At 39.1% G+C, this 144,179-nt stretch overlaps 8 protein-coding genes across 12 annotated transcripts in view; 7 read left to right on the top strand and 1 right to left on the bottom strand.

The window, feature by feature from the left end:
* The window catches only part of LOC311073391 (uncharacterized protein), an 11,220-nt gene extending 8,062 nt beyond the window's left edge, over positions 1-3,158 (top strand). For both annotated transcript variants that reach the window (XM_084099120.1, XM_084099121.1), the window contains one exon: positions 729-3,158. In XM_084099120.1, the coding sequence (XP_083955246.1) occupies positions 729-1,540 (812 nt within the window). In that variant the 3' untranslated portion in view covers positions 1,541-3,158. The remainder of the gene's footprint in view (positions 1-728) is intronic.
* Positions 3,159-5,370: 2,212 nt separating this feature from the next.
* Positions 5,371-45,989, top strand: l3mbtl1 (L3MBTL histone methyl-lysine binding protein 1). 2 transcript variants are annotated; one of them, XM_084099115.1, is made up of 23 exons: positions 5,371-5,413; positions 6,766-6,926; positions 7,235-7,401; positions 11,189-11,315; positions 17,022-17,178; positions 18,921-19,044; positions 19,155-19,203; positions 19,715-19,797; positions 20,033-20,137; positions 20,231-20,366; positions 22,038-22,129; positions 22,222-22,373; positions 23,145-23,221; positions 23,615-23,700; positions 24,995-25,105; positions 28,788-28,926; positions 29,026-29,125; positions 30,160-30,354; positions 31,997-32,046; positions 38,681-38,838; positions 39,403-39,465; positions 44,288-44,359; positions 45,160-45,434. In XM_084099115.1, exons 2-23 carry the CDS (start codon positions 6,788-6,790, stop codon positions 45,292-45,294), a joined length of 2,517 nt encoding a protein of 838 aa, XP_083955241.1. In that variant the 5' UTR covers positions 5,371-5,413; positions 6,766-6,787; the 3' UTR covers positions 45,295-45,434. The 2 variants fall into 2 exon arrangements, with proteins under 2 accessions (XP_083955241.1, XP_083955242.1); XM_084099116.1 differs by lacking the exon at positions 44,288-44,359 and having other exon boundaries at positions 45,160-45,989.
* A 5,427-nt stretch (positions 45,990-51,416) lies between these two features.
* On the top strand, positions 51,417-58,765 carry sgk2a (serum/glucocorticoid regulated kinase 2a). Of its 2 annotated transcripts, none has more exons than XM_084099122.1 (13): positions 51,417-51,547; positions 52,264-52,398; positions 52,483-52,538; positions 52,698-52,755; positions 52,961-53,044; positions 53,450-53,581; positions 54,078-54,190; positions 54,273-54,309; positions 54,402-54,488; positions 56,351-56,446; positions 56,542-56,697; positions 56,785-56,874; positions 57,952-58,765. In XM_084099122.1, exons 2-13 carry the CDS (start codon positions 52,381-52,383, stop codon positions 58,111-58,113), a joined length of 1,089 nt encoding a protein of 362 aa, XP_083955248.1. In that variant the 5' UTR covers positions 51,417-51,547; positions 52,264-52,380; the 3' UTR covers positions 58,114-58,765. The 2 variants fall into 2 exon arrangements, with proteins under 2 accessions (XP_083955248.1, XP_083955249.1); XM_084099123.1 differs by having other exon boundaries at positions 51,428-51,547; positions 52,274-52,398.
* Positions 58,766-64,598: 5,833 nt separating this feature from the next.
* mybl2a (v-myb avian myeloblastosis viral oncogene homolog-like 2a) lies at positions 64,599-76,211 on the top strand. 2 transcript variants are annotated; one of them, XM_084099206.1, is made up of 8 exons: positions 64,599-64,831; positions 66,119-66,190; positions 68,046-68,148; positions 68,812-68,883; positions 68,993-69,085; positions 69,272-69,492; positions 70,989-71,136; positions 73,313-76,211. In XM_084099206.1, the coding sequence occupies exons 3-8, from the start codon at positions 68,050-68,052 to the stop codon at positions 75,074-75,076; spliced, it is 2,397 nt and encodes a 798-aa protein (XP_083955332.1). In that variant the 5' UTR covers positions 64,599-64,831; positions 66,119-66,190; positions 68,046-68,049; the 3' UTR covers positions 75,077-76,211. The 2 variants fall into 2 exon arrangements, with proteins under 2 accessions (XP_083955332.1, XP_083955333.1); XM_084099207.1 differs by having other exon boundaries at positions 64,611-64,831; positions 67,980-68,148.
* Positions 76,212-81,894: 5,683 nt separating this feature from the next.
* adtrp1 (androgen dependent TFPI regulating protein 1) lies at positions 81,895-92,333 on the top strand. The gene is made up of 6 exons (XM_084099114.1): positions 81,895-82,091; positions 82,818-82,952; positions 85,345-85,446; positions 86,514-86,629; positions 86,714-86,874; positions 91,208-92,333. The coding sequence occupies exons 1-6, from the start codon at positions 81,930-81,932 to the stop codon at positions 91,231-91,233; spliced, it is 702 nt and encodes a 233-aa protein (XP_083955240.1). The 5' UTR covers positions 81,895-81,929; the 3' UTR covers positions 91,234-92,333.
* Positions 92,334-92,904: 571 nt separating this feature from the next.
* On the top strand, positions 92,905-108,272 carry ptpdc1b (protein tyrosine phosphatase domain containing 1b). Its single transcript, XM_084098784.1, has 10 exons — positions 92,905-93,137; positions 94,595-94,629; positions 94,960-95,134; positions 100,448-100,528; positions 100,611-100,729; positions 102,117-102,254; positions 103,395-104,437; positions 106,888-107,070; positions 107,160-107,270; positions 107,344-108,272. The coding sequence occupies exons 2-10, from the start codon at positions 94,620-94,622 to the stop codon at positions 107,428-107,430; spliced, it is 1,947 nt and encodes a 648-aa protein (XP_083954910.1). The 5' UTR covers positions 92,905-93,137; positions 94,595-94,619; the 3' UTR covers positions 107,431-108,272.
* On the bottom strand, positions 108,259-119,393 carry fbxw12 (F-box and WD repeat domain containing 12). The gene is made up of 10 exons (XM_084098785.1): positions 119,255-119,393; positions 118,160-118,197; positions 116,955-117,128; positions 116,381-116,498; positions 114,317-114,523; positions 112,893-113,057; positions 109,859-110,069; positions 108,773-108,951; positions 108,561-108,691; positions 108,259-108,476 (listed from the first exon to the last, which is right to left on the bottom strand). Exons 1-10 carry the CDS (start codon positions 119,348-119,350, stop codon positions 108,377-108,379), a joined length of 1,419 nt encoding a protein of 472 aa, XP_083954911.1. The 5' UTR covers positions 119,351-119,393; the 3' UTR covers positions 108,259-108,376.
* Positions 119,394-124,496: 5,103 nt separating this feature from the next.
* wnt7ab (wingless-type MMTV integration site family, member 7Ab) lies at positions 124,497-137,610 on the top strand. The gene is made up of 4 exons (XM_084099091.1): positions 124,497-124,797; positions 125,238-125,464; positions 127,647-127,918; positions 135,628-137,610. Exons 1-4 carry the CDS (start codon positions 124,727-124,729, stop codon positions 136,108-136,110), a joined length of 1,053 nt encoding a protein of 350 aa, XP_083955217.1. The 5' UTR covers positions 124,497-124,726; the 3' UTR covers positions 136,111-137,610.
* Positions 137,611-144,179: the final 6,569 nt, after the last annotated feature.

Here is a 144,179-nt window from a genome sequence, read left to right as displayed (position 1 = left end):
AATGAAAAATATTATGTATTGAAGGGTTAAAATTTAAGAATATGTTTTTAGATCTGCTGATCCTATTTCCCTACATAACATCACATAAAAAAACTAAGGTGAACTATACTGTATTGGGCATTCAAGGTGAACATGAGGGCATCCATTTACTGATTAGATTTAACAGTTTCCTTTGAAGGGGGTTTGTTAGTCTTTGATCTTTCTACTAAGAGTTGAACTATGTGTGAATGTTTACCTAGTCTTGGTTCTCGTGACCATGTGTTGTTTATACAATTTGGGGGTACCATTATCTCAGTTGGGGGTAGTTGCCTCTATTGTCTTTAGATGATTAGATTCAGCAGTCATCTCTAAGGCTGTGTGTAAGTTCAGCACCTTTAAGGACAGCCCACTGAATGGCCTATAAGATACCATGTAAAGTTCCCCCAGTCAGATCATGTTGGACGTTTCTACAGCCGCGTACGGCGGAGTTCTCAATAAAGAATGACTTCTGTTGAACGCGATCCCAACTGTCTCACTGGTCTCTGCTTCGATGAAAGAAAACTTTACAACAGTATACAGCAATCAGCGGATGGCGGGCGGGTGCGGTTTTGAAAATTGGTCAAAAACGTTGGTGCGGATGGATGGCGGACGGATGATGAGTTTTGTGATGCGGTTGCGGATGAAATAATAGCCCATCCGCGCATCTCTATTGGACAAACACTGGTCTAACCCATTTTCCCCTTTTCCAGTTGAGCTACAACCCACAACAGTTCTGCTGGAGACCCTGCAAACAGACCCTGACGACGGGACAGCAGGGAACAAGTCATCGTGCCAGAAGTGTGGAGTCCACTTCACCACCACATCGAACCTGAGGCGGCACGAGAGGCTCCAGCACTGCCAGGACCAGCAGCCCATGCTATGCGTAGATGCCAAAAACGCCATCTATGTCACACCCAAGGACCCGCACGGACCACGAGTGCCCGTTCACGTCCGAAAGTCCTTCTCCTTACAGATTCTGCTCTGTGAGCTGGAGGAATGCTGGGATTTCATGAAAGCGCAGGCGCAGAGAGGAAACCCAGGGCGAGAGTGCCGTCACCTGATGAGAACGAGCCACGCTCGACCCTACACCCCCCCTCCTCCGCTGTGTGTGCGCTCTCTGGAGGACATGACCCGCAGACGCCTGCTGTCCAGCCCACACACACAGCAGTGCCAGGAGATACACACCAGGGCGGATTTGGACGGGGTCGATTGTGTGTACCCTGTTTTTTGGGGGGAGCACGAGCTCTCCGAGAGATGCGTGTACTTCTCCGTGTACACCGGCTTTAAGGACAAATGGTGTCAGTTTGGGAGGACACGCGTCTCGTTCGACACCAGGTCCGGCAGCTGGAAGTGTCTGTGTGAATTCAGGAGAAGCCGCTGCGTACACAAGTGTTTGTCCATGTGGTGGCTGTTCCAGGAGCGTCCCGAGCTGTTGGGAAATGCCCTGGATATGAGCGCTGATGGTGTGGAGGAGGAGGACGGGGTTAAACTGTGTCCAGAGGAGGGCGAGGACATCTGCTAGTGTCACGACAGTCTCTGTGTCTTCAGCCAATAAAAGCACTGGCCATACCCTCGTATTTTGTTACGGTTGGTTCGTAAAAACTCTTGTACTGTGCTATGTTTATGATGTTGCTACACTCATTTTCTTAAAGGGATAGTTCACCCAAAAATGAAAATTAGCCCATGATTTACTCACCCTGAAGCCATGCTAGGTGTATATGACTATATGATGGCTTGTATTTTCCAAGCTTTATAATGGGAGTGAATGGGTTTTTGTTTTTGGAAGTCCATCAAAGTGCGTCTATCCATCATAAATGTGCATCTATCCATCATAGAAGTAATCCATACAACTCCTGGGGGTTAATAAAGGCCTTCTGACGCAAAGTGATGAGTTGGTGTAAGAAAAATATCCATATTTAAAACTTTATCGACTAAAATAACTATCTTCCGGCACACGGCCGTACACAAGTCGACTCACGCCACACGAGTAAAGGTCCTTGCACACTGAGTCCGACGTTTTCGCATGCGTTTTTTCGTATTCGTGATTCGATGGCTCTGAATTGTGAGAACATCATTCAAAATGCTTGCTACGGATGCGAAAACGCAGAAATAGAGACGGTGTGTAAGCATGATTGACATAACGTGAGGTCTTTTTAACGTGCGAAAATTTCGGATGCGAATTTTGGCCTCAGTGTGCAAGGACCTTAACACTTGAACTTGACGCACAGCGTAATGGTTGCCCAGCTCTGTGTGTTTGAACCGCGAGAGGCGTCAAAGCTTACGCTACTCCTACATCTACGTCATACATCGTCATCAAGTGTTACTCTTGTGGCGGGAGTCGACTTGCGTACGGCCGTCTACCGGAAGCTGGTTATTTTAGTCGATAAAGTTTTAAATATGGATATTTTTCTTACACAAACGCATCACTTCACTTCAGAAGGCCTTTATTAACCCCCGCAGAGCTGTTTCAAGCACTTTTATCATGGATAGATGTGCTCTGATGGACTTCCAAAAAAATATACCCATTCACTGTAAAACCCAATGGTGACCATTAAAAAATGATTTATGCCACAATGCATGCTGGGAGCCATGGATAAGTTTTGTATTATGCTAGTACCCAGCATGCATTGCAGCATGAATCATTTTTTTAATGGTCACCATTGTTGAGATTCATATGCTGATTCTTGATGTCTGTGTGAGTCTTAGTAATGCAATACCTTTTCGTGCACAACTATTTGTAAAATCCTTCATTTTATCTGATGTCTCAACATGGCTAGCTCTTATGCTGTAGAATCACAGTTTTGAGTGAAACTAATATGTTGCCCTTTTAATCAGAGATCAGACTCTGAATGAAATCAGTGAATCAAGTCACTAAATGATGATTGTCATCATCAGTTCTTTACCATCAACACCCGATCAGACTTTTCCTTGGCTTTTGTGCCATAACAAATATGTTTTATAAACACTCAATTACAGCAGCCAAAGAAAATCTTAAGTGCAAAAGTCAAGGGCCAAGAGCTCAACTAAAGCAAACGCTGATCTCCATCATGGTGACCTTAAATTAAACAAATAATCAACTTCTAAACCTTTGTTAATTCTAATAAGAACTTCTGTAGACGAATGGCAGTAATAAAGTCAAAGTGGTTAATAAGTGAAGCTTGTAATGTTGTTCGTGGAGTTGTTTAATCCTCCTCTGCTGAGATCTTGAGATATTTAATGTCTTCTTTTATCTCCAGTTGATTTTGCTGTGGCTGAAGTCAGTTGTAGTTCTTGTGTTTCTCTTTCCTTCAGTGATTCTGCTTATTAACAGCAGGTGCTCATCACTAATGCTCAATCATCACTTAATTAATCACTTAATTATACAACTTTCATTCTGGGATCTAGAAATGTTCTATAACTCATTCAGTTTGAGTTCTGTTTCAGTCATTCAAGTTTCGGTAATATTTGAGTGCTGTGAACTCAATTGTATTTAGTTAATATTACTGTTAGGTTTTACATTCACTGCCATTATAAAGCTTGGAAGAGCCAGGACATTTTTTAATATAACTGATTGTGTTCGTCTGAAAGAAGAAAGTCATTTACACCGAGGATGGCTTCAGGGTGAGTAAATCATGGGCTAGTTTTCATTTTTTGGTGAACTAACCCTTTAATATATGTTATATTTGTGGTTAAAAAGGTTTTTATGAGATTTAAAACCCTAATGACATTTAAATCTGATTACGCACAATTTGTGTGAGCGAAATGTGTGGTCATACTTTCAAGGCCAAGTCCAATAACAATATCAGTGAACTTAAAATCAAAAGCACTGGCCATATCCCCTTTATATTGGCTCATGTCCTGTGCTGTGTTTCCTTACACTACCAGTCAAACGTTTTGGATCAGTAAGATGTTTAATGTTTTAAAAGAAGTCTCTTCTGCTCACCAAGGCTGCATTTATTTGATTAAACATACAAAAACAAAAAAACAACTGTTCTATTTTAACATATTTTAAACTGTAATTTTATTCCTGTGATCAAAGCTGAATTTTCAGCATCATTACTCCAGTCTTCAGTGTCACATGATCCTTCAGAAATCATTGATTTGATGCTCAAAAAACATTTATTATTATTATCAATATTGAAAATCGTTGTGCAATTTTAAAAACATTAAAAAATCTTGCCGATCCCAAACATTTGACTGATAGTGTATATTTGTGGTGAAAAAGGTTTTTATGAGATTTACTCAGATCAAACCCTAATGACATTTAAATCTGATTACGCACAATTTGTGTGAGCGAAAAGGCCAAGTCCAATAACAATATCAGTAAACTTCAAATCTAGGCCTTGTAAATCCTGAGCATTATGGGACATAATCTCATGCGACAGATCTAACGAGCGATTTATACAAAGCAAAGATGCACTGAACTTTGGTGAGTTTATAAATGCCCTGGTTATGTTTGGTCAGGTTTTACACTACTATATGTAAATGATGTTCAGTATTAAGATTTTACTTTGCATGTTTATCTATATTTGGACAGCGTCTATAATAAAGACATTGAAGGAGTACAGGCTCAGGGGATGCTCAAGTTTATGCAGTATATTCTTCTGGTTCAAGGTAAGTCATAAAGCAGGATCAGGATGGAGAACGGATCACGAATTAACTTCCACTTAGAGAACATTTAAGTTGTGTCGATTTAACTTTGTTTCTCATTCACGTGATGTCTGAAGATATTTGACTTTTCCACTTCTAGGTAACAATCACTTAATTAAAACAAGAAATCATGACTGTTATATAGTAATTCAGTGACAGTGAAGGTTATTTATTTACTTTTATGTATATTTGAATATATATATTTTAATATATTTCAGGAATTTACTCAATTGGTGCAAAGTCTGTCTTTTGTAATGTTATTAATTACATACAGTCAAACCAAAAATTCGTCACCAGATCCAGATATTATTTTTTTACTAGTGGGTGCAGGACACTATAGTTCATTTATGTAAGTGAGGAGAGCAAAATAAAGTAAACTGTGACATATTATACCCAAAAATTCTTCATACAGTGACTACCAGTAACATTTATAAAAATTTAGGACCAAAAATTCTTCAAACTTTGACTTGACCATGTTTTGCTGAAGTGTTTTTTCTTTAATTTCTTTAATTGCTAATGCTCTTTTTACACCAGAGACTGAACAAAATTAAGAATTAGTTTTTAATCCTTTACAAAAAGATAAAATGTTTTAAAGATGTTTTTAGATTAGTGTTGAGTAGAATCAGCACTAGAGATGTGTCACACACACACACACACTATCGCGTGTGAAATGGTGTAGAATGCAACACTTTCAAACATCAGAGGATTGTGCGCTTATGATGCGCGCATGCGCAGATCATATTCCTCCCGAGCAAGACCAGCACTGGTGAGAATAAATTCATTATCTTATCGCCTTCACATTACGCACAATTCATGTCATGCTATTAAGACACTATCGAAATATAAAAATGTTGCTTGGCATACATATATGGGCACTTATAATGACGCGCGTTTTATCGCATTTTCCTTAATAAAATGATTAAATAACCCCTTATAATTAGCAATTAAGCTGAGGTTGCCATGAAATTAAAACACTATTTCAACAGTGCGCATCTGTCTTTTCCTCCTAAACGCTCGGGGATCGGATGCTCCTCATAAAGCAGTGTTTCAGTCGAGATCGGGATGGAGTAATGAATGGTTCAGTGGTTCTCCTACTTTAGTTCACTGACCACAGCGCCATTTTACACTGCTGGAGTCAAGACTATTTTGGGAGCTGAGAGGATGCGCTGGAAATTATGCTTTTTGAATGGGAATTGATTATTCCATCACATCCCTACCACTATCTCTTTATGGTTTGAGCATCATCACCACCAGTTTATGCATTATGCCTAATCATCACCATCATCATCATCACCATCGGTTTATTTGTTGAGCATTAACACCATCACTTATGCTTCATCATCATCATCACCACCATTATGAATTATGCATGATCAACACTGTCAGATTATGGATTATGCATCTCTATCATAATAACCATCAGTTAATTGTCTTGTGCATCAATTTGGCTGAGCATCATCATCATTTGTGCTTCATCTTTGTTATCATGTTTCACTTTTGTGAAGAAATTACAGAAATATCCTTTTAAATGACTCATCGTATTCCTATTAAAACTTCTGATAAAACAGCAGCATTTTAACTATGTACTGTCATAACTATTAATATCATTTGTAATTATTTTTTAAAGACTAAGTAATTAATAACAGTAATTTAAATATGTTTCCCTTGGAAAAAGGAAAGTAATGGATTACTCTTATTTTTTCTGTAATTTAATGAGTTACTTCTGATGCAATTGCATTAAATACTGTAAAGACATGTAATAATTCTATATAAAACAATAGTGGATTTAACATCAAAATGTAACATCTAATGTTAAAATGTATGTTTTTAATCTAACCTTCTCCCTTTAAATACTTTGGTCAGTTCAAGAATAATTTATGCAATTTTATATTATTTATTTGAAAGAATTAAAAGAGCCGTTTCATATACTTCAGATGAATATGGGATTTAGCATGTAATTAGTGAGTAATGCAATTTTAGAGAGAGCAATTAGTACAGTAATCTAATTACAGTTAATTAAGATAATTGATTGTTTGTTTTTTTTAGAGTAACTTACCGAACACTGCATACATACCGTTGCTAAATAACTAAATGATGTCCTTATTTCTCTCTGGTTAGTGGTACTGAGGAGAGTCTTGCTATGAGTGCCAAAGCAGAGCTGGACGTCCCGCCACACGACGCAGACGCTCCTCCTCCTGAAAGCAGCGTCCCTCACGCTCACACTGACAGTTCCTCGCATCGCCTCAAACCCCACGATACTACCGCTATCATTTTTCCAGGTACTTAACGTAATTGATTAATGACATTAATGCTATCTAAAACTTTTAAAAAATATTGTTTTGAATATGTTTTCTCTTTTAAAACATGACTAAAAAAGTAAACAAATTTGTCTGTCCAGAGTAGAGGGTTTGAGCTTGAGAATTGATCCGCTGTTTATATTTTCTTGCAGTTTGATTGACAGAATTAAATCTTACTAAACTATTGTTTAGAACTCCAAATAAAAGAGTTAAACATTGTAGATGAAACTGGCATGAACATAAAATCTATTTCCAGGCCTACTTTTAGAGCAGTTTTCTTTTCCCCATAGCTTCTGCTCATTCGTTGCCAAAAGTGGAGCTGCCTCAAAATGCAATCAGGGCGATTAAAGGCAGTGAACTGGAGGCCGCATCACTTCCTGCTCAGGTTGGAGGGACTATTGTCCATGTTCTGGGCTGGAAGGAGGGAGTCGCGATCCTCCCTGGGAGCAATCTGAAGGTGAGCAGAACATTGTTTACTACTACTATTTCTTTAACTAATTATATTTGAATGTCCAATCTGGAAAGAGTGTTTTAAGACTCCGGAAAGCTGTCTTCAGTCGGTTTGAGGGTCATGTGCTCAAGGGTTTGAAGTGACGTGCTGATCAGCATCTTGGAGGATCTTCTGGTTTACCACAGTGTGTGAAGGCGTCTCATAACTGGTCTTGCAGGGCCTTTCTAGTAGCCTTTGTGTAATGCCAGTACACAAAATGTCATTAAGCTTGGAGAGAAATCCATCCATGTTGATCTTGACGGCAACAAGCTTTTGAGTTGTTCATGTTCAAAAACCAGCCCTGAAGTGCAAAGCAGCCACATCTGAGCTTAATGGTAGAGGCGATGTTACAGTACCTGGGTGCTGGTCTGTATGTTTCTTGTGCTGAACACAACCCTTTGTTGTCAGAACGAAGAGCTAGTCGGATCAGATTACAACATTTTCTCCACATGTGACAAAATCAGTGATATTTATCTGAAATGAAGATTTAACCATGTTAACAGGATTGCTGAAGATAATTGTGAAACAGCATCAAACTCAGAGTGAACACTTGCAGAGTACAGAGCTCTTTAATTTCTAATCAAATTTAATAGATGTCTAAATACATGAATTAATTTAGCAGATGATTTTATGCAAAGCAACTTACAAAAGAGGACTGCTGCAACGTAAGCATTTCAGACTAAGAATGCATTAAAATGGAAGGTTTTTTCTAACAGATTTCAAATGATAAGTCAAATTCCCCGGTACTGCACATGAAATTACCTCCTAAATGATGAAAATCTGATACTAAGACAATAAATCAAATGTGCAAAATTATAGCTAATTATAGATTTCATTTACACACGTTTTAGGTGTTGACAACTAGAAGATAGTACTAGTTACATCCATGGCATTCCCATTGTTGTTGTTTTTAAGCAACTTGAATTCTTGTTAGCAGGTCCTCAACCCAAACACACACTCGACACTTCACCACAATGGACACCCAAAAAAAACCTATTGACATAACAGAAACTCTTTTAAATACCACAATAATAGTACGTCTCCCTGTTTGCTCATCTTGCTAAACATGCAGAAAATAACACTTTATTTCAACATTTACTCTCCCTCTCCAGCCCTGTACAAAGCATGATGGGAAGTGGAAATCCGGTTTCCATATATTTGATCGAGTTACTTAATTGGAACATGTTCCTTTCAACACGAAAACATCAAGTTAAGCCAAAGAGTAACCGTTTTAAGTCAGTTTAACATAAAGCAATCATGTTTGAACAAGAAACCTGATACAATGGTGTTAAATCAAAAGGAATTATTTAAATAAAGTGAAAAGCACCAATATTTGTTTATGATTACAAGGCACATGAATTTTAGAAAGTCCTTGACTGAGAAAAAGTTGACTTGACTGAAATGGATGGCATTATAAAAAGAGTGAGCTGAAGATGATGTTCTTCCTACCAGGCATGCAGAGGTGTGTTGTTACCATAACAGTGGTAGGAAATCCACACTGTAAAACCCAACAAGTTAAGCTAACTCATTTCATTTGAGGAAACCGATTGCCTTAATTCAATTAAGTTTATAAAAAACAATAGTTATGAGTACTCTGAACTTATTTTAATCGAGACCACTAAAACAATAATACAAAGTCAAATTCAACAAGTTAAGCTAACTCATTTCATTTGAGGAAACCGATTGCCTCAATTCAATTAAGTTTATAAAAACAATAGTTATGAGTACTCTGAACTTATTTCAGTTGAGTTTACTAAAAGTAGATATACATTGCAGTCAATAAATTAAGTGATTAATTAAGTGATTATTGAGCATTAGTGATTAACACCTGCTGTTAACGAGCAGAATCAATGAAGGAAAGAGAAACACAAGAACTACAACTGACTTCCAACCACATCCTTAGATGAAATCAACTCAAGATAAAAGACGTTTAAATCTCTAAAGATCTCAGCAGAGGAGGATTAAACCACTACACAAACAGCATTACCAGCTTCACTTATTGCTAAACAGTTTGACTTTTGTCATGCGTCTACAGAAGTTGTTGAGAATGAACAGAGGGTTAGATGACAATGATTTATTGAGTTTCATTTAAAGACACCATGATAGTGATCCGTGTTTGCTTTAGTTGGGCTCTTGACCCTTGACTTTATAACACCAGTATTTCCTCTGGCTGCTGTAACTGAGTGTTTATAAAACACATTTGTTATGGCACATACGCCAAAAGAAAATATGAGCATGTGGTTGTGTTAAGATAATAAAAACCATAATTTAGTGACTTGATTCTCTGATCTTTTCCAGAGCCTAATCTCTGATTAGACAGGTGATGTATTACTTGTATTATTCATTATAATAGAACTGATTCTGCTGTAAGGCCCATTGTTGTGATAATCAGATTTTAAAAACCTCTATGGTATCATGCTGACTACACTATTACACAGTAATCAAGAATCAGCATATGAATCTCAACAATGGTGACCATTAAAAAATGATTTATGCCACAATGCATGCTGGGAGCCATGAATAAGTTTTGTATTATGCTAGTACCCAGCATGCATCATTTTTTAATGGTCACCATTGTTGAGATTCATATGCTGATTCTTGATGTCTGTGTGAGTCTTAGTAATGCAATACCTTTTCTGTGAACCTTTTTGTGCACAACTATTTGTAAAATCCTTCATATTATCTGATGGTCACAACATGGCTAGCTCTTATGCTGTAGAATCACAGTTTTGAGTGAAACTAATATGTTGCCCTTTTAATCAGAGATCAGACTCTGAATGAAATCAGTGAATCAAGTCACTAAATGATGATTGTCATCATCAGTCCGTCACCATCAACACTCGATCAGACTTTTCCTTGCCTTTTGTGCCATAACAAATATGTTTTATAAACACTCAATTACAGCAGCCAAAGAAAATCTTAAGTGCAAAAGTCAAGGGTCAAGAGCTCAACTAAAGTAAACGCTGATCTCCATCATGGTGACCTTAAATGAAACTCAAATCATCAACTTCTAAACCTTTGTTAATTCTAATAAGAACTTCTGTAGACGAATGGCAATAATAAAGTCAAACTGGTTAGTAATAAGTGAAGCTTGTAATGCTGTTCGTGGAGTTGTTTAATCCTCCTCTGCTGAGATCTTGAGATATTTAATGTCTTCTTTTATCTCCAGTTGATTTTGCTGTGGCTGAAGTCAGTTGTAGTTCTTGTGTTTCTCTTTCCTTCAGTGATTCTGCTTGTTAACAGCAGGTGCTCATCACTAATGCTCAATCATCACTTAATTAATCACTTAATTATACAGTTATCATTCTGGGATCTAGAAATGTTCTATAACTCATTCAGTTTGAGTTCTGTTTCAGTCATTCAAGTTTCGGTAATATTTGAGTGCTGTGAACTCAATTGTATTTAGTTAATATTACTGTTAGGTTTTACAGTGCATGTGCTTGGATAATAGGGCCCTGTGATTTTGAGTATATTGAGAAATGGGAGGGGGCCAAACACCGAACCCTGAGGCACCCCATATTTAAATTGTCAAAAGCTGCAGACAGATCCAGAAGAATGATAAAGAATAATCTGGAGTTCTCTCTCTCACCAGTTGAATTTCAGTGATGGCTAGTCTTTTGTTTTTATCACTAGAGTGGAAAAAATATTATTTTTACTTTATATACACATAATCATTTAGTGTGTTGAATGCTTCCTGAAGGCACTGTATATTACTTTTTATTACTGAACAGTAACACTATTCTACTTTTTGCAGCTATGTGTTAGTGATACTGGTTCGCTGGAAGTGATCAGTGAAGGGAAAATAGGCTCTGCTAACCTGACCACCGGAGGAGTTCAGACAAAATCAGCTGATATGGAGCTCAAACAGGGTGAAAAATCAGGTAATTATTCATTAGATGCCTCTGGATTATTACATCTTTAGCTCATGGCTTTATGATGTTTTGAAGTATGGCTGTCAATTGTAGATTTTTATAAATGGAAGTATAGTCAGTCAGGCCCCATGACTAACACTATCAAGGAGGCAAAAATGAATACAGATTGGGTTTGATAAATATATAAAATTTAGCTACTTAACAGTTGGCTAGTCTCTTTATTAGGACCCACAACCAAACACACAAGTTTCCATCCAAGGATTTTTTTGTGTTTTTTTCAGCACATTAAAATGGTCCTGTGTACACTTTGTTTAGTTTGTTTTTCAATTTGACATGAAATAAGCGGAAACTATAAAACTGCACCTTTATTTGTTTTTTCACAAGAACTTGGATTGATTTTATTTTTTATCGTTTTTAGGTTCAGGGGTAGTAAATGGAAAAACAGTTTGATTATTCGTTTTCACATGTGGGCTGGAACAAAATGTCCATTTCCACTGATTGGTCAACCAGATATCAACCCGTGCCGTCATCGTGCAACAGAATAAAATATCCTAGATCATCCTCTGCAATATTTGTTCATATTCTTAAAGCGTTAATTGCAACTACAGTACTGTGCAAAAGTCTTAGGCATGTTAAGACACATGTAGTGTGTCAGTAGGAAATATCAGTTTACATTTCCAAACATTCTTTTTGCCATTAATTGTAATAATCCAGTGAGATTTGTGTATGCACAAGGAGTCTGACAACAGCCGGTCTGATCTGATCTCACCATCATCGAGTCCGTCTGTGATTACATGAAGAAACAGAAGAAACTGAGACAGACTAAATCCAGAAGAACTGCGGGAACGTCTCCGAGACGCTTGAAGAAACCTTCCTGCAAAGCTACAGTACTGTGAAAAGTACTGGCACTTGTGTTAAAATGCTGTAAAGTGAGAATGCTTTCAAAAATAAAATCACAAATTGAATTTATTTATGATTTAACTTCTATTAACTAATTCAAATCAATATATGGTGTAACGACCCTTTGCGTTTAAAACGGCTTTTGTCCAGGTACACTTGCGCATAGTTTTACAGGGAGCTTTGCAGGAAGGTTTCTTCAAGCATCTCGGAGACGTTCCCGCAGTTCTTCTGGATTTAGTCTGTCTCAGTTTCTTCTGTTTCTTCATGTAATCACAGACGGCCTCGATGATGGTGAGATCAGATCATACCGGCTGTTGTCAGACTCCTTGTGCATACACAAATCTCACTGGATTATTACAATTAATGGCAAAAAGAATGTTTGGAAATGTAAACTGATATTTCCTACTGACACACTACAGCAAAAAAGATATAGGTAACTGACTAAAAAAATGTACATGCCTAAGACTTTTGCACAGTACTGTACATACAGTATAATCTCTCACTTATCAAACAACTGGACCAAGGAATGCCTTGACACAAACATACGTGGCAGCGCCTAGACAGGGCTTTCTTCTTGAAACGGTTGAAACGGTTAAACCGCGTGCACATCCAGCACTCAGGCACAGCACTGACGAACTCGCTTGGCACTTTCACCACTCTATTGAAGCGATAAACAACACAAGTCGCTTGACTCGTTTGAATTCGATGCAAGTGCAACATGAGGTAAACTGTACACAAATAGTGTTTCAGTACACACAGCACCACCACTATAAAAATTACCATGCAGTTACTAAAGCTGTAGAAAATTACATTGTGGTATTTATTGTTAATGTTACTATTATTAGCCTTACATTAAATATTGAGTAACATAAGGGCAAACAAGTTTCTTTTATAAAGGTTGTTTTATAGTGTATAAGATGTTTTTCATTACACTGTAAAACCCAACAAGTTAAGCTAACTCATTTCATTTGAGGAAACCGATTGCCTTAATTCAATTAAGTTTATAAAAAACAATAGTTATGAGTACTCTGAACTTATTTTAATCGAGTCCACTAAAACAGTAATACAAAGTCAAATTCAATAAGTTAAGCTAACTTATTACATTTGAGCACACCGATTGCCTTAATTCATTGTAAAACCCAACAAGTTAAGCTAACTCATTTCATTTGAGGAAACCGATTGCCTCAATTCAATTAAGTTTATAAAAACAATAGTTATGAGTACTCTGAACTTATTTCAGTTGAGTTTACTAAAAGTAGATATACATTGCAGTCAATAAATCAAGTGATTAATTAAGTGATTATTGAGCATTAGTGATTAACACCTGCTGTTAACGAGCAGAATCAATGAAGGAAAGAGAAACACAAGAACTACAACTGACTTCCAACCACAGCCTTAGATGAAATCAACTCAAAATAAAAGACCTTTAAATCTCTAAAGATCTCAGCAGAGGAGGATTAAACCACTACACAAACAGCATTACCAGCTTCACTTATTGCTAAACAGTTTGACTTTTGTCATGCGTCTACAGAAGTTGTTATTGAGAATGAACAGAGTGTTAGATGATAATGATTTATTGAGTTTCATTTAAAGACACCATGATAGTGATCCGTGTTTGCTTTAGTTGGGCCCTAGTTTGCTTTAGTTGGGACCCTTGACTTTATAACACCAGTTTTTCCTCTGGCTGCTGTAACTGAGTGTTTATAAAACACATTTGTTAGGGCACATATGCCAAAAGAAAATATGAGCATGTGGTTGTGTTTAGATGATAAAAATCATCATTTAGTGACTTGATTCTCTGATGTTTTCCAGAGCCTAATCTCTGATTAGACAGGTGATGTATTACTTGTATTATTCATTATAATAGAACTGATTCTGCTGTAAGGCCCATTGTTGTGACAATCAGATTTTAAAAACCTCTATGGTATCATGCTGACTTACACAGTAATCAAGAATCAGCATATGAATCTCAACAATGGTGACCATTAAAAAATGATTTATGCCGCAATGCATGCTGGGAGCCATGGATAAGTTTTGTATTATGCTAGTACCCAGCATGCATCATTTTTTAATGGTCACCATTGTTGAGATTCATATGCTGATTCTTGATGTCTGTGTGAGTCTTAATAATGCAATACCTTTTCTGTGAAACTTTTTGTGCACAACTATTTGTAAAATCCTTCATTTTATCTGATGTCTCAACATGGCTAGCTCTTATGCTGTAGAATCACAGTTTTGAGTGAAACTAATATGTTGCCCTTTTAATCAGAGATCAGACTCTGAATGAAATCAGTGAATCAAGTCACTAATTGATGATTGTCATCATCAGTCCTTCACCATCAACACCCGATCAGACTTTTCCTTGTCTTTTGTGCCATAACAAATATGCTTTATAAACACTCAATTACAGCAGCCAAAGAAAATCTTAAGTGCAAAAGTCAAGGGCCAAGAGCTCAACTAAAGCAAACGCTGATCTCCATCATGGTGACCTTAAATGAAACTCAAATCATCAACTTCTAAACCTTTGTTAATTCTAATAAGAACTTCTGTAGACGAATGGCAGTAATAAAGTCAAAGTGGTTAATAAGTGAAGCTTGTAATGTTGTTCGTGGAGTTGTTTAATCCTCCTCTGCTGAGATCTTGAGATATTTAATGTCTTCTTTTATCTCCAGTTGATTTTGCTGTGGCTGAAGTCAGTTGTAGTTCTTGTGTTTCTCTTTCTTCAGTGATTCTGCTTGTTAACAGCAGGTGCTCATCACTAATGCTCAATCATCACTTTATTATTCACTTAATTATACAATTATCATTCTGGGATCTAGAAATGTTCTATAACTCATTCAGTTTGAGTTCTGTTTCAGTCATTCAAGTTTCGGTAATATTTGAGTGCTGTGAACTCAATTGTATTTAGTTAATATTACTGTTAGGTTTTACAGTGTACTAATATCATAGTTTGTTATTCGTAATATAGAAATCATAAAACCATGGTAATGAGGAGCTTGGTTTGCTCTGTGTCATGATCTTACAGTTAAACTCTAAGCAAGTTCTTGATCCTATGCAAAAACTGTGGAAACTATGGTAACTTTTCAGGATGAAGCTTTATTTTCTTCTCTGCATATGTTCCGTTCTAATAAACTTTAACTGCAAAAAAAATCAATACAATAATTGTGGGCCTTGCAATATTATTAATCAACAATTAATATTGTTAAAACACATTTGTAGTATATTAAAAAATAGCTATTTTTTTCTGTCCTTTATTTATTCATTAATTTGTTTATTTGTTTATATATTCATTCCAATTTAAAGGGCTTACCCCAGAAAAACATAAATGGGAAAATGTGTGGCGGGCTGAAGTTTAGCCTCAGTCCAGCCCTGATGATTCTCCTCTTCTAGAGCCAGAAAGAAGACCCTCTAATGATAAAACTGTTTAAAGTAAACTCCTTAAGGCAGTTGTATGCCTGGGAACCTGTTTGCTTTGACTTTCATATCTGGTGTAAATGCATTTATGCTTTTAATGTGTTGTAGCCTGGAATTTTTTCATATTTGATATAGAGATCCAATACATTGTATCTCTGTGTGTTATATGTATATGTAGATGTAGATGTATTTGTAGATGTATACTGTATGTAGATGTAGATATAACTGTTGTAGAAAACACTGTGACACCAAGATAAGCTACTAAAAAAGGGTCCCTTAGGTTTGCTACAATGTAGTTGTGTAGCTCCGATAGGAAGGGCCCAATCTTCCTAATGTTATAGGCAAATCTGCAGGATCGGGCAGTTCTAGCAATGTGGTTTGTGAAGTTTAGTTGATCATCAATCACAGCTCCAAGGTTCCTGGCTGTCCTGGAAGGAGTTATGGTTGATGAACCCAACTGAATGGAGAAGTTGTGGTGTAGTGTTGGGTTGGTCGAAACTACAAGCAGCTCTGTCTTGGCACGGTTGAGTTGAGTTGAAGGTGATGGTCCTTCATCCAGCAAAAAATGTCTGTCAGTCAGGCAGGCTGAGATGTGAGCAGGGATCAGCATCATCTGGATGGAATGAGAGGTAGAGTTGTGTGTCGTCAGCATAGCAGTAAAAGGTTAATCCATGTTTCTGAATGACAGAGCCTAGTGATGACATATAGATAGAGAAGAGAAGTGGGCCCAGCACTGAGCCCTGATGCACCCCAGTAGCTAGATGTTGCGACTTATGCCCTTCGTCTTGAGGATTGACAGGAGGATCTGGTGGTTAACTCTAAAAAGCAGTAGACAGATCCAGCAAGATGAGAACTGAGGATTTAGAAGCTGCTCTTGCCAGTCTCAGAGCTTCAGTGGCCAAGAGCAGGGCAGTCTCAGTTGAGTGACCGTGTTTGAAGCCAGTCTGGTTGTTGTCCAGGAGGTTGTTCTGTGTGAGAAAGGCAGAGACTTGGTTGAACAGGACTTGCTCAAGTGCTTTTGCATTGAATGGAAAAAGAGATACCAGTCTGTAGTTTCCTAAAAGTGCTGGGTCTAGAGTATATACACAAAATTACACTTCGCACACATTTTTATCGGTAAAAGGCCAATTGAATGGAAACAGGCTGGAGTCAGCAAATTTCGCAAACTTTTTTAAAACTTTGTTGATAACACAAAAAGTGGATGTAAGCTTGATTACAGTTAAACTCGAGCTGGAAGAACAGCAGTTCAATGACAAGTTCAGAATCATTTTGTGACCAGTGACATTTTTTAATTGGCAGGTGTGAAAAAGATAATTCAGGAGCCTGTAATCAGTATAAATCTAATGTGTCAAATCTTGTCTTTCCAATGGCACCATCTCAAACAGGAATGTTTTATTTCAGGCGTCTCAGCAGGTGGGAATAGCAGGCCATCTGTCTTTGTGGAGGCCGACAGACTTCAGAGAGGACATATGGAAGTTCAAGACAATCCAGTTCATAGCAAGTGCAGTGAGATATCGGCCAAACAGACTTACCTACATGGAGAACCAATCTCTAAAAAGTAAATCAACTTCTAGACTTACACATCTATTCTACTCATGCAATATACAAATACAGTGTGTGTTATTTGTACTTGTATTTCTTGTACAGTGCGTGCAGAATTATTAGGCACGTTGATTTTCTGATCATTTTTTTTTTCAGGCACATTTTACCAATTCCAAACCACATTAATCGTAATAACTACTATTAATTTTGTATTTAATCGTTTATAAGTGATAAGGCTGGAAATGAAAAACGCCTTATATTCAGGTGTGCATAATTATTAGGCATGTTTTCTTTTACAGATTAAATAAGCCAAAAAAGAGATTTAACTCAGACTGAAAAGTCAGAAATGATTAAATCCCCATGAGAAGGATGCAATACTAATGCAAAACAGTTAAGGCATGACCATTGGACAGTGAAATGCTCATTGGGTCAGCAGGGTCAGACAAAAACAGGTGGAGAAGAAAAGACACATGTTAACTGCAAAATAATTAAGAATTAACGTGAAGAATTAAGTGAATTTGGGAGTTTATTTTTAGTCCATCTCTGCAAAACAGACTTCAGGGTAGGAGATAGACTAAAAATAAACTCCCAAAACTTATTATAACGTATTCTGGAAGATGAATTCTTCAAATAGTGGTAGAAGAGGATGTGGTGCTGGTCCTTCAAGAGTCACTCTCAATCTGTCTGTCTATAAAGCCTATAAAAAAACAGTCTTCATGTATTTTACTACACTTCAGCTTGTGATTCTTATTAAGTGGGGGTTCATTTTAGGATTCTTTACCTAACCCAAGTCTCTGAGATCCTGACACTTGCTCTTCTGGAGACTCCAGGTAGGTTGCAGTTCTGGAAAATGGTGGCGCTGGAGACTTAAAGGTAGGGTATGGGATTTGCAAAACGGCCGGCAGATTTTGAAAATACACAACTCAAATGGTCCTACCTTCTTTCCTCCAACGCTGGCCCTGACTACACCCATTACTCTCTCTCTGTCTCTCGCGGTCACGCACGCGAGGGGGATGGGGGGAGGGGGGTATGGTACGACCGTTTGATTGACGAACTTACTGTCCAATGATTCTAGGTGGTCTTGGAAATGATTGGCTGGAGTTTTTCGAGTCCTGCCCGTTCCACAGATGATTAAATTGCTTAATTTTCATTTCAGTGCTTCTAACTCAGTGGCTGTAAGTGGGTTAGGAATAGGATTTCAAGTGATTTTGAAAAAATGGACAAAAAAGAGAATCACATACCCCACCTTTAAGAGTTCCTGATGGTTTCTCACTTAATTCTTCACCTTAATTCTTAATTCTTTTGCAGTTAACAAGTGTCTTTTCTTCTCCACCTGTTTTTGTCTGACCCTGCTGACCCAATGAGTATTTCACTTTCCAATGGTCATGCCTTAACTGCAATTTCTAGTATTGCATTAGTATTGCATCCTTCTCATGGGCATTTAATAATTTTTGACTTTTCAGTCTGAGTTAAATCTCTTTTTTGGCTTATTTTATCTGTAAAAGAAAACGTGCCTAATAATTCTGCACACCTGAATTAAAGGCGTTTTTCATTTCCAGCCTTCATGAACAATTATATATCACTTATAAATGATTAAATACAAAATTAATAGTAGTTATTAAGATTAATATGGTTTGGAATTGGCAAAATGTGCCTGGGAATAAAATATGATCAGAAAATCAACGTGCCTAATAATTCTGCACGCACTGTATTCTGAAAAGTCTTGTACTTGTTGCAAATTCTGTATGGATGCTTTAGTCTTGCAGGAATTGAAGAAGCACAGGTGGCCTATCATGAGCATGAAATGTTGAAGCCTATGAAGAAGAGAAAGAGGAGAGAATACAACAGCCCATCAGAGGAGGAGTCTGATGCTGAACCAATGGTGCAGTTCTTTCAATTAATTTAATTGATGTGTTTGATGTGTATTTTTACATTATCTTGTATTTCATATGGAGTTTTCTAATGCAAGGAAATGCATTTTTGTCATTAAAGGAGGAAAAAATTGAGGCTTTAAAAATTGATGGCAGACACAACAAAGCAGGTACTTAATCACACTCCTAGAAAACACAGTATTACTTCATGAAATCATCACATATTAAATCAAAAGTTAGATTTCACACACTTGCACTGTGCATCCACACAAATGTCAATCACTGCTTCAATGATGTTGCCCAAACTGCAGAAATGCAGGTTTTGTGTTCCTAACCAATGCAATCTCATTAGTATTTGCAGGTATTCGATTGTAAAGTGATAGACGCTGATATGAACGATACCAATGCATGGACAGCTTCCAAAATGTAAGCTTGCCTTTACATATGCTTACAACATTAGAGATGTACAAATGTTTAAAATGTGGTGTAATTATTATGCTTGTGAAATGTTTGTATAAACCAGGGATTTGCATGCATATTGATATTGTTTGTATCAGTGTCTATCCCAAAAGAAAAACTTTAAAAATACTTTACATACACATAAGAACATATAATGAGATGACATCAGAACAGTGTGCTTTGCATATGTGAACGTGTAACACCTGTCTGTGGGTACGACAGAGGCTAAACTGGAGTTGTGGTCCTGGCCGCAGTACCTAGAGCAACAGAAAGCTGTGGCTGCTCCAGCCAGACTCTTCCAGGAGGTTTGACTTCTTTATTTCACCTCAGGAAGGGAAGAATGCCTCTTTGCTAGTGATTTTAATCTAAAACTCCTTCCTTCAATGACATTTTTATGATGCAGCTGTGATGTGTTATCATAGCACAGAATATTCATTTGATTTATTTCAATACAGAGTAGAGATTACAAACAGTTCATAGTTCAATTATGGATTTTTCTTCTTTTTTCAATATTAATATTTATCCATGTAACTGCTCTAGACCCAAAGGGTTCCCATGATTAAGAACAACTTTCGACAGGGTATGAAGTTAGAAGGCATTGACCCCCAGCATCCCTCTATGTATTTCGTCCTGACGGTGGCTGAGGTACATCGTGACGGCTCTTCACATTCGACTTTCTGACTGTTATGACTATAATCAATGTGGAGAAAGTCACTCTCTTGAAATGCTTGTCTCTAGGTGTGTGGCTTCAGATTACGCCTTCATTTTGATGGCTATTCCGACTGCCATGACTTCTGGGTCAACGCCAACTGCCCTGATATTCACCCAGCTGGATGGTGTGAGAGCACAGGACACAAGTTATACACACCAAAAGGTGAATTATAAATTTTAAATCTGTTCCGGTGAGAAAAATAGGTCAAATAGGTGATACACACACACAAGTGACCAAATTCTGTATTTAATTGTATTAAAGGGATAGTTCACCCAAAAATGAAAATTACCCCATGGTTTACTCACCTTCAAGCCATCCTAGGTGTATCCTAGACTTTCTTCTTTCAGAAGTTTTATTAAATAATATCCTGGATTTTCCAAGCTTTATAATGGCAGTGAATGGAGGATGAGATTTTGAAGCTCTGCGGGGGTTAATAAAGGCCTTCTGAAGCGAAACCATGCGTTTGTGTAAGAAAAATATCCATATTTAAAACTTTGAAAACTAAAATAACTAGCTTCTGGCAGACGGCCTACACAAGTCGACTTACGCCCCAAGAGTAACCCCTGAGGGTGCAGGAGTAGCGTGAGCTTAAACACCTCTCGCGGTTCTAACAAACAGGACTGGGCAACAAACTAGGTAACTAGGCTCTCCCCTGTGAAGGCCTCCCTCCCCTCCCTTTACAGATAAAGCGTTGTCGGGATAATTCCGGTTCGCGTCACTACGTGGAAGCGATAAAAATTCTGTATTATAAATTTTAAGGCCAGACAAGTAGTATGTTGAGGGTTGATTTGTAGGGAAGGACTACACACCTGCGCACATATATATTCAAACACACATACCTATAGACTGAACTCGTAATACGCATGTGCACGCCATCAGCGTTCTCAGGGGTTCGCGTTTTTGAAGTTTGTGCAGAAAGAACTTAAGAGTTTTCTGTTAAAACAGTGTCGTGTTAGCGGCCCCTAAGTTAATAACTAATGATCGTTGCGACAGAAGTGAATCAATCAAACTAACTTTAGCTGGACAATAACTTTATTCTAGAGCTGCTATAAAGCCAAAATAATCTCTGTTACTTTAATTTCCTATTATCAATGTAAATCCGCTTTGGAACAATCTATATTGTTAAAAGCGTTATATAAATGAAGATGACTTGACTTGACTTCACTTGACAAACTAGCTCCTCTTCTCTTGTATTGAAATCATTCGACATTTCTCTTTAAAACATTCTTGTTTTAGACTTCTAATTCGTGACCAGTGTTTTGTTTCCGCGTTTGTCAATGCGTCATGCGTTGGGTCAAGTGTTACTCTTTCACCCTAAACCAATGCGTAGGCCGTCTGTTGGAAGCTAGATATTTTAGTTGATAAAGTTATAAATATGGATATTTTTCTTACACAAATGCATGGCTTCACTTCAGAAGGCCTTTATTAACCATTCTGTGGAGGGTTAATAGCCTTTTGGAGCACTTTTATCATGGATAGATGCGCTTTTTTGGGCTTCAAAATCTCATCCTCCATTCACTGCCATTATAAAGCTTGGAAGAGCCAGGATATTTTTTAATATATCTCCGATTGTGTTCATCCGAAATATGAAAGTCATATACACCTAGGAAGGCTTGAGGGAGAGTAAAGCATAGGGTAATTTTCATTTTTGGGTGAACTAACCCTTTAATATCACAAGTAACTTTTCTACAGTATCACCTACAGTTGGCTAATAAACTATATTATTTGCCTTAAAAGGTTTCTGTGTATTAATAATGATTGTAAATTCTCATATGTTATAGTTTGTGTAAAGGTTCTTTAACTTTACTACCATTCAACACTCTTCCCTTTCAGGATGTAAAGAAGAAGAGTTTTCTTGGTCCAACTACCTAAAAATCACCAGATCACAAGCCGCACCGAAAGAGTTGTTTTCTAGCTCAATCAAAGTAAGTCATAAAACCGTTGATTGAATCTGTATTGCAATTCCCTACAAAACAAACAATGGTCTGAACAGAGGCCTTGTTTTCTCATTGTGCAGTCTGAGACAGACTGTGGGTTTGAGGTGGGGATGAAGTTGGAGGCTGTCGACCGCATGAATCCCTCTCTCATCTGTGTTGCAACAGTAACAGACAAAGTGGGCAACCGTTTTCTGGTTCATTTTGATAACTGGGATGACACGTATGACTACTGGTGAGTTACAACGGCTCCTCAAGTCTTTGGGCCCTATTTTACCAATCTAAGCTCATGGTCTAAAGCGCACGGCACAAGTGCATTTATGGCGTGTCCGAATCCACTTTTGATAGTTTAACGACGGGGAAAATGGTTGGCGCACCCGGCGCATGGTCTAAAAGGATTGTCTCTATTCTCTCAATTAGTAATGGGTGTGTTTTGGGCGTAACATGCAATAAACCAATCAGAGTCTCGTCTCCCATTCCCTTTAAAAACCAGTTGTGCTCAAGCCATGGCGGATTCGCTATTTACATGGAGGAATTTGCAAGCGGAAAGACTGAACGCTTCTCTAGCGAGGAAACGGATCTGCTCGTGCGCGAGGTTAAAGCAAGCAGACCATCTACGGGACAAAGTGTGTTGTGGACCCGCCTATAGGCGCACATTACTAACACATTCTTTAAATAACAAAAATAATAATACTGCGCTATTGACTTTAGACCAGGTTTTTGTTGGTCAATGGTTCAGTCTATTTCAGTTTCCTTAAAATAGCAACGCATCAACAATGGGCCCGAACACACTTCGTTTTCAGACCAGCAGCCGATGGGTGAACAGATGGGCACAAATGTATTTGCTATTTAAACAACGTGGTGCAGGACGTGAAAATGATAACTGCGTCAGGCTGAAACTAGAAAAAGTGTATGATAGGATCCAAGATATAATAGTCCTGTGTGAAATGAATAGGTTTGTTATTCAAAATTAAGTTGTAATATTTTGAGTTTCCTCATGTCGTAGGTGTGATGCCCGCAGCCCGTACATTCATCCCACTGGCTGGTGTCACGAGAGAAGCCTTCCCCTGACGCCCCCGCAGGGTAACTCACAGAGACATCACACCCATCACACCCATCATACCCATCACACCCATCATACCCATCATATCCATCATATCCATCATACCCATCATATCCATCATATCCATCATACCCATCATACCCATCATACCCATCATATCCATCATACCCATCATATCCATCATACCCATCATACCCATCATATCCATCATATCCATCATACCCATCATACCCATCATACCCATCACACCCATCATACCCATCAGTAGTAATGTTTTTACTGTTTATTTGATCAAATAAATGCAGACTTGATAAGCATAAAAGACTAACAAATCTTACCGACCCCAATCTTTCAACCTGTAATACTCAAGTCTTTTTATATAACACTGGCTCAATGTGTTCTTCTCCCGGCAGATTATCCTGACCCTGACAGGTTCTCGTGGGAGAGATATTTGGAGGAGACAGGCTCAACAGCGGTCGCTGCTGAAGCATTCAGAGTGGTGTGTTAAATCTCTCAGTCCTTTAAAAGAGTATCAAATGATCTTTGGTTTTCATCTATGTCAGTCAATAAATGAAAGGGGTTATGACATGAGAAATCAGGTTTGCCTTGCACTTTTGACATGTAAGAGGTCTTTAAAACATAGTTTAAAACGTCTTCCTCATTATAAATAAAGGATTTATTTAGTCAAGCTCCATAAACAGCTCGTTTTGACATTGCTTGATCTGTGACGTCATATGGGCAAATGCATTTGCATATGACTGCCTCCAGAGCAAGACATCGACATCATCGCACCATAAGCCCCGCCCGCTGCCATTCAGTCACTTACAGGTGCAGTGAGCGATTTCTGAGAAATGCTGTTGATAGTTGATAGAATCGAGCCAAACACACACACCCCTCCCTGTCATTGCTCCGCCCCCAAAAAAACACGAACACGCAATGCACGAGTGGATGTCTTTTTATCATAGCTGAAGCGAAGCTAAATAATGCTTCAATGACACTCAAAACTGTCCTGTTACAATAGCTAACATAACAATAACAGCTTATCTTGTTTCTGTGAAACAAAGCAAAACCAATGTTTCTCACGTATGGAGCAGAAACAACTAGGGTTCCCAGCTTCAGTGTGGCACTCAAGATCCCAAGGCCAAGGTCAGGATTTCCATTAAATAATACATTACATTTCTGGTTTGTTTTATCTTGTACCTCCAGAACTTGTGGAATATACGACATGTGTTGCTTCAGATCATTCTGTGATACTCTTTTGAAAGCTTGATGCTGGTCACTATCCACTGCCAATACAGTATATGGACAAGCGCAAGTGGGACATTTTTTTTTTAATTCTCCTTTTGTGAATGTGATGATTCACATGTGAGGAAGAAAGAAGACGGGGTCAGCTGACTGAAACTTGTGCGTTTTATTAAAGTAATTCAAAGAAACCACAAACAACAGGTTGCGCTCTCGCAAATAAAAATAAATAAACTCTTTCACTGAAGCACTTGGGTTTCCAGTCACACAAATTTGATTTTGATTTTCAGAATTTGTTTCACTCACTCTCTCTCTCCTCGCTGAATCACGCCCCCCTCGCCACAGTGAACCTCGAGGAGAAACTCTATGTCATGACCCCTTTAATTGTTAGGTTAGTCAGACTTGATGAAATCTAAAAATGTGTCTGATTGAAACTATCGTATTCTGTTACAAAGTACACTGATAACTGTATTTAAACCATTTCCTTCAGCAAAATAAAGCCAGGCTTAGGATTGCATTGGAAAGATGACTCCTCTTGTATGTTTGCGTAGCGTCCTTCCCACAGCTTCCAGTTGCAGATGAAGCTGGAGGCGGTGGATAAGAGGTGTCCGGGCCTGATCCGTGTGGCTACGGTGGAGGAAGTGGACACTTACAGAATAAAGGTGTGTGAGAAACTGCTTGTGTAGATAAACGCCAGCTTACAGCTATGCTGCTTTAAAGGGATAGTTCACCCAAAAATGAAAATTCTGTCATCATTTACTCACCCTCAAGTTGTTCCAAACCTGTATGAGTTTCTTTGTTCTGCTGAACACAAAGGAAGATATTGGGAAGAATGTTTGTAACCAAACAGATCTCGGTCCCCATTGACTACCATAGTATATTTTTTTCCTACTATGGAAGTCAATGGGGACCGAGATCTGTTGATTACAAACATTCTTCCCAATATCTTCCTTTGTGTTCAGCAGAACAAAGAAAGTCATACAGGTTTGGAACAACTTGAGGGTGAGTAAATGATGACAGAATTTTCATTTTTGGGTGAACTATCCCTTTAAGCAAATAACTGAAGTTAATCGAGGACATTATCTTTTTTCCATTTAATGTCTAATAAAAAACCCAGTAGAAACACACTCCCGTTGAGAAGTTTGGGGTCAGTAAGATTTTTTTACGATTGTAAAAAAAGTATTTTTGCTCATCAAAGCATAATTTATTTGATCAGAAATACGGTAAAAACAGTGAAATATTATTACAATAAAATAACAATCTTCTATGTGAATATATAGGATAATGAAATTTATTCCTGTGATCAAAGCTGAATTTTCAGCATCATTACTCCAGTCTTCAGTGTCACATGATCCTTTAGAAATCATTCTAATATGATGATCTGATGCTCAAGAAACATTTATGATGATTATCAATGATCAAATTTTTAAAAAACAGTTGAAAACAGTTGTGCTGCTTCATATTTTTGTGGAAACCATCATTTTTCCCATGATTCTTTGATGAATAGAAAGTTCAAAAGAACAGCATTTATTTGAAAAATAAATATTTTTTAACATTATAAATGTCTTTACTGTCATTGCCGATCAAATGAATGCATCCTTGCTGAATAAAAAGAAGACATTTATTTCCAAAAGAAATCTTACCCTTGACTTTTAAATGGCTGTTTATGTAAACCAAACGACTATTTAAAGTCTGAAAAATATAAGTTAAATACTGTAACTTTTGCTGAAGCATTGTCTATCCACACACCAGCAAATTGTAACATTTGTGCTAAGAGAGTATGTGATGCCACATGACATTCATTTATAGTGGTGCTCAAGCTAACTCACTCACTGAATCACACTGCAGAATATCTTTATCATTAGCTTGTTTTACATCAGAAATATTACACATTCTCTACACAAGATTTTTGAGAGCAAAATTGAGTACAAAAGTAGGACATGTTTCCAGAGAATATATCCACCTTTTTCCTACGCTCCATGAGGCTTTGCGCAAATTATGTGTGTAACTTCCATTAAACAGTAAATCAGTGAAAGGTTCACTCTATGAATGCAGTAATAAGCTTTTTTTTTTAAAACTGGGTACAACGAGATGACATTATTCTTCTCACCCTTCAAACATCAAACATTAAAAGGACATGTAAACATTAAAAGCATTAACCAATTACTTCCACAGACTATGCATAACCCCCGAATATTTCCGCAGCAATAATTACTGATGTGTAAATAGGACTATCACTGTGGTAATATATGTCTCTTTTATGTAACATGTTGACCTTATCAAAATTGCTTATTAACTGGAACATTGACTGATAATATTTCAAAGTGATTTCCGTCATTTTGACAGATTTACCTCTTTTAGAAACATTCCAGTAAACATTGCTAACAGGGATTAGAAGTGAAAATGGGCGACAATTACATTTTAAAGCATTCAAGTGAAAACAAACCTGGAAAGAGACGTGAGGATTTGGGGAGAAAAACAAGAGATTCTTAGTGCATTCCAGTGAATTATTCATGGGATATCATAAATAAAATCTGGAGAGCAGGCCTCAAATGTTGTCTTTTTTCATACAAAGGGGGAAACAAAGAAAATAATCAGGAAGAAAAGAATAAGCGTCAGAAAAGAGCTCTGGCCTCAGATATTCTTGTTATACCCCATCACATGCGTTACGTTATTCTCTTCTGAACAGGAGAACATGAAGGAAAGTTTACAGCTCATTCAGTCAAACTGACAGATAAGGATTATTTATAGCACAACCTTATGATGTTAAATGATTGTTTCAGTCTTTTTGAGTGGGACTTCCTCAAACCGGAAGGCTTGAAGACCACAGTAGTAAAAAGGTGGATATTTTTAAGCTTGTTTCTCTTACCAAACTATATATATATATATATATATACAGTACCAGTCAAAAGTTGGGAAACATTACTATTTTTAATGTTTTTGAAAGAAGTCTCTTATGCTCATCAAGCCTGCAGTTAAAAAACAAAAAAAACAAAAAAAACCCAGTAATATTATGAAATATTATTACAATTTAAAATAATGGTTCTCTTTTTTAATATACTTTAAAATGTAATTTATTTTTGTGATGCAAAGCTGAATTTTCATCAGCAAGTACTCCAGTCTTTGGTGTCTTATGATCCTTCAGAAATCATTCTAATATGATTTATGATCAATGTTGGAAACAGTTGTGCTGCTTAATAATTTTTTTATAACCTGAGATACTTTTTTCAGGATTATTTGATGAATAAAAAGTTAAAAAGAACTGTATTTATTTAGAATAGAAATCTTTTGTAACAATATACACTACCGTTCAAAAGTTTGGGAACAATAACTATTTTTTTTTTAAAGAAATTAGTACTTTAATTCAACAAGGATGCGTTAAATTGATAAAAGGTGATGGTAACGATTTATATTGTTAGAAATGTTTTTATTTTGAATAAATGCTGTTTTTATGAATAAATGCTGTTAACGTTTTACTCAATGAATCCTGAAAAAAGTATTCCAAAAAAATATATTAAACAGCACAACTGTTTCCATCATTGATAATAACTGAGTATCAAATCATCATATTAGAATGATTTCTGAAGGATCATAAGACACCAAAGACTGGAGTACTTGCTGATGAAAATTCAGCTTTGCATCACAAAAATAAATTACATTTTAAAATATATTAAAAAAGAGAACCATTATTTTAAATTGTAATAATATTTCATAATATTACTATTTTTTATTTTTTATTTTTATTTTTTAACTGCAGGCTTGATGAGCTTAAGAGACTTCTTTCAAAAACATTAAAAATAGTAATGTTTCCAAACTTTTGACTGGTACTGTATATATATATTTATATATATTTATATATATTATAAATTATGTATAAATATATATACAGTATATACATGCTAATATTTCTTAAATATATACATGCATATGTGTGTATTTATATATACAAAAGAATTATACACTGTACACACACATATATTATGTAAACACAAACCTTTATTGTGGATGCGACTAATCGCAATTAATCGTTGCGCAGCACAATTTTTTGTTTTGCTAGTCAGAGGACTTACTGACTCACTAGTCAGAACCATAACAACTCTCCGAAAATAATGCTAACTTACATGAAACCACATGATAAACGGTAATTTACACTAACTTTATTAGTTTGAAATTAACATGAATAGAAAAAAACACATCCATTAAAGACATCCAAAGAAAAGCAGGCTCACAGAATCACCCGTTACGAGACAAAAATGTTATCAGAGCATTTCAGTGGTGCATGGATGAATGTGGTCGAGTGACGTGTCCTTGTGAAGGTGTGTTAGCCTCATCTGTTGTCCTCAGATTCATTTTGATGGTTGGAGCCACTTGTATGACGAGTGGATGGACTCAGACCATCCGGACGTCCACCCTGCAGGCTGGTGTGAAAGCACAGGACACCCCCTCAAACCTCCACCCTGCCAACCCATCACCCAGAAACCTGGTGAGATTCCTCCAGATCAATCTCTTTCCTCAATCATCTGACTCGTATGTGCTCATGTACCAAATACTCTGTCAATTCAGAGTAATATGTGTCTTTTAGGTCCCAGGGAGACCCTGACAGCCCGACAGCCCAACTTCTCCTTGTCTTATAAAAGTCTGCCTCAGCCACGCAACCCCTCCAAATACAGCTTCCACCACAGGTCATTCCTTCATGTGCCCTTACAGTGCAAAATACCCAAACTGTCAATTTGTGTTTTGTCTTCTGAAGGATTAGTTCACTTCAGAATGAAAAATTTCCTGATAATTTACTCACCCCCACGTCATCCAAGATGTTCATGTCTGTCTTTCTTCAGTGGAAAAGAAATGAAGGTTTTTGAGGAAAACATTCCAGGATGTTTCTCCATATAGTGACTTCAATGGGGTCCAACGGGATGAAGGTCCAAATGTGAGTTTCAGAGCAGCTTCAAAGTCTCGACACGATCCCAGACGAGGAATAAGAGTCTTATCTAGACAAACCATCAGTCATTTTCTAACAAAAATAAACATTTATATACTTTTTAACCACAAATGCTCTTCTTGCACGTCCACGACTTCACGCATTACGTAATCATGTTGAATGGTCAGGCGTGTTCTGGTTAAAAAAGGTAGGGTAGGGCGAATCTCATTTTCTCCTCCAACTTCAAAATCGTCCAACATCTTTGTTTTACCTTTTATTTTACTTTTATTTTTTTGTAAATGGCGTTTGATTTAGTCTTTGCATGTTGGCTTTGTAAACACTAGGTCGGTACTACCGCCTGCGTGACCTTTCAACATGATTACGTAATGTGTGGCGCATCACAGAGCCAGTGCAAGACGAGCATTTGTGGTTAAAAAGTATATATATATATATATTTTTTTTTTTTTATAAAATGACTGATCGTTTCACTAGATAAGACTCTTATTCCTCATCTGGGATCGTGTCGAGACTTTGAAGCTGCACTGAAATTCACATTTGGACCTTCAACCTGTTGGACCCCATTGAAAAATCCAGGAATGTTTTCCTCAAAAACCTTCATTTCTTTTCGACTGAAGAAAGAAAGACATGAACATCTTGGATGACGTGGGGGTGAGTAAATTATCAGGAAATTTTAATTCTGGTGTGAACTACTCCTTCAAACTGTCTTGCAGTTGAGGGACAGTTTATTAAAAACAAATGACTGCAGATTTGAGAACAGACCCGTTGTTTGTCAAACAGAAAGTGCCCTACTCCGGGATGTGACGGGTCAGGTCATGTGACCGGGCGTTTTACGGCGCATCACTGTTTATCTGGCTGTCCGTTGGCTGAGAGGAACCAGGGCCGGCTCAAGGCGGATCTCTCTGATACAGAAGGATCCAGGCGTAACCTGCTGGTCTTCGGCCAGAGAGCAAAAAAGTCACGATATCACGGCAGGCAAGACAGTATTCACATTTGTTGTGTTAACAAGTGTATCACTGCAAAAAAAAGGCTTTTCTTACTTAGTATTGTAACAAAGTTAAAGCTCAGCTCACCGGCGAACGTTCATCGGAACTTTAATATCAAAATAAACAAACAACAAAACGAAAGTAAAGCAGCAGCCCCTCAATGACGAGTGCCTGTAATAAAAACACAGCATAAATAGTCCAGACCGGGGGGCCTGTACCATGATGGTAGTTGAACAAACTCAGGGTTGCAGGATTAGTTTCGAGTTGACAGAACCAAACCAATCCAACCAGGCTTTGTTGGTACCATGATATTGATCATCAACTTTCTCTGTCAACTCAGGCTTTGATCCTGAGTTTAGGAGTTTAGGTGTGACATCAGTAGCGAACAGCCAATCACGTGCTGAGAAAGAGTGAAACTGCGAGAAGCAGCGCAATTCAATTTTGAAATAAAAGTATTAAAATTTTAAGAATTTAAACAAATTTACACAGCAAGAATAAAATAGCTGTCTATGAAAGAGGATAACTAAAAGAAAAGTTGTGAAGTTAGTTTATACAGTTGATAAAGGTATAGAGAGAATTTAACATTTAAGCTCACATGTAGTCATTTTATAGCTTCATCTATTGATTCTAAAGCGTATTTATATTACCTTTATATATTTATTCATTTAAACTCTGCGTAATAATAATTGATGAACTAAAATTGTACACATGTGATCGATTAACGGTATAATAATTACATAAATAATATCTAAATCATACAAATTACATACAAATACTAAAAGCCTTAAAAATCATTTGCTATGTAGTGACCTTTAATTTGGAGTAGAAACAGGTGGAGTGACTTTATTGCATCAGGCATGTGTCACTTTGCTCACAGCTGATTGGTCCAAGTTCAGTTTGCAACCTCTTATGTGGAACATAACCTGCCCCGGACCAGGTTAGCCGTGGAGCGTGAGTTACTATGGCGATGAACTCTGCTAAAAGCCAAACCACTTTCATGGTGCCTAAAACCCAGGGTTGGCGCAAACTAAACTGAAACCTAAACCGGCTTCATGGTACAGGCCCCTGGTCCTCTCTCATCCTTCACTGTCATCACTCCTCCTTTGATCATTACTCGCTCCGTTCCCACAGCTCTTAGCCTCGCCCTGCTTGCCACAAGTATTTTTGTCTTGTTTCCAGTCCAAATATGTAAAAGTAAATAAGTAAAATGAGATATTATGACTTGTTTTCAAAAAAATATATATATATAATAATAATAATAAAGTGAGTTTCTGCATAAAACAAGCAAACTTATCTCACAATGGGGTAAGAAAAATAATCTTAATTCAAATGGAAACAAGATTATTATTTTTTGGTACCCTATTGGCAGATAATTTTGCTTGTTTTCACTTCATTTAGATTATTGTTATTTTTATTTATTTTTCAGAAAACAAGACATAATATCTTATGTCATTTTGCTTGGCTAGTAAATGTATCTAGATTTAAGAATTTTTAGATATTTGGACTGGAAACAAGACAAACATACTTAGTAAGAAAAGCATTTTTTGCAGTGAATTGCATATTTGTAAAATTAACTAAATTGCGGTTATGTAAACACTAAATTAAAAGTCACCTTTCTTTCCTCTCCGCAGGATCGGTCGCCCCCCTAAATATCGTAAAAGTCAGCAAAGAAATTGTCAGAGTGAGTTTTACTTTCTTACATTTTCTATATTTGAAAATCGAAAATTTTCAAACTTTTTTTTTTTTTTTCAAGTATATATATTTTTTATAATAGTAGTCATATTCCGATAATGTGTGTACAGTATATTGCCAAAAGTATTGGGATCCCAAATCATTGAATTCAGGTGTCCCAATCACTTCCATGGCCACAGGTGTATAAAATCAAGCACCTAGGCATGCAGACGCTTCTGCAAACATTTATAAAAGAATGGGTCTCAGATAGGTTGCCACCTGTGCAATAAGTCCATTCATGAAATTTCCTCACTAATAAATATTCCACGGTCAACAATATTTATGTTACCATGGTTAGTGGTATTATAACAAAGTGGTAGCAATTGGGAACAACAGCAACTCAGCCAAAAAGTTGTTGGCCACCTGTGGTAGGTAGGTAGGCCATGGTGGTAGGCCATGAATTTTACAATTCATATTGTTAAAAAAGCTATATAAATGAAGGTGACTTGACGTAAAATCACATGCTGAGGCTCACAGTGTGCAGAAGTCGCCAACTTTCTGCAGAGTCAATAGCTACAGACCTCCAAACTTTGTGTGGCCTTCAGATTAGCACAAGAACAATGCGTAGAGCTTCATGGAATGGGTTTCCATGGCCGAGCAGCTGCATCCGAGCCTTACATCACCAAGTGCAATGCAAAGAATGGAATGCAGTGGTGTAAAGCGTGGGATGCAGTGGTATAAAGCGTGCAGTGCTGTAAAGCATGGGATGTAGTGCTGTAAAGCATGGGATGCAGTGGTGTAAAGCGTTGGATGCAGTGGTGTAAAGCGTGGGATGCAGTGCTGTAAAGCATGGGATGCAGTGGTGTAAAGCGTGGGATGCAGTGCTGTAAAGCGTGGGATGCAGTGCTGTAAAGCATGGGATGCAGTGGTGTAAAGCGTCGGATGCAGTGGTGTAAAGCGTGAAATGCAGTGCTGTAAAGCGTGGGATGCAGTGGTGTAAAGCGTGGGATGCAGAGGTGTAAAGCGTGGGATGCAGTGGTGTAAAGCGTGAGATGCAGTGCTGTAAAGCGTGGGATGCAGTGGTATAAAGCGTGGGATGCAGTGGTGTGAAGCGTGAGATGCAGTGGTGTAAAGCGTGGGATGCAGTGGTGTAAAGCGTGGGATGCAGTGGTGTAAAGCGTGAGATGCAGTGGTGTAAAGCGTGGGATGCAGTGGTGTAAAGCGTGAGATGCAGTGGTGTAAAGCGTGGGATGCAGTGCTGTAAAGCGTGGGATGCAGTGCTGTAAAGCATCAGATGCAGTGGTATAAAGCGTGGGATGCAGTGGTGTGAAGCGTGGGATGCAGTGGTGTAAAGCGTGGGATGCAGTGGTGTAAAGCGTGGGATGCAGTGGTGTAAAGCGTGGGATGCAGTGGAGTAAAGCGTGGGATGCAGTGGTGTGAAGCGTGGGATGCAGTGGTATAAAGCGTGGGATGCAGTGGAGTAAAGCGTGGGATGCAGTGGTATAAAGCGTGGGATGCAGTGGTGTAAAGCGTGGGATGCAGTGGTATAAAGCGTGGGATGCAGTGGTATAAAGCGTTGGATGCAGTGGTGTAAAGCGTGGGATGCAGTGGTGTGAAGCGTGGGATGCAGTGGTATAAAGCGTGGGATGCAGTGGAGTAAAGCGTGGGATGCAGTGGTATAAAGCGTGGGATGTAGTGGTGTAAAGCGTGGGATGCAGTGGTATAAAGCGTGAGATGTAGTGGTGTGAAGCGTGGGATGCAGTGGTATAAAGCGTGGGATGTAGTGGTGTAAAGCGTGGGATGCAGTGGTATAAAGCGTGAGATGCAGTGGTGTAAAGCGTGGGATGCAGTGGTGTGAAGCGTGGGATGCAGTGGTATAAAGCGTGGGATGCAGTGGAGTAAAGCGTGGGATGCAGTGGTATAAAGCGTGGGATGCAGTGGTGTAAAGCATGGGATGCAGTGGTATAAAGCGTGGGATGCAAAACTTTTTTTTTTTTTTTCAAGTATATATATTTTTTATAATAGTAGTCATATTCCGATAATGTGTGTACAGTATATTGCCAAAAGTATTGGGATCCCAAATCATTGAATTCAGGTGTCCCAATCACTTCCATGGCCACAGGTGTATAAAATCAAGCACCTAGGCATGCAGACGCTTCTGCAAACATTTATAAAAGAATGGGTCTCAGATAGGTTGCCACCTGTGCAATAAGTCCATTCATGAAATTTCCTCACTAATAAATATTCCACGGTCAACAATATTTATGTTACCATGGTTAGTGGTATTATAACAAAGTGGTAGCAATTGGGAACAACAGCAACTCAGCCAAAAAGTTGTTGGCCACCTGTGGTAGGTAGGTAGGCCATGGTGGTAGGCCATGAATTTTACAATTCATATTGTTAAAAAAGCTATATAAATGAAGGTGACTTGACGTAAAATCACATGCTGAGGCTCACAGTGTGCAGAAGTCGCCAACTTTCTGCAGAGTCAATAGCTACAGACCTCCAAACTTTGTGTGGCCTTCAGATTAGCACAAGAACAATGCGTAGAGCTTCATGGAATGGGTTTCCATGGCCGAGCAGCTGCATCCGAGCCTTACATCACCAAGTGCAATGCAAAGAATGGAATGCAGTGGTGTAAAGCGTGGGATGCAGTGGTATAAAGCGTGCAGTGCTGTAAAGCATGGGATGTAGTGCTGTAAAGCATGGGATGCAGTGGTGTAAAGCGTTGGATGCAGTGGTGTAAAGCGTGGGATGCAGTGCTGTAAAGCATGGGATGCAGTGGTGTAAAGCGTGGGATGCAGTGCTGTAAAGCGTGGGATGCAGTGCTGTAAAGCATGGGATGCAGTGGTGTAAAGCGTCGGATGCAGTGGTGTAAAGCGTGAAATGCAGTGCTGTAAAGCGTGGGATGCAGTGGTGTAAAGCGTGGGATGCAGAGGTGTAAAGCGTGGGATGCAGTGGTGTAAAGCGTGAGATGCAGTGCTGTAAAGCGTGGGATGCAGTGGTATAAAGCGTGGGATGCAGTGGTGTGAAGCGTGAGATGCAGTGGTGTAAAGCGTGGGATGCAGTGGTGTAAAGCGTGGGATGCAGTGGTGTAAAGCGTGAGATGCAGTGGTGTAAAGCGTGGGATGCAGTGGTGTAAAGCGTGAGATGCAGTGGTGTAAAGCGTGGGATGCAGTGCTGTAAAGCGTGGGATGCAGTGCTGTAAAGCATCAGATGCAGTGGTATAAAGCGTGGGATGCAGTGGTGTGAAGCGTGGGATGCAGTGGTGTAAAGCGTGGGATGCAGTGGTGTAAAGCGTGGGATGCAGTGGTGTAAAGCGTGGGATGCAGTGGAGTAAAGCGTGGGATGCAGTGGTATAAAGCGTTGGATGCAGTGGAGTAAAGCGTGGGATGCAGTGGTGTGAAGCGTGGGATGCAGTGGTATAAAGCGTGGGATGCAGTGGAGTAAAGCGTGGGATGCAGTGGTATAAAGCGTGGGATGCAGTGGTGTAAAGCGTGGGATGCAGTGGTATAAAGCGTGGGATGCAGTGGTATAAAGCGTTGGATGCAGTGGTGTAAAGCGTGGGATGCAGTGGTGTGAAGCGTGGGATGCAGTGGTATAAAGCGTGGGATGCAGTGGAGTAAAGCGTGGGATGCAGTGGTGTAAAGCGTGGGATGCAGTGGTATAAAGCGTGAGATGTAGTGGTGTGAAGCGTGGGATGCAGTGGTATAAAGCGTGGGATGTAGTGGTGTAAAGCGTGGGATGCAGTGGTATAAAGCGTGAGATGCAGTGGTGTAAAGCGTGGGATGCAGTGGTGTGAAGCGTGGGATGCAGTGGTATAAAGCGTGGGATGCAGTGGAGTAAAGCGTGGGATGCAGTGGTATAAAGCGTGGGATGCAGTGGTGTAAAGCATGGGATGCAGTGGTATAAAGCGTGGGATGCAGTGGTATAAAGCGTTGGATGCAGTGGTGTAAAGCATGCGATGCAGTGGTGTAAAGCGTGGTATGCAGTGGTGTAAAGCGTGGGATGCAGTGGTGTAAAGCATGCGATGCAGTGGTGTAAAGCGTGGGATGCAGTGGTGTAAAGCGTGGGATGCAGTGGAGTAAAGCGTGGGATGCAGTGGTATAAAGCGTTGGATGCAGTGGAGTAAAGCGTGGGATGCAGTGGTGTGAAGCGTGGGATGCAGTGGTATAAAGCGTGGGATGCAGTGGAGTAAAGCGTGGGATGCAGTGGTATAAAGCGTGGGATGCAGTGGTGTAAAGCGTGGGATGCAGTGGTATAAAGCGTGGGATGCAGTGGTATAAAGCGTTGGATGCAGTGGTGTAAAGCGTGGGATGCAGTGGTGTGAAGCGTGGGATGCAGTGGTATAAAGCGTGGGATGCAGTGGAGTAAAGCGTGGGATGCAGTGGTGTAAAGCGTGGGATGCAGTGGTATAAAGCGTGAGATGTAGTGGTGTGAAGCGTGGGATGCAGTGGTATAAAGCGTGGGATGTAGTGGTGTAAAGCGTGGGATGCAGTGGTATAAAGCGTGAGATGCAGTGGTGTAAAGCGTGGGATGCAGTGGTGTGAAGCGTGGGATGCAGTGGTATAAAGCGTGGGATGCAGTGGAGTAAAGCGTGGGATGCAGTGGTATAAAGCGTGGGATGCAGTGGTGTAAAGCATGGGATGCAGTGGTATAAAGCGTGGGATGCAGTGGTATAAAGCGTTGGATGCAGTGGTGTAAAGCATGCAATGCAGTGGTGTAAAGCGTGGTATGCAGTGGTGTAAAGCGTGGGATGCAGTGGTGTAAAGCATGCGATGCAGTGGTGTGAAGCGTGGGATGCAGTGGTGTAAAGCGTGGGATGCAGTGGTGTAAAGCATGCAATGCAGTGGTGTAAAGCGTGGGATGCAGTGGCGTAAAGCATGCGATGCAGTGGTGTAAAGCGTGGGATGCAGTGGTGTAAAGCGTGGGATGCAGTGGTGTGAAGCGTGAGATACAGTGGTGTAAAGCGTGGGATGCAGTGGTGTAAAGCATGCGATGCAGTGGTGTAAAGCGTGGGATACAGTGGTGTAAAGCGTGGGATGCAGTGGTGTAAAGCGTGGGATGCAGTGGTGTAAAGCGTGGGATGCAGTGGTTTAAAGCGTGGGATGCAGTGGTGTAAAGCATGAGATACAGTGGTGTAAAGTGGAGGGGGGATTATGGTGTGGGGTTGTTTTTCAGGGGTTGGGCTTGGCGCCTTAGTTCCAGAGAAAGGAACTCTTAGTGCTTCAGCATACCAAGACATTTTGGACAATTTCATGCTGGGAACAGTTTGGGGATGTTCCTGTTCCAACATGACTACTCACCAGTGCACTAAGCAAGGTCCATAAAGACATGGATGAGGAGTTTGGTGTGGAGGAACTGGACTGGCCTGCACAGAGTCCTGACCTCAACCTGATAGAACAGCTTTGGGATGAATTAGAGCGGAGACTGTGAGCCAGGCCTTCTTGTCCAACATCAGTGCCTGACCTCACAAATGCGCTTCTAGAAGAATGGTCAAAAATTCCCATAAACACACATAAACACCACCTGGTGGAAAGCCTTCCCAGAAGAGTTGAAGCTGTTATAGCTGCAAATGGTGGGCCAACTCCATATTAAACCCTACGGATTAGTAATGGGATGTCATTAAAGTTCATGTGCATGTAAAGGCAGACATCCCAAAACTTTTGCCAATATAGTGTATCATGTTAACATGTTAACCAGATTACCATAATCAACTAATGCAATATTTATGTTTACTAATAATATGACAGATGCTGTGTGTCTGTAATCATTTTTGGCCCAGGAAAACTCAGAATTTCCAAAATAAATGATTTATACTGTTAATTACTGTGCAAAATCACAAAGATTACAGAATATAGTCAACAGCTATGTTTCCATCCAAAGGTGCGAATTTAATATTGCATAAAACATTTGCGAATATAGCACCGCTTCCATCCAGTGAGACAAAGTAACAAAATCGTCACTTCCTGATAATCTGCCACCAAATATCACTAAGAAAAATTAAATTTGCTGTATTAGGAGAAGCCACTGTGTCGTACAGTATATAATAAATGACTTGCGCCTCAGAGTTTGCAGACGAAACGCAATAAACGCGGTCATGTTATATTGCTTTCAGATGCCTGCTGTTTGGGAACGCAGTCATGTAGGACAGCTATGGGAGGTAATTATACCAAACCACTTTGACGACAGATTTTGGCTAAGGGATTTCAGAATGACCAAAAACAGCATTTCAGATGCTGCGCAACGAGATCGGTCCGCCGGTTAGTCCACTTATGCCGTCCCATCGCGCAAAGTCACACCACTTTTTTGATGCGCATCGAGGAATTAATTCGGTAAATGTGTTTCCATCGTAGTTTATGTGCATGTTTTCTTATCAGATAAAACATTTATCTGCCTCAACTGAGCGCATATGTTTTTTATGTGCATCTTGGCATTTCAATCCAGCATTTTTTTTTTTGCGTTATCCCACAATGTGCATAAAAAAGGAGGATTGAAACATAGCTAGTGACAATGCAAAAAGGAGTATTTCAGTTGCTGTCAAGTATGTAAACCTCTTTTAAGATTAAAAATGACCTCTCACCAGAATATGGACCTTAAATGGTCATGTAGATGTAAATGTGGTGATTGTGTCTGCGTTTCAGATATGACGGCAGAAGGGATGTACCCTTCTCTCTTCATGACGGCATTTACTGCCAACTCTGATCGAACCCTGTCTCTCTGCTGGGAGCAGCACTGTAAACTACTGCCTGGTGTTGCAGGAGTTCATGCCAGTCAAGTAGCTTCCTGGACTATAGAGGAGGTAATAATCACTTCATTCAACTGTGTTGATATCCCTTGGTTTACAAGTTAAATGAATGGGTGCATTTTAGAGTACAAGATAACGTCCAGTTTACTATTATTCTGTATATCACTAAATCACTTATATGTTTATAATACTTTTATTTTGGTAACATGTTACAATGTTCATTAGTTAACATTAGTTAACTTCATTAGTTAGCATGAACTAATAATGAACTGCACTTATACAACATTTATTAATATTTGTTCATGTTAATTTCAATATTTACTAACACTTTATTAAAATCTTGTTAACATTAGTTAATGCACTTGAAATAACATGAACAAACAATGAACAGCTTTATTTTTATTAACTAACATTAAAAAAGATTAATAAATACAATAACAAATGTATTGTTCATGGTTAGTTCATGGTAGTTAATACATTAACTAATGTTAACTAATGAACCTTATTGTAAAGTTTTTCCTTTATTTTACATTGAAAAATAAAACGCTGAACAAAACATGCAATAAGATAGGCTCTATGTTCATCACTAATTCATTTATATCTCTGTTTGATTTCCAGGTCTTTGGATTTGTTAATAATCTTATTGGTTGTGAGGAGCAGGCCCAAATTTTCAAAGATGAAGTAAGTAAATTTCTATTAATAATGAAATAGTGTTAACTCAGCGCCCCCCCCTGCGAACACAACACATTGAACACATTTACATAAAATATGTGTTCAATTCACATGTGGAAATAAAATAAAGATCAGTAATATGCCAACATCTATCTCATTTGAAATATTTTAAATAATCATATCATAATTCTAATCAAAAACATGAATTGTCTTCTTAGCTGTATTGTATCATGTAAATTTTATTTTAAAGGCACAATATGTAACTTTTTTGCTTTAAAATTAGCAAAAATCACTATAGCTACGTTATATATTTTTTTTAGTTGTGTACTTACATTATCCCGACTGTTTCCAACAACTTTCAAACCAGGAGAAATTTTAATTTAATTTTTAGACACGGCACGTTTCTTTATTTCCGTTTTGTCGCAGTCAATGGCGTCATATCCGCGTTGTCCCTGGTTTCCGCCTATGGTTTCCGCTCGTACTGCCATGGTAACCAGAGCTATGAGCAGAGCCCTCTGATTAACCAAAGCGACAGACGCAGACAACTGTGGAGTTCGCAATGTCTATTTGCACGCTGTTGTTGTTTCGTTCAAACATTACGGACCATGGCAAGCAGACTTTGGAGAAAAAAGGAGAACTAAAACGAGAATCAATATCAGCGCGGTGTTTTCGAGATGCCGAGAGCTCCCATAGACAGTATATAAACGAGAGCTCCACGTCCGAGACTTCGACCGCTCCTACATGTACTTTATTAAACAGGTGAGCACATTTACATAAAACTAATCAATGTTTTATAGTTCAACAATGATAAAATGTCAGAATATGATCTGTATGTTATTCTAATGTTGATCTAGCTTACTGCTAGTCTCATACAGACAAACTAACACATACATTTCAACACATTTAAATGCAGTTTAGTGTGCTAGTATAGGCTAATGTTAGACCAATGAAACAGCGCTGCGTTACCTCACAAGTTTAATTTGTCTAATAAACTGACCTGTGAGTAGTAATTCTGTGTGTAGTTCGGTAGAATGAAATGTCCTTATTCCTTTTATATCCGCGGGACTCGCGTCACGTGTGGAGCTGATAGCTGTCTCTTAGCAATCCCGAACTGCTTCATATCACAGTCATGATAAAAGCATCGATGTATTCAGTCATCCATAAACATGATTAGATCGGTCGGCTTGACGTTGACGACAACATCCATAATTCTTAGCATGTGTTGCGTCATCAAACTATGCCTTTGTTATTGTAAAGAGGTTAGTGACCCCTAGTGGAGAAAAATTCCATACTGTGGCTTTAACTAAAAAATTTGAAAACATATTGCGAATGTCATTAAAGCCTATAAATATCGGCTTGTGCAATCGGCTGATCTACGATCTTTCGTCTCCGCAGAGAGGCATCTGTGGATGAACCTTACAGGCATCAGAGACAAATAAGGATTATGCACTGCAGACTTCGTTCCCTTTCTATGTGGCTCAGACCCTGGTTCCTCACCTTGGGTCCCACTTTAAGTGCATGTTGTCGTCGCAAGATAGTCAAACAGATTTGGGAAATATTTTAAGAAGTAGAGGTGGACCTCTTTGCCTCTCAAAAGACAATGTCCCCTCTACTTCTCTCTGAGTCACATAGACCCCCTGCGCCTGGATGCCATGGCACATGTGTGGCCCAGGCTGCGTCTGTATGGGTTTCCACCGATCGCTCTGCTCCCGGGAGTCCTGGCCAAGGTCCGTCAAAAAGGGTCTTGCCTCTTGTAGTGATTTTACTTTTGCCCATTCAAGGACGCTAAGTAATGTAGTGATTGGTACTCACGTCACCGCTGATGTTGTGTTTTTTGGATCACTCATAAGGTGTGGTTATGAGTTCATCAGATGACCACCTTCCCCCTTTCTTAGTTTGAGGCACCAGTCGAGGTCTTTTACCATGGCAGTATGAGAACACTCCTAACAGGAGGCCGTTCAATCATTTAGAATTAATGTAAAGTGCAGGGAGTTGATCTGATTTATCTGAAAGATTGGTGAGATTGCTAACTTAGATCCTTCCACAAGGAAGACACAGGTGTAATAAAAAACATTTTATTAACAAAAGATAAACAAGAATAACTAACACAACTAGACTGTACATTTCCTGAAGAAAATGTGAGTGGTGCTTGCAATGGCAAAACTTGGCACTCAATTTCAAGGGTGTTGTATATGATTGCATACGAGCCAACAACCATGTCTGTACGATATTGTGGAACTGAAATATGGCTTCTATACGTTGCAATATGGTTGCTAGGTGGCTCTAAACGGTTGCTAGGGTGTGGTTACACAGTTACCATGGTGATATTTACAGACTGGTTCTCACCCAAAACAAAAGAGCCCACCCCTATGTCTGTACGTTGATCTGGTCCTGAGATATTGCTTATTCATGTGTTTGTATGGTCGCTAGGGTTATTTATATGGTTGCTAGGGAGTGATTATACAGTTTATGGGATGATATTTAAAGACTAGTTGACAGTCTCAGTCAAAAAAGCCCACATTTTTTCTGGAGCTGAAATATGGCTTGTAAATGTTGTTTTATGGTTGCTAGGGTGCCCTAAGTGGTTTCTAGGGCACGGCTATGAAGTTGTTATGTCACTACTTATTGGCTGCTTGATAGGCCGAGTCAAAAGTGCCCAACCTCAAGCCTCTATGACCTTCTGATCCAAAGATATGATCTCACAAATTTTGTGCCAATGTTAAGTCTATGGGACTTTTTTTCAGCCGATTTATCGCCCGCCGGACGAACATCATACACCCGATCGCTTATAAAAGACATAGCACACCTCTCCTCCATAAACCGGTCGATTTGACACCTCATTCATGGGTCTGCGAGAAACGTTGCGGGAGGAGTAGCGTGCCAAAGTGTTTAAGTATGAACAATAACAATAGTGATGCCTTGCTTTGGCAAGCACCACTAACTACTAAATGAATAGCATGAATGATAAAGGAATAAAGTGCATAAGATGCATAAAATACAAGTGATTAAGTTGACTGTGGCTATGGAAGAGTTACATTAACTTGTGTAAAGATAAACTGTTGTTTCTCTGAAACTAATAAGGTGAAGAGCCTTATTGTGCTTCAAACTATTAAATGAATGGTTATTTGTTATCATCTATCATCAGCTATACTACCACTAATGTAACTTGGAAAATCATATACTGATAATATACAGCAATGCCAAGGTCCCTGGAAAGTTGATGAAGTGATATTTACTATTTCTGGAACACGCAGATGAAGGAACCTTGAAGTGAAGGTTTGCTCTCCGGAGCTTAACCTTGTTGCAAATGTCTGTTTGTCTTCTGCTTCTCTGGGCCAGACATTCAGACTTTGGTTTGGACTTTGGTTTCCCCTGTGGAGCTCATTTGCATAAGGTCCTGTCCTTCCCAGGCTTGGTACTAGAGATCTTCTTCTTGGCCTCTAAGAGGCGTCTGGTTGTTGTCCTAGCATCTTTATCTGATGCCGTTGGACAATTTTTTTGTGTTAGTCCACCAAGATCCAATCAAAATGTAGCAAACCTTTGTCCACTCTTACGGACAGTGTGGGGGTCCTGGGGAGTGGGAGAAATTGTGATATGCCTTCACAAGCTCCCATAAGAGCTGTGATTGTGATGTTTGAGTTGGGGGAGGCACGACGAGCGAAAACATTTGTCCCAAAAGCAAAAAAATAAATACACAATTGCGTTTCTATGACTTTTCAAAAGAATGAAAATTATCAAGAGATTGATATTACGTTGCTCAGAAGAGGGGAGAAAGAGAACAAAGTTTGCCATCAGCCGTTGTATTAGAAACACTCTTGCATTGACCGGTTTTCTGTAATTTAATGACAAGGTAATTAAACACAAAATATATAAACATAAATGTACATTACTTTTTAAAAATTAAAATCGTAAAAGCTAGATTTACGATGATAAAGGGATAGTTGAAAATGCTTCTGTCATTACTCACGCTCATGTCGTTCAAGACTTTTGTTTATATTTGAAACACCTGTGGTGGAAATCAAGCTTTTAATGTTGTTTATATGTCTATGTGGTGTTTTTAATATGCTTTAAGACAAACCATGTGTAAATTCATAAGTCGACAGCAACTTAAAACTGCAGTGAACCAAAGACAGTCTCAAAAACATGGTCTGAAATCGCTGGTGTTTCTGACATCACAAAACATTGTTCGTCAACGAGTGGATCTCTGAGCTGAGTGAGTGAGTGGAGGCGGGGTTCATTTGCATATTCATAGAACCTCCACGTATACTAAATTAGGCAAGGGTGTAGAGTTACATTCAAGCTATTTTAATGCATGAAGAATTTTTATTCAAGGAAAAAACATTTAAATGTGTCACTTTGGTGATCAAAGATGAGTTTTAAGGCATAATATGATTGACTACAGGGGGACTTTAATAAAATTGAGAGATTTCTGTCCCTCCATTAAAAGTCTATTTACCCAAAACTCTGATGCTTCAAAACATTCATAAAGAGAATGTCAATCGAGCGGTTAAACCCAAATCTTCTGAAGAGACACAATTACTTTATGTGATGAACAGATTTAATTTAGGCTTTTATTCACATATTAACATTGATAAACTAGCATACATACATAGAGCTCGCTAATAGAGTGCTATAAAACCGGGAAACGAATTGCATTTTAGCACTTCCGGTTCCATCGTCTCGATGTCAATTGTTTTTTTTGGATGGGCTTTTGTTGAACGGTGGTGAACACAAGATATCGTGATATTTTCAAAAAAGATTCTACAACATAAAATGCATCAGTAATACCCCTCTCATGATGTTATTAAAGCTTTTACTTGTCTTGAAAAAGGCGGTTGTTAACAAGTGGCTAAATAGCACTACAGATGTTGTCGGAGACATTAATCATCATCACACGGAACAGGTAAACTCATCTACTCACTAGTCACTTTCACAGCATCGTTGTGTTTATAATCACGCTCTTGAAAACTATAACTCCAACTTTAATGGAAAGTGTTTTAAAATAAAGACTGAAAGAGTTTGTATTTATGCTTTAAAATTCATAAAAGTTTTTCAATTGTGAAGATTATCACGATGGACAAAACATGTAAGAATCAATAAGCTTTTTTTTTGTCCACAGAACTTATTTTTTTCAATAATCCAAAAGCCAATGGAAAAATCCTATTGGTTTTTGTCAAGGGAACCAGGGTGATGCTGACATATGGGTTGGCCTACAAAAATATGTCATCACCGCATCGCTTATTTGGTCAATGGAAGCTCAACCATAGATGTTTGATATGCAAGAACAAATCTCATTGGTTTTTGCAGAAGCATGACACGCAGGAATGAACCTCATCGGTTCACCAACAAGCATGCTTGAGCTTCAGTTCGCCAAATTTGAATGCGTACATTCGCTGATCAATGTTGATTATAGAACAGAATAGAATTTATAATAGAATTTAGATGCAGAATAGCCTAGCAAGAAGCACAACACTCTGGACAGCATAGCAATTATGCTTAGCAACACCCTGGCAACCAGCCAACACACTACAACACCAACACCACTCACATTTTCTTAGAAAAATGTTTCTATATATTATTTTACATTTTAAGAAATAAAATCCAGACTATAAACTTATACAAAGTTGAGTGGTGTTGTGTAACATGTCGTTTGAGGTTTCTTGTTCCAGCTGGTGACTGATACTGCGTCACTTTTTTCTGCAGATGATCGATGGAGAGGCCTTCCTTCTTCTGACTCAGAATGATATTGTGAAGATCATGAATATAAAGCTTGGACCAGCGCTGAAGATTCACAACGCCATTTTAGTGTTCAAGAGCACAGACGAAGGCCTGAAGTGAACAACTCATCTTCAAGCTCCTCATGCCATAACAATCCATTCAGAATCCGACATCTAATCACGTGTTTGGTGTTTAACGTCTGAACCCACTAGAGAGAGAGAGAAAACAGAGCAGGATAAACATGAAACAGTACAGCCAAGCTGAGCTTCGATGCTGCTTTATTTCAAAAGCGAAATGACACGTTCTGATAAAGAACAACCTGATCTGAAAACACCGTGCAGGTTATTTTGTATTTGGAGTGTTAACTGAAATCTACATTTGTTCTCAGTATGTGAAGTGAAATTGGTGCAGAGAAATATCAGGGCAGATTTCAGTTGATTGGTGCTACTGTCCCCTTTATTAGAGCCCTGGTGATGTTTATGCACTTTACCTGAGGAGCCACCAGAGGGAGCTGTCCTTTAGACAATCTGAGCCAACTAAACCAATTGTTTGGGGACCGTTAACTATATTTGCCCTCAGTAACAAAGTGCTACTGACATTGTGGTGTTAAATGAGATTAAATGAGCTATTTTACAGAGTTTGGATTGTCATGTCAGTGTTGTTATTTTTGTATGAATGGAAACCCCGAGGGGTAAATAGTAACCGTGGAAGGTTTTAGGTGATCTATGTTTCTCTCTCTGATGGGAAATTTTAATAATGTACAGTTGAGTAACAATGTCGTTCAGTTCATCAACATGAATAAATGTTTAATTCAAGTCTGGTTTCTACTTGTGTTTAGTGGTGTTTGTGCAAATGATACATGAAGTTTTGCTGTTTGTAAAAGAGTAGTGCTATTTCTGAACGACTGATTCGCAATTTTCATCTGCCAGACAAATAAAACAGGAAACAAATACTAAGATCATTTTAGCAACAGCATGGCTGGTTAACACTTTATTTTGATAGTCCACTTTCTACTGACTTTAAGTTACTCTAATACATGAAGTTACAAAATGACTTAGAGTATTAGACTGTCTGCTTAATATCTGCTAACACTTTATTTTGATGCTCCATCAAAAGACATTATACTGACAATAAGCAACGGTCTACTAAAATCTTCCATTAGTGGGTGATTTAGGCTACTTATTAAAATGCCCAAATATCTAACACCTTTTTTTTTACTCAATATCTTCTATATGTTCTTTATCAAGTCTGTCAACAGGCATTAAATTACTTTAGTTTTGATTGACCGAGAGGCCAGATGCATTTCAAAATAAATCTCAAGCTTCCAAAATAACAGGAACCGGTTTCTCGTCTTTTAAATAAACAGGTATCATCCGCCAGTTGACTGATTAGAAAAGTGTGTTCTGCCACTAAAATACCCTGAACATCTACACTTTGAGTTATAAAAAAATATTGAGAAACTCAGCAACCAACAAAAACCAAAAGGGGATCACAAACCGGGGAGAAACACCATTCTCCAAAGACACATCGCTATTAATATTTATATTTATAAAATGTTTGAAATATGAAGTTGAACCCAATCCCACCCTATGCAAAGATTCATACATAAACACACGTTCAACCTTATCAAAGGTCTTATAAAAGTCTAAAACAAAATAACTGGTGTCAGATTTATGTTCAGTTTGGTTGTGTTCTGTTCCTGTTTGCCTGTGTTTCTGAATCAGAACACAGTTTGTTTCCATAGTTACTGATTGGTTTGTTTGCCCTGTGTATTTATAACCTTTGTTTTAGTTACTCGTGTTCGGTTCTAGTTAATATATGGTGTCATTATTTTTCCTAAGTTTATTCTAGTGTTTGTTAGAACAGCCTGCGCTATCTATAGTTTCATGACTGAACTAGTCATGTTCTTGTTACTATATGACATGTGGACTTCATGTTTAAATGGAATATAAGCAAACTAACATGCAGCACAATTTTGTTCCATATATATTTCATTCTAGTATTTAAAGAAAGTTCAGTTTCTGAAGTGTGCTGTTGTAGTGCCACAGGGGGGAGTATGAAGAAAAAGAGAATCATCGCAGCATGGGATCATCCATCCATCCCTTCTCCGAAGTGCGTGTCCTATAGGGTCGCAGGTAGATTGGGGCCCTGTCCCAAATGGCACACTCCGGACTTGTGGACTTCCTCAGAGTGCAGACCTATAGGGCCCTTGGCGCGAGTCCACGATGGCACATTGAGAGGTATTTTTGGGACAGACTCGATCATCACGCCGGAAATAACGGTCTTCAAGCGTACAAAGGGGGCGCTGCTGAGCACACTTCAGAGCATTAAAATGCTGAATGGGACGGCCTACGGACTCGTAGACTCAGCGAGCACGCGCAATTTAAGTCCACGAGACCGAAAGTCCACATGAAGTGCGTCATTTGGGACAGGGCCTGGGTGAACCCAGCCCGATCCGATTTCGCCCTGCAGCTCAGGCTGGAAACCTGTACATTCTTCTATCCTGCTTCCATTACAAATCTGCAGGGACCAATCACAAACTGGTCCACCTGGCGCGCTATTGGTGGGTTTAACACCCAATCCAATTCCTTTTAACCTCTCGACGATGCTCAATGGCTTCTTTAGTTTAGCAAACAAATCGCTCGAGTGGATGTAAATACCACTCACTTTCATGTTTTTTTTTTGCACAACCTGCAAAAATCGCTGGATGCCATTGCTTCTGCAAACCGCTGATCAATGCTCCAAACCAACACGTTTGTTGACACGTTTTCTGCCTGGAGTTTTCGCTGCAAAGTACGTCACCCGGATCGTTGGTCTGATTGGTTGAAGGACGATCCAATTGCGTACAGAGTCATTTGAACTACGCCCGTTGATCACGCCTCTTGTGCAGTGGAAAATACAGAGCAGACTCCCCAGACTAATGTTCAGTCTTAAAAGACTGAGCTTGGTCTGGTGATTGCCAGACTAGGTCGCAGGGACAATGACTATAAATTATTGCTAGGTGTATCTATCCTGCATCTTGTCTCTAATAGAAACTATTAATACTATTCTAATAGATCTATTAAGACCATTAATCAATCTAATTTCAATTTTGTATGGAGAAAATGTGTGCACTATTTTGATTTTACATTTCCAGAGATATATAAGGTGGAACTGAGTTCCTACTGAGATGTGATTTTACTGTTTCCAGACTGCCAATCAAATGATCTCCCTTTCACCAACTATCACATATTGTGTGATAGCAGCACAAGATGAAGATGAAGGAAATAACAATAACAGTCTTTATTAAGCCTTACAAACTCAGGACAAACAAACTCAGGAACAATAATGACACCATATATTAGTGAGAACTGACCAGGAATAACTAAAACACAGGGTATAAATACACAGGGCAAACAAAGGGAGCTAAATGAAACGCAGGTGAAACTAATCAGTAACTATGGAAACAAACTAGGGCATGAACAGTATCTAGAATTGGGATAACAGGCAAACAGGAACACAACAAAACCAAACTAAAGCACTAATAATCTAAACAATCGTGCTGTAGCTAATACAGTCCAAAAGCGGAGGGAGGGTGGAGGGTTTGGAGGAGTGCACAGAGGAAAACAGATGGAAGATGGGAGAAGGAGGCAGAAGGAAACATCACTGAGGGGGCGATGGATGAAGGAGCCAGATGATGCCCGCAGCAGAGCCAGGACAAGGGCCCACAGCGGAGCCAAGCCAGGGCAAGGGCCCGCAGCGGAGCCAAGCCAGGGCAAGGGCCCACAGCGGAGCCAAGCCAGGGCAAGGGCCCACAGCGGAGCCAAGCCAGTGCAAGGGCCCACAGCGGAGCCAAGCCAGGGCAAGGGCCCACAGCGAAGCCAAGCCAGGGCAAGGGCCCACAGCGGAGCCAAGCCAGTGCAAGGGCCCACAGCGGAGCCAAGCCAGGGCAAGGGCCCACAGCGGAGCCAAGCCAGGGCAAGGGCCCACAGCGGAGCCAAGCCAGGGCAAGGGCCCACAGCTGAGCCAAGCCAGGGCAAGGGCCCACAGCGGAGCCAAGCCAGGGCAAGGGCCCACAGCCAGTGTTGCCAGATTGGGCGGGTTCCCGCCCAATTGGGCGGTTTTGAATTTGATTGTGCGGGTAAAAAAGGGTTTGGGCGGGTGGACAAAATTTGGGCTGGTTTGGGGTCAGTTCGGCGGTTTTCAAACATCTTCATTTTAAAGTCTAATTGGTTAAAAAACTAAACTAAAGTGTGCATGTAGTCCATAAAATCAGTCATCATGACATTACTGTACACACACGCCCATGCAGAGTCAGCTGGCGTTAGTGTTGACATCACCGACGAGCACGCACTTTTAGCCAATCAGTGATCAGCAGGCAGATGTGATTGAGCGCGAAGTTGTAGCTGTATATTCAAGTGATCGCTAATGCCAAAGTGATATAGCCTACTAAACAGTAAGTTTTATCTACACAGTAAAGAGTAAGATAGTGAGCAACTCTAAAAACGTACACCTGGTGGGAGATAGATGGTGAATATAACTCTGAGGAGAGCACAGTTGAATGACTTGAAATTAAATTAAATATGGGACGTGAAATATGTCCATGGCCATGTGCACACTAGCCTAACCTTACCAGACATCGGCAACTTTTACACCGTCCAGATTGCAATACTCGATCCTGACAGCTGCTGAAAAAGGTTTGAATCAACGATGAATGAGTTTGACTGCTAAATTCTGCGTTATGTTCTGCAATGTGTACTTCCGAGGGTTAAAGTCATTGGTTCATTTCTTGATTGCCGTTTTGACAGTGTCCATCTGGACATTTTAGTCATATTGGCTAATTCTCCTTAATTATTGCCCTGTTTTGATCTGTTTTCCTGGAATTTTATTTTATTTTTTTTTTTATCATTGTTATTTTGTTTTAAGGAGATACAAATTGTGCTTATCAACCTTGAATGACATGGTAATGAAAATATATCATATTATTTTGGCGGCAGTAAAATTTTTGGGCGGTTTTTTCTTGTAGTGGGCGGGTTTTGGTGAGCTTTTGGGCTGGAAATCACTGTCCCAATCTGGCAACACTGCCCACAGCGGAGCCGATGGTGTGAGGAGCCAGGGCGGAGTCAGAAACCTGACCAATGAAACGTTAGATCCTGAAAGTGTGTGGAGTGATCCTCGAACTGCTGGTAGCTGGTAAATCCATTTAGTTTGGGTCGGTTCCTCTGTCACGTATTGTGTGGTAGTAGCGCACGATGAAGACAAAGGAGATCACAATAACAGTCTTTATTAAACTTTACGATCTCAGAACAAACGCTTGTGGAGTTTTGGTTCCTTGCCACTGTCGCTTTTTACGCCTTTTTTCACATTTGTCGCCAGTGGCTTAGTTGGGGACATTTAATTTAATATTCAACAATATTATTGATCTGCCTGCATTGACATTATCATATGAGAACTGATCTGAGCTGGACGATGGCATCACTGTTTTCTCCAGAGCGGCTGTATATATAAATGAACTAAATTAATAACTTTTTTACAACAAAAATGAACCATCACTGAACTTACTTAAGCTGGACTGTGACGCTATTTCCTTCTGGAAACAAACTTTGTTGCATTATTTTCCTGTTATCTCTGTAAAGCTGCTTTGAAACAATCTGTATTGTAGAAAGCGCTATAACAATAAAGGTGACTTGACTTGACTAGAATAAACTCAGGAACAATAATGACACCATACATTAATGAGAACCGACCAGGAATAACTAAAACACAGGGTATAAACACACAGGGCAAACAAAGGGATCTAAATGAAGCACAGGTGAAACTTAATTTTTGATTATCAATTTATCATTATAATATAAAGTTTAATCCCTAAAAAGGTCATCATATTTTACTTGTGAAGACATTCGGCCCTCGCAATATAGCCAAACCTGTACACACACACACACACACACACACGTTATCTTCTATTGTTTTTATATGCAGTTAATAAACACTGATTAACCCAAAGCCACACCCTAACAGTTCTACATTTTCACAATAAAATCATAAACAAAAGATTATTTAGGCCTACTTTATTTATTGTTTTTACCAATGAGAATGTCCCCAGATGGAAGTTTTGTCAGATTTAAGTCATTTCTGGGGACATATTTGTGTCCAGGGCATAACAAATTACACACCCACACACACACACACACACACACACACACACACACATTGCTGTCGTGCGGGCTCAGGCTCTCATATCTAGTGTCATGCACACATGGGTTGATCATTCACCCGGGCCTTCAGCCAAACACAGCTGCGTAACGCGATGGTTCTGAGACATGGGCAGAAAATGATGCACTTCAACAACACTTTATCAGCAAAACTTCATAAACTATATATTTAACGCTGACAGGTAAGTGGTTTCTCAGAACTGTTTAATTTTTAACAAATTATTTGAAATGCATTTTTTTTGTCTGACAACATATTTACACTCTGCGGTTACACTTTATTTGAAGGTGTCATTGTTACAGTGTAATTATATATTTAAGTACTGAGTAATATTAATTAACTACATGTACTTACTATATGGTTAGGATAGGATTAGGGTTTGGTTGAGGGTTAGTTGCATGTAATTATGCATAATTTACTGTTGTTATTACTATGGTAAGTACATGTAACATATGTAACAAGGACACTGTAAAATAAAGTGTTACCCACTCTATTTTTATTTTTATCTTATAGCATTCAAACAGCTTGTCAGTGCATATAATATACTTTTATTATTATGTGAGTTGTTATTATTATTATTATTATTATTATTATTAAAGGTCATAATTTTCCATCCAATGAACAGTTGAATAAGATGAATAAAAACATGAATAACTTAATGATTATGATTATCACTTACAAAGTGATCTTTTTGCTTTACTCCATTGTGTCTATCAAACAAACAACACATTTAGTCAGTCCTGTACACTAACAAGTGGAGATGACCTTTTCAAACACAGGGTTTATTCATAGTCCCAATTTGCAGGAGAATTGCAAAGCTGTATTTACTGTGTAAACTCGTTAATGCTGAGTTACCAAACGTCCTTCATGGGTCTGTGTCACCAAAACCTGATCATCCAGTTTTCTACAGCCGGACCAGCATAAGAGCTCAGTGCTGGTGGACACATCAAATCTCTACATTCAGGACAGTCAGGCTGCGAGTGAGACTCTCCACTGAAAACACTGCGGGAACAGAAGATGGCTCATTATAATCCAGTAAGAACTTTTTATTCTTCGCCGTTACATCTTCAGGTTCTAGATCAGCCATGCCGTTTAACACATTTCAATGTCCCCCTTCAGCCATTAACATCGTCTCCATCCGACGAGGTCAATCTGGGTGTGTCTGTCAATCCTCAGTAAGATGTCCCTGTTTTATCAGTCATTTGTCAAAAGATTCCTGTAAACCTTTCATATGTGCAAAAGAACACAGTTAATGGATTTATGTGCATAGAAAGTGATTGTGATGCAGTGCCGTAACTAGACTGTTGACATTTATTGTGTCTTGTGTGCTTCAGTGCCAAACCCACTGACTTTGACTTTCTGGCTGTGATTGGTAAAGGAACATTTGGGAAGGTGAGGCGCGTTCGACGCAACTATCTGATTAACAGTGTACCTTATGACTTCACAAATGATTAACACTTCAGAAGGAAGCCTAGTAAGGTTACCTTGATGAAAGTTGGGTTTTGTTTTCCACTGGGCATAAGTGACCTACAAGAAAAAAAGTTACAGAAATGCTATTTTATCCAAAACAATATCTGAGATATCATGTGGGTTGCAGGTGCTCTTAGCAAAACTGAAAGCAGATGGAAAATTCTATGCAGTGAAGGTTCTGCAAAAGAAGGTTATATTGAAGAAAAAAGAGGTTTGTATTTTGTATATATAATTTCTTTTTTTTAGCTTGTTTGTCCATATAACCTCATTGCTCTGATAATGATAGAATCTAATCTAATCTACCTTTTACTCTGTCCTTTGTACCATGCTAATCTGTTACAGTACTTGCTGGCCAAAAGATGGGCTTTTTATTTACTACAGTAGTTGTAGCAGTGACTAATATTTACCACTTGTTTTGATGTTGGAATATAATTAAGGAAAATGATCCCAGTGTGCACTAACACACAAGCACAGTTAAAGCTGATTGCAGAATATCATTGTATTGTCATTGAAAAGCTTGAGGCTGTAACATTGTCATTTGTCTTCTGGGTGGTGTCGGCTCATGTGTGTATTCTCTTGTGTGTATTCTCTGTCAACGCTGCCTTGTGTACAACAGCAGAAGAATATCATGGCGGAGAGGAACGTGCTGCTCAAGAGTCTGAAACACCCTTTTCTGGTCGGCCTGCACTACTCCTTTCAGACCACTGAGAAGCTTTATTTTGTCCTGGATTATGTCAATGGTGGAGAGGTATGGGAAGACAGCATGACTGATAGTGATTTAAAACTTGGGAAAAACTCAACACACAAAAAAAGGATTACAAAAACTTTTGCTAAATAATCGGCCAATGGAGTAAGCAAAATAATCTTATTTCAAACAGAAAACAAGATTATTATGTTGCATCCCCCATTAGCAGATTATTTCGCTTTTTTCAAGCAAAAACTTTTGAACTTATTTTTTTCTGAAAACAAGACAATGATTTTTACTCGTCTAGAGAATGCTTCTTGATTTAAAGAATTTTTAGATATTTGGACTGGAAATAAGACATAAACTCTAAGTAAGAAAAGCATTTTTTGGCAGTGTATGACAGAGGGTAGGATTTGGCACAACATTATAAATGACCATATTTTGATATGCCCTTATGTTTACAGACAAACTTTAGCTGTAAACAGATTTTTCCCTGGTGCAAACGAGCAGCGTAATGGCCTGAATGTGTTAAAGCAGGTGCTCTCTTGTCGCCCTCCAGCTGTTTTATCACCTGCAGCGAGAGCGCTGTTTCTCAGAGGCACGAGCTCGCTTCTACTCAGCTGAGGTGGCCAGTGCCATCGGATACCTTCACTCTCTCAATATAGTTTACAGGTCAGTAACTGGGACGCTTTTCATTATAATCCCATTTACAGTTGGCCTGACCTCACTTTCACATCTTCATGCTCCCGTCTAGAGATCTCAAGCCAGAAAACATTCTATTAGACTACCAGGTAAAACGAATATGAATTTAGAATTCACGTAGCATATGTACAATGGTAAATACATGTTGATAGTGTGTATTTTTGTTTCTCATCTCTTTCAGGGCCATGTGGTGTTAACAGATTTTGGTTTGTGTAAAGAAGGCATAGAACCAGAAGGAACCACCACAACTTTTTGCGGCACTCCAGAGGTATGAATCAAGATTGTTCTCACCTATTTATCCTGAGTTAAAGGGGTGGTATAATGCCCCTTTTTGCAAGATGTAAAATAAGCCTCTGATGTCCCCAGAGTGTGTATGTGAAGTTTTAACTCAAAACACTCCACAGATATTTTTATATAACATGTTAAAATTGTCCCTTTTTGAGGGTGAGCAAAAACGCGTCGTTTTGTGTGTGTCCCTTTAAATGCAAATGAGCTGCTGCTCCTGGCACAGGGGGCGAAGCTTAACAGCTTGTGTGTTAGCAAATCCTATCACCTCTTCTCAACTTGGACTCACCCCCTTTGTTGCGTGTTCCAGGGGCGGGGTTTATGTAAATTCTAGGGTTGGTGATGTCACTAACCCGATTTGAACTTTGAGCGTTGTAACTTTGCAGATGTTGTTTATGCTCAAACAGCAACATTACACTAACTAAAGTAAGAAAAGTGAAATCATAATCAATCACCCCTTTAAAGGTACACTATGGCTGTGTCCGAAAACGTACAAACGCTCCCTTCAGAGGGCGAATCCAATGTTAGCTCCTGAGATACCTTGATCTGATCGAGTTTTGAAGGCAGCGTAGATGTATCCTTCACTGCCTTTGATTTCCCACAATCCTGTGCTTTCTATACTGTGACAGTTGAGCTAGAAAAAGAAAGATGGCGTCTGAAAGTTGCGGTTCCTGGTCAGTTTGTGTGTAAATGTATATTTTTGACCAACGTTTCCCACTTCTGATGTCATTTCTAGCGAGAAATTAATATTGTAATAATTAAAATATTCTCTTAGTTATCACCAAAGCTCGCTCTATGTTGCTGTAGATCATTAAACCGCTACTCTGACTCAGAAGTCTGTCTGAAATCAGTTTTGCGAGGAACCTTTGTGTGCAAACGCTGCCTGCAAAGTCATTGCCTATAAGGGAGTGAGGCAACAAGTCAGCTGTGTAAGGTTTCTATGTAACTTTTGGCCCTCTAACAGTTAAAAGCAAAAGTACATGCATTTTGTGGGAGAATATTGATTTGGTTGTGCTTCAGCTCTGCGTGTCTGAGCGGATGAATATGACACTTCACAATAAATAATGCTTTACAATCAACTTACAATTTACTGTATCTGTTCAATAAAATACCTTTATCAGCTGTTGAGTAATAAAAACGCCATCTCTGCGTCACTTTTACCGCATTTCAAATCCCTCAGTTCTCACCATCTCAGAAAAGCCAATCCAGTGCTGATTTTTGTTTTATTGCGAGCTCTGTCGCTTTCTCTTTTTGCCAAAAAACTGTCCTCTGTTCAGGGTTTGTTTAAAACGGATGATTCCCCGGAGGTTGGAGATTCAGCTGCTCAATGTCAACCTTTCTCACTCGTTGTGAAAATTAACCTCTGCCACACCTTACACGTGTTAAAACAAAATTTATGAAACAGTTGTCTGCTTCTCCATTCAAAGAGATAGACCTTATTCATAGCGACGCCATGACAGGTATGAAAGCGAGGCTGTGAGGGATAGACTTACTGTCTTTTCTAAAGCATCCGCTGTAAGAAAAAACCTTTATAAAACTCCCAGATCACTAATTTTCTAGAGCTCATGTTGTCTAGAGTTTTTTTTTTTAACTGAAATTTCTATGAAAGATATTTTTGCAGTGTTTCGTCAGCAGAACAATCCAAAAACACATTAAAAAACAGTACAACCCACTTTTCATTCCCGTTAAACATCAAAGATGGCGCTGCTGTGAATAAGGTCTATAGGAGCATGACTGAAACAGCTGCCTAAAAGAGGCATTTCAGAGATGGACGCCAACTGAAAGGACTTGCCTTACAGGGACTTTAACGTGACCCAGAGTTATGTGATATTGTCTCACTCTTAGTATCTGGCACCTGAGGTCCTCCGGAAAGAGCCGTATGACCGTACGGTGGACTGGTGGTGTCTTGGAGCTGTGCTCTATGAGATGCTCTACAGCTTGGTAAGTTCACTGATCGGCTCTACATGTTTACTTTATCTTAGCCCAAACTTAATGGATTATAATCACATTTCTTTTTGGATTATTGTGACAAACAGCCTCCATTCTACAGCCGGGATGTGTCTGAGATGTACGATGCGATCCTGCATAAGCCACTCCACCTGCCCCCGGGTAAGTCCGAGGCCTCGTGTCACCTGCTCCACGGACTCCTGCAGAAAGACCAGCACCGGCGCATTGGAGCCATTGCTGATTTTGTGAGTGACCATCTGGATGTCTTTGTCATTGTGAAACTGTTTATCAGGCCAAGAGTCACAGTTAATGTGTCAACTGTTGTTTTGCAGTTGGAGATTAAAAATCATCTGTTCTTTGCCCCCATAAACTGGGACGACCTCTACCACAAGCGAATCACGCCTCCGTATAACCCCAATGTGGTAGGCTCTTACAAACTCCCTCTGGGCCTTCGGCCTTTATTGGGTCCCAATTATTAGTGCATTTTGTCCACCAAAGCGCAGCTGGCATATTGTTCCAATTGTTTTCAATGGGAGCTCCATTTTTTTAAAACGCCACTCAGCGTTTTTTACCGGTCGCTGAAAGGCAGTTACTTTTTACCCAGCCGTCCAATCACAGCAGAGGAGGGGCGGGGCAAATTCCACACCGGCCAACCGCCACATTCTCCTCGTACAACGTCAACAGAAGACAACAACAAGCATAAAAACAGAACAAAATAATTTAAAACAAGAGCCAGAGCAAATATGGCGCGTTCGAGTCACGATAAAGATCGTATTTATGAACGCCACATGAATGCCACCACAATGTCATCAGTGGGAAGCTCGGGATTTTCTTTAAGGCCCAATCTGTACAAGTTGGGGGCGTGTCAGTGAGAAACATGGCAAATACCACAATACTTGAAGGTATTTAGCAGTGATATTGCTAGACTTTTCTATTTACAGCGCAGTGAGCTAACTGCCTGCACAGAACATAACAATATAACAATAAAGTTTACAGTCTCGTCATAAATTAATTAAAACATAGAAAGGCAAAACACACTGATGCACGTTCCTTGTTCTTAATTTTCTGGAAGTAGATTTTAAGAACCTTGTTGTATTTTTGTGCAATTAATTAAGAGAAAGTACTCTGCCATCTTGCTCCGACGAAAGTGACGCTCGACTTCCCACCTTGTCAATACAAACTTCCCAGGAGGACTTGAACGCACCAATACTTTACATTGTATCGCCATTTTTATATAGAAACAACACAGAAATAAACTATCTGTGAAATGAGATAGTAGTAACACTTGTGCGGATGTTCTGTATCACATCATAGCAAGCAAAGCGTCTCAACTGAAAACAAACACGCTCTCAAAGAAACGTTCTCAAGCGCCCACAGCTAAGCTTTGGTGGACACGTGGCCTTAGTGCACCTCTTTACTTTATGTACATATTCAGTTCTGTCCCGTCTGGCACTGAAGGCGATCTGTGTATAAAGCCATGTGTGTGTGTGTTTCTCCAGAGAGGCCCTGCAGACCTTCAGCACATTGACCCAGAGTTCACCAGAGAGATGGTGCCGAACTCAGTGGGCCGAACGCCAGAGCCCACGCCCAGCCTGGCCACCAGCAGCTCCAGCGCCTTCACCGGCTTCTCCTACATCTCCGGGGAAGATGGCTTCCTCTGACCGGTGGAGGCTTCACGCACCTTCAGCTCATCGAGAGCAGTTTCTGGACGACTGTGGAAAAACACTGGACTGAAATCAGGGTAAAAGCTGTGAAGCAGGAATCGCAGCTGTTGAATGAGGAGTTTCGCTCATTTTGCATTCATAATAAAAGGGAATATTTCATCAGTGTGCGTTGCACTCTTGCTCGTTGTGTAAGGACATTGCAGGAGATGTTTTTGTTGATTGCACCACTGGAAAAGCAGCTTGTTGCAAAATCTGTAAAAGTCTAGATTTCTGATCTTGCTCGTCTCTTAGGGATTGTGGATCTGCAGGTTGGCAACGTCCTCGTCTAATGTTCTTTATCTGATTACTGAAACGAGCATGGGGGGAAAAACGGTTTTGCTTTGGAACATTTTGTGCAAAACTTACTCTTCTGCTGTTATTAAACATGTCACATAATCAAATCTATATTATGAATGATCCATAAATGTGAACATTATATGACTGTGCTTTATGAAATCATGTATTAATGCTTAACATGTCTTGAGAAGTGTAATACCACTGACAAATATACAGAATATATATATTTTTTTCTCATTGTAGCTAAACAGATATATTGCTAATATTGTTACATGTTTTCGTTTAAAGTTTAATAAAATCTTTGCTAAAATTTATATTATAAATTATAATATATATTTAAATAGAGAGAGAGAGAGAGAGAGAGAGAACTTTTGATTGAGCATTGGTAACACAGTGGTTGTTTATTTCTCTCAAAATTTGATATATCGTCACCTTCCTAAAATAATTGCCTAATTTGTCATTTTTTTGGCAAAAATCAGCCACATCCTCAGTTTAACAGATCATGCAATTCTACCCCTGTAGTATAATGGCCGATGTCAAGAGTGTGACCTAGGCCGTTTTATTTTGCCTAAGTCAAAAGACAATGAGACTTAGGCAGTTTTTCAAGCTTTTCAAGATGGCGGCTGCATCAAGAAGAACGAAGATCTACTCAACCTCTGAAAGACGATCGTCGATATATTGTGTTTTCTGAGAAACCTGAAAAAATGACTTGGGCAATTACTTTAGGAAGGTGACGATATGGTAGCTACATTTGTCTGCTACAAATATAACTCACTTGGACATGTACAACACAATCACAGATTATCTGAGTTAATGTCAAACACAAAGAGTCCCATTGTTACAACCTACTCCGGTGAGTTGGAAATGTTGTGTTATCCATTCTTTTACCTTAGAGATATATTTAGAAAGAAAATCAACAGGTACAGTTTCCTTAGGTTTAAAACGTATGTAGATCTGAGTATCGTCTGCATAAAAATGAAAATCTCTGAACCTGGCCAAGTGGAAAAATATAGATGTTAAAAAGCAAAGGGCCCAAGACTGATCCCTGAGGGACGCCAGATTGTACAACATCAACCTCAGACCTAAAACCATGGCAACCAATTGCTTACGATCATTGAGGTAGGACATAAACCAATTAACAGCAGTATCAGAGACCCCAAAAACAGTTTCTAAACGAGTAATTAAAACAGAATGGTCTACAGTGTAAAAAGCGGCACTGAGATCAAGAAGGATCAAAACTGAAAGAAAGCCAGAATCTGAAGCAATTAACAAATCATTAGTGACCTTGACCAGAGCTGTTTCTGTACTGTGGACTTTACGAGGCTTTTCAGTTAAATGAGAAATTAACTGAGAAGCAACAACTCGCTTTAATATTTTGGGAAGAAAAGGGAGATTAGATCTGGGATGAAAATTAGAAAGGTTCTCATAGTCAAAATTTGTCTTTTTAGGTAGTGGGGTAATCGCAGCTATTATAAAAGCTGTTGGGACAACCCCAGTACACAGAGAGTCATTTATAATGCTCAAAACAACAGGACACAGAGAAGCTAAACACGACTGAAACAGACCAGGAGGGATGGGGTCTAGTAGAGAAGTGGCTGCTTTCGTTTGAGAAACCTCCTCTAAACGAGAAAACGAGTCAAGAATTTAGAAAAAATAATACCAGAAAAATAAGGAATAATTTCAACAGAAGACAATGAAGCAGAAGCACAAAAACCTTTACGTACATTATCAACCTTGGTGCCAAAGAAATCCAGACACTTGTTGACACAAAGATGATCTGAAGCAGTAACCAGCGAACAGTATTACAATTCAGCAATGTGTTAAAAGAACTAAAAAGCTGTCTTGAGTTTCCTTGATTATAATCAGATCAGATCTGGCAGGAGTAATTCCAACCTTATATTCTTGTAAGCAGTTTTCCATGCTTGCTTGATGATGAACAGTCGGATCTGAGAGACGCTCCATTTTACGGCAAGGTGACTTCATCATACGCAAATCCTCATTATACCAAGGAACAGGACGTACAAATGAAACAGTGCATAACTTTTGAGAAAAAAAATAAGTCCAGTCCAGACGAGAACAGAATTTAACAAAGAAACCTTTGTCTCCAGAGGATCAGATGAAGAGAAACTACTTAATGAAGAATCAATAAAAACAGAAGTTATGGGGTCCACTAATCTCCATTTCCGGATCCAAATACGAAAGGAGTTGTCAATGTTGGCAACAGGTCTTTGCATATCAAAAAAAGATTGCCAGATGATCAGACAACCCCAAGTCAATGGTAGACAAGTGAGACACAAAAGATCCATTAGATATCACAAGGTCTAAAATATGTCCTTTGTTATGTGTAGACATGACTTTATTAGTTTGTAATAAATAAACTACAGCTGGTCCAAAACGCAGCAGCTCGAGTTCTTACCAGAACCAGGAAGTATGACCATATTAGCCCAGTTCTGTCAACACTGCATTGGCTCCCTATTAAACATCGTATACATTTTTAAAATATTGCTGATTACTCAAAGCACTAAATGGTTTAGCTCCGCAGTACTTGAGCGAGCTCTTAACGCATTATAGTCCTTCACGTCTATTACAATCTCAAAATTCTGGTCAGTTGATAACACCTAGAATATCAAAATCGACTGCTGGCGGTAGATCCTTCTCCTATTTAGCACCAAAACTCTAGAATAGTCTTCCTAACATTGTCCGGGAAGCAGACACACTCTGTCAGTTCAAAGCTAGATTAAAGACACATCTCTTTGACCTAGCATTCACATAGTAAATTATACATTCCTATTATTCAAATCAGTTAAATTATTATTAGGTATTATTATAGATTTTCATTAAAGTTTTCTGTTTTTCAGTTAAAAACAGTGTCGTGTAAACGGCCCCTAAATTAATAATGATTTTTACAATGGAAATGAATCAACGTTGAACTTAAACTGGACATTGATCTGATCTTTCTTCTAGATCTGCCAAAACGATCTTTGCTGCAATCATTTCCTGTTATCTCTGTAAAGCTGCTTTGAAACAATCTGTGTTGTAAAAAGCTCTATAAATAAAGGTGACTTTACTTTACTTGACAACTGACCCTGCGTTACAACACTCCCCGGTCCGTCTCCCGTCTCTGTGTGTGTGTGTGTGTGTGTGATGCTGCATCCACGCCTCTAGGCGTCACTATAAGCCATATCAGTACAAGCAACAAAACCCTTGCTTGTACTGATAAAATAACAAACATTAACATATTATCATTGTTAAACACATTAATAATAAGACCAAGCAGCATATCGTAAACAACATAATAATAACAACAACAACAAATAACACTAAATTATAAAAATATAAAAACATGTAAAGCACATTATAACATAATAAAGTACATTTCAGGAGGAGTTTATCCATATATAGTGGCAGTAATTTAGAGAGTTTTAAGGCACTCCTCCTTTTTAATTGTTTTAAGGATTTAAATAAAATTTGAAAGTTTTGAATTGCCTCAAAACATGGAGAAACTTTAACAAATCTATGTTTGTGTAGGTAAAACTTTTTTACAATCAACATATTATTACACAAAAATTCTATATTTTTGTTGTCCAAAAGGACACCAAATTTAACAATGTAATAGTCAAAGGCAGGTATTACATTTTTTGTTTTCAACCACTCATACAATCTGTCCCAAAAGGACTTAACAATCGTACAATTGTAAAAAGAAACATGTTCCTGATTTTCAATATATTTTTAACAGAATGTATACATTACTATCCAAATTAAACCTTAGAATTTCATTACATGGAAAAATGTCATTAATCGTTTTGAAATGTATACTTCTTTCATTTTAGATAACAAAAGAAATGACAAATATCTGGTTTTAACTTTATAGTGTCAACTTTTGAAAACCTTGGAGATACAACTTTTCTTTTAACAGGAAGAGGAAAATATTATTTGGTAATAAGTTATCTCAAAACCTTGATATTACATTTATCATCCAGAAATCTTGTCAATAAACAAATCCAGAGGTGTTGTTATTACCGAAGAATATTGTAAAATACATTTAATTAGATTTCTCAAAGCTACAGGAATAGCTTTGACAACTAAAGAATATTGTCTGAACAATTCAAATTAAATTTTAAACTTAACATATTACCATCTTCATCCATTAAATGCATTACAGCCCAAACTCCCTTTTCCATCCAGTCTTTATGAAATAATCTAATAGTAATTAATAATAATTATGGGTGAATATGGAAAATTGAATAATTTGAATAAATGTATAAACACTAAGATAATTATATTATTGTCCTCTAAACTGATATAAAGCACGTAAGGTGAGACACTACAGGTTTTTTCATCTGTCAATTTTGAGATTTTGGGCTAGTAGAAAGAAAACATCCAAAATACACTTTTAACTGTATCTTTTAGAGCACTTTATCTATTTGCGTCTGTAGATTTCCATTGAAGTATATTATCTTTGAAGGCCGTTTTCCCAAAATTAGTTTTTCCTCCTACATTGAGCCAGAAATCCCCACTTCAGAAGCAATTCATTCACCAAACTGTACTGTTTTATTCTTATCTACAGTACCAGTCAAAAGTTTGGAAACATTACTATTTTTAATGTTTTTGAAAGAAGTCTCTTATGCTCATCAAGCCTGCAGTTAAAAAAAAACAAAACAAAAAAAACAGTAATATTATGAAATATTATTACAATTTAAAATAATGGTTCTCTTTTTTAATATACTTTAAAATGTAATTTATTTTTGTGATGCAAAGCTGAATTTTCATCAGCAAGTACTCCAGTCTTTGGTGTCTTATGATCCTTCAGAAATCATTCTAATATGATGATTTGATACTCAGTTATTATCAATGATGGAAACAGTTGTGCTGTTTAATATATTTTTTTGGAATACTTTTTTCAGGATTCATTGATGAGTAAAACGTTAACAGCATTTATTCATAAAAACAGCATTTATTCAAAATAAAAACATTTCTAACAATATAAATCGTTACCATCACCTTTTATCAATTTAACGCATCCTTGTTGAATTAAAGTACTAATTTCTTTAAAAACTTTTGAACGGTAGTGTATATTGTTACAAAAGATTTCTATTCTAAATAAATACAGTTCTTTTTAACTTTTTATTCATCAAATAATCCTGAAAAAAGTATCTCAGGTTATAAAAAAAATATTAAGCAGCACAACTGTTTCCAACATTGATCATAAATCAGCATATTAGAATGATTTCTGAAGGATCATAAGACACCAAAGACTGGAGTACTTGCTGATGAAAATTCAGCTTTGCATCACAAAAATAAATGACATTTTAAAGTATATTAAAAAAGAGAACCATTATTTTAAATTGTAATAATATTTCATAATATTACTGTTTTTTTTTTTGTTTTTTTTGTTTTTTTTAACTGCAGGCTTGATGAGCATAAGAGACTTCTTTCAAAAGCATTAAAAATAGTAGTGTTTCCAAACTTTTGACTGGTACTGTATATTCTGAAGCTTTTTTTTTTACAGAGGGGTTTGTTCATATACAATTTCCTGATTTTGTACAACATTTAATTCCTAAAAAAAGGGTGAAAATCTATTTATTTCTGTCTGTTAACAGTATTTGCTGATTTATGGACCGATAAAAAGAGATGTCCAAAATCCCCTCTAAAAACCTTTGACACTAATATATATATATATATATATATATATATATATATATATATATATATATATATATATATATATATAAAACAAATGAAACAAGAATTTTGAACCTGGCTTTATCCAATGTTCATATTTTTGTTCTGGAAATGTATGTAAAATAGTGCATATTTAATTAGACAACGCCTCATTTGCATTTTTAAAAATAAAATATTAGAACATGTAATACAAATATGTTTGCAATTATTAATGTAATCAATCAACTGGTGAAGTATGATGACATTTATTATGTTAATTTTAGCTTTTTTACCCTATACACCTGGGATGTCTTGCCTAAATAATTAAGGTAAATTCTGTGTCATCGAATTTACATGTACCGATTTTGACAGTTAACGTTCGCGAACAGCCTCTTCTGCGTATTGTCTACGCAGTCCCATGTGTCTGCGGTGTGAGGAGAGGCCCGAGTGCGGGGCAACTGCGCAATGCTGAGCGCACACGTGACGCGCGTGAACACAGGATCCGCGCGCGCGGGCTCAGCTCAGGGCAGGCAGCAGTTGGAGGTTAGAAGCGCACACAAAACCACACACACACACAGTCTGCAGACGATTATTCATAACAAACGTGTATCTTATTGCACGTGTATCTTACACGTACAATAGTGTGGTGCCTCCTGAACTATCGGAGAAATTTAAGACTTCTGCAAAACAGCGAAGATATGTCCTGGCAAGCGTGTGGGTAAGAAAGTAAAACAACAGTTTTCAACAAAAGTGTTCTGTTAAAATTGCTGGAAATGTTCTCCACTGTAACGTATCCGAAGAAATGACAACCCGGCGTCTCTGTCCACAAACTGATGCTCAGATCGCCTAACGTTAGTCTGTCTCGTGTTAGCAGCCGTTGAACCAACTGTCGAAGTTTTGTCGGATTATTTTGGTGTCTGAAATATACGAGAACAACTTCAGTTTTATAGAGGAGGGATCTTTAGTAGACTGATATTAAATTATGCATCATTATAAATGAAAACATCGACTACAGCGTGAGGTTAATGGTATTTTTCGGTTAGTTTGGTTCAGAACTAAGTTAGCCAGAAATGCTAACGTTAATCATTAAGTTTCTCTGTCGGAAACCGCTCACTCTCACCTATGTGTAGTGTGTTTTCTTTTGTCCTGTTGTCCTAAAACAATTTTATTTACTATACAGGTTGCCTTTTATTATCTAAGTTACGCATCTTTTTGATTCATAATATGCAAAAATGTTCACCAACGGTCATAGTTGTGCCCATAATGCAATGCGGCGAGAAGAACCGAACTGGTGCGTTGAAGTCATGTCGGAAAATCGTATTTACGAGTTGAACGCTCATGAACACAATGTTGTAAATACGAGTGGGAATTTCGGGATTTTCCTTAAGCCCCGATCTTCACGATTTGGGGGCGTGTCCGTGAGAAACATGGCGGATACCACAACACTTACAGGTATTTAGCAGTGATATTGTCACGCTTTTCTATTTACAGCAAAGTAAGCTAATTTCCTGCACAGAATATGATAGCATTATAATATAATATTAATTGTAACAAAGTTTACAGTGGCTTCATAAATTATTTAAAAACATATAAAAGCAAAACACACCTGACCTGTCCTTCATTTAGTAGAACTAGAGTTTAAGAACCTTGCTGTATTTTTGTGTAGTTAATTAAAAGAAGTTACACCACCATCTTACTCCGACAGAAGTGCCGTCGTGAACTCGACTTCCCAGGAGGACATGAACGGACCATAGCAACTTCAACCCCAGAGAAAACCCTCTGAGAATTAGTTATTATCATTACTTTCTAGTAGTATTGTTTAATTCTACCAAAATGAATTGTATCTAGAATAAATGGTAGTGTATTGGTGCTCTTGGATGCAGTGATATGTTCCTATATTCGTAAGCTGATCATTATTTTCATGCAATGGCTGTGTTATCTGGTGTTAAATAAGTGATGGAAAGTTTTATTTATTGTACTAAAGTGATTCTTTCCAAATGTTTAGGTCCAGTATACTAGTCTGCCGATTAATTTGAGTCATTCTTCAAAAGCGCAGCTGTTTAAAAGGGAGAGTAAGGTATGTTGCATGTTCCCTTTGTTTAACTTTCTACCTCTGTTGACTTAATTGCATCTTTCTGTTCTTTTACACTAACGAGTTTGCATGTCTTATCAAAACCATATTTCATTAAATTTTGCAAAAACAATATGCCTATCATTATCACTCAGTTTTCTGCACCCGCTTCTCATTGGAGCAGTTTGTGTACGGACCCTTTTTACACTTCTGGGGTTCCCGTTGCGGAAGAAGTCGTCATAGTTGGGGAAACTCTATAGCAGTGAATGGGAGATGACAGCAAATATCATTTTATTATTTGCATTTGCTCCAATAGCAAAAGAAAATCGTGTGATCGTTTCCACAACTTTCCAAAAGAGGAAAACATATAGAGAGATTATTAATGTTGGTCAGAACAGAGAAGGATGTCAAATTGGCCTTCACTCCTGAGCCGTTATATACACACTCTCAGCAGTAGGGATGGGTATCGTTAAGGTTTTAACGGTATTACTACTCTTAACGATACTCCTTATCGATCCGGTACTTTAACGGTATTCTTATCAGTTCTTTTTGTTATATTAAAAAAAAGGGGGAAAAATAATTTTGAACATAATTAATATTGCTTTATATTTTGAAATGTAAAATAAATATCTATAGATCAGGGGTGTCCAAACTCAGTCCTGGAGGGCCACTGTCCTGCAGAGTTTAGCTCCAACCCCAGTTAAACACACCTGAACCAGATAATCAGACCTTGACAGTGGCCCTCCAGGACTGAGTTTGGACACCCCTGATCTATAGCAAAAGAAAAAGCAATGCTTTAACAAAACAAATAAAACATGTATGTTATGCAGAAGGGTGCAGGCTTTTGTGTTTTATATACAGAAGACATAGGACACCAAAAACAAAGTACAAACACATGGTCAAACAAAAAAAAAGTATACAATAAAACAAATATACAAATTACATACCCAGTGCTTTAATTTCAGTAATGTCTACTGACATTACTGTTCAGGAGTAATATGGGCTAAAAAGACATCTAATAAAGTCAGATGTAAAATAACACTGCATAGTTTATCATGGATAGATTAAAGCTTATAAAAGCCAAAATTATTCATTCAAGAGCTGCGACTAATCTTCTCTTTGCCTTTTGTTGTTTGATTCACATTAATGGAGCAATCGTCAGCAGGACGCCGTGGCTCAGCGTGAAAGATCGCTCTCTGTCTCTCTCTCTCTCTCTCTCTCTCTCTCTCTCTCTCTCTCTCTCTCTCTCTCTCTCTCTCTCTCTCTCTCTCTCTCTCTCTCACACACACACACACACACTCTCTCTCTCTTTAGCAAAAATGCATCACAGACAAATGGTTAAATATTATTATATATAGAAGTGGCTGGTGAGATTCAATTTGCAAGATAATAATTTCTTTATAGCAATAATAAATAGCACGTGTACTTTCTTAATTTCTCCAGTACCGACAGCAGAACCGATAACGTCCGAGCTTATCGATCCAGCGGTCTTTCATAATTCAGCACCGGGGCCCGTTTAATACCAGGTTTCGGTACCCATCCCTACTCAGCAGCGTTAATTCGTTTCAGCGTTTTTTGTCATTTACATATAAAACAAAGTATAGCATTAAAAATGTGTATTAAATAATAAAAAAAAACTTTTGACTAGATGCACTGTGGAGAAGCGTCATCCCAGTCTGTTAAAGGGTGGACAGAAGTGTATAGCAGCGTTCTTCACTGTCCTGCAGAGTTAGGTCCCGCCGATCCTGCTTGCAAATCTAGGAAACTGAACTGGACAAATTCATCTTTCCAACAGAAACACAGCTGGAAGCAGAGACAGAGCAAGGGTTTGGTGTGCTGATTCTCATTTCTGTGTGTGTAGTGTAATGGAAGGGTTAAGTCTTAACCCTAAGTGTGTGACTGATCTGGAGTCTGATATTGATGAAGATAGCGAACGACTGAAGAGCAAATGGACTTCAAAAGAGGTGAGCTAAATCACTAGAGGTGCATTAAAATCATTAATTAATTAATTGTGCTGCCATCCTGGACCACAGAAGAAGAAAGTTCAACATTATTACTTAAGTGATTAAAAACAAAAAATAAAACACAAATGTGATGTTTAATTAAAGTCATTTTTACTTATCAGTTTTGCTGAATTGGATCATCGAAGGTCAGCAACAAAGACTTGGTTAATAAAGTGAGATTAAATACATAAAGTATATTTGTGTAATTTAACATTTAATTATTGCAGGTTTATGTAATATTCTGAGTTTGCATTTGACTTTTTTTATTTTATTTGAGGAATACTAAATCTGTTTCTGTGAAAGTGTGATGAGTAAATGCATGCTCACATTTAGTCTACGATAACTCAGATCTACAATAACCATCTGATCATGTTCACGCACACAACGCCTCAGCACTCACTCACGATTTCTCTCAACATGTCAATAAATGGGAAAACGAAATACTTATTTGAAAAAGTAACTAGTTACTTGGGAAAGGTAATGTGATTACGTAACGTATAGTGTTACTTGTAATGCGTTACTCCCAACACTGCCTGAAACTATGATTTTTTTTCTGATGCCATCGTTATATTGCTTATAATGTGCTACAAATCTTACTGTTTATGTTTTATGGCTAACTTTTAGGATGAAAGTCTTGCGTCCCTCGTGGTGAGGTTTGGCCGGGAGGAGTGGGAACTGATTGCTGGATACCTACCGGCAAGTGATCTAAAGTGTTTATTCATAAATATTAAAATGTTTATGTGGATATTTGTGACTGTACATATTTGAGAAATTGTAGTAACTCTGGAATTGTGTGTTATTGCAGGGGCGCTCAGCACAGGAATGTAAAAACAGATTCACCGTTGTCTTAGACCCAGAGCTCGTTAAAGGAGCCTGGACCAAAGAAGAAGATGAAAGGGTGAGCATTGTTTGGGGTATTTATTAGACTTGGAAATATCAGAGCTGGACAAAATGCACAACATGCATGGGGCATTCATGGATATCCTCATTGTTTTCTTAGAAGTATTGGTCTTGAAGGCATCAATTTAGAAAACGGATCATCTTGTCAGAAGCTGTCTAACTGTGTTGTCTTCTCTTCCTGTAGCTCATTCAGCTGGTGTCTTTGTTTGGTGACAAGAAGTGGAGCACGATTGCAAAGCACCTGAAAGGGCGGCGGGGCAAACAGTGCAGAGAGCGGTGGCATAATCATCTCGACCCTTCTGTGATCAAGACACCCTGGACAACAGACGAGGATCTTCTCATCGTTAAATGCCATTGTGTTCTGGGATCTCGCTGGGCACAAATTGCAAAGTTTCTCCCTGGAAGGTAATTTAGAGATTACTTTTCTTTTCTTTTTTTTTCTTTTTTTTTTAAATAGTCTTGTTTGTATTGTTAAATATATATATGTATTGTTATAGTTAGTGTTAAATAGGGTTGTAACGGAACGAGATTTTCACGATATGATAGCGGTCTCAGAAAATATCACGGTATTAAAGGAACACTCCACCCATTTGCATTAAGCTTTGCATTGTTAGAAACCCAGTCATACTATTGAATGGTCATGCAACACTCTTTCATTTTCCCCTGAGATGGGAGAAATCCGTATTTACCTCTTAACACTTCCTCCCACAATGACACAAAAATCGTCATTTTGCGTCATTGTTGGAGGAAGTGCAACAGAGATTTCTGTTGAGACTACAAGCACTAGTTCCCACCCTTTCAAACCCGCCCATAGGGGGTTGGACCTAATGCGCTAACAGACCTATCACAGATCAGTGCCAGTGCGTTTGATTTCCAATGCCATCCTCTTTTTCCCGGACATGTCCAGCCGTCGAGATCGTCCAAAATGTCCGGGATTCGGCTTTTGCTTTCTGCGGTCGCCATTCATTGTTTACATGCACACCTTTTGTTTCAGTCTAACTGAATTCATTCCGATCGGTGAATCTGAATGTAGTGTTTACATGAACGCTAAACAAGTGATCGGTTGATGTGCGTTTTAACATTGCTAAGAAAATTCCCGCTCCTCCGTGAGAGATGCGAGACCGGCGCGTCTCAGTAATGACGCCACCGGCCTCATGCCGTTCTCCCGCGGCCCTCAGCCTCGTCCTGCTCGCCACAGTAAACATGATGAATGGCGACTGTAGAACGCAATGGCGAATCCCGGACATTTTGGGCGATCTCGAAATCCCTGGCAAACTCATCACGGAGACTCGCTAGTAGCTTAGCTTTGTTGTTGTCAACTGCCCTCTCTTACCGGTAGGCGTGGCTTGGGAGTGGCCTCCTAGGGCAGCGAAGCAAGTGCATTCTGGGAGTTGTTGTCTTTCATCCACATGAGCCAAAAATAAATTTTCTGGCTTTTCTTAGTCTAGAAAGCTCCAAATTCAAAAATAATTTCACATTTCTTCTACATAAATGACCTATTTTAAATACACATTCATCTTTCCAGAGGTAAAGTGTCCCTTTAAACAATCAATTCTAATTATTATCATCAGTTTAAATGACTGTTGAATGAAAACAGGGTTTCTTTGGTTAAACAAATGCTTTATTATAACAAACTTGAAACCATTTGTTTGTTTTGTTTATTCAAAGTTCAATAATCTAAAACATGTCTAATCAATTAAATTTAATAATTGATTATGGATTAGACTAACAACTTTTTTTATCATTAAAAATATATGAAAATTAAGAACCGTGATAAATCGTCATACCGTTAATGTTAAATAGTCTTATAGTATTGTCATCTATTTTATCTTTATTTGTAATTACTGTTATAACATAAGGCATTGTACTCAGTTCAGTTTCCTACTGGTAATGTTTGACAGGACTGATAACTCCATAAAGAACCATTGGTATTCAACCTTAAAGCGTAAGATGGACAAGGGCACCTATAAGATGGAGGATGTTGACCTGAGTGATCTTGGAATCTACCTGACGCTCAAAGAAAGCTCTGCTTCCACAAGTCTTGAAAAGGTATTCTGTATCTTTATCCTGTACTGTTGTGTTAATATCCAGTTTGATTAGCTCTAGATCTGGCAGAATTCTTCATTTGTGTCAGTTTAGTCAGACTGAATTGCTGTGGTCAGTAGGGCTTGGCGATCTGATGATGTTATTGTATATATCGATGATATTTCACAAGTGGCCGATGTTGATTTCAGCAGTCAGGTTATCGACGATACTGGATAAAACTGACATATGTTAAAACTATGTAGCTCTGTAGTTACCATAACCATACACCATCTGTGTTTATTTTGCGCACTAAAAGTATTCTCGTCACTTGATAAAGTTAAGGCTGAGCCACTGTAGTCACTTGGACTATTTTAACGATGTTTTTACTAACTTTCTAGGATGGCAGATATTGATTACCTAGCAGCCTATGGAGGAGTGAGACAGCTCTCAGATTTAATCAAAAATATCTTAATTTGTGTTCCGAAGATGAACGAAAGTCTTACGGGGTTGGAACAACATGAGGGAGAGTGATTACTGGCAGAATTTTCATTTTTGGGTGAACTAACCCTTTAAAGTCCCCATGTGGTGAAAATCAAGGTTTTGTTAGACCCTTTTCACATTTCCTGGTCTCTCAGAAGCGAAAGTCGTCATAGTTGGGTAAAATTCCATATCGATGAATGAGAGAATACATTAAATATATATTTTTTGTGTTACCATTTGCTCAAATAGCAAAAGAAAAACTTCACAATAGTGTTTTCACAACTTTCAAAAAAGAGGGAAAAAAAGAGAGCGATTGATAACAGCAGTCAGAAGAGAGAAAGATGTCAAAAGGTAATATAATACTATTTATTGTGTTATAAATATAGATACATAGTTTTAAAAAGGCAAAAACGTTGCAAGATTTACGATGCTGATGACCGTTAAAACTCTTTTGTTATTAAGGCAACGACTGACGCATTTGTAATTACAGTCCAAAGAGCTCCGTTACATTACATCCGTTTTATTTATCAGGGATGTGATTTTTTCCGGATTAATCCGGAATTCCGGATTTTCCGACCTGAAAATTTGACAATCGCCGTCCCCGCGCAACAGGGCCACACCGGGCGTTTTTTTCACGTCAGTTTGGGTGACAAATTCATCTGAAGCCTATTTCATAGCTTAATGTGAGGGACAGAAGTCTATTTACTTCAATAAAGTATACGGAAACTCGTTTTCCCTCCTCTGCGGCTGTCATTCTCCATTCAGTATTCAAACAGCGCGCGCGCCTCTTCTGGTTACAGCAGGATGCACGGTAAAACTCTCTCCAATATGATATCCACATTATTATGCTTGATCTGTAGAGAAAAGGCTGTGGATTTGCATACAATGACTTTATTTTGTTGGAGTTTGTTGCTGTTTTTAAATGACTCGCTACCGTGTGCTTGTTAGATCACACACATCACAAGGACTATGAATCGGCATCAAACACACAATAACTGGAATTTAAAACTGTGAAGAAACAAATGATCAATAAACTGTTGGACAGATATACACTAGGATTTGTGCGATCTACATTTCTTCGCTTTGTGCCGTGAACTTTTAAAGGACAACTCCGGTGAAAAATGAACCTAGGGGTAATTAACACATGGTTACCGAGTCGATCGTTCCCTGGGATGCGTTTTCATGAAAATCGAATGTAAAGAGTTTTATCTCTAAAAACAGTTTGGCTTATAACGCTAGTATATGGGGCACAGAGTAAGTAAAAGTAAATCGCTAGTTAATACCACTAACAAGGCTCAAAATAGCCTCACACTAACACGGTAGCATAATGAGGGTCCCTACATGCAAACCGAAGCATTGAGAACTTTGTAAGTGTACAGACAGTTTAATAAGAAGATACTTTATAAAGACAGTACATTACGCGTTTACAGACAGGCGTCATCTTGGGAAACAGTCTCAACCAATCGAGTCACGAACGCCGTGCTAAGTGAGCTTGTTGATAGGAATTACGTTTGTGAAATCTAACGTAGCACGGCGTTCGTGACTCAAAAAGTTTTTGATTTATTCGTACCGACTGGACCGGATCGGCATGGAAGGGAACGGTTAAGCAAACAGAGCGATATGGCCCGACGGTGGAAAAGCGGCTATTGTAATTGGGATAAATTAGAAGTAAATGTGTTTGCCTGCACTTGTGATTTTAATGTTTGATTTTAATCCACAGTCCATAAGATCACCGGAGCCATTGCCCAGGGTGAAACCGATGAAGAGGAAAGCGTCAGAGAAAAACCTGAAGACCAGCAGTCCACCCCTCTATCCGTGTTCAGCTTCACCCTCTTTCTCCAGAAGTCCTTCCATTGTGGACTCGCAACATAAAGCGTTTGTAGATGATGTTTTGCAGATGATTGCGGAGGACATGCTACCGCTAAACTTCACTGAAGGCTGTGGGTTTCGTAGGTTCATGACTTCAGTGGGTCCTCAACACCCTCAGCTCTCGCAGCGCACGATCGCTTCACAACTATATAACGCTGTGGAGAAGACAATCAAGCCACAGCTGATCCAGCAGCTCAGGAACTGTGTGTCGTTGAGCGGAGGCCGTAATGTTGTTCACATCACTGCTGATATTTGGGCTGGTGAACATACAGAACCTCTTCTTGCCGTTCAGATGCATTTTCTTGATGACGACTGGAACGTTCACAGGCGAACTGTGGCTTTTCGCCATTTGCAGAGTAAACAGTTTACAACACAGATCGGAGCAGAAATCGAATCTGTTCTTCTAAGCTATGGGCTTTTCCCCCATAACATTGGTTACAGCATCATCCATGAGGCCAAGAACACTATTGCTACGCATGATCTTTTCTGTGACCACAAGATCATGTTTTCTGCACAGAAGAACGATCCCGATGAAGATGAACTATTGAGTTTTCTAGATGATCAGGTCACCATAGATGATTTCTCTATAGCTGAAGTATCTTCCAGCAAACATCTGGATTGTATTACTACTCTCCTGCATTGCATGATTAAGGAGGCGATAAAGAAGTCCAGAGTTGTTGAGCGTATACTACTTGAGGTGCAAAGTGTGGTGTCTTTTTTTCGACGCAGCGCCTACTGGCTTGAGGTTCTCACAAAGACATGCAAGCTCTCGCTATCTGGCACGTTCAGCACCAGCAGCTACACCTGGAACTCCACAATCACCATCATCCGAGAAATAATGCAGGAATCAGTGTGGGACTTAGTGATGACCCTCGTGAATCAAGCCCACACAGAGGCGAACTGCTGCCACGTTTGTCCACCTGTGGTTCATGTTACACGTGATCAAGTCGTGGAGTTTGTTGGGTTAATGGAGCCTTTTGAAGAGGTGGTCCAAGTGCTTCAGGAAGACGGCATCACCTTGTCCCTCATCATCCCTACTATCATTGGACTTGATAAAACACTTGAGAACAAGACCACAAAGTTCAGCCTTTTCTGCTCATCCCTCCGTTCTGGTCTGCGTTCTTACTTCCAACCTCTTATTTTGCGGAGAGATTTGATTCTAGCCACAGTTCTGGACCCCCGAATCAAGCTTCAACCCTTTGACAGTGGAAAAGAGAAATTCAAGACTAACACACTGTTTACGCCTTCCAAACACCGTGCCTCTTTAGTTGTGGAGTCAGCACTGAGTGAAGCCGCAAAAGAGATGGGACGTGATGGACCAGAACATGTTGATATGCAGTCCGCTGAGCTGACTCAGTATTTATCAGAGCTCTTGTCTGAGGAAGATGTTTCCGTTCAAACCTTCTGGAAAGAAGCGACCCGCTTCCCTCGCCTGCAGAGCATTTGCCGCAAATGGTTGGCCGTCCCAGCATCTTCAGGGGGGTTTAAGAGACTGTTTCCTCTAGCGTGCTGCATTGTGCGGGCCCGAAGGAGCCAGCTTCCACAGCACACGACAGAGCGACTTCTGCTGTACCGAGAGCATCTGAGGAAGCACAGCACAACTGCAGCCGAGTGATACTGAGCTGTTTGCCTTGGAGGAACTGGGGAAGATATGCAGATAGAAAATGTACCTTTTTTTTTCAGTGGATTCAGTGGATTTTTTTTAATTGAGTGACTTTTCATGAGCATGCCACTGACAATAAACCTGAAACTTGAAAGATCTTGAAACTTTTGACATCTAGAACTACATTGGTTGTCAAATTGTTGTTTCACATAATTCTGAATGAGGGATAATCTGCTTATATGTGACCATGGACCATATACAATTGAGATTTATACATAACCTGAAAGCTGTATAAATCTTCCCATTGATGTATGGTTTGTTAGGATAGGACAATATTTGGCCAAGATACGACTATTAGAAAATCTAGAATCTGAGGGTGCAAGAAAATTGAAACATTGAGAAAATCTCCTTTAAAGTTGTCCATTAATGTTCACGATTGTGCTGTATTCACTCACAAAAATTAAAGTTTTATATATTTACAGTAGGATATTTACTAAATATCTTCATGGAACATGATCTTTACTTAATATCCTAATGATTTTTGGCATAAAAGGAAAATCGATCATTTTGAGCCATACAATGTATTGTTGGCTATTGCCGCAAATATACCCATGCGACTTATGACTGGTTTTGTGATCGGGGTCCATAGGTGTAATTTGCGGGTGGGACATGTCCCCACCACTTTTTGCTAAGGTCGATATTGTCCCCACCATTTTTGAAACATCTCGCGGCACGAATGTACCAATACAAATAAATAAAACATCTCTGTTAACTAGCAGAGCATTCATTTAGTTCGTTTGTTAAATATAAGGCAATCTAGCGCTGAAATGTGTTGTTTTTGAAATCAAGTGATCAAAGTGCTCGTTGCCACTGCTATAAGTAGCGCGGATACTGTGTTCTCTTGTGGCTCGCGCACACGCCGCACAGTCTTCACTCGGACCCGCGCTTCAAACCGTTGTGGAGACTCTCTATTCGTTCCAGTGAAATTACAAAACAAAATGCACACAAACGTGTCCCTGCCTGATATACAACCACTGATAAACATAATCGGTTTTGATGAGAAAAAAAAAAACTATATGAGTGCGGATAAGAACCCAGAACCTCTGACACGCTTGGCAAAAGCTCTGCCACTGGACCATTTAAATGCACCACTAACAATATATATTAGACCTCATTAAACGACAAACTATGTACTATTTAAATTGATTGCTGGACATCGTAATGTTATTGTACATACATCTGATTTATGATTTAGCATTGTGTGAGCAACGCCAAACCCCCCCACCCACACACACACACACACACACACACTTTTTAAAACAAAGTTATGCCACTGTCGGGGTCACATAGACCTGCCTGTCAGACTCCAATCAAATCAGTTTGCGTTGCAAGCTTCATCTGGCTACCTCTTTATGATTCTGTCAGTCACATGATTGTCTTAAAGACACCCATTGTGTGGAAATAAGTGTGAACATTTGGTTAAAGTTGCAGTGAGCGATTTCTGAGTAACACTGTTGTTTGAAATCAAGCCAAACAATCACACACACCTCCTGTTATTGCTCCAGCCCCTACAGTAGGGCGCCCCCTACTGCTGATTGTCTCTCTCTCCTGAGTAAACACGCCCCCTACTGCTGATTGGCTCTCCTGAGTAAACACGCCCCCTACTGCTGATTGGCTCACTCTCTCTCCTGAGTAAACACGCCCCCTTCTGCTGATTGGCTCACTCTCCTGAGTAAACACACCCCCCTACTGCTGATTGGCTCACTCTCCTGAGTAAACACGCCCCCCTACTGCTGATTGGCTCACTCTCCTGAGTAAACACACCCCCCTACTGCTGATTGGCTCACTCTCTCTCCTGAGTAAACACGCCCCCTACTGCTGATTGGCTCACTCTCTCCTGAGTAAACACGCCCCCCTTCTGCTGATTGGCTCACTCTCCTGAGTAAACACACCACCCTACTGCTGATTGGCTCACTCTCTCTCCTGAGTAAACACGCCCCCCTTCTGCTGATTGGCTCACTCTCCTGAGTAAACACACCCCCCTACTGCTGATTGGCTCACTCTCTCTCCTGAGTAAACATGCCCCCTACTGCTGATTGGCTCACTCTCTCCTGAGTAAACACGCCCCCCTTCTGCTGATTGGCTCACTCTCCTGAGTAAACACACCCCCCTACTGCTGATTGGCTCACTCTCTCTCCTGAGTAAACACGCCCCCCTTCTGCTGATTGGCTCACTCTCTCTCCTGAGTAAACACGCCCCCCTACTGCTGATTGGCTCACTCTCTCTCCTGAGTAAACACGCCCCCTTACTCCTCTGCCCTACAGCACGCCAAACACGCCTACTCTTTTGCCCTAATTATTCTGATCCTTTCCCGAACTGTGATGGGCAACAAAAAACAGGTATGCTCGAGCATTCTGCCCTTCTTAGGGTCGCATCCTGTGACATCATGTCCTATTTTTGGTTCGTTTACATGTCCTTGGTCCGTGTTGCGTTCATATTTAATTCAAACCGCACCAGAGTTTGTTTTTAAGCGGTGCGAGTCCCATCTTTTCTGCGTCTCGGTCCGCTTGTTTGGTGGCACCAGGGTTCAGATGGCAGCGTTCACACTTATTCAGATGAACTGCACTCTCACCAGGACTCATCATGCAAACTCTAATATAATACAGTGAGGAAAATAAGTATTTGAACACCCTGCTATTTTGAAAGTTCTCCCACTTAGAAATCATGGAGGGGTCTGAAATTGTCATCGTAGGTGCATGTCCACTGTGAGAGACATTATCTAAATAAAAAATATCCAGAAATCACAATGTATGATTTTTTTAACTATTTATTTGTATGATACAGCTGCAAATAAGTATTTGAACACCTGAGAAAATCAATGTTAATATTTGGTACAGTAGCCTTTGTTTGCAATTACAGAGGTCAAACGTTTCCTGTAGTTTTTCACCAGGTTTGCACACACTGCAGGAGGGATTTTGGCCCACTCCTCCACACAGATCTTCTCTAGATCAGTCAGGTTTCTGGGCTGTCGCTGAGAAACACGGAGTTTGAGCTCCCTCCAAAGATTCTCTATTGGGTTTAGGTCTGGAGACTGGCTAGGCCACGCCAGAACCTTGATATGCTTCTTACAGAGCCACTCCTTGGTTATCCTGGCTGTGTGCTTCGGGTCATTGTCATGTTGGAAGACCCAGCCTCGACCCATTTTCAATGCTCTAACTGAGGGAAGGAGGTTGTTCCCCAAAATCTCGCAATACATGGCCCCGGTCATCCTCTCCTTAATACAGTGCAGTCGTCCTGTCCCATGTGCAGAAAAACACCCCCAAAGCATGATGCTACCACCCCCATGCTTCACAGTAGGGATGGTGTTCTTGGGATGGTACTCATCATTCTTCTTCCTCCAAACACGTTTAGTGGATTTATGACCAAAAAGTTCTATTTTGGTCTCATCTGACCACATGACTTTCTCCCATGACTCCTCTGGATCATCCAAATGGTCATTGGCAAACTTAAGACGGGCCTTGACATGTGCTGGTTTAAGCAGGGGAACCTTCCGTGCCATGCATGATTTCAAACCATGACGTCTTAGTGTATTACCAACAGTAACCTTGGAAACGGTGGTCCCAGCTCTTTTCAGGTCATTGACCAGCTCCTCCCGTGTAGTTCTGGGCTGATTTCTCACCTTTCTTAGGATCATTGAGACCCCACGAGGTGAGATCTTGCATGGAGCCCCAGTCCGAGGGAGATTGACAGTCATGTTTAGCTTCTTCCATTTTCTAATGATTGCTCCAACAGTGGACCTTTTTTCACCAAGCTGCTTGGCAATTTCCCCGTAGCCCTTTCCAGCCTTGTGGAGGTGTACAATTTTGTCTCTAGTGTCTTTGGACAGCTCTTTGGTCTTGGCCATGTTAGTAGTTGGATTCTTACTGATTGTATGGGGTGGACAGGTGTCTTTATGCAGCTAACGACCTCAAACAGGTGCATCTAATTTAGGATAATAAATGGAGTGGAGGTGGACATTTTAAAGGCAGACTAACAGGTCTTTGAGGGTCAGAATTCTAGCTGATAGACAGGTGTTCAAATACTTATTTGCAGCTGTATCATACAAATAAATAGTTAAAAAATCATATATTGTGATTTCTGGATTTTTTTTTTTCAGATTATGTCTCTCACAGTGGACATGCACCTACGATGACAATTTCAGACCCCTCCATGATTTCCAGGTGGGAGAACTTGCAAAATAGCAGGGTGTTCAAATACTTATTTTCCTCACTGTATATACAGTATATACACATAAACACAGCATGTTATGTGCATATGTGTGGGACAGTAGGAACACAGTGGCATCACAGCTGACTGCTGCCCATCCTAAATGAACCGGTGGCTGAAGGAGAACTCCTGAAAAGCGTGCCAGAATGGGCGACACTCGTCTGTATTTGCGGCAGCGAGTCGCGGTTCAGCTCGTGGTGCGTGTTCTGCTCCAGCTCTTCTTCCGCTCCACTTGAGCATCCAGTGGGAGACGGCGTCAGTCTCTCTGAGAATGTATTGGCAAAGCTTTGATCCATGACTGACTGCAAACTTGCTTTCAGATCTGCCTCCATTTAGTTTGCAATGTCCACTACATTTTGTTCTCGTCCAATAAGTTGTTTCTCTCAGATTCACATCACATTGAGAGGATCACACAAGACCTGCTGACTGACAGGTGTATGGATCAATCCTCAAGGAGAGGTGTGACATGAGGCAGAAACACATGGGAATAAAAACTACCGGTGCTGAATGTTGGTCCTAAAAGAGAAATGTCAATACCTTGTACTAATGCAAATAAAGTTTATTAAAAAAGTAAATGTTCACAGTATTTGTCAACTTGTCGTTAACTTAAGTGACAGAACAACCTATATGTGTCAAAATACTTTTATTATTAATTAATAATACATTGACATTTATTATGAGAGCTTTTAAATGGAAAGGTATTGCAACAATAAACTTGAAGGAAAAAAGTACATTTAATTATTATACACATTACCAGGAAACTCTTTTATTATTATTATTATTATTATTATAGATGTCCAACAAACAAATTAATACCCAAAGGATTATTTTGTGAAAAATACAAGATGATGCGCGTGCATTGTGGCGGCAGAAAAACTGGTAACGAGTGGAGGAAGAATATTTGTAGGTCAAAAATTGAAGGAGGATTCAATGTTTTGGGTTTTAAGATCTCTAACATGATATTCAACATAAAATGGCTCAAAAATTATTTTACATTTTGAAAAGTATGTTATACAGTACCTAACTTCATATTTCAAAAAGCAGGTGGTATAGAGTTCACACTGAAATGTGATTATGATATTAACAAAATACCCATTAAACTTGCAAGTTTCCACAAACAAGCATTACTTTCATGGACTCTTATGTCCCCCCCCCCCCATATTTGTAACTTTTCAGTTGATCCAATATTCTTATGGGTTTACATGCAATTCCCAAGGAACTTTAGAGGCGATTAGAATATAATAATAATAATTGCTCTTTGCAGAATTTACTTGTATTAAGTTGCAGGGCAAGGATTTCACAAGTTCTGGATGTAATAATATTTTCTTGCGTTCCCTTCTTCAATCTAAATCTACCGTATACTGCTGTTACTACTCATTTTCTTTTTAAAAAACATCTTGATTTTAGTCAAATTTGGATGAAGCCTCACTTGTGGTACAGCTTTTTAACGTGAACATGGAAGATTTTTGTTTTTTTTGTTTTGAAAAAAATCCCTTGAGACTATTAATAATCTATTTTGGGAGTGTCCCAAGACCCAAATATTTAGGAAAGGACTCCTAATAATGTTTTTCATTCGATGGTGATAAAAATATTTTCTTTATATTTGATTTAATTATTATGCCCGTTGCTATATTCATAAATTCAAATGGAATGAAAAAAATGTCAAAATATATTAAAATATATTTAGAAACAATGTCCAAAAGTAAAAACTTAAAAGCAAGGAAAACTACACAGCTGTTTAATAGGTACAAGGTTTTTTTTTTTTTCTGTAAAATGCCTTTTTTCTTCCTTCGTTTTTCCCTGACATGTATGGTTATATGTACTCCTGTATGTAAATTATGTTTTGTACTTATAAAAATGCATTTAAAAAAAAAAAAAACAAGTGGTGGAAAATGGTCAAAATCTACGGGATAACAGAAATAAATTCTTGCTGTGCCTTTAGATGTCAGAAATGTAATATACAAAAGATGGTCTTCATGTTTATAGTGAATGCTGTCGCCCTGTGCAGATAAACACACACAGTTATGATTAGTCTGCTATTAAAGCATGGGTTTGATGTAAACTATAGATCTACATGATATTCACATTTGCAGTTCACAGGGGCATAATAGCTTTACAGTTAAAGCATGAAATAGCCTACTATTTAAACTATAACGTTTTATATAGTTAACATTTAAGGATTTTTAGGCCTGTCTCACAATTCTGACTTTTTTCTTGCAATTGCGAGATGATATCACAATTCTGGGGGAGAAAAAGTCAGAATTTAGGGATATAAATTTGGGGGAATATTGAAATATCGAGCTTATATCTTGCAATTCTGATATTTATTCTTAGAATCTTGACATATAAACTCGGAAATAAGAGATAAAAGTCAAAATTCTGAGAAATGAGACAACAAAATTGGTCTATTAATAATGATGAAATAAATGGAAAAATTAGGAATAACAGTATGTTGAGTATTGAACATACTGGAGTGCAGGAGGAGCGGTCGGACAAGGCAGAATAGGAGCTACCTAACTCCAGGTGGCAGTAGTGCAACATTCAGACCGCGAGCTGCCGTCACAACCCGAAGAAGAGGAGGAGGAGGAGGAGGACTGTCATGGCCGCCACCGGGCAGAAGATGTGCCTGCTGCTTCATCTGCTTGTTTTCAGCTGGTATATATTCACCATCTGGAGTAACTGCTCCCTGCAGACCTCAGACAGACACCCCGGGGTGCGCTCATACGGAGGCCGCTGGAAGTATCTGACCTTTATTAATCTGGTAGGAGCAGTTCACACTCAATCCACCTTTGATGACGCGCCGGTGACTTCAGTCCAGCGTTTGACATTCGGTTTCATAATAATAATAATAAAAAAAATAATGTGTATATATTAGACCTATAAATCAGTGAAACAATTTAACTATATGATTGAAATCAAACTAATAGTACAATGTTCAGAAAAATAAATCCCTTTTATTGTACAAGGCTCCTTTTTTGAAAATGGCATTTCATGTTTTATAATAATTTTATAACTTTAAATGTATGCGATACTGTAAATCCATCAAACTACAACACCGTTTGAACTAATAGTATCAAACCAATGGTAAATTACTCATAATATTATTCCCTATAATGCACACGGCTTGTTTTTCAGATGATTAATCTGGTATTTTTAAAATGGGTTCAGTACTGTATATAAAAATGACCAGATTAATAATCTGAAAAACAAGCCTTGAGCAATAAAAGGGATATTATTCTGAACATGTTACTATTAGTTTGGTATAAAAACGTATAGGGCTAGCCTAAATAATATATATTTTATTTCTTGAAGTTAATCCTTGCGCTGTGTAAAGGCTGTTTATGTATATCTGAGTTGGTTTGTGCTGAAAACATGAAATGCGCAGAGTTTAATCGGTATGAAACCGAGTGTCAAACGTTAAATTAACTTTACAGCTGTAGTGTGTTCATGTCACATGACTCACATGTGTGTGTTGTTTGTGTGTCAGGTGCTGCAGGCGGTGTTTTTTGGATGGTGTGTGTTCGTGGATGTGATGCTCGTGCTGGTGCCGGTGAAACACACTCGGACCCTCACTAAAGCCAGAGACTTCTTCTTCACTGCGCTGGCCTTTCCCGTCGGCACTGTGAGAACCAGCAAAGCTCAACACACATGAAGTCACACTTTATATTAGATGTCCTAAACTACTATTGCACTTGCATAAAAAAATTAAAACAATGTACTGTGCTCATATTGCACTTGTGCTGCTGTTGAGGTGGATGCAGGTTTAAGGAAGGGTTTAGGTGTAAGATAAGGGCCAATAGTGTAATTATAGATGTAATTACAGAAGTTAATTACATGCAGGTGTTTGTTTAAATATAAGTAACGCTGTAAAAAAACATGTATGTACACAATAAGTTCAATGTATCAAATTATTGATTTAAATTCACATTTCACAATATGCATTTGGCAGACGCTTTTATCCAAAGCGACTTACATTGCATTTCAAAGTACACATTTACATTCCTTATCAGTTCTTGCTGGGAATTACGCCAACGCTCTACTGATTGAGCACTCAAACTCAGTTATAAACAGTGTTGTGCAAGTTACTTCCAAACTGTAATACATTATACATTACTTGTTACTGTTATTTAAAAGTAATTCTTTACCTTACAATATTACTGTCTCAGAATTGTAATGCGTTACATTACTCCTGTATTACTTTTGAGTTACTTTCACCAAAATAACTACAGAAGTAGAACTTAACATTCTAAAATGACTAGGGCTGTAACGATATGCGATGAAACCGAAATCGCGACACTCAGATCCACGAACCTGTGTGAGAAGGCAGAATCGCGACACACCCCTTCCAACTCCCAGAGTTATCATTCCCGTCCAGATCTAATGCTACCACATCTTTAAACTACTATTAGTATTATTTGAAATTAACATTATAAAATACGTAGACCTACACCACAAAACCAGTTGAGGATAAATTCTTTAAAATTGGGCAATTCCAGTGTCATGGACGTGACATTTGCAGTTAAAACATGAAATATAAATTCTCAGAAAATGCATTTAATACCAATATATTGAAACGTCTGTTTATATATCCACAGGCTACTCCCTTAATAAAGGAGTTTAGACATTAGAAAAATATCAGTCTACACATGCGTTTTATATTTATTATGAGGGAAATATACATGCATGCGTGACACAAAAAATCTTTAACTTTTAGGTAGCAAAACATTTTTTAGTAATTCTGTAAATGACACTACTAAGCAAACCAAAGGTAATAGGCTACTACCCACCGGATGAAGGAGGACATGTTCTCCACAGAACATAATATATTCATTTTATTTTTTGTGTTCGCATTTATTTAAACCTGCCCTAAACATGGCTTTACTGGACTATGTCACACAATACAAAGTTACACCAGCAAGAGGGAGATGAATGAAATAAATCGCCATACAAATATATCTGAAGCGGTAATTTAGTCTTTATTTACAAACTTGGACACCACACGCGGCTTTCGACTGACCACGAGCAGGTATAACTTACTTGCATTTTTCATTCGTTAATGTCTCTTTTTTTTTTTTTTTGAACAATTACATTTTGGGCTAAAAGTGTGTTGTAACGCAAGCGTTACCGAACATGTACCGGGTAAAATATTACTGAAAATTGATTAGTAATGCCGTACACTACTGCGTTACAGCAAGAAGTAATATGTTCCTGTAATGCATTACTTTTGTAACGCGTTACTCCCAACACTGGTTATAAAGCACATTAATGTTAATACACAGTAGTTAAAGACAATATAAAGTGGGACCTATATATATATATATATATCATGTCTTATAGGTCATACTGCTGCTGTAACTTAAGTCTTTATTCACTGAAAGTTTCGCTTCTCTTTCACTTTAAGTATGTGGAAGAGAGTATCCAGGCTATTTCTTTTGAGTAAATTACATTTAAAAAATTTTGCTAATTTATTCAATTATGTTAAATAATGCAGAGACATTCGAGCATGACTAGGATTTTTGGAGAGACCAAATACACACTGTTAATATGAAAATATAATGCTAAAAACATGAACTGGGTGTTTATAAGAATTTTAAAAGTTTTATAGTTTATAGTTTATAGTGTTTCTATATAGGATGTGAATGGCTGACACAAAACATGAAACTCTTACCATTTCAGTGTTTTCACCAATAGTCTAATTGAATGTATTTTAAAAACAGTATTTCATTCATTCATATTTCAATCCGTCTCAATATAAGCATCAATATGAGCTCTTAAAATAACAATAGTCATAGAAGAACTAGAAAACTGTTGTTGCTTCAGTGCATATTGTCTTTTAATATTGTTTTATATATATATATAATGTTATTATTATTTTTTATATATAATGTCAATAATTTTGTGTCATATCGTTTATATTGGATAATGGCCAAGCCTGCTGCTTAAATATCGGTATCATCAAACTTTATTGGTCAAGAACTAATGTGAACTGAATGAGTTGATCTTCTTGCCTGCAGTTTGTGTTTGCTTCTTTCTGGAGTCTCTACACTTACGACCGAGAGCTGGTGTATCCCAAGATGTTAGATGAGATCATTCCCATCTGGCTGAATCACGCAATGGTGAGAAGATGAATATTGTATATTGCAGTGACTTCACTGAGCCCTGATCAGGGGTGTGTTGTGCACACACTGAATACACAGCCTTCATCTAGAGCTCATTTAATGCAGTCTGGACATTCAATTCACATTTATTTGTATAGCGCTTTTCTCAATACACATCGTTTCAAAGCAGCTTTACAGACAATGCATTAATCCACATTACAATTTACGCCCGTTTCACACATACTCCATGTGCACACGCTATAGTGCTCCACATCTGCTGCGTTTGCAGTGCGTAACTGTGGCTGTACCACAAACACATACTCACTATTTGTATTTCAAATGCAGAAGTTATCAGCAACTTTTATTTAAAAAAAGTTTTGTCAGCATTGCGATTCTCTTTGTACACAAATACACTCTTTAATGGACATATGCACGTTTAAACAGCGTAGGCCTATATTATTCCATGCATTACTTCTACTTATATTAAGTTGCTCAAGCAAGTGGTCAAATATTTAGCCATGTAAATCGCAAACATTTTAAATTAAAACTTAAAATTGACAAAAACAGCCAACTATCATGCCTTTTCTTTTGCATTTAAATTTTAATATTATAAATCTTGCATGTCACAAATAACTTGTTTTTCCACGAGTGTGAGACGAGTGTTGATCATTATTTCACCTTGTTGAGGTAAACTGTAGTTTTCCTTGCTTTACCCCGGTCTTAAAGTAAAAAGATGACGGTGAAAAAAAGCAGTATTTAATTAAATATATTTATGGTGAGATTACTACATTTTATTTAATTAAACGCATTTATGGTGAGATTACCACATTTTATTTAATTAAACGCATTTATGGTGAGATTACTACATTTTATTTAATTAAACGAGTATGTGTGAAACGAGTGCTCTGTCTAAGTTATGTATTTCAGAAATGTACATATACAAATCACAGTTAGCTAAAAATGTATTAATTTAAACAATGTAATAATTTAAGGCAGAAACGATGAGCTCATTGAAGTAAGGAATGCTCGTTAAGTCGTGATTATTTGTCTGTGTGTGTTGACGTGTGACGTGTGTTGTCCTCCAGCACACGGTGATCATGCCTCTGCTGCTGCTCCAGATGTTCCTGCAGAACCACACGTATCCCAGTCGCACTAAAGGCATTTCTGTGCTGGCTCTGTTCTCCGCCCTGTATCTGTCATGGTAATCTCGCTCACACACACACACACACTGGTTCTCTCCTCAGCAGAGCTGCACTGATGTGTGTCTCTGCCCGTCCCTCATCAGGGTGCTGTGGGTGCACCACGCCTCCGGGATCTGGGTGTACCCCATCATGGCTCACTTGAGTCCCGCGGGACTGTGTGTGTTCCTGGGCGGCGCGTCCCTCACCATGGCTCCTCTGTACCTGTTAGGAGAGAAGCTCAGCCTCGTGATGTGGGGCGCCACAGGTGAGGACCGGCCCGCCGTTAGACGGATCTGTCTTTACACAGGGACCGCTAACTTGGAACCGTTTAAAAGTTCACCCAAAAATTTAAATGTCCTGATTATTTACTAATGGCCCCCAGCCGTCCAAGATGTACATGACTTTCTTGTTCTTGTAAAAATTAAGGTTTTAGAGGAAAACATTCCAGGATTTTTCTAAAAGAAGCTTGAATCCTGAAAACGCCACGCCGATATTGATCCTTGTTTTATTTCTCAGTTTTTCCCAAAGCCTGCTTGCCTCAGTTGATCTACGTTTACGTTTTTGGGGGGATTTTCTGCACTCGCCAATCTATAATCGTGACCCATGATGACTGAACGACACAACACCGGCGTGCGAGATCTTGTATCATAGATATGCAAACATAGATTCCTCATTGGTGGCTTACGGATAGCGGCCCATTGAAAATGCCGTTAATGATGCATCTATATATATATATATATATATATATGTATGTATATGTGGTTTCTACAAGCAGAAACCGAGGATAGCACGGATATTACATCATTGATAGGTGACAATTAGAGTTCTCAACGGGCCTGAAAATTACAACCCGACCCGACCCGGCCCGTGGCTTTTAAAGGTCCCGTTCTTCGTGATCCCATGTTTCAAACTTTAGTTAGTGTGTAATGTTGCTGTTAGAGCATAAATAATATCTGTAAAATTATAAAGCTCAAAGTTCAATGCCAAGCGAGATATTTTATTTAACAGAAGTCGACTACAGTGAACGGCTCGTTTGGACTACATCCCTCTACTTCCTTCTTTAATGAAAGAGTTTTTTTTTTTCATTAGAACAGTTTCTTGACTAACCTCCACCCACAGGAATGCTCCCTCAACTCTACTGAAATTCGTTTATGTACTTGCGCACTTCTTATAACTTACTGTGTTTACTTCATCTTTTGTGTGATGTACAATAAACTTTATTAAACTCATCAGTATATGTTTGATCATCATTCGGACCTGGTCCGAAACAGCAGACTTGTAGGCTATTAATAAATAATGGATACATACAAGCAGATGACAAATACGTTATAATAACCGTAATTAAACTACTAAACTATACCTGTTCCATCTCTATACAGCACTCTGACTCTGTAGGCATTATTGTCCGACTCGAAATGAACACCGTTACTGAGAGTTTCTGATATTATCATCATTCCGTGAGATGAAATTGTCCTGAGAGACTGAGCGAGCTCATGAAGCTCCGCCCCCTGGGTCGTCCAGCAGCAGCTCATTTGCATTTAAAGGGCACACACTAAAACAGCGCGTTTTTCTGAGCCCCAAAAAATGACAATTTAAACATGCTGTAAAAAATGATCTGTTGGGTATTTTGAGCTAAAACTTCACATACACACTCTGGGGACATCAGAGACTTATTTTACATCTTGTGAAAAGGGGCATAATACGGGACCTTTAAAGCCCGGACCCGATGTAACACGACACATCTGCCCGAACCCGGCCCGCGGGCCGACGCCGCGTCAGATTTTTTTTTTCTCATACGCGTATTATCATGACCAGCAGACGGGAATTCAAATCAACCTTTAATGTTCACGCCTTTTAACAATACAAACAACTGAAACAATAAACTTTAAATATATAAATAGGCTGTAGTAGCGACGGTGAATTCACCTGCGGCAAGTTTACTTTTCACCAACTCCATCTTCTTCTCTCCAGGCTAAAGGCGTGCGTCAGGTCCGCCCCCGCCCCTCTCCATGATGCACGCAGCAGCCAGACTTTCTTTACGGTGAACAGCAGCGACGATTAATAAATGTTTTTTTTTGTTTTTTTTCACTGAGCGGAAAAGATTAAGCCCGAGGTCTGACCCGACCCGAGTCATTTGATTATATTTTCGACCCGACCCGTTGAGAACTCTAGTGACAATAACCAGGGACGAGCCATTATTAAAAACTGGAATTTCTCTGGATTTGCAAATCCTTGGGGTGTTTTGGGATATTGTAAATACACAACTGCATGAAATAAATCACACTGTGCAAGTGGTTTTTAAATATTTTATTACAAAAATCTTACATATTGTACCTTTAAAGGGCTCCACACAACCCCAGCTGACGAATAAGGCTCTACTCTAGCGAAACCATCAGTCTTTTTCTGGAGAAAAAAAATAAAATAAATGTAGGCCTATATCCTTTTTAACTATAATTGTTAGCCTTGGTCCAGCTCTGCACTGACGGTGGAGTTCAGCACCTCCTGTGTGACGCACTGTGTGGAGAAGGTCACGCTTGAAGTAGGCCACTAGAACCAGCCCCTTTTTACATGTTTACAAGAGGATCGTTCACAGACTGCATGTCCAGCGTCATTCACACACTGTAAAACAGTCCAAAACAACTGTGCCGGAAGAAGTTGAAGTTTTTCGCCCAACACTTCCTCTTTGAACGGTTAAACGGTAGTTATGTTTTTACCAGTGGAAGTAATCTTTTAGCTTTCACAAGATCGAGGCATCCAGGATACACACACACACACACACGAACAGACCATCTATGCAGAAATAACACGTCAACTAATGCGAGTAAGAATAAATAACTTGCTTGTCAGAAATCCTCCGCTGGATCAGATTCAAGGCTTATTCCTCACAGCCATGAAAAGCAGAAGCATCTTTCCTTTGAGCTAAAGCTTGATGCGTTGTTTATGGGGTGATGTGGGTGTTTACAGGTTTGCGCGGACAATTGCTCTGTGCGTGTGTGTGTGTGTGTGTGTACTTGTACAATTATCTTTGTGAGGACCAGTTTGAGTTTTAGACCATTGGAGTGAGGACAGAGAGAGTAAAGTGAGGACATTTTGGCCGGTCCTCAGTTTCTGAGAGCCTTTAAAGGCCTGTTTGAGGTTATAATGAGGTTAAGGGTCGGTTTAGGGTCAGGGGTCGGGTTAGGCACTTAGTTGTGATGGGTAAGGTTAGGGTAAGCGGCTAGAGATTGCATTGTGTCAATGAATGTCCTCATAAAGATAGATGTACAAGAATGTGTGTGTGTGTGGCCACATTACAGATAATGACTGAACCTCTCGTTGGTTTCATACGGATTACTCTATCAGAGAATATAAGGTTTTGTTGTTATTGTGAGTGTACACAAATAAAAGCAGAGCCTTTACAGTTTCAGATGATGTCTCACTCTTATCTGTAGAAAAATGCAAGTGATTGCATCAGTGTTAAACATTGAAGGGTTAAACACTGAACTCACACAAACATTAAAGGGATAGTTCACCTCAAAAGGAAAACTAGCCCATGATTTACTCTCCCTCAAGACATCCTAGGTGTATATGACGTTCTTCTTTCAGACGAATACAATCAGAGTTATATTAAAAAATGTCCTGGCTCTTCCAAGCTTTATAATGGCAGTGAATGGGCACCATTTTTTTGAAGTCCATACAATCTATCCATCATAAAAGTGTCCCAAACGGCTACTCCTACATCTACGTCATACACCGTCATCAAGTGTTACTCTTGTGGCGTGAGTCGACTTGTGTACGGCCGTCTATCGGAAGCTGGTTATTTTAGTTGATATGGATATTTTTAAAACCGTTCAGGACACTTTTATCATGGATAGATGCACTTTTATGGACTTAAATAGTGCCCATTCACTCCCATTATAAAGCTTGGAAGAGCCAGGACCTTTTTTAATATAACTATGATTGTATTCGTCTGCAAGAAGAACGTCATATACACCTAGGATGTCTTGAGGGAGAGTAAATCATGGGCTAGTTTTCCTTTTCGGGTGAACTATCCCTTTAATCTGCATTGACGAGGCCTCAGCGTTTGCTCTGCGCTCCTCCACGCTTGTAGACAGCGGGGGGGTCGGGCGTATGATCCTGTGTGCATGTTGGGTCGTCACGCTGGACAAGCTGGTGAACTCAACCGTCTCGCATCGCAGAGCTGGACAGAGGCAAACATTTATAGTTGTATATTATTATGATTATTATGGTTATTATTCAGAAAATGACATTGTTTCGCTGAGACCCTTATTTGTCGGCTGAGGTCATGTGGAGCCCTTTAAAGCTCCTAAATATGGTGATGGACCGTCAAAAATGGACTATGGTGATCCCCGTTCACTTGCATTAGATGGGGAAAAATCTTGAAATGGTTTCCTTAGTTGTCTCCGGCTGAAGAAAGAGTCTGAGATCTGGGATGGCCTGGGCGAGAACACAATCAGGACAATTTCATTTTGTGGGTGAACTATTCCTTTAACCTGAATATCCAGCTAACTATATTTTTTGTCCTCACAGAGTGTGGTAGATTCTATATGTTATTATTATTATTATGATCCATACTGACTGTAGTCTTTCTCCAAAAGGGAATCAGAAGAAGAAAAAGAAGTAAATGTCTACTGGAAAACACATTAACCGTGTGGATCTCAATACCAGCCAAACAAAGGGAACAATGAAGAGCTGAAGTGTCGTCGCTGGTGTGTTATACAGGAGGGGCTTGATTCGCCCTCGCATACATGCATACAGAACGACACTAGGACACATTAATACACACATACTGTACACAAGGTGTGCGCATACACTAATAGTTTTATTCCGGGTTTTTTTGTTGTTTTTCTTTTGTGATTCTAATGAAAATCAGTTGCACTTACAAATTAAAATGCTGTATTTTTAAAAGAAAAATAATATTCTTTATTTTATAATTTCCAAACCTCTGTAATATCCCAGAATGCTGTTGTTCAGTGGTTAAGGGACAGTTAGTACCGAGCACTTTTCCCTTCTCAGATGCATACGTTTTTTTTAATTGGAAAAAAAAAAAAAGCCTGAGCTGGTGACCAATTAATATAAAATAGTTTTTCTATGTAGTTTATGGCAAATTGTGCAATTGCATGTAATGAAAGCATTAAGAGGTGTTTGAATATTGATGAGGAGAGTTTGAGGGCTTCTTGAATGACCTTTGACCCTGCGTGAACTCAGGTAATCTCACTAGTGAAGCCCTTAATGTGATTTTTCGGCTTTACCGAGAGTTTGATGATGACCTTTATTGGACACGAGTAAACCCAAGTAATCTGGTACATTTCATTCACATCCAGAGAAATGGCTCTGCAGTAATACGTTTAACAACATCATCATCTTTGAGTCCTATCAGTCGGAAATGTTTTTTAATTGTTTTGTCGACATGCTATAAAGCAGAATAGTGTGTCATTGTCATTACAGTGTGTTACGCATTAATTGCATTAATCAAAAACAAATGTTGTAGAAACACCCGTTTAGGTGAACCGAGTTGACGGATCAGTTTTGTGACGTTCACAAGGTCAGCGCTGTGAGACCAACCGCACACATGATTCCTGCTGTGATTAGGGTTATGGCACTTGTGTTAAATGTGTGATCTCTGAAGAGGGACAATTACTGGTGTACACCGTCTATGATTATTCATGTCATCTGTGTCCTTTATTCATAAACAATAATAAACCAGAGCTATACTTTTATTCAGTCAAAGTGTGTCTTTTGCCTTTAAATCTGCTTGGTCTCCCTGTATCAGTTCACCTCTTGATGCCGATGGAGTAAAGTGGAGCAGTGCGTCAGCTGTTGGTTAACTTCCTACTTAAGACACTCCTTTAATCAGATTTACTGTAAGTCGATCAGTTTGCAAAGCTTTGAGAACAAGAAAATCAGCTCGTTTTCAGTCACTGGGTTCAGTACGAGCTGCATTGACCCTTTTAATAGTTGAATCAATAGTCGTAAACAAAAAGAAACTGAATATGTGCAGTATGTGGGGCTTGATGAAGGCAGTGTGTATGTAGGCTACTCATATTTTGAATAAAGGAGAAATTATTTTACTCTTCTGCTGAAATTCTGGACAATCATAGAAGGAAAGTGTTTCCCCCTCATTTTCTTTCTGGAATAAAACCATAAAATAAGAGTTCAGACAGTTATGATGGAGAGAGAGCCCGTGTGCGTCTGTGAGGTCAGAGAGACGGGCTTCAGGAGTAAGTGGATTAGTTGGTAAATCTTGTGCGGGTCTGAAATAGCTGCTCTATTCACTCTTTGGCTTGATGTGACCAAAGTATTAACTTCATCTTCACTCGAACACTCGCCTCTTGAAAATGAGCAGGATGTTCAGTGTATCTGGATGGATCCATGAGTTTTGCACAGTGAAGATTGTGCATCTTAAAGGACGGCAAAACAAATGATAAAGTGACAATTGCTTTTTACTCTAATATCAAGTTATCAAATCAGCTGTGGACTCAATGGATCGAAGAGAAAGGATTGTTCATTTTCTCTAGCGGTGTTTCGGTGAGTAACTCACACAACTCGTTCTTTAGAAGAAATTCACATGATGCTCGCAAAGGATTTAGTTTCTTGAATGTCACTGAACAGTGAATTCACTGTGTACAGTGCGAATTTATAAAGATGTACAGTAGCCTACTGTGCAAAAGTCTTAGGCATGTTAATAATGGAATAATGGATGAAGAACATGTTCTTACATGAAGAAAGAGAAGAAACTGAGACAGACTAAATCCAGAAGAACTGAGATGCTTGAAGAAACCTTCCTGCAAAGCTACCTGTAAAACTATGCGCAAGTGTACCTGGACAAAAGCCGTTTTAAACGCAAAGTGTCGTTACACCATATATTGATTTGAATTAGTTAATAGAAGTTAAATCATAAATAAATTCAATTTGTGATTTTATTTTTGAAAGCATTCTCACTTTACAGCATTTTAACACAAGTGCCAGTGCTTTTCACAGTGCTGTAGCTTTGCAGGAAGGTTTCTTCAAGCGTCTCGGAGACGTTCCCGCAGTTCTTCTGGATTTAGTCTGTCTCAGTTTCTTCTGTTTCTTCATGTAATCACAGACGGACTCGATGATGGTGAGATCAGATCAGACCGGCTGTTGTCAGACTCCTTGTGCATACACAAATCTCACTGGATTATTACAATTAATGGCAAAAAGAATGTTTGGAAATGTAATCTGATATTTCCTACTGACACACTACAGCAAAAGATATAAATAACTGACTTAAAAACATATATGAGGCATATTAACATGCCTAAGACTTTTGCACAGTACTGTAAATACATTTTGTATGAAGACCCGTTTTAGCACTGATTTGAAAAGCCTTGGATTTCACATTTCATCCCAAAATTAAACCCAAACTTTCTATTTTGCATAAAGAATGAAACCTGATTTTGTGCATTGTGACTATTTTTGTGGCACACTTCCATCCCAAATTGTATTGCATCCTTAATATTTTTTTTATAGTAAAAATTATTGTAATACCTAAATTTTTTTATTTATTTAAATCAACAAAAATTAAACGCAACATTAAAAAATACCATGTTGAACAAAATATATACCATTGTTTTCCCATTACATTAATGAGAACTGGGGGGAAACTGCTTAATTGCCCTGATTGTCACAATGCAAAAGATCGTAAAAATAGACTTAACTAATAAATAAACTGTTTTCAACATTGATAATAATCAGAAATGTTTCTTGAGCAGAAAATCGTCATATTAGACTGATTTCTGAAGGATCATGTGACACTGAAGACTGAAGAGTAATAATTTCCATCACAGAAATAAATAGCATTTAACAAATATTCAAATAGAAAACTGATTTTAAATGGTAAAATTGTATTTTCGATCTGATAAATTCAGCCTTGGAGAGATTTTGTGTTTTTTTGCCAATTGTTTTGTTCTGGAATGACCTCTTTGCTGTAGTGCTAATGTGTTTTCCCTGTGCCCGAACAGAGATTGCCATGGAGGAGGGAGTATCATGGACTTTGGTAAGCGACAGCAAAAAGTTACAGCCACATGTGTTATTATATTGTATTATTAGTCAAATAATAACCATCAGAACGATGTTACACTGTGTTCTTCTAGAGTCCGACTTTACAAGAACCACCATCTGACCTTTTTAAAAGCATTTTGATTTCTTGCTGTAATCAGTAAAGCAACAGGATCTGCATCTACTACACATCTATATGGCAGAACTGAGCCAATCTCATCAGTTGGCCAATTTGTTTTGCTCACCTGAGTAGAAATTTATTTCAGACAGTCTTTCCCTAAGACAAGATTGAAATCGATTAGACTGAATTATGATTGTGTTTTTAAAGTGACGGGTTCCAGGGTTCCCAGAGCCAGATACACAATGGTTGGGGAGGCGCTGCGTTACGTGATCCCCTGCCACATGCAGTGCTCCATAGGGTGTGGAGGACAGGCCTGCAAGTACGAGGACCCGTCCCACTGGAGCGAGGACCGGCAGGCCATACGAGGAGTCTACTCGTCCTGGTACGCTTACTTAAACTTCTTCAGATATAAAAGTCTGACAATTAACCTTCAGTATTTGTTGTGCTGAGATCTCTGTCAAAATATCATGTTCTTTTTCCTTATTATATGCCAAACAGAATTGCAAAATAATGATTATTTATTTCAGAAAAGTCAACCTGTAAATTAAGGCTTGCTTGTATTTGATTTTACACTATATTGCCAAAAGTATTTGGACACCCCTCCAAATCTAATTCAGGTGTTCCAATCACTTCCATGGCCACAGGTGTATAAAAGCAAGCACTAGGCATGCAGACGCTTCTGCAAACATTTGTGAAAGAATGGGTCTCAGAAGCTCAGTGAATTCAAGCGTGGTACCGTGATAGGTTGCCACCTGTGCAAGAAGTCCATTCGTGAAATTTCCTCACAACTAAATATTCCACGGTCAACTGTTAGTGGTATTATAACAGTGGAAGCAATTGGAATTAACAGCAAGTCAGCCACAAAGTGGTAGGCCACGTAAAATCACAGAGCGGGGTCAGCGCATGCTGAGGCTCACAGTGCACAAAAGTCGCCAACTTTCTGCAGTCTCAGTAGCTACAGACGGGATGTAGTAGTGTAAAGCGTGAGATACAGTGGTGTAAAGCGTGAGATACAGTGGTGTAAAGCGTGGGATACAGTGGTGTAAAGTGTGGGATTCAGTGGTGTAAAGCGTGGGATGTAATGGTGTAAAGTGTGGGATGCAGTGGTGTAAAGCGTGGGATGCAGTGGTGTAAAGCGTGGGATGTAGTGGTGTAAAGTGTGGGATTCAGTGGTGTAAAGCGTGGGATGTAGTGGTGTAAAGTGTGGGATGCAGTGGTGTAAAGCGTGGGATGCAGTGGAGTAAAGTGTGGGATTCAGTGGTGTAAAGCGTGGGATGTAGTGGTGTAAAGTGTGGGATTCAGTGGTGTAAAGCGTGGGATGTAGTGGTGTAAAGCGTAGGATGTAGTGGTGTAAAGCGTGAGATGCAGTGGTGTAAAGCGTGAGATGCAGTGGTGTAAAGCGTGAGATACAGTGGTGTAAAGCGTGGGATGTAGTAGTGTAAAGCGTGAGATACAGTGGTGTAAAGCGTGAGATACAGTGGTGTAAAGCGTGAGATACAGTGGTGTAAAGCGTGGGATGTAGCGGTGTAAAGTGTGAGATACAGTGGTGTAAAGTGTGGGATTCAGTGGTGTAAAGCGTGGGATGTAATGGTGTAAAGTGTGGGATGCAGTGGTGTAAAGCGTGGGATGCAGTGGTGTAAAGCGTGAGATGTAGTGGTGTAAAGCGTGGGATGTAGTGGTGTAAAGTGTAGGATGTAGTGGTGTAAAGCGTGAGATGCAGTGGTGTAAAGCGTGAGATGCAGTGGTGTAAAGCGTGGGATGCAGTGGTGTAAAGTGAGATGCAGTGGTGTAAAGCGTGAGATACAGTGGTGTAAAGCGTGAGATGCAGTGGTGTAAAGCGTGAGATGCAGTGGTGTAAAGCGTGGGATGCAGTGGTGTAAAGTGAGATGCAGTGGTGTAAAGCGTGAGATACAGTGGTGTAAAGCGTGAGATGCAGTGGTGTAAAGCGTGGGATGCAGTGGTGTAAAGCGTGAGATACAGTGGTGTAAAGCGTGGGATGCAGTGGTGTAAAGCGTGGGATGTAGTGGTGTAAAGCATGAGATTCAGTGGTGCAAAGCGTGGGATGCAGTGGTGTAAAGTACTGGACTCTAGAGCAGGGGAGACGTGTTCTCTGGAGTGACGAATCTTGCTTCTCTGTCTGGCAATCCGATGGACGAGTCTGGGTTTGGCGTTTGCCAGGAGAACGATACTTGCCTGACAGCATTGTGCCAAGTGTAAAGTTTGCTGGAGGGGGGATTATGGTGTGGGGTTGTTTTTCAGGGGTTGGGCTTGGCCCCTTAGTTCCAGTGAAAGGAACTCTTAATGCTTCAGCATACTTATTTTTATTTATTTTATTAGTTTATTTGACAGGGACCATGCACAGTTCAAGTCCTGTACCAGAGTTAGCTATACAGCTCATTTACATCTGTGGTCCCTGGGCAAGGAAGATAAAAAGACAATATAGACAATACAGACAATACTATCAAAACAGATATAAACTTAACAACAAACAACATGTGACAAGCATTACTCACATATAAACCAAAATACAAATATACATTCCATGTTATAAAAAGATCAATGATCACATAGTTGATTCGCCTTCAGCCAAGTCTTTAAGGACATTTTAAAACTGCTGAGACTTGCACAATCTCTAATGTGAAGTGGAATTAAGTTCCACTTTTCTACTACAGTAAATGAAAAAGCTGATTGACCAAATTTAGTCTTCCTAAATTGAGTGTAACAGTAACCTCTTACAGAAGCCCTGGTGACCCTTACATTATCTCTGCAAAATGACACACATTGCTTGAGTGGGGGTGGTGCAAGATCATGGGTCAATTTATACATTATACAATTTATACATTCATTTTTGGGTGAACTAACCCTTTAAATAGGCTAGCAACTGGTCACAGACTATTCTTTCCATTACTTTGGAAACAACAGGGAGGATACTAATAGGTCTATAGTTGGTTATATTAGTTGCATCTCCAGCTTTAAAAATAGGCGTTATTACAGCTAATTTCCAGACGTTGGGAAAAAAAACTTTGTTCAATGGACACATTTACCAGATGAGCAATTGGAGTACAAAGGATACTTTGATACTTCCTCAGAAATGCACAATCACAAGTAAAAACATCTTTAGCCTTAGAGTTCTTAAACTTGCCTAAGATTTTAGTTATGGAAGATTCTGGCACTTCAGAAATGCTAAACAGTGGAAGATTATCATTTGATGGTGTAATGACCTTCCCTCTTAGACCAAAGCCTTGTGCCAAATCTTGAACTGAATCTATAAAATAACTATTAAACATAGAAGAAATTTGATCTTTGTCTTTAGTTAAGGTTCCATGTACTTGTAATTCAAACTCTTTATCTCTTTTTTTGGTGTTCTTTAAAGCTCAATTGATGTTTTCCCAAGTTTGCCTACCGTTCCCTTTAGAATCATTTATAATATCGATAAAAAACTTTGCTTTTGCCTTTCTCAATTCATTTACAACTTTATTACATAACTGTTGAAAGGTTCTTCTATGATGGGCTAACCCTGACTTAATTGCAGTTTTTAGTGCATGATCCCTCTGCTTCATTAGAATCCATACTTGTTCATTAAGCCAGGGCAGATTTTGCTTTTTTCTAGAGTGTGTAACACTTTTACAGAACTCATTTTTAACGCTATTAACCTTGGTCATTAAGCACCTAGAAGCAACCTCTAAGTCCTCTGTGGACAAGATCTCACTCCAAGTTAGTTGATTCAACTGCTTTTCAAATTCATTGATAAACTTCTTTGGTATAATGTTTAAGACCTTTTTACTTTCTTGCTGGTATATGAACCTTTGTTTCGTTAGTTTCCGTGATACCATTGTCAGATTATGATCCAATAGCCCCGTCAAAAAAATTGAATGTTTTAGTTATTCTTTCTGGTTTATTACTAAATATGAGATCAATCTGAGATGATGGGGTGATAATGGGGTGATTCTGGTGGGGTAATCTGAGATGATGGGGTGATTCTGGTGGGACCTTGTATCAATTGTGTTAGGTCAAATTGACTTGTTATATCTTTAAGTTTTTTCCTTTTTGACTTCTCAGTCCAATTAATGTCTCCAACCAAAATCAACTCTTTGTTCCTGTCAAATTCTTTCAAAATATTTCTCAGGTGTTCATAAAACATACTATTTGATGACGGGGGTCTATATATACAAATAACAGTGAATGACATGTTGGTAGATAAAATCATTCTTACTGCCATACATTCAATATCCATACAGTTTAGTTCAATTTCATTGTAGTTTATACAGTCTTTAACATACATCAGTAGTCCACCTCCTCTGCCAGTATTTCGATCTTTTCTAAAGATATTATACCCTGGTACTAGGTATACTGTGTCAGGTGATGAGACTGTCAGCCATGATTCCGACAAACAAAGGAAATCCAGATTTGAGTCCACAAGTAGTTTTTCGAGTTGATCAGTCTTTGAAGCGACGCTTCTAATGTTTAAATGTCCCCCGAGTAACCCTTTAGGTTTTGCCCCATAAAACTTTTGCGTGATTTGTTGTTTGAAACAGCAGAAAGTTGCGTTGTTTATGAATGGGTGTTTTATCATGCACTTTTGGGATAGTTGGAAGCGCATTTGCCGGAACCGACAGAATAGAGCACGCTGGATTACTTCGCTGGGACATCTCAGTCATGGAGTAGCGCAGTTTAAAATCAACAGTGGGCCTACCTTGTCCGGTAGATGCAGTGGCGAGTTGTGGGCCACCACTACAGCTGGAGTTAGGCCCAGGATTTTGGTGGACATCGCCTGCGAGTAAGAGAGTGATAGCAAGATAGCCGACTGATCTCCTCAGCTGTTGAGAAGTTTTTTCTCTCTCCTTGGATCAAAGCAGTTTTGTCGGAGAAGTCCCTTTACCATCTTTCAGTATCATGGAGTGGGTAACAAACTGGCTGTGTGGATCGAAGGTAATAACAAACGTCTTTGTTGCTGTAGGTTTGTTGTCCAACAGCAACGCAGGGATAAAATCATAAGAGTAAAAATATAACTTATGACTATGGCTTTCTGAATCAGAGTAGTGATCATTTCCCCTTGTTTGGCGTTGATTTTAAAACAAAAACCAGGTTTATCATCTGTCAACTTGGGCATGGCGCAGGTAGGACCTGCCTTGCCACAGGTCCAAGACATTTTGGACAATTTCATGCTCCCAATTTTGTGGGAACAGTTTGGGGATGTTCCTGTTCCAACATGACTGCGCACCAGTGCACAAAGCAAGGCACATGAAGAGATGGATGAGGAGTTTGGTGTGGAGGAACTGGACTGGCCTGCACAGAGTCCTGACCTCAACCTGATAGAACAGCTTTGGGATGAATTAGAGCGGAGACTGTGAGCCAGGCCTTCTCGTCCAACATCAGTGCCTGACCTCACACATGTGTTTCTAGAGGAATGGTCAAAAATTCCCATAAACACACTCCTAAACCTTGTGGAAAGCCTTCCCAGAAGAGTTGAAGCTGTTATAGCTGCAAAGGGTGGGCCAACTCCATATTAAACCCTACGGATTAGGAATGGGATGTCATTAAAGTTCATGTGCATGTAAAGGCAGACGTCCCAAAACTTTTGGCAATATAGTGTACATGCCAAAAAGTTCTGCTTCAAGATTTAACTTTTTTGATACGATAATAACCTGTTTTAATAGATTGTTAATTTACGGTTCCTCTTTGTCTCTTTTTCTAGGATTACTGATAATCTGCTGGCCATGGCCCGCCCTTCCACTGAAATTATTGAAAAATTCGACATAATAGACCAGTTTTTGAGGTAAAACCGACTTAATCTTAATTTTAAAGTGCCTTCAGAAAACTTGGTACACACTTATAATTTAAAGTTTCGTCGTGTTAAGCTGTGGCTTGAAGACCATCATTAACCTCCAATGCCCTGGTGAACATGCCAGCTGTGGAAATCCGCTCGATCCTGAGAGTGGCTTTACTTACCGACCCGAGACCTTCATGGAGGCTGGCAGTGAGTAACAGTTCATTCTGCCAAATGTGCGCTTTCCTGTGTGATGTGACATAAAGTTATAAAGAATCTTCTTAACATCTGTTTGTCCACATTTACCATTTGAGTCCTTGTTGATAACAAAACTACCACTACCAGTGTGCAATCATCCGATTATTTCCCATCTACAAACAGTCTGGAAGAAGACTTCTCGTATTTTAGGGGTTGACCCTTTTTTAAGCCCTTCGTCTGCTATTTGGGCCATCCAAAGTTGTTAATAGGTGGAACACCTGTGTTTTGGAAGGAAAGGGTAGATAAAAATATCAGTATTCTGGAAGATCTTTCTGAGGATGATGCATTGATATCTAAGAATTCATCTTGTCTAATGATCAATTCTGGAGATATCTACAGATGAGACATGTGCTCAAAAGTATTTTTGCCTCCTCCTCATATGTTCCCAGGGGTAAAAACATTCTCAAGATGATCCGGAATTCTCATTCTCAAGATGATTACTCATTAGTCAAACGGGCCAAAATTCTGCGGTTAAGATGATTTGGGAAAAAGATTTGGGATGCTCATTTGATGATGAGGAATGGAGGAGGATCACTGGTAATTTAAAATTGATGTCTAGAGATATTAGAACACGTCTCATACAATTACAAATTTTACACAGATTCTACTGGACACCCAGAAGGCTGTTTAGAGGTTTTAAGGATAATCCTGAATGTTGGCGATGCCAGAGAGAGGAAGGCAACCTGTTTCATGTCTTATGGCAATGCTCAGAAGTCCAGTATTTCTGGAGAGAGTTACACGACTATATTTTAAAGATATCACAGACCCAGTATGATTTCTGTCCTAGTTTATACATTCTTGGTGACCCTCTGCCTTTAAGTCATGTTAAAAAATGAATCACAGTGGATAGAGAGCTGCATCACGCTGGGCAGACGTGTGATTGTAAAAATTTCAGCCACCGATTTTTGAGTGGCTTTCGGATTTAGGGCAGGTCGCAGCCCTTGAAAAACTCTCCTATAGTTTGCATGGGAGGATTGATAATATGATTTAGCTTATAGTGGGAACTTATGGTGCTTGCAACACCCCTGTCCACTTTGGTGTGTGTTTTGTTTTGTTTGTTTTATCAAACTGTTCTATTTATTTATTTACTTATTATTTATATTGTTACCATTTATTGGTTAACTGTGTTGTTTTATGTATATATATATATATTTTTTTTTTATATGCCATATATATACTTTTTTTTATATGCCAAGTACATGATTGTTTATATAATTTATTGTTTGCAAACGAGAAAATCAATAAAGTGCAAATCTTCTTAACATAATTAAGTATAGTAGTAGCTGTGGTTGTTCTTTTGTCTTCAGATTATAAAGGTGCTCTTGTTGCTCTATTTTAGTATATTTCTACAACTTTAGATGGAATGACTATGGAGTATCGTCTCTCACATCAATCCTGGATATGGTGAAAGTCATGTCTTTCGCCATTCAAGAAGGCAAAATCGCTGTTCACTGTCACGCGGGGCTTGGCAGAACAGGTATAGTTCTGTTGTGTATGTTTACGGTATATTTAGAGGAAAGTGGAGCAGTGGTGGCATCTTTTTTAGGGTGATGTGGCTTATAGGCTTAAGCGCTGATCGGTTGCTGGCAGCCATAAGCTATCAGTGTCCTCGAGAAAGACACATTAGCCTCAGGTTACAGTAAGTACATTTAGTTAATAAATATTACTTGGTACTTAAATGTACAATTACACTGTAACAAGAACACCTTAAATAAACAAATGTTTTTAAATGCCTTGTGGATAGTGCTCCAACATATAGCGCAACAGCATTTTAGGCAACCTGACTTGTAGTCGTTTCCCAGTACTGATTTTTTTTGGTAATACAAATACTTTAACTGCATGTCGTGTTTTAGTTACAATAGAGGGAATGCACTGACGTCACTGTCCCGCGGGAACACACTCCCTCAGCCAGACTGAGTGGTAGAAGACATGACTGGATTTAATAGGGAAAACTTCGAAAACACAAGTAAAACGAACGATTATCAGTATAAACTAAAGGTTGGACTCGATATAGTGTATTACAACTTACCAAAGATCCAGTGATCCATGGATATTGACATGCAGCCAGAAATCGTGTTTCCTGACATTTATATGAGCCTGATTTCAACGGTGACGTCACACGCATACCCTCTATTTAATATTTACCATCGTATATTCTGCATAATTGGATGTTTTTAAATTAACACTGACAAAAAAACAAGTTTTGAACAAAATACAAGTTTTAGGGCTGGACGATTTGTTGATATAGATAACATTGATGATCACCCGGATTTAGACCTATTTATATAAAGCGTTCACAGACAACTTTGTTGTATGTATTTCCCCGATGTCGAAATCAGGCATATATAAATGTCAGGAAACACGATTCCTGGCTGCATGTCAATATCCACGGATCACTGGCTCTTTGGTAATTGTAAGGAACACTATAAGGAATCGAGTTTCCCCATTCAATTCAGTCACGCAGTGGCTCTTTTGCCACTCAGTCCGGCTGAGGGAGTGTGTTCCCGCTGGAAAGTTTAATTTAGGTGTGGTTCCTAGAAAGTAAAAAAAACTAAAACAAACTGCAACATATGTACGCTAGCTGGAGACTAACTCTTTTTACACATTTTTGTCATAGGTGTGTTGCTGGCCTGTTTCTTGTTGTTCACCACACAGATGACAGCAGATCAAGCCATTCTGTTAGTCCGAGGCAAACGACCGAACTCGATCCAGACCAGAGGACAGCTCCAGTGTGTGCGGCAGTTCGCTCAGTTCCTCGTTCCCATGAGGAACCTGTTCGCCAACGCTGAGCCCGGAGCGCCGGCCGTCACTCTTCCACAGTTTTTGATCCGGCAGAATCACATCCTGCACGGATACGAGGCTCGGAAGCTGAGATTCATGCCAAAGCTCGTTCCCCTCGTCTGCAGACTTCTCCTGGACATCGCAGAGAACCGGCAGGTCATCGAGGAGGACATTGTCGAAGTTCCCGACGAAGCTCCTGACGAAGAGAAACCGATTAATGAGAACTCGTTCTATCATTTAAACAGAGAGATACCGGGAAACGGGATGACGATGATCTGCCCACGTCTTCCAGGTCTTCCCAGAACCAACCGAGACAACTCACAACCTCTTTACTACGTGCGTAAGAGCCTCAGCTACAGCGATTCTGACCTGCGGAGGCTAGCGGCGTCTCTCAACCTCTCAGATAACCCTCTGGGTCTTTTAGCCAGCATACACTCATCGGCCTTCGGCAATCAGATGGGACTTTCCCAGAGCTATATCCCTCCTTCTCTGGGCGCTTGTAAGGACAATCCCATCTACAGCTCAACCAGCAATATCTGGGAGCTGAAGACACTCATGGACCAGAATGAAGGATCTCAGCAGCTCAAAAGCAGGAGGCAGTCCATCCTGCAGCGAAGCAAATCTGTGGGCGTTTCAGATGAAAAAAACTTCACAAGCGTCGCCAGAATGTTGTCCTTCTGGAAGAAAGACTGCAAGAAAAGTTCTGACCCCAACGAGACTGGAAATATTCATGAGAAAGATCATTCGGAGGTGCCTGTGATCAAGGTCCAGTCCGAGCTGTCTCTGGAGTCCCGCCGCCTCCTGGTGGCTCAGTCCCTCGCCGTGGACCTCGAGAAGGACGGGGGGGAGAAACACATCCAGAAAGTGGCCACTTGGCAGGTATGGGTGCATGTGCTGATGAACTAAGAAGATTAAAAGTCTAGGGTGTGGGTTAAAACTTCAGAACAAACATACCTCCAGACATGTGTTTAGCAGGATGAGTTCGGGAACTGCTCCACAATATCATTTATAATCTGATGGGAGATGTTGTTCTTGTGGTCTAGGTCTTGATCTGATTCTAGGTTTTGGCTTAGGTTTGGTTAATTTTGTGAATTGGTAAGTTTCATCAGGGTGTGAAGAAATATAGAGCTGCGTATCATCAGCATAACAGTGAAAACTAATGCCATGCTTCCTAATGATATCTCCTAAGGGTAGCATGTACAGAGTGAACAGCAGTGGTCCTAGTACTGAGCCTTGTGGTACACCATATTGAACTTGTGATCGATAAGACATCTCTTCATTTACTGCTACAAACTGATAACGGTCAGATAAGTATGATTTAAACCAAGCTAATGCAATTCTACTAATGCAAACATAATTTGAGTCCATTTAACAGAATGTTGTGATCGATAGTGTCTAATGCAGCACTAAGATCGAGTAACACTAATAGAGATACAACCACGATCGGATGATACGAGCAAATCATTTGTGACTCTAATGAGAGCTGTCTCAGTACTATGGTACGGTCTAAATCCTGACTGGAAGTCCTCGCAGATATCATTTCTTTCTAAAAAGGAACATAGTTGTGAAGATACTGCCTTTTCTAGTATCTTTGACAGAAAAGGTAGATTCGAGATCGGCCTGTAATTGACTAGTTCTGTAGGATCAAATTGTGTTTTTTTAACAAGCGGTTAACAAGACAGCTTAAAAGTTTTTGGAACGTATCCTAGAGAGAAACAAAGACGAATTAATGATAGTAAGAAGAGGATCTATGACCTCTGGGAGCATCTCTTTCAGTAGCTTAGTCGGTATAGGGTCTAACATACATGTTGTCGATTTAGATGAATTAACGAGTTTAGTAAATTCTTCCTCTTCTATAGCAACGAATGAATCAAATTTTTCCTCCGGGAGACTACAATGCACTCCCTCATGTGATACTGTAGTAGACGGTTGCATAGTTATAATTTTCTCCCTGATATTATCAATCTTATAAGTGAAGAAGTTCATAAAGTCATTACTGCTGTGCTGCTTGGAAACTTCTGGGCTTGAAGATCCATTTTTCATTAGTTTAGCCTCTGTTTCAAATAAATCCTTAGGGTTTTGTTTATTTTCTTCTAATAGGGTTGAAAAATAAGCAGATCTAGCAGCTTTTAAGGCCTCTCTGTATGTAATCGAGCTCTCTTTCCATGAAATGCGAAATACCTCTAGTTTTGTTTTCTTCCAGTTGCGCTCCATTTTTCTGGCTGCTCTCTTAAGGGCCAGAGTGTGCTCGTTGTACCACGGCGTTGGCTATTTTCTTTAATCTTCTTTAAGCGCAAAGGAGCAACTGTGTCTAAAGTGCTGGAAAAGAGAGAGTTAAAAGTTTCTGTTGCAATATCAAGTTCTTCTAAGCTATCCGGGATGCTGAGATGATGAAACTGATCAGGAAGATTATTAATAAAGCAATCTTTAGTGGCAGAAGTGATATGTCTAACATATTTATAACACGGAGTCGGCTTTGCAGCCTTGGCTAAATGAAGTTTACACAAGACTAGATAATGATCTGAGATGTCATCGCTCTGCTGCAGAATTTCAACGGCATCAACATCTATTCCATGTGATAATATTAGATCTAGAGTATGATTACGAGAATGAGTAGGTCCTGACACGTGTTGTCTAACTCCAATAGAGTTCAGAATGTCTTTAAATGCCAATCCCAATGCATCTTTTTCGTTATCTACATGTATATTAAAATTACCAACTATTATGACTTTATCTGCAGCCAATACTAACTCTGATAGAAAATCAGCAAATACTTTGATAAAGTCTTTATGGTGCCCTGGTGGCCTGTATACAGTAGCCAGCACAAATCTCAAACGTGATTTATCATTTACACTAGATATTGTTACATTAAGTACCAACACTTCAAAATAATTATATATTAAACTATACTGCAAGTGATCCAAAATTTGTAAACAAAACCACACGTGTGCTAAGGTCATCCATTCATTGGACAGAAATTCGAATCGTACCAGAGTTGGTTTGGAGCCGGACCGAGACCACCTCTTCAGCTGGGTCTCGGTACAGTTGTTTGGTCCGCACCCGAGTGCGATTGCTGTATACACACCTGCCCAAAAGATCCGTATCAAGGAGGGAAAAGAACTTGAGTTCGATTCAATCGAACCAAACAAGACAGGTGTAAATACACCCTTAGTCCGCCAGCCATCCTCACTGTCCTGCTGAAGAAATCCAGCTCTGCATCCAGGACCTAGTTATTGTCTTATCTAGCTAATCAACAATCTATTCACGTCATATAGAAAATATGACCTTCGTTTTCTGAATGCAAGGTTAGTGTTCGTTCTTTTCTGCAGGCCGACCTCAATCGACAGGGAGCGTGGGAGCGACTGTGTTTGGAAAAAGACCCGTTTATTCTGTCTGGAATCTTGTGGTCCTGGTTGGAGCAGCTCAAAGAGCCGATCATCTCGGCTCACGATGTTCACTCGCTACACGAGACCAGCCAGGACCCCACGACGGTCCTCAACTGCCTGGATAGGGTGAGATCACAAGAGGCATTCCATGCATGATTCTAAATGGAACTAATTTCATGGAACTAATCGGAATCCATTCTTATTACCAACTTCAGGCTTCCAGAGAAACAGTGAGGTGTATTCTGGACTGTTTCGCTCATTTATTTACAATACCCGAGGAAGTCGAGAGCGCTTTTCTGGAGCGAGCAGCAAAAGCTTTCACACAGGTACTGGGTCTCATTCTAAAGATGTGTCTAAATGCTTACATGCACACTTTAATTCACGTTTTGCTTTCTTCAGATGAAAAGCACAGATGGTGGGAAGAGCGTCTTGAAGCTTGTTCTGCATGATTTGAGGTTGGCCGCCATGAACGAGTTTGAGGTGTAACACAGGTAACAATACCTAACTGAACACCTTCACTGCAAAGAGAGTTAGTTCATTTACATCTCTGTCCATCATCAAAGAAAAGCTCCACACATCAGTTTCTCAGTGACTGGTAAAGCTTGGCACAGGACTGAAGAACAGGGTCATGGGAGAATCAGTATTAAAGTCTTTGTTTGTTCCTCGCCTCTTAGTTCAGATTAACAATACATGATCCATTGTTCCCATTTGTAAGCGCTGAAAAATGCATCTTATATGGTTAATTGGGTAACACTTTACAATAAGTTTCATTAGTTAACATTGGTTAACTACATTTGTTAGCATGAACTAATAATTACCTGCACTTATACAGCATTTATTATTCTTTGTTAATTTCAACATTTACTTTAGTATTTACTAATAATTCAAATATTGTTAACATTAGTTAATGCACTCTGAACTAACAGTGAACAGCTTTATTATTTATTAACTAACATTAACAGATAACAAGTGTATTGCTCATGGTTAGTTCATGTAAGTTAATACATTGATTAATGTTAACTAATGAACCTTTTAGTAAAGTGTTACCGTTAATTGTTTTGATGTAGAAAAATCACATACTTTTTATTATGTGCCATGGTGTTAATACTTGAAAAGCACTGCAACTGAAACCTCTCATTTTTGTACCATGTTTGTACAGTTATTTGTAATAAAATAAGTAGATTGTATGCAAACGAGAAATGAAAACTGTCTTCATTTTACATTAATGTGAAGGCGAAGGTGTGTGCACTAACTGAAGATTAGCTAATTGCAAAGAAGAAAAGTTATGTTTTATACAAACAATTACAGCCTTTTAACAGTTTTGAATTGTTTGAAACAACTTTTTTATTGTCTCATCAATGCAAGATCATCTTTGGCTAAACATGGATCTGGTCAGTGAGTCAGTCAAAAGATCTGAATACATTTGGTGATTTCAGAAATCAAAGGTATAAGCCTTCAAAACATCCTTCCCATCCAATGACTCCGCAGAGGCCACAATACTGGAATAATCACAGGCAACGTTGGTGAATCCTCTAGACAGAGAAAAAAAGAAGAAATACCTGTCAAAATACAGTACATGTGAACATCACTTGTCAGTACGGGTGATACCGCTGTACCTGGATCTTGTGAAGGATCCTCCGAGCAGGTGATACTGGCTCTCGAGGGTCAGCCCATGTTCTGGGTCATTTCTCCAGGTCAGTACTCTGAGAGACAGGTCTCGAGATGCGGTCACCACCCGAAAACTGTCCTGCAGGGTCAGCACGACTCATGCGTTATAAGCGAGACGATTCACAGGGAAAGTGTTGATGCGAGTGTTCAAACCGCTTACCACACAAAGAGCAGAGATTGGCTGTAAATGGTCTTGAAAACTAGCTACAAGTTCTCCTTTAAACGTGTAGACCTTCAGATGGTTCCCGTCTGCAACCAGAAGAGTGCTGTTCCCTCTCGCCTCGAGAACCACGTCTGAACGCTGGCTCAGCTCTACCCCGAAACACGCCACTTGCTGAGCTACATTGGGAAGGCATGACATTCAGTAAACATTGCATCATAATACTTTCAATTGTTATTTGTAGGTCCGTGAAGATTGTAAACAACAAATATAGCATTAAAGGGGACTTTTTCCGTGTTTAAGTGCTATAATCGGGTCCCCGGTGCAGAAAACGTGAAAAGTGAAACCCAGTAACTTTGTTTTGGTGAGCCTTTCTCTGCAAGCATGTCAAAAAAATAAGACGATCTGATTTCGCTCCCCTTCTGACGTAGGAAGGGGATCTTATTATAATATTACCGGCCCTTAATCTGCACACAACCGACAACCGTGTAATCAGTTCTAACGCAATGGCAAAAGTTGGAGCAAAGCATGTAAACTGTTCTGTCGTTGAGCACAGACGAGCACTGAACACTATTGGACCATAAAATGTCACAGCTGTCTTATAAAGACCTCAGGGAACTGTGGACACTTGTGTAAAAGTTAAACATGACGGTACATGCAAGTCGATGAGATTAATCAATGTAACTCCACAACAACTACATAAATGTATCCACTAACATTCAGAAACGTCCATGGTTGAACCTCTTCCTGAGTCTCTCCGTAAGGCTGCACTCGCTACGGGTTATTTCTGAGATTTTGGATGAGTGAGATTCGCGTGTTTTGATATTGCCGGAGTATCTGAAGCTCATGTAAAGGATCGGCCCTCTTCATTTGCATTTAAAGGGACACACACAAAAACGGCGCGTTTTTGCTCACACCCAAAAAGGGGCAACTTTGACAAGCTATAATAAATGACTTGGGGGGTATTTTGAGCTGAAACTTCACAGACACATTCTGGGGACACGATAGATTTATATTACATCTTGTGAAAAGTGCCACCTTTAATTAAACCTACAGCAAGAAAAGCAATAGATTTCTAAGGCTAACCTTGTGGTTCCTTTTTGTATTTGGACTCCTTTAAGGCCAGGTCGAAGACTGCGAGTGTTTTGCTGGTGAAGAGGCCGTCAGATTGGATCACTGCGAGTCGTGCCGGTTGAGACGGGAGGAAGACGGCGGCACAACAGCCAGAGACGGGCAGAATATCACACACAATGTCCTCGTCTTCAGCAGGACAACACACACTCTCAGTGTAGAAAACCTGCCCAAACACACGCCACACGTCAGTCTTTCCAAACTAACTTAAACATGCATTTCAAACGGGATGTCTGTAATGTTGTTATGCTGCAGGGATGATGTATTTTTGTAGGCCAAAACTTGGAAACGAGTTGCATTTTAGCACTTCTGGCTCCATTGTCTCAAAGTCAATGTTTTTTTTTTTAATGGGTTTTTGGTTAAATGCCTGAAATAAGGTCTGTGGTGAACACAAGCTCGAGATATTTTCACATTTTATTCTGTGACAGAGAAATGTCAAAGAGTAACAGAGCAATGGGACTACAGATGTTGTCGGGGACATTAAACATCATCAGCCGAACAGGTAAACTCATCCAATCACTAGTCGCTTTCACAACCTTCACGCTCTTGAAAACTATAACTCAAACTTTAAGGGAAAATGTTTTTTACATACGGACTGAAAGAGTTGTCGGAAGCTTATTGATGATGACCGTAGTGCAGTTTGTTTATAGCCTACTTTTGTACTTCTGGCTTCAAAATTCATGTTCCTTGGTGAAGATTATCATGATGAACAAAACGTATCAGAATCATGAACGTTTGTTGTTCACAGAGATTATTTTATGCAGTAATCCAAAATCGAATGGAAAAATCCTGTTGTGTTTTTTGTCGAGGGAACCGGTGTGATGCGGACTTGTTTCCGGCTACAAGAGTACGTCACGGCTCATTGTGTGAACCAACACTGACGACTGTCAGTTCTTTCACCACAGGCATAAGAGTTTAAACCCTTGAAAACCGGTGAGCTCCAACATGAAACATTTGATCTGAAGAAAAAATATTTTTTTAAAAAAGACCAAAGGTACAAAATTGCATACTTAGAGCTAATCAAATAAAAATGGACAAACTACTGACTTTAAGTAATACACATTAAATACCAGAAGATTATCACAAAGCATTCCATACACATATTCAACTATGTAATTATCTCAGTTACAGTGCTTTATGGGACTGTGTGATTGCTATTGCTATTGTTTTTCCACTGAGAATTAAACTTTATTCTTAACAAAAGAAGCTGAAATTACACTTGCGGTTTCTGCAGAAGTATATATTACATGGTAGCTCTGTCTTGAAAGGTTTATATGTTATATTAATATATACATATATACAGTGAGGAAAATAAGTATTTGAACACCCTGCTATTTTGCAAGTTCTCCCACTTAGAAATCATGGAGGGGTCTGAAATTGTCATCGTAGGTGCATGTCCACTGTGAGAGACATAATAAAAATAAAAAAAAATCCAGAAATCACAATGTATGATTTTTTTAACTATTTATTTGTATGATACAGCTGCAAATAAGTATTTGAACACCTGAGAAAATCAATGTTAATATTTGGTACAGTAGCCTTTGTTTGCAATTACAGAGGTCAAACGTTTCCTGTAGTTTTTCACCAGGTTTGCACACACTGCAGGAGGGATTTTGGCCCACTCCTCCACACAGATCTTCTCTAGATCAGTCAGGTTTCTGGGCTGTCGCTGAGAAACACGGAGTTTGAGCTCCCTCCAAAGATTCTCTATTGGGTTTAGGTCTGGAGACTGGCTAGGCCACGCCAGAACCTTGATATGCTTCTTACAGAGCCACTCCTTGGTTATCCTGGCTGTGTGCTTCGGGTCATTGTCATGTTGGAAGACCCAGCCTCGACCCATCTTCAATGCTCTAACTGAGGGAAGGAGGTAGTTCCCCAAAATCTCGCAATACATGGCCCTGTCCCATGTGCAGAAAAACACCCCCAAAGCATGATGCAACCACCCCCATGCTTCACAGTAGGGATGGTGTTCTTGGGATGGTACTCATCATTCTTCTTCCTCCAAACACGTTTAGTGGAATTATGACCAAAAAGTTCTATTTTGGTCTCATCTGACCACATGACTTTCTCCCATGACTCCTCTGGATCATCCAAATGGTCATTGGCAAACTTAAGACGGGCCTTGACATGTGCTGGTTTAAGCAGGGGAACCTTCCGTGCCATGCATGATTTCAAACCATGACGTCTTAGTGTATTACCAACAGTAACCTTGGAAACGGTGGTCCCAGCTCTTTTCAGGTCATTTTCCAGCTCCTCCCGTGTAGTTCTGGGCTGATTTCTCACCTTTCTTAGGATCATTGAGACCCCACGAGGTGAGATCTTGCATGGAGCCCCAGTCCGAGGGAGATTGACAGTCATGTTTAGCTTCTTCCATTTTCTAATGATTGCTCCAACAGTGGACCTTTTTTCACCAAGCTGCTTGGCAATTTCCCCGTAGCCCTTTCCAGCCTTGTGGAGGTGTACAATTTTGTCTCTAGTGTCTTTGGACAGCTCTTTGGTCTTGGCCATGTTAGTAGTTGGATTCTTACTGATTGTATGGGGTGGACAGGTGTCTTTATGCAGCTAACGACCTCAAACAGGTGCATCTAATTTAGGATAATACATGGAGTGGAGGTGGACATTTTAAAGGCAGACTAACAGGTCTTTGAGGGTCAGAATTCTAGCTGATAGACAGGTGTTCAAATACTTATTTGCAGCTGTATCATATAAATAAATAGTTAAAAAATCATATATTGTGATTTCTGGATTTTTTTTGTTAGATTATGTCTCTCACAGTGGACATGCACCTACGATGACAATTTCAGACCCCTCCATGATTTCCAAGTGGGAGAACTTGCAAAATAGCAGGGTGTTCAAATACTTATTTTCCTCACTGTATATATATATATGGAGATTTTAGGTTTTTATATCTGGAACCCTAATGCTGTGCTCGCTTTCTATCTATTCCAACGATGAAATGGACTGAAGCTAATTTTGAGTGCTTGCTTACCTTTGGGCTCGAGTTAAAGTTTTCTTTGGAGGCCGTGAATATCCATTTTTTATCTGGCGACGAGAGGAGGAGGTTTAGCCTGAAGGAGTCGCACACCACGTGTCTCGAGACTTCACACAGCGCAGGGCAAGTCAGGGCGAGCAGAGACCCTACAACAGTTCCCACCTAAGATATTAATGAATGAAGAGGACATATTGTTACGTAATAGTAAATCGCACAACAAGGAAGAATAGTAGGAGATGGGCTTTAATAGCAAATACTTGGGAAACAGGATAAACTTGGGAAAAAGGAGAAATACACACAAACATTAATGCTGTCATTAACGAGAACGGACGAAGACTGAGGGGCTGTTTACACGACACCGTTCTCAACAAAAAACCTAAAACTTAAAACTTTGGCCATTCATTTACACGACAACGGTGGTTTGGGCGCATGAAAATGCAAACTTGAAAACAGGTTTCAAAGTGCATGTTTCTGAAAACGGTCTCGGTGTAAACCAGTGGTTCCCAAACCTGTCCTGCCGGCACCCCAACACTGCACGTTTTCTTTTTCTCCCTAATCAAACACACCTGATTCAACTCATCAGCTCATTATCACATGGGTTAATGAGCTGATGAGTTGAATCAGGTGTGTTTGATTAGGGAGACAAAGAAAATGTGCAGTGTTGGGGTGCCGGCAGGACAGGTTTGGGAACCACTGGTGTAAACAACAAAAACGTGAATCTCTGAAGACGATGACGTCACGCACATGTGTATTACGTGTTCAGTCTATAGTGTTTCATTTCAATACAGCGTTTTCAGTCGTTTTCGCGGATCCGTGTGAATGGGGATCGTGTTGACATTGATGTCGTCTGTACGCAGAAACACTTCTCCATTTTAAGCACATCGTTGTCGTGTAAACGTACCCTGAGGGAGAACACATGGACTAAATACATGGAGCTACAGTAACAAAGGAGCTTGATTAATAAATGAACAAGGTAAATGACGACACTAATTAAACAGACTGGGGGAAACTAGGTCACAGGGACTGAACCAAGAACACGATGAAACACAGCAGACAGACTAAACATGTAACATATATGTCAGAAAAACTTTTTTAGCCAATATTTAGTCTCATTCACTGAACAGTTCCTAAGACGGAAGATGAAAAGAGAGGTTTGTGAGGTGTAAAACGAATGTAAACGTACACATCACGGCATTGTGCGTGTGCGCGAGGTATTTTGAATCCAATTGGATTCGAGTAATTACAGTTATTATTTCAGGTCTATTTCACCCCTTCCAGTCTGATTCACTTCACTAACAGATTATTATGCATGTGCACGAGGTGCGATTTTTACATCCGATTGAGAAAACAATTTTCACTGAGGTCTACAGTACATACTACATATTGACTGTGCAGCTACACATCTGTAAACGACAGCCTACCATGAGAAAAGAGCTGTCTTTGTAGCTGAATGCCAGTAGTGTGGTCTCGGAGAATCCAGACATAAAGCAGGCCATCTCCTCTCCGCTGGAGCCCTTCCAGGTTTTGATGGTCCCCGCGCTGTCGGACGTGACGACCACAGACTGCCCCGGATCCACGGTGATGTCCTGCATGGGGCTCTGGGCAGGACTCGACCACACACTGACACCCTGCAGCAAACCACAGTTACTGTAGAGCTGGATCAAAAACTTGCGCTTAATTGTCATAAAAAATAATGTCATAGCACAAAATAGTTCTTACAATAGGCTTCGGTTTCTTTATGCATAATAAATATGAGAAATGTTCAGTCACCCTGCTGTATTCTAGGTAGGGTTTAGAATATTAAAATCGACTGCTGGCGGTAGATCCTTTTCCTATTTAGCACCAAAACTCTGGAACAGTCTTCCTAACATTGTCCGGGAAGCAGACACACTCTGTCAGTTAAAAGCCAGATTAAAGACACATCTCTTTGACCTAGCATACACATAACACATTATAGACTTCTATAATTCAATGTTAGGCTGCATAGATTAGGTCAGCCGGAACCGGGAACACTTCCCATAAAGATGTACTCGTTACATCCTAAGAAGAATGGCGTCTACGCTAATATTAGTCTCTCTGTTTATCCAGAGGTTTTCCTGCAGCCTGCCGGATCCAGGCCGTATCCAGACCTGATGAAGGACCTGCGCCTGGACACGACGACAATGCAGTCCTGAAATGTCAACTAGTCTCTCCCCTGTGAAGGCCTCCTTCTCCTCCCTTTACCTCTGTACAGATAAAGCGTTGTCGGGATAATTCCAGTTCGCATGGATACGCGGAAGCGATAAAAAATTCTGTATTATAAATGTTTAAGGCCAGACAAGTAGTTTGTTGAGGGTTGGTTTGTAAAGAAGGACTACACGCCTGCGCACATATATATATATGCAAACGCGCATACCTATAGACTGCAGAGTTATATAAAAAAAAAATATCCTGGCTCTTCCAAGCTTTATAATGGCAGTGAATGGAGGATGAGATTTTGAAATCCATAAAAGTGCATCCATCCATCATAAAAGTGCATCCATACGACTCCTGGGGGTTAAATAAAGGCCTTCTGAAGTGAAGCGATGCGTTTGTGAAAGAAAATAAATCCATATTTAAAACTTTATCCACTATAATCACCAGCTTCCAGTAACGGTCGTACACAGCGGTTTACGTCGATAGAGCAACACTTGACCCGACGCATTGTCGAAGAGGATAGAGCGAGACAAAACACCAGTCACGAATTAGAAGTCTAAAACAAGAAATTTGAAAGAGAAATGTCGGAGGAGCTTGAGTTCGATGCCCAGATGTATTTGTTTGAACTGCAAGAGTTGACTCTCACTGTAAGCTCACGCTACTCCTGCACCCTCAGGGGTTACTCTTGGGGCGTGAGTCGACTTGCGTAGGCCGTCTGCCGGAAGCTAGTTATTTTAGTTGATAAAGTTTTAAATATGGATATGTTACTTACACAAACGCATGGTTTCGCTTCAGAAGGCCTTTATTAACCCCCGCAGAGCTTCAAAATCTCATCCTCCATTCACTGCCATTATAAAGCTTGGAAGAGCCAGGATATTTTTTAATAAAACTCCAATTATATTCGTCTGAAAGAAGAAAGTCATATAGGATGTCTTGAGGGTGAGTAAATCATGGGCTAATTTTCATTTTTGTGTGAACTATCCCTTTAATATTCAGCAATATTATTGACTTGACTGCTCTGTCATTATTATGAGACCTGAACTGAGCTGCTTTAAAGCTGAACTGAACTCATTCCATAATTGATTAATTTTACACAGTTATTGAAAGGAACTGAATCAACACTGAACTGATTTCAACTGAACAATGACACTATTGTCTTTTTAGAGCTGCTTTCCAGCAGAACTAAACTTTCTGCTTTCTCTCTTTTGATTTGGGGGTGAAAAATGTCGAAGGTGTTTCTTGAGATCCAGCTTCATGCCTACACACTTTTATTAGGTCTCTGCCACATGAACGAGAAAGCCTGTTAATACCTTGTGAATGTCCCACGCTTTGACGGTCCCATCTGTCGATGCACTGCACACAACAGGAGAGCTTTTCCACACATCTGAGCGGCCGTCGTTTCCAGACAGGTACTCAAAACCAACAACCCTGCCTATGGATGAACAGAATAACTCCGATTTTCATCAATCCGAAAGAACCCAACCTGATTTCAGATTAATTTACATATTCACATATTCATTTACATGTGCAGTACCTGTTTTCTAGAACACTGTGTTCAGAGCCAGAGAAAGCATGAATGTCACAGTGTAATTGTTGTGTTAGCAAATATCTAGCCTCCACGACTGAACAGCTCATAAGATGGCGGAAGACGAAAAGAAATGTTTGTGAGATGTAAAGCATATGTAAACGTTCACATCACGGCACTGTCATGTTTTATTTCAGGTCTACACCACCCCTTCCAATCTGATTCACTTCACTAACAGATTATTTGGTTGCATGTAAATGTGGCCAATGTGTCATAAAATCATTTGAAGAGAATTTATGTCACAGTCACCCTTGAAGTGATTTGCATTGACATTATAGCACATGTTTGTATGAGATCACTTGCCTGTATGTCCTCGTAGGGTTTTGCACGTGTAGTCTGCACACGACCTGCCGGTCTTCATTTTCATCTCCAGGTGAGAACGACGCAGGTAATAAGCTTTCCATGAGTGTGTCCCGGTGTCTGAGAGATGCTGGGAAACATTGCAGAAACTCCATCTCTGCAGACACATTCTCCTACACAAGGATTCGATCTTAAGCGTCTCAACAGAAGAATGTGGCGTAAAACACAAGATATCAGCATCCTAAGATGAAAGCTATTCATGGGCCATCCCTGGTATTCAGTGCCATTTGGACATCATCAAATTTAGAAAATCAAACTCAGTTTTTAAAAGAAAAATCATTAATCATGATATGGTGATGTAAAACATTTGAACTTTAAATACACTACTTCTTCAACTTTAAACATAACTTACATTCACAATCGGTATGTTTACTCTCAGTGTCCACTGATTTAACAGGGTGCACCACGTCTGAGCAACAAGAAGCTAACTTAGACGCTTTATCAAATTAAGAACGGTAATTTAAAAAATATGGGTTTTCTACTGACTTTTTCATATCTCCCTTAACAGAGTGGACGTGTTGACCACATACAATTTGTCAAATAGAAAATAATAGTTCTCACAAACTTGCCCACGTTGTTGTCCCTCCAAAGAAGTGATGACTGCTTTATGATATGATGTCATTTAACTTTTTCAACTTTCATTAGAAGGGAAAGTAGTCAAAAAACAGAGTGGACAATAACTTGAGAGACTAAAACCTTGCTAAAAAAATTTTTATTATTTATTATAATTGTTCAAATAAATGTAATACCAGTAATTGAAGACACTCTATACATTATTAGAGAGTCATGACTGATATACCCAACAATGTACATTGGAAAGAATTCACAAATAGTAAGTTTTGTTTTTATCATGAAAATGGGATACACAAGCCTGGGGACATGGGAAAACCGGTGATATATGGTCAAAATGCTGTAAAATATATATTTTTTTAATCAACTTCAATATGCTTATAGTTTAAATGGTGTTACTAAGACAGCTTTAAAATGGATACTGATCAACATTTTAAGGCAGTAAGATCATGATCTTTACACACAAAAGGCACTGAATCCCAGGAATGACCCTTATATAGCAAACAGTACAGATAATTATTGTAATTTTACAGTTTAAGCGATGTTTAACGACATATAACCTTTATTGACTTACCTCCACAACCACGGTGTCTCCGCAGCATAGCACCAATCCTATACAAACAGTTTAAATGTGCATGAAAATAACATACAGTACAGTGAGGCCCACAAGTCTAGTGAAAATGCTTCCATTTAGCTCTTTTTTTCTGTTTTATAATTTATATCAGCATCACAATTACAGTGCCAAGTTGAAAATTGTACATGAATTCGAAAATAGCAGTATTTTGGCAGGAGCCGCCACTGGCATGTCACATGACCTGTCAGTGGCTGGCTGGCAGCTGCCAGTCGTTATTGGCCATTTGACTGCTTTAATTGGGATACAATTCTCTAAAACGCCAATCATGCAAAAGAACATAATCATATCAACAGATGCATAATAAATGAGCTAGAGAGGGAGGAACACAAAAACAATGGTTTCTGAAACTTGCCAAAGGCAGACTGCCAGACAACTAGCCAGCCACTGACAGGTCACGTGACATGCCAGAAAAAAACAGATGTTGCATGTTCAATGTTAGGAATTGAGAATTTTTCAAATAGCATCTTTTGTGTTTCAATGAGATCACATGCTCAATGTCACACATTTGATTATATGATTAGCTACCTAAAAAAATGTAGGCCTATATTTCTGTTTTAAATTATTTAACGTCCTTAAAATCTTCTGTTTTTCCATGTTAAATTGGATTTTGAATCCCAGGTTTTCAGTGTGATATATGTAGACACGTAAAACTGTAGTGGCTGTACAGTAAATGTAAAGTGTGCAAGATTTCTGATTTATGTTCTCTACTTAGGAGACACTGAAGCAATATGACCATTTATGTCCTGGCTTTCTTTTTTACTTCTAAATAAAGATCATATTGTAATATGTCACTGTGTTCTTTCAATTCAATGTCCACTAAAGTTTGTCAGTGTCAATATTCAAGCAAAAATTAATGTATTTATTTTTTTGTAAAGTAGGTTATAGGGTTAATAACATCTCTTTCTAATGGAAACAAAATGAGCCAGTGTCCAGAATAATAGAATGACTGTCATCAGTCTGACTCTCGGTCTTTCTAGACTCTACGCCACTGGCGTCGATGTAAACATGGATGTCATCATTATCTGTGTCGCTTACCTTACACACTGTGGATGCTCGGATTAAATCTTCTTCTTGAAGAAGAGAGAAGATACTGATCAGACAGTCCAGAGGTAAACTTTGCCAGATCTCCATTTCTCACAGCAGAACTACAGCTGCCGGTTGCTTTCAGTTTCGGGATGATGACGTCATGATGATGTTTTCTACGGAATAACCTCAGGGACACACGTTACGTTACCTGTAAACATGCACTTGCAATCAAAATGATTCAACCCCACAGAGACTGGAATAATTTACAAATGTAAGCACTTAGTGATAATGTCAATAAAGAATTGTTTATAGGTCTAATACAGCTATTTATAATTATTCAATCCCTATTCAACATTGCTGGTTTCAAATCACTTATGGTATACAAAACTGTGGTTATTATTATTTATTTATTTTTAAATTAAATAATAATAAAAAAAAACATTAGGGAACTCTATATCGACACTTAATTATCTGTAGTTGTGACACATGCATAAGTTTAACCCATGCATGTGCTGAAGTTCAATAGCAAATATAGCCAAGACAAGAGAGCTCTTACAAACGTTTTATTACATCAAAAAGGTCATGGCTACAAGAATTACAGTTTTTCTCAGTCGCTTTGGTGCATTTCTCACATCACTATTTACATTTGCACAACAGTTAGTTCAACCTCCACAACATTTAGTCATTTGTGCACATCATAGTAGCAGTTTCTCATTCCTTCCAACAAATTGCAAATGCTTTTGGACATCCATCAATTGCTTTCATACAACTCTCTGCTGTTTTATAACATTATCATATGCTTATGTCATGTCAGTCAAAATTAACTATACTTGTGAATGCTGAATAGGCATTCCATATAAAACTAATAGTCCTCATTTCATTGCTTGAGTCATTACATACAAAAATGTTGAACTAGTTGTCAAAATCTGTCAAGCAAATTTTATACATTTTTTTTAATCTTTTTTTTCCTGAAAAAAGCAAGACCCTTTTTCTTTTTCTGATTGCAAGAGATGATATTCGCTGTGATGTAGATGAAATTATGTGGCCAGACAGAGAGGAACGTCTGGATGTGCATGAATGATTACAGTACTATATGTTGTATGTTCAGTTCCAATATGTACTGCAATAATTGTTTACAGTTGTGCACAGCTCTACCCAAAGGGAGTTTATGTTTGTTGTAAATAAGGGTGTATTTTTTCTTTTGCACAATGCTGTGAACAAATTAGAATTGCAAAGAGCATATGCAGTAAAAATGTGAAACATACATATTCAGTGTCTTGTACTCAGTTACCTCACAAATACAGTAATGTGTAACTTTACTGTATTTTTCAAATGGCTGTGCAAATAGTACATAGTGCTGTCTTGAGCATTTTCAGGTAGTGTCACCAAGATCTGACTTTTTTGCATTGGAAAACATTTACAGAGTAAACTGTCATAATGAAAACATGACAAAGCCATTTGACTATCTTGTTCATAAACAATGGTGTCAGGACTTTTCATCTTGATGACACTGACACTTTCATTGACATGAATACTTGCTTTTGAGGAATGAGCTCTCCATTTTGAGCAAGTGACACGCTTTTGCAGGTTATCAACTAGGTTTTGCAGTTTGTACTAATTGTTTTGAGAACTGCATTAACTGTTGTGCAAATGTAAATAGTGATGTGAAAAATGCACCAAAGCGACTGAGAAAAACTGTAATACATTTGTATATGAATGTTCAGAGAAAATTCGATTTTGAATTCGGTAACTCAACTTTGCATTCTCAGAATCACTCAAATAAACGTTATGAAAGTAATATTTGAATAGTAAAAATGAAATAGTAAATTGGAATATTATCGAGCATTGAAAAGAAAATAGAGTCTGGCAAATATCTGTACACTATTGGAGAAACAAAGCATAGGCCGATGCTGATAGATAGATAGATAGATAGATAGATAGATAGATAGATAGATAGATAGATAGATAGATAGATAGATAGATAGATAGATAGATAGATAGATAGATAGATAGATAGATAGATAGATAGATAGATAGATAGATAGATAGATAGATGTGAAACGACACTAATATGCGCTGTGCTCGAGGAATTAATCTGTTTTTTAGTTTTAGTTTGTATATTAGGTATCCCAGTGTCGGACACCTGACAGAGAGTCAGCAGAGTAATGCAGCGGGAGTGTGTGCTGGCCCATAATAACCCAGAGCTCGGTGGGTCCTGGAGTGTGTGCTGGCCCATAATAACCCAGAGCTCGGTGGGTCCTGGAGTGTGTGCTGGCCCATAATAACCCAGAGCTCGATGGGTCCGGGATTGTGTTGGGCCCATAATAACCAAGAGCTTAGCGGGTCCGGGAGTGTGTGCTGGGCCATAATAACCCAGAGCTCGGTGGGTCCGGGAGTGTGTGCTGGGCCATAATAACCCAGAGCTCGATGGGTCCGGGAGTGTGTGCTGGCCCATAATAACCCAGAGCTCGGTGGGTCCGGGAGTGTGTGCTGGGCCATAATAACCCAGAGCTCGATGGGTCCGGGAGTGTGTGCTGGCCCATAATAACCCAGAGCTTGATGGGTCCGGGAGTGTGTGCTGGCCCATAATAACCCAGAGCTCGGTGGGTCCGGGAGTGTGTGCTGGGCCATAATAACCCAGAGCTCGATGGGTCCGGGAGTGTGTGCTGGCCCATAATAACCCAGAGCTTGATGGGTCCGGGAGTGTGTGCTGGCCCATAATAACCCAGAGCTCGGTGGGTCCGGGAGTGTGTGCTGGGCCATAATAACCCAGAGCTCGATGGGTCCGGGAGTGTGTGCTGGCCCATAATAACCCAGAGCTCGATGGGTCCGGGAGTGTGTGCTGGCCCATAATAACCCAGAGCTCGGTGGGTCCGGGAGTGTGTGCTGGGCCATAATAACCCAGAGCTCGATGGGTCCGGGAGTGTGTGCTGGCCCATAATAACCCAGAGCTCGGTGGGTCCGGGAGTGTGTGCTGGCCCATAATAACCCAGAGCTCGGTGGGTCCTGGAGTGTGTGCTGGCCCATAATAACCCAGAGCTCGGTGGGTCCGGGAGTGTGTGCTGGCCCATAATAACCCAGAGCTTGATGGGTCTGGGAGTACAGTATTACAGTACAGTATACAGTATTTATTAATCTTTGTTAATGTTAGTTAATAAAAATACAGCTGTTCATTGTTTGTTCATGATAATTTACGGTGCATTAACTGTTAACAAATACAACCTTTGATTTTAATAAAGTACTAATTAATGTTGAAATTACTATTAACTAAGATTAATAAATGCTGTAGAAGTATTATTCATTCTTAGTTCATGTTAACTTCATGTTATTGAAGTTCATTAAGGTAGTTAAATAATGTAAACTAATGAATCTTATTGTAAAGTGTTACCAGGTTTTTCAATGTCTATATAGTATATTTATTCATTTTTAGTTTAGTTATTTTAGTATTTGAACTTAAATGGAAACGAGAAATGGTGACTTGGCAATGAGCAGAAATGTTTTGAATTTCAGTTCATGTTTTTTTCCCAAGTGATTACATTTTTTTTTTTTTTTTCATGGTCTTGGTTTTAGTTTTAGGCTAGCCTTGATTCACATGTTGTTATGATACAATGCTTTTTACAATGTTCACATCAGTCTACACTATTTACCCCAATTATAAAGCCAGATTTGTCATTACTTTGCCAATGTATTTATTTAAAGAAATACTGAATGAAGGGGTCTGAGTGCTTTCTGAATGCACATATGAACTATAATACTTTACAAGAGTGTCACTGTCAGAGAAATGTTTGATTTGCAGGCTTCAGGCATCACCACACCATTACTTCATGACCTTCAAGTCAGCCATGCGCTTGAACAGAGTCCAGTAATGAAAAGGCATCTCGTCTTGACATGGTGCCCAACGGGACAGAAACTCCGAATCTAAGGCGAGGAACCAGCCTGAGACGAAAAATAGCATTATCTGATAATAAGTGACAATATGTGCCCCATTATTGTGAAAATATATACTGTATTGGAACAAACTTTACAGTCACAGTTTTCATTTGACAAACATTTATCACATATATACGTTTTAGCTTATAATAGTCCTGTTTATCTTTTTGCAAATGTTGATAAGGAGTTTGAAAAACTATAAAATATTAGGTCATCATGAAGTTTAAAAGCTCATATAAATGGGCACCGAACTTTTGATCTGATATTTAAACATGAAAGTGCTAAATTAATTTCATAAATTAATTAACAGAATTGACCACATTTAAGAAAATAAACCTTCTTGAAACATAGATAAGTTGTGTTTTCACAAATACTCGCACTCAGATGTACAGTATAGACCTATATTTCCTTCATTGAGTCATTTAACTGATCATGCCTGTAGGGGGAGTGATTGCAAAAGATGTTAATGTTTTCTTGAATTGCTAAACAATACTGCTAAGTAAAAAGCTGCAAATTATTAAAATTGTGATTATGTGCCTTGCTCGAGTGAATAGAGAATGGACGGACAGACATCTGACTCTATAATCTGCAGTTATTCCTGAAGCACCTGCAGTCCATCTGACTTCAACACTCATAAACCACAGCAAACACAACTGCGAGTTCACCATCAACAAGAGAGAGAGAAAGAGCGTCAAGAAAGAAGTCAAATTGGACACAAGAAAACTATATTTCGCAGTATTCTGTTCTCTAAAGAAGATGTAGCACAGGTTTGACTTTAGCTACATTTATTTATTTATTTTTCCAGTTTTTGAGTCCTGTTTGCTTATATCTATACATCTAAGCAAGTGTTTCTTTAGAGTAGCCTATACAATCACTTCCGAATTGTGCTTGGCAGTTCACAATGATCCACAACAGCAATGCTTCAAATGCGCAAAATCTCCTGTTATCAGAATCAGAATGAGCTTCGCCAAGTGCGCGCAAACACATGAGCCATTGTTGTGGTTGCAGGAGCTCTGGGAACATTCATTCATTCATACATACATAACACAAGAGAATAGAAAGACTATTTAAATAAGTAAGATTAAGAAAAATAAATTAATTTAAAAACAAGTTATATGCATCAAGTTCAGAAGACTTATGTACAGATGTTGTGTTCTTGCTAACAACGTATTATGTGCTAGTGTTAATTGATTTTTGCCAGCCTGTGTCAAACGGTTTGTTTCATTAACAGGATGATTTATGGCAGTGAATAAAGCATATAGGGCTACTGTAATGCATATGAGATAGCATGGGTGTCTCTAAAGCCCGTGAGAACACGCCCAGAGATATAAAGCCGTCTCCAGTGTGAGGATGAAGGGCTCAGATCAGACACATCTGCTCGACCTGTGCCGATATGCGCTCTCAACTCGACCTGGACACACCGTGAAGGTGGACACACACGTGCGGGGAAACTATCCTTGCTGGAACTTTAGTGCAAACTGACTTTATTTACTAATATACTGGCTATTCAAGTTCCTCGTTCTTTTTGAGCGAAAACGAGACAGGACCATCATGAGCAGAAAAACACGACGCTGGATATTTCACATTTTCCTTTGTCTTGGAATAATCTACTTGAAAATGGGGTGAGCTGATAAAAACTTTACTGTAGGTAAATAGGCCATGCTCTTTGGTGTCTATAAGTTCTACTGTACTAGTTCCAGCTGAAGTGAAATTGATGTCTTATCAGGTTATTTTATAACAACGATATTGAGATAGAACAAAGTAAATTGTTTTTATTCAGTGGGAAATGCACTTTTTTTGGGGGGGATACAAGCCATTAAATAATGATGCTTTCCAGAGCACTGGACAGCTCACATTAGGGGATCCGCTGCGCGCTTCGCTGCGCGCTTCGGAAACCTGTGGACGCCTTCGGTGCGCGCGTGAGCAATATCCTATAAAACATGCACTAGGTTGTAGGCTATATATATATACATGCTATATCTCCTACAGGTCGTCCAGTTTTTAATCTTATGCATGCATTCAAAGATTAGTTTGATTCGCGCTCTTCTCTGATCACTTCTAGGGGGTTCTCCACCGTACTGGCGCTGGGAGCGAGCATCATATGCAACAAGATCCCGGGCCTGGCGCCCCGTCAGCGACTGATCTGCCAGAGCCGCCCGGACGCGCTGATCGTGATCGGCCAGGGCGCACAGATGGGCATCAACGAGTGCCAGTTCCAGTTCAGACACGGCCGCTGGAACTGCTCCGCGCTCGGCGAGAGGACCGTCTTCGGGAGAGAGTTGAAAGTGGGTATGTTGGACATCTTCTCATGTATGTCAGTGTTTGGGGGAAATGTGTCACTGAGGATAGGAGGGAAGTGTTTACCAATGTGGTTACGGATTATACAGTTTGTTTAATTTGGGGTAAAACAGTTACCTCCTTTACTAGTCGCCGTTCATTGGCTTCGATATACAAATCGACCGCGCCACATGCCTGAAATGTCTAGTAGATGAGATATTAAGCCTATATATATGCGCGCGCATGTTTCTCACCTGCGGTCATAGGTATTCATGATGCGCTACAAAACATCTCATTACAATCGCAGAAACCAATCATTAAAGATGGAAATATAATAATAATATAAATAATATGTTTATAAATATCTTCAGGAAAATACAAGCACATAAATGGCTCTTCTTGGAGGGGTGTATAGGCCAACTTGAATTGCTTTATTTATTTATTGTACTTTTTTTTAGATTCAAAAATGCTTGAAGTTTAATAGCTTTGAGATCAGTATTTCAGTGTCTTGGGCTCTTTAAAGCACTAGCACCGATGGTTTTGTAAAGAACTAGAAGTTCTCCTACAGAAGGACTAGGCCTACTTGAACCTTTATTTTTAAGAATACAGCCCCCTTTCCAAACTGAAAACTGTCCTGTGAGTTTGGTACTAACATTTTTCATGCATTGTTTGCATGCAGTGTTTGGGTTAGTATTTGCAGCCTGAAGAGTTTTTCCACAGGTGTAAATTACAGAGCATGAAAAGATGTCACCTGAGACAAATGGACTTTTACTTTGCCAAACCAACCTGCTTAAAAATATGGCACAACTACTGTATCCGTTTATATAGGTCTTCCAGATGAGTAAAGTTAAAGAGTGCAAGCAAGTCAAGTCTCCTTTATTTATGTTTTAAAGCAGCTTTACAGTGATAACAGGAAAAGGATCCAATGATGCAAACAGAGTTCATTACGGCTGTACAGCTGAAGTCAGTTCAGTGTTGATTCAGTTCTGTTGTAAAGATCATCAATTATTAAATTAGTTCATTTCATTTATAAAGCAGTTCTGCAGAAAACAGTGATGTCATCATCCAGTAATGTCAGTGCAGTCAGATCAATAATATTGTTGAATATTAAGTGTATGTAATGACATGGACAAAAATATATAAGCATATTTCTTTGCAACTTAAGTAGCTTCAAAAGTCCCAGATGAAAATGCTACATTATTTCTGTATGGGGTCTGCGAGAGCTCAGGTATAAAACGTTAATAAAAACAATTAATTTTTACATTTTTGACTATACGTTCATTGATTTATCACATTATCTTGGATGACGGCTCTAATTTACAATTCGAGTTAATGGTTATACATCTGCCGATTATGCAAATACTGCCGTGTTTGTCAATGATTTATGGAGAAGCGATGAGTGATATAACCTCAGGAAGCAGATGTTCGGAAGTTCATTCCGTCCTTCAAGTAATTCGTTGTTGTTGTTTTTTACTTTTGAGCTCATTTATATTTCGTCTAATTAAATGAATTAAATGTTCTCTGCCTGTGAAATATAAAAAAACTAAGAGTATTAAAAACACACACACACTTATTAGTCAAGTCAAGTCACCTTTATTGATATAGCGCTTTTTACAATACATATTGTTTCAAAGCAGCTTTACAAAGATAACAGGAAAATAATGCAACAAAGTTTGTTTCTAGAAGAAAATAGCGTCACAGTCCAGCTTAATTAAGTGATGGTTAATTTTTATTGTAAGTTATTATTTATATATACAGCTGCTCTGGAGAAAACAGTGATGCCATCGTCCAGCTCAGTTCTCATATAATGATGTCAATGCAGGCAGATCAATATTATTGTTGAATATTAAGTGTCCCCAACTAAGCAAGCCAAAAGCCAGAGGTGAAAAAGGCGTATTACACACTACTTAATTGTCTGCACGTAACCAAACGTTTTTACAAATACATATGCACTAGTGGTCGAAGATATTTGGACATGGATTTGAACAAATCTGCCTGTCAGCACTTATTCAAAGTCATTTGTTTTTGCGCTTCTAATCACATTAAATCCGACATCATTGCCGATATTTGATGGTTAATTTGAAGTATTTGACTCTTGGCCAGCCACAGTAGCCCACTGTTAATCGCTGATCTACAGAGAACTGTGACTGTCGTGATGTGCAGTTAATATAGCGTGTCTGTGGTCTGCTGGCAGGCAGTAAAGAGTCTGCGTTCAGGTACGCCATCCTCTCGGCCGGAGTGGCCCACGCCATCACCTCGGCCTGCACGCGGGGGAACCTCAGCGCCTGCAGCTGCGACCGGGACAAGCAGGGCTTCCACGGGCACGCTAGCGGCTGGAGGTGGGGCGGCTGCTCCGCGGACATACACTACGGCCTGGGCTTCTCCAAAGTCTTCATGGATGCTAGAGAGATCAAACACAGTGCCAGGGCGCTTATGAATCTGCATAACAACGAAGTCGGAAGAAAGGTATGTATTTCAAAGTCCCTTGCATCTTTGAAAGGCCCCCGGGCAGCTGTTTCAGTCATGCAAGTACAGCTCATATCTCTCTGAATGGGGAAACATCAAATTCCAAGCGTACGATTAAATTTCATATTTGAAATCACCAATAAAATCTGACATGAACTGTCTGCCTCACAAATGTTATTTCTCACGCTCGTATGGCGTATATCTCAGGTTGGTCCAGCCAATGCACATATGCATGAGCCTCAGGTTTCTCTGACTTTACCAACTCCTGATTGGCTCTTTTATTTAGAAGGCGGGACTTATTCCGCCATATTGGCAGATGCAATTTCCCCCATTCATAGTAATACGAGAGAGCCGTCTTTGTATATCTTTAGTCTTCGATGTATTTGATTATCAAGAAAAGGTTTCCGTTTGTATGTTTGTTGTAAATGAAAGCTGCCAGTGTCTAAAGCGTGTCGCTTTGGTTTAAAGAAAAGTTGACCCACAGTATAATGTAACTATTTTACGAGGTGGTGATTTCATATAAATTTGTATGATGTGAATTGAATAAAAGTAGGATTTTTAGAAAAAAAGTAGGATGAAGGTTCACCCCTAAACATAACCGTCATTTGGGGGAAAACAGGTGGTACATAAACGTGTGAATGAGATTGGGCAATTTCATATGAATTAGCCACGAGTTCACCAGTTTGTCACCCTTGTGTTGTGCTTCATGACTCTCTCTATGTGGAGCTCAAAAGAGTTCAATCAAGTCAAGTCACCTTTATTTATATAGCGTTTTTTACAATACAGATTGTATCAAAGCAGCCTCACAGTGATAACATGAAAATAATACAACAAAGTTTGTTTCTAGAAGAAAATTGCATCATCGTCCACCTTAAGTAAGGCAGATAATATTGTTGAATATTAAATGTCCCCAACTAAGCAAGCCAAAAGCCAAGGCAACAGTGGCAAGGAACCAAAACTCCATCAGTGACAGAATGGAGAAAAAAACCTTAGGAGAACCCAGGCTCAGTCGGGGCCAGTTCTCCTCTGGCCAACGAGTGAACAGTGTATTATTATGATCCAGGCAGCATTACAGGTCAGAAGTCAGATTGGATCAGAACATTCAGAATATTATCCAGTTCCATCTGGTTGAAGATCGGAGTCACGCCGGAATGGAGACGAGTTTGTTGAGGATCAGTGCCGATGGCTGTCGTGTCCATGAGGCGTTCACAGGGCTGATGAGGCTGGCACTTCAGGGATGCGTCGTGGATGGGTCCAGGTGCAGGTCCTCCATCTGGTCTGGATACGGCCTGGATCCGGCTGACTTCAGTAAACCTCAGAATAAACAGAAAGACTAACATTAGCATAGATGCCATTCTTCTTATGATGTAACGAGTACAGCAGGTGTTATAGGAAGTGTCCCCGGTTCTGGCTGACCTAATCTATGCAACCTAATAATCATTTAACTGATTTGAATAATCGGAATGTATAATTTTCTATGTGTATGCTAGGTCAAAGAGATGTGTTTTTAGTCTAGCTTTGAACTGACAGAGTGTGTCTGCTTCCCGGACAATGTTAGGAAGACTGTTCCAGAGTTTAGGTGCTAAATGGGAAAAGGATCTACCGCCAGCAGTCGATTTTGATATTCTAGGTATTATCAACTGACCAGAATTTTGAGATTGTAATAGACGTGAAGGACTATAATGCGTTAAGAGCTCGCTCAAGTACTGCGGAGCTAAACCATTTAGTGCTTTGTAAGTAATCAGCAATATTTAAAAATGTATGCGATGTTTAATAGGGAGCCAATGCAGTGTTGACAGAACTGGGCTAATATAGTCATACTTCCTGGTTCTAGTGAGAAGTGTAAAGTGTAAAGCCAAAACAATCTCTGTTACTGTAATTTCCTATTATCACTGTAAATCTGCTTTGAAACAATCCATATTGTATGCTATATAAATGACGGTGACTTGATTTGACTTGACTAACTCTAGCTGCTGCATTTTGGACCAACTGGACTCTGTTTATTAAGCATGCAGGGCAACCACCCAGTAGACTGTTCCGCATTTTTCATTGAACGCATATGTCGTAATTCAGATATATTTTTAAGTTGGAAGAATGCAGTTTTACAGATGCTAGAAACGTGGCTTTCAAATGAAAGATTGGTATCAAAGAGCACACCCAGGTTCCTAACCGACGACGAAGACTTGACAGAGCAGCCATCAAGTGTTAGACAGTATTCTAGGTTAGTGCATGCAGAGGTTTTTTGCCCAATAATTAGAAACTCTGTTTCTAATGTTTTCTCTGTTTTCAGAATTAAGTAGTAGGAATTACTAGTCATCCAGTTTTTTATATCAGCTATGCATTCCGTTAATTTAGTGAATTGGTAAGTTTCGTTGGGAAGTAAAGAAATATAGAGCTGAGTATCATCAGCATAACAGTGAAAACTAATGCCATGGTTCCTAATCATATCTCCCAAAGGTAGCATGTACAGAGTGAACAGCAACGGTCCTAGTACTGAGCCTTGTGGTACACCATACTGAACTTCACACCGTTATTTTCCATTCACTGAAAGCATACAGTTACTGTGACAAAATCACATGAGAAATATCATAAAAAGTAGTGTGCATTCCACCACATAATAAAGATAACTGCAACTTTTTATCTCACATTTGCAAGAAATAAAGTCTGAATTGTGAGATAAAAAGTTGCAATTACCTTTTTTATTTTTTTATTCTGTGGCGGAAACATGCTTCCATATGTTCAGCTACGCGACGCATGACGTTCAGTCATGCCTTGTCACGTCAGGTTGGAAAACGAGGATATGTGGATGACATGCGAGAGCAACATACGGGTTTTGAATGGCATGAGGGTGAGTAAATGACCGAATTTTCATTTTTGGGTGAACTATTCCTATAAGAGGTATCAGTGAAGTGATGTTTTGGTTACACTGAACGCATCAAGTGAAAGTCAAGTACAGGGAAGGATTCAGTAACTATGGCACTGCGGTTTGCAGCCGTCAACAATCCAGCAGCAAAGCCAAGACTGGACTGGCACAGCGATAATAGGAAGCTTTTAGGGGTAAGAGCAGTATAAGTGCTAGAGTTTGATTACAAATCAGATGAGCTCCAACACACCGAGCTCTGTACAAAACCACTCCCATTTTCTGCTCAGTTAAATAGACACTGGCTTACACCAGTATCCCCTATCTCTACCTTTGATGGAAACGCTTCATCTTTGATGGTGTGCTTTTGTCTCAACTTTCAATGCTCAAACCGCCAGAGGTCCTAAAAGGCTTTTTCACTTTCACCTGCATTTAGAGGCTGTGCTTTTCCCCGCATATACTGTTCAGACATTTGTAGGTTGTCTTTGATGTGGAATAAGGGATACAGTCCCTTGGGGGGAAAAGTGTGCTTAAATGTACCGAATGTGCACTTGTAGTGTACCTTTTTTTTTTTTTTTTTTAACTGTATATACACTTAAGTACTTAAGTACAGTAGGCTACTTTAAAGAACATTTTAAATCATTATGTTTTAATAATCTTTATCATTCTTTAACAAAGTACACATATTGTGATGCGTTGCTTGACATACTAAAGCACAGGTATTGTGCAGGTATCATTTAAAATATAGAGTGTTATTTTACATTATATTTAAAGTTAAATACATTTTAAATGTATTAAATTGCAACTTCTTTACAAATGTGTAATTGCAGATATATTTTAATATGTGAATACAAGTTTCAATAGAAATTACATTAAAGTATAAGTTAGTTTGCCATAAATACTTGTCAGTACATGCGGCAGTAGATTTTAACCATATTTCAAAGACAATCAAATTATGAAATGACAAATAAAGATGCTAAATACTAAATTCCTGTTTAAGTAGGTCAAAATTGCTCTCTGAATTTCAGCTAATTGCATTTAAATGTAAATTATAAAACATGTTTATTACTTGTAAATATCATGCAATTAAAAACATTCAGTTTGACTTGAGTATTTTTTTAAAGAATATTATTTCCGTAATAAGGACTCTTTCTAAAAGAATGCTTTTTAAAGTGTTGTGCAAATTTGTAATGGGAACGCGTTTTGTGATTTCTTGTTGCATTGCTTCATCAATATGAGGAGAATTACAATAATATAAAGTTCCAAGTGCCCAACTAAAGGGAACACCGATCACAATAATGGCGAGTTCAAACAATTTTTTTTTTAGGAAAATCTGCATCAATTTATGAAGTCAGCTTATGTGATGTTCTCTCAAATCTTTCAGTTGTATTGACAATTCAACATTCAAGATGACTTTGGGAAATTAGTGAATGCAACTAGAGAAAGATGCAGAAGTGGAGGAAATGAGCGAAAAGTCTATTGCCCCGGCACTCAAACCAATCAATTAATCTTAACTTGGGTTTCCTGAGTAAACAATGAATAGTATGTGAAAATTACAGTTTACTAGGTTTTTACAATAAAGACATTAAGTGTTAGTTAGAACAACCGTTAGATTTTACAGTGTAGTCATTATGGTGCACTATATGTTCCAAGCCTTCTGAAGCTTATGGCTCAGTTCGGACGTCAGTGAAATCAAACATCATTGGTTCTCGCATGTCTCACGACCAAACATCAATAATGTCAATGTAGTTAAATATAGTTTGACAGAAATCGCATTTATCATACAGCGTTTTCATTTTTAAATGAAAGAGAGACTAATCAGTCAAGCTTAATGAGGGGTAAAGAAGCTTCCAGCGTATATCTAGCGTGTTCCACCTTTGGTCACAGAGAGCTGATTCATGGCACCAACACTTCTCCTCATTCACCCTGACATTGTGCAGCTAGTTGAAGAGCCTTTTCTGTGGGACTGCGTTCATACGGTCTTATCTGAGACGCTTAATTGCCTCTTAGTGAACTGACTATCCTTACAGGATCATTCTAGCTGCAGGTTTTGTGTTGAGCGAACTAAAAGAGTGCTCTGTTTGAATGCCCCCTCCCTTTCTTAATTTATGCCAGCGAATGCAATGACATTGGCTCATGGTGCCCATCTCTGAAGAACAGATAGCAGAAGGTCTTGGCATGATGAGAGGATGTGCGATTTGACTGGTGTTATTGCTGTTGGTATGTTGTGGAGAAAAATAACATTATGTGCAATGATAATACAATTATTGTACATTTCACGAGTTCACACTTACAAATGAGTCAGATAGAATAAAAGCGTATTTGGCGTGCTGTCCGAGGAGAGGCTCCGGGCTCGGTATTCGGCCCGAACCCAGAGTACTCCCCCCGTATTCCTGGCTGTAAAAGAATGAGCCAAGAGTGAGGAGTCGGGGTGGTGGAGGGATCCTGTCAAGGAATGTTAGGTGAGTTGACAGAGTGAATATATATATGCTTCTTCTCATGCTGGGTATACATAGTAATTGTTTGATGACAAGTAGATTGGATTGATTATTTGAACGTGCTCCTCCCGAACTTTGTTTATAAAACATCATTTGTTTGTTGAATGTGAAGTCATGTAATTATCAGTTTGCTAAGTGAAGCCTCACTTTTGCTATTGCTCATACAGTTTTTGTAATTTAAACAAGTAGCCTTAAATTTAACTAACTTAACTTGTCCCGTACCATTTGTGCTGTGAACATGAATACCTTAGAGAACAAGAACTTTATACTTTTTACCTAATAGAGGAAAGAACCCAAGCCACTTTTGAGAACAGAATAGAGACTTGGGAAGCCATCTAGCAAAGAACACCCTAGCAACCACTTAGCAACCATCCAGAACCCCCTACAGCAAACACCTAGTATTAGCAAGCATACAGAAGACCCAACGACACTGTTTCCCTACCCTGTTCCTGGAGGCAACAAACTCTTCCTAATCAAACACACCTGATTCAAGTCATCAGCTCATTTTAGTAGAGACTCAGGGTACATTTACACGGCAACGATGTGCTTAATTTTTGTGTAAATGGACGTCCAAAAATCGCGTTTTTAGTTGAAAACGGTGTCCTGTAAACAGCCCCTCAAGACCAGGTGCCGGTTGCTCTGTATAAGTTACAACTTAGCCTAGTTTTGACATAAAGGAGCACTAATTTCACTGAATTTAGTGAAAGGGGCCCTGAATTTCATCAATTAGGTCTTGACTTCAGTTCTTTAGACATATCTGGTAATGTTGACATTTACATTAATTTACATTTTAAGAGAGAGAACAGTATCTGAATAAAGTCATTATAGTCAGTAGAATTTTTTTGGAGGAGCATCTAAATAAAGAGTTAGCAGATATTAAGCAGACAGTCTATGTCAACTACATGGCAACTTATTCTACTAACCCTAACCCAACATGTGGTTGCAGATTAATGAGAGTTAGTTGACATGTAGTTGCACAGCTGCATATAGTCCAAAGTGGACTATAGAAATAAAGCGTAACCCATTACGGTGTTTGCGCTCTTCAACACGAACTCGACCTGAACAGTGTGTCTTTGTTTGCAGTGGTCCATGTCAAATTTATTGTTTTGTTTTATTTGGAATCAGTATTTATTGATCCTTGTATTAATTTCAAATACAGTTGAATGTTATATACCTATCATGTTATTCATGATTAAGTACCAGGCAAGCAATTTTGCATTTAAAAGATGTCTAATAGACGTCCAAGCACAGCCTAGTCTAGGCTAAAACAAAGCAAAATTTGGGCTGTTAGGGGAAATTTTATAGACATCTAAACCATAGCCCAAGAATAGACTAGCCATCAATTAGATGACATGTCAAAGAAATGAAATCAAACACCTTATAATCACTGTTGACTTTGCTTACACAATGAAGTATCATACATCAAGTTATTTTGGCAAAAACGACATGTAACCAAATTCAAGATTACTTTGGCTAAAAGTGGGTTACTCATAGCCGGACTATATCGGGTCTATTGTTAATCTAGACGGTGACATGACGGCTATTGACTGCTGGGTAGTATCGTATTTCAATGGGAACATATTTTTCCGGTTGTTATGTGAAGCCGAAATGAGTCAAGAATAAACTTTCAGCACAACTTCTGCTCATGTATTGGAAGGCTGCTATTGGATCATTAGGGTAAAAGTCATATTATGTGACTACGGAGCCCTACTTCTGCATTACGTTCCTACGTTCTGCCTTAAGAACAAATGGTGCAACCGAATAAAGTTCAGACTTAGTTACAAACTAGCTAGGTCTCTAGTGTGGAGTTTACGCTCCAATTTAAGAAAGACTGCTAGTTGACATGTAGTTGCGATGTTACTCATCGTTAGTAGAATGTCTAAAGTGGACTATTAAGTCTTACCAGAAGAAGTGCACTTTAAATACCCGGATGATGCAGTCATTTAATCACAAAACGACACGTATGTTGGACACTTCATGCACGCAATGGTCACACAGCTTTCTTTACGTAGCCCTATAGCAACTACATGGTTAAGGTGAAAAAACAATTAGAAGACTTTTGCACCAGAAGCAAATTCTAGTTCTTTGTCTTGTGTAAGTGTACCAACAGCTTCATGTTTTCATATTATTGAGGATGTTATACCTGCTTAAGCAAACCTTTTTAATCTGAATACTGAGGTTCAAATAAAACGTCAACATGAAACGATATTGCAAGCTCCCAAATTTGTGCAATTTATACAATGTAGGTGTATTTGTATTTGTATGACATAATTTGAGTGTGTTGACAATATGTGGTGTATTCATATTGAGTAATGAAGCATTTGCTTAATTAAAGCGCTAATTTTTCCCAGGTCCTAGAGCGGAGTATGCGGCTGGAGTGTAAATGTCACGGTGTGTCTGGATCCTGCACCACCAGGACCTGCTGGATGACCCTGCCCCAGTTTCGGGAGCTCGGCTACATCCTCAAAGACAAATACACCAACGCTGTCCACGTGGAGCCAGTGAAAGCCACGCGCCACAAACGACCAACATTTCTCAAGATCAAAAAATCCTACTCGTACCGCAAGCCCATGGACACAGATCTGGTGTACATCGAGAAATCTCCCAACTACTGCGAGGCGGATCCGGTGAGCGGCAGCGTCGGCACTCAGGGGCGAGTTTGCAACAAGACACTGATGCACCATCACAACGGCTGCGACCTCATGTGCTGCGGACGCGGGTACAACACACACCAGTACTCACGCGTGTGGCAGTGCAACTGCAAGTTCTTTTGGTGCTGTTATGTCAAATGCAACACGTGTAGCGAGAGGACAGAGGTGTACACGTGTAAATGACTTTGACCTTATGCCTAGTTTTTGACAGGGTCTTTGACTCCCTGACCTTAAAATATGACTCAATCAGGTGGCATTTATTCTTTTGCACAAGACCTTACTTTAGACATGCTTCCTTCACTTTAATGGATGATCATCGAAATAACTGGAGAAAGAATTCATCGTGAGAAGGAACTGAAAGGTGTATATTGTTTTATTTCTGATGCCACACAGTTTTACCTGCTTTCTTCACTAAATCTAGAGCGTGACTCGGGTCTGCAGGATCTGGATTCAAATAAGGCTTTCTTGTCTTCGACCTGCTGCAAAACTGATAACAACTATCTGCACATTGATTTTACCAATGGAGTTACTGGGACATGGACGTCTTGCAATGAAAATTATGGAGTAAATACTCCAATAGAGCACAACCGCAGGGTTCCTGAAGTAAATCCTATTCATCTTCTCTGATAATGGTTGACGTTTCAACACAGACCTACCGTGAGTGTTATTTATGCTTCTGTAGAAGCTGCAAGTCAAAGTGGATTAACGGCCGTAATTTTATAATGAAGACCTAGACTTTACACTATAAAAGCTGTTGAAGACCAATCAGAGAAGTCACTGTTACTAAACTGAGATTGCTGCAAAAGAACTCAGTAGTGAATGACACATTCACATTGCTCTACTCTCAAATAACTCAATTTTATTAAATATTTTTCAATTAAACAGTTTTATATTGGGCAGTCAATTTTAATAGATTATATAATTTGATATGTTTATATACATACATACAAATCAAGATTCGTGATGTTGTGAAGCTGGTTCATGAATCTAATGCCTTACGAAGAAAATGAATGGGAAAACTACTTCCGGAACCAAGGTTGCTGAAAATGTTGGCGATAATTTTTGTGCTCTGCTGTTTAATTCTTCCAAACAACTGATTTTATTTATTTATTAAAAAAATGTAGATAACTGTATATGAAACATTGAGCAGAAATAATGGTTAAATGCAGCTCTCCATGTTTATGAATGCTGAATTTATTCAGAAAAACATTGAGCTTTTATCTGAAAGAATAGCTTTTTTAGTTTACATAATACATTGTTATTATAAGACAACAAGCAATATTTTTTTCTTTGAGAAATTTCCTGTATGCTGCTACTAGTCTGGAATAATCACATTTGCTGTAATATTAAGAGACTACTGACCACAAGCTTTTTGTAACTGGTATAGTGATAAATCCAGACATAGAATTTACACTGAAAATATTGGTAAGAGAGTATATTTTGTGAAAGACTATTTTTATATGAATGTTTTATTTATACTTTGTCATTTCGGACAATTCAATGCCTTCCAGTCGCATTATGCAGTCTTTTTAATTTGTGGGTGACAAAGTTGGAATGTGAATGTTAATTATTAAAATAAAACTTCTAGATCTAATCATGCAAACATGGTTGTCATGAAGATGAAGGTACACATTATCCAATGCGTAGAGATTTTAATAAAACAATAAACACAGGAACAGACAGAAGGTTTTACAGTGCGTTTGTGAAACAGGGGTAGACACACACACACACACACACACAACACAACAAACATCGACTGACAACTGAAGACTGAACAAAGAGGAATTAAGAAGGGAATATACCCTATATACCGAAGGGAAGGAGGAGCCCGCTGCAGCCGTAGGGGTGGAGGAACGGAGCGTAGCAGAAGATCCGCAAGTCCGTGGCGGAGGTGGTGTGACGACTGACCAAGGGAGAGCCGGTGGGATGAGGGAACCTGGTGGAGCCGTAAGACCGAGGGTGTCTGGTGGAGCCGGTGATCTGTTGGGAGATGATACCTCTGCGCTGAAGTCCATCAGCCAGTCCTCAGTCTCTATTTCCACCAGAATACCCTCAGCCACAGATGTCGCAGACTCACAGCCCTGGGTGGTCTACGGGGTGATGGTAATTTACATTGAATTGGCTCTATCACTCTCTCTCTCCTCTCTCCACCTATAGCTGGTGTGTGGTGAGTGCACTGGCGCCGTTGTTCTGTGGCTGCCGTCGCATCATCCAAGTGGATGCTGCACACTGGTGGTGGTTGAGGAGAGATCCCCTGATATGATTGTAAAGCGCTTTGGGTGTACAGTAGTACATATGAAAGCGCTATATAAATGCCTCATTCTATTCTATTCTATTCCATGGGAACAGATAAGTGGTGGGAAACAAAGACTGATGAAAACAAACAAAGTCCATGAAAGTGAAACTGAAGATGAACAAAACTGAGTGCGTGTGACAATGGTGATATTGTTAATTGTGTTGTAGGGCAAGCATCTCTGCTACTATTGCTCTTACTTAGGCTTAGTGATTTGAACAAATAGTCCCAAGTATTGAACATTAGTGTGTTGAAGAGAGGTGTGCTGTTGCTTTTCGAAGTGATGGTGGATGTTAAAATGGGCAAACTTATGGGACATGACCCATATTACAGACAGAAGCATAGACTATTGGGTTTAAGCTCTTTTGACTTGAGCCAATAAGCATCACCCAAAAACCTCAGAGACTTCAATGCACTAAAACACTTTAGCAAACACATACATATCACATTAAACACCCTAACATCGCACAACACGAGTTTTCCACTCACATTTCCTTGACAATATGTAAAAATGTTGATGGTGTTAGTGTACCTCGTGTGTCTTAGCATGTGTGAAACTTCTTGTTAAGGAATTCAGGCTAAATAAACAGTGATATGCACAAATGCTCAGTTTAGGACAGTAATTCGGGGCTCCTCGTGTAATTGAGTGTTATAGTGATGACTTGTTTAAGTGGGCGGAGCTGGAGCTGTCAGGTGATTGATGACTCTGACATTTCTTTCTTTCAGTCCTTTGCTACTAGTTGCTAAACAACCCCATTGCCTGCTGCAAAATGTCAGCCAGTCACTCAGGGAAAGTCAGCTTGCCCATTAGTGCTGACGTGTGTGATGGCATTCAGATACACACAGTGGGGAAGGAAGGACAGTACAAGGCATTACTTTCAAGGTCATTAAGATAGATAGATAGATAGATAGATAGATAGATAGATAGATAGATAGATAGATAGATAGATAGATAGATAGATAGATAGATAGATAGATAGATAGATAGATAGATAGATAGATCCTCCTCTGCTGAGATATTCAGAGATTTAATGTCTTCTTTTCTCTTCAGTTGATTTGATCTAAGGCTGTGACTGAAGTCAGTTGTAGTTCTTGTGTTTCTGCTCGTCTCTTTTTCTGTTCTCTTCTTTTCTTCTGTGATTCTGCTTGTTAACAGGCTTATTAAGGCTGAAATGACTCAATATTTAATCTTGTGGCTCAGATAAGGTCCAGTTGTGGTTTATTTCTTTGCTCTTGGCTGACATGTGGGGCCTGCTTGTGGCCCAGATCTGGCAAACAGGAGTGGTCCGCCCAAGGGCCGTCATTCCAATTTTGAGTTGATATTGAAATCTCAGACTGCAGACTGGTATCTTGCCTAGTACTAGACTGGTCTAGTGCTGCTCTAGCTGGTCTACCAGCACTCCCACTTCCCATGCTGGAGACCAGCAACCAGCGTCCCATTCAAAACATACCTGATTTTTTTTTAGCAGGGACAGAGAACAGAGTTGAATTTTAAACAGAAATGCTTTTCCGCAATATGCTTAATCTCACAATTTTTCGCTTAAATTGAGGGTAAAAAACTATCACTAGTCTAAAGATAATAATAACAGCAGTAATAGCATATAGCGAAGAGGTGGAAGAAACGTGTGTTTTTCACCCACTGCCTGTCTATAAATCACCCAACACATAATTCCATCAGTCATATGTTTGTTTTTCATCTGGTTGAGACATGCACGTGCATCTCAGAAGAGCTTGCAAATTGCAAGGCAGTCTTTCTCTGGTTTTCATACACGTGCAAAGAATAAGTGTGAGTTTGACTTCTCCAGTGCCATTTCAAAGCAGCAGTTTTCACCAGCAACACCATAACATATTATGTTATGGGATATGAAATGTTGTTTTTGACAGCGTTTCTTTGCCTGTAACCTTTCCAAAAGGTTCAAAGCTTCAGAAACCCCACAGGGAACATTACTAGACGCTTAGATTAGACTTCCCTTTAGGTCTTTATTTCGCAAGACTGTTTGAGATATGGGGAGATGGATTTGTGAGTGAACCTAAGTAACAATCGCCTTTGAAGATCATGCAGAAATTCCTGCATGTGTTCTGGGATTCATACTAATCGTAGGGTCCCATATGATACTTTTTCATCTCCTGCTGTGTGGGGTATGGTGGTCCCTCACTTGCCCCTCCACCTTTAATGACATCTGAGAAACGATTACTGTCTGATGAATCGCCATGTGGAAAACAAACATAACCTCAATGCTGAGAGATATTCAGGAATCATGCCATTTTCCTCTTCTGATGCTTTGGGAGTGTTTCAAACCTGATGTGAACATTGAGAAAGCCATGCTTCTTATTGCATCAATCGGTCACATGAACACTTTTCATATTCATTCATATTTAACTGACATTTTTGAATGATGATCTACATAATTAAAACTGCTTTTATTCAAGTCAGAAATATGATCTAATATGACTGAATAAATCAGAATATTTGTTCATATTTGATTGAGGACACAGATAATCTAGCATGACCTGCTACACCAACAGAAATCTTCAAGGGTCCAATCTGAGAAACAACAGCACATTTCCCTTTTTACAATCTATGAAAGAGTATAAATACAGAGTATAAAATGTCCACTTATTAAAGTGTATAAAAGCCGAAACGCTTGTGTGATCAGTCAGCAAGACACATTGTTCTCCATATCTTTTAGATATCTTTATGAATAGATATATCCTTATGAAGCAAGGCTAGCATATTAGTGCTGGCAAATGGTGATGAATACTTCTCTTTGAACCTGCTGTGTGTCTTTTTATGTCCTCTGGCTTAATGACCACATGTGCAGATCAACAATGTTGTGACAACAGCACAACGTCTAGTCCAGATTACTGTTGAATTAAAGACATGTTTACTGTGTCAACAGTGCTTTAATATACGGAAAAACTGATCTTGTTTTCCTTTTTGCTCACAAATGAAATTAGGTAGCACTATGGTAAAAGATAAATACTAATTTTAATCATTTCTACTCTGAACTACAAGGGGGGGGAAACACACAGATTACTTTGTGTTTGCCCTATTAAATTTTGCCATACTATATACTGTATTTCTTATGGCATAAATGAATAAAAACGAATCCTAAAGGAACAAATAAGAATTGTGTAATCTGTGAAGGAATCAAATAAGATCTTACCGCCCTGGCCTGTGACAGTTTAACTCCAATCCTGATCAATATCAGTATATGCTCTTCTTCAGAATCATAAACATTAATACACAGAATCTCATTTGGCTTCAGTTTCATTAGGAAGGATTTATGGCACTACTTGCTCATATCTGACTGTTCATCAGATATACATAGAAAGAAATCATATGCAAATGATTGTGGCTGTATTGCATGAGTTGCTAATGTATGATTTGAATAAATCATGGTTTTATGGATGTTTAAAACCACTGGATTCATTTATGTTGCATATATAATCTCTAGTCTCACCACTTTCACATGATTAGAAGCTTTTTTACCAATACTTTATTTTGAATTTTATATCATTTGCAAATATGCAGAAGAGTCTGATGTTTATTACAAAATAAATCTTGTGAAAATCAGCTGGCTGGGAAAGATAGTTGAAGATCCCCTCATTCAACATAACAACATAACTTATTCAGTAAAATTTCAATTATACTTTAAGGAATAAATTTGTAGATTACAATTTTTTTTGGCCTTTTATTAGGATAGAACACTAGCTAGACTGTGAGAGAGAGAGGATAGGATCGGGAAAGGTCCACGAGCCGGGACTCGAACTCGGGTCGCCCGAAGCACAGCGGCGCTACATGTCGGCGCACTGGCCCACGAGGCTATCAGCGCCGATGTAGATTACAATTTTAAAGGATCCCCATCATCCTCACTGATTATTGTAAGTAGTCCTGCTATGACAAATGAGCAGAACAGGTGGACAAACATCCACAAATCAATGTGAAATGCATATTTATGTAATAGTGTTTTTTTTTGTTCATATGTCATGTTAGTTTTTACCATACACAGAATGTTTACACATTCCCTACCCCGTTTTTCTGTCTCTTTCTTTTTTGTTTGAAGTAAATGTAAGTTAGAGGAAAGATTGATGTCATAATGACTATGATGGCATGCTTTAGCCATTTAAACTGGCAGTATCATCTCAAATTATTTCATGGCTTTCTGCAATGATACATTCAGAACAGGTCCAGACAGGAGCAGAGGTATACGCGTGAAAGCTGAGAGAGGCTGTGTGTTACAGTGCCTGGAGGACATGCCTCACTCAGGTCTGTGTTTTCATGAGGAGCTCACTGTAAGAAACATCTGCAGAGATGGTGTATGATTCCTGCTCATGCTAATTTTCAAGTGCATTGAATTGAATCTGGAATTTGCTCTACATGTTGGATAGTAAGCTCATAGTTCCCTTTGTATTGCGTTTAAAGTCGCAGTGAAACAGAAGTGGCAACAGGTTTTTTTTTCCATATTGTGATGTATAACCGAGTTTAATGGATTATCGAAAAAGTTAAAAATGTAGGGTGAGAACCACTTGGTTCTGTGGATTGCTTGTTGATTGGATCTTGAGATGTGGACATTGTAACTTCTGTCCCATTAGCTGTCACTAAGGGGGCGCTCTAGTCAGTGAGCTGCCTGTTAGCATAAAAAGGAGAAGAGAAGAAGCGTGAGGTAGGAAGGGTGGGTGCTTTTCAATTCTTTTTTGTGCATCCTCGCTTCCTTTCCTCGCGTCTCAGCTCCACCTCCTGTAGGATGCAAGGGAAAGACGCAAGGAAAGAAAAGGAGGACGGAGGAATTGGATGAAAGCTTTTTTATACATTGGAATATTTGATCACTCGAGCGTCACTTCACAGCGTCATCAGCAGTGCTCAAAGGATCTGCCCTTATGTTGCTGAAGTTTGCTTATTTAAGAAATTCATAATAAATAATAATAAATGAAGATACCCTGTTGAAATATGTGAGATGTGTGGTTTATATAAACTGCAAAGGTAAAATATAAATTAAAAATATTGTGACCGATGTGAAGGGGGAGGAGAATTTATACGTGCGTCACGTTTAGTCGATAAAGTCTTCTTGCAAAGGATACACCCATATGTCCTCACTCATGACTCCTCAAGCTCCTCACTCCTCGATCCTCGGCTCCTCGCGGTGCAGTTAGAGAATTGAGATGTCCTTCAAGATGGCTGAGCTCGATCGGTTTCCGGGTCATAGGCTGGAGGACGGAGGAGCGAGGAGACGAGGAGGCATATGGAGAAGCACATAACATATGTTAACATATGTTAACCACATGGAGAAGCTTTCTCGCCAATGCTATCTTGTGTTTGTGCTCTGTTTTGAGGAACTTGTGGTTCCTGAACTCAAATAAGGTTCATTGTGTAAGCATGAGGAAAAAGCTTGACTATAAATACGACCTTTACCAAAAAGGGATTAATTGTCTTCGTTCTGCCAACAACACCCTTTTCATTTATTGTTAATTTCATGAGCCACAGTTCGTCCACATTACCAACAGCTGCTTGGAGACTCATTTGCATGGCTTCATCAACATTGCACTTAAGTACTGTTTCATCTCACTCCTACTTCTCCAATGACTGAGCTCTTGGTAGCCAAAAATGCGACTGTAAAAGTCTGAACTCACTGGTGTTTCCCTCGCAACTGAACCTCGTATGTTATGTGTTTGCTGACTGTGTGTTGATTTGAGGTATAAACTTGGACGTCTCTGGGAGTCTCTGAAAGTCTTAATTTATGCAGCATCAAAAATGTTTTAAAAATCAGGTGTTACAATGTGGCACTAAAAAAATCTAAGCGAGCATGCTGTCGAATTTACATGATTGAAGAAGTCTGTTATACGTCACGACTCACGAGAGAGAAGTCTGTCAATTTTACCCGAAGATCGAGTTATGACATTGTGATTACAAGCATTATAAGTTTGGTTTTTCCCACGATTTTCCCACGATTTATATAAT

This window comes from Abramis brama, assembly GCF_963993115.1.
Source record: "Abramis brama genome assembly, chromosome: 22".
NCBI lineage: Eukaryota > Metazoa > Chordata > Actinopteri > Cypriniformes > Leuciscidae > Abramis > Abramis brama.
This window is presented reverse-complemented; position numbering and strand designations above follow the sequence as displayed.

What these genes read in the sequence shown, in the direction of transcription:
- mybl2a (XM_084099206.1), top strand. Translation starts at nt 68,050, where the DNA reads ATGGAAGGGTTAAGTCTTAACCCTAAGTGTGTGACTGATCTGGAGTCT. An exon ending in GCAAATGGACTTCAAAAGAG is followed by an intron (nt 68,149 to 68,811) that starts GTGAGCTAAATC and finishes GCTAACTTTTAG; the next exon opens with GATGAAAGTCTTGCGTCCCT. An exon ending in CTTCCACAAGTCTTGAAAAG is followed by an intron (nt 71,137 to 73,312) that starts GTATTCTGTATC and finishes TTTAATCCACAG; the next exon opens with TCCATAAGATCACCGGAGCC.
- sgk2a (XM_084099122.1), top strand. An exon ending in GGTGTGTCTGTCAATCCTCA is followed by an intron (nt 52,539 to 52,697) that starts GTAAGATGTCCC and finishes TGTGTGCTTCAG; the next exon opens with TGCCAAACCCACTGACTTTG. An exon ending in TTGGAGCCATTGCTGATTTT is followed by an intron (nt 56,698 to 56,784) that starts GTGAGTGACCAT and finishes GTTGTTTTGCAG; the next exon opens with TTGGAGATTAAAAATCATCT.
- l3mbtl1 (XM_084099115.1), top strand. Translation starts at nt 6,788, where the DNA reads ATGAGTGCCAAAGCAGAGCTGGACGTCCCGCCACACGACGCAGACGCT. An exon ending in TCCCTGGGAGCAATCTGAAG is followed by an intron (nt 7,402 to 11,188) that starts GTGAGCAGAACA and finishes TACTTTTTGCAG; the next exon opens with CTATGTGTTAGTGATACTGG. An exon ending in TGGACACTTACAGAATAAAG is followed by an intron (nt 25,106 to 28,787) that starts GTGTGTGAGAAA and finishes TGTTGTCCTCAG; the next exon opens with ATTCATTTTGATGGTTGGAG.
- adtrp1 (XM_084099114.1), top strand. Translation starts at nt 81,930, where the DNA reads ATGGCCGCCACCGGGCAGAAGATGTGCCTGCTGCTTCATCTGCTTGTT. An exon ending in ATCTGACCTTTATTAATCTG is followed by an intron (nt 82,092 to 82,817) that starts GTAGGAGCAGTT and finishes TTTGTGTGTCAG; the next exon opens with GTGCTGCAGGCGGTGTTTTT. An exon ending in TCTGGCTGAATCACGCAATG is followed by an intron (nt 85,447 to 86,513) that starts GTGAGAAGATGA and finishes GTTGTCCTCCAG; the next exon opens with CACACGGTGATCATGCCTCT.
- fbxw12 (XM_084098785.1), bottom strand. Translation starts at nt 119,350, where the DNA reads ATGGAGATCTGGCAAAGTTTACCTCTGGACTGTCTGATCAGTATCTTC. An exon ending in GAGACACCGTGGTTGTGGAG is followed by an intron (nt 117,129 to 118,159) that starts GTAAGTCAATAA and finishes ATCCTTGTGTAG; the next exon opens with GAGAATGTGTCTGCAGAGAT. An exon ending in ACTTTAACTCGAGCCCAAAG is followed by an intron (nt 110,070 to 112,892) that starts GTAAGCAAGCAC and finishes GTGTTTGGGCAG; the next exon opens with GTTTTCTACACTGAGAGTGT.
- wnt7ab (XM_084099091.1), top strand. Translation starts at nt 124,727, where the DNA reads ATGAGCAGAAAAACACGACGCTGGATATTTCACATTTTCCTTTGTCTT. An exon ending in ATAATCTACTTGAAAATGGG is followed by an intron (nt 124,798 to 125,237) that starts GTGAGCTGATAA and finishes GATCACTTCTAG; the next exon opens with GGGGTTCTCCACCGTACTGG. An exon ending in CGGGAGAGAGTTGAAAGTGG is followed by an intron (nt 125,465 to 127,646) that starts GTATGTTGGACA and finishes GTCTGCTGGCAG; the next exon opens with GCAGTAAAGAGTCTGCGTTC.
- ptpdc1b (XM_084098784.1), top strand. An exon ending in CGAGGAGTCTACTCGTCCTG is followed by an intron (nt 95,135 to 100,447) that starts GTACGCTTACTT and finishes CTCTTTTTCTAG; the next exon opens with GATTACTGATAATCTGCTGG. An exon ending in ATAATAGACCAGTTTTTGAG is followed by an intron (nt 100,529 to 100,610) that starts GTAAAACCGACT and finishes CGTCGTGTTAAG; the next exon opens with CTGTGGCTTGAAGACCATCA.